This window comes from Patella vulgata, chromosome 7, assembly GCF_932274485.2.
Source record: "Patella vulgata chromosome 7, xgPatVulg1.2, whole genome shotgun sequence".
In the NCBI taxonomy this organism is placed as follows: Eukaryota; Metazoa; Mollusca; class Gastropoda; family Patellidae; genus Patella; species Patella vulgata.
In genome coordinates, this window is record NC_065885.2 from 49452150 (window position 1) to 49594872 (window position 142723).

The 142723-nt window shown below is 35.1% G+C and overlaps 1 protein-coding gene and 3 long non-coding RNA genes across 10 annotated transcripts; 2 read left to right on the top strand and 2 right to left on the bottom strand.

Moving 5' to 3' along the window:
* Nucleotides 1–9997: 9997 nt before the first annotated feature.
* On the bottom strand, nucleotides 9998–20651 carry LOC126826727 (uncharacterized). Its single transcript, XR_007682368.1, has 2 exons — nucleotides 20581–20651; nucleotides 9998–11044 (listed from the first exon to the last, which is right to left on the bottom strand). It is a non-coding gene; the product is annotated as an uncharacterized LOC126826727 (long non-coding RNA).
* Nucleotides 20652–20666: 15 nt separating this feature from the next.
* On the top strand, nucleotides 20667–104358 carry LOC126826707 (high affinity cGMP-specific 3',5'-cyclic phosphodiesterase 9A). 5 transcript variants are annotated; one of them, XM_050555729.2, is made up of 13 exons: nucleotides 20667–21096; nucleotides 58662–58811; nucleotides 64744–64807; nucleotides 69924–70026; nucleotides 71052–71194; nucleotides 81203–81344; nucleotides 82299–82394; nucleotides 84851–84973; nucleotides 85525–85685; nucleotides 91233–91335; nucleotides 92375–92479; nucleotides 98314–98460; nucleotides 100983–104358. In XM_050555729.2, the coding sequence occupies exons 1-13, from the start codon at nucleotides 21000–21002 to the stop codon at nucleotides 101133–101135; spliced, it is 1587 nt and encodes a 528-aa protein (XP_050411686.1). In that variant the 5' UTR covers nucleotides 20667–20999; the 3' UTR covers nucleotides 101136–104358. The 5 variants fall into 5 exon arrangements, with proteins under 5 accessions (XP_050411686.1, XP_050411685.1, XP_050411688.1 ...); XM_050555728.2 differs by lacking the exon at nucleotides 92375–92479 and adding an exon at nucleotides 96741–96845 and having other exon boundaries at nucleotides 20675–21096; XM_050555732.2 differs by lacking the exons at nucleotides 20667–21096; nucleotides 92375–92479 and adding exons at nucleotides 52656–52920; nucleotides 96741–96845.
* An 8702-nt stretch (nucleotides 104359–113060) lies between these two features.
* On the bottom strand, nucleotides 113061–117770 carry LOC126826724 (uncharacterized). Its single transcript, XR_007682365.2, has 4 exons — nucleotides 117289–117770; nucleotides 116365–116464; nucleotides 115934–116037; nucleotides 113061–115321 (listed from the first exon to the last, which is right to left on the bottom strand). It is a non-coding gene; the product is annotated as an uncharacterized LOC126826724 (long non-coding RNA).
* A 3850-nt stretch (nucleotides 117771–121620) lies between these two features.
* LOC126826723 (uncharacterized) lies at nucleotides 121621–126773 on the top strand. Of its 3 annotated transcripts, none has more exons than XR_008788793.1 (5): nucleotides 121621–121693; nucleotides 122487–122611; nucleotides 122874–122961; nucleotides 124574–124660; nucleotides 125310–126773. It is a non-coding gene; the product is annotated as an uncharacterized LOC126826723 (long non-coding RNA). The 3 variants fall into 3 exon arrangements; XR_007682364.2 differs by lacking the exon at nucleotides 121621–121693 and adding an exon at nucleotides 121916–121994; XR_007682363.2 differs by lacking the exon at nucleotides 121621–121693 and adding an exon at nucleotides 121924–122106.
* The last annotated feature ends 15950 nt before the right edge of the window (nucleotides 126774–142723 follow it).

Sequence of the window (142723 nt, forward strand, 5' to 3'; positions counted from 1 at the left end):
ATACGGTGGGTAAGACGCTGGCTCACTAGCCTGGAGGTCGGGTGTTCGATTCCTGCATTGGCCAAGAAAGTTCATCCAGATTTTCCGGCGTGGTTCCCCGTTGTCAGTGAAGCAGGATGGAGGACCTGGCAAGGACAGCTGTTTAGTCGTTCGGATGGAACGAAAAACCGAGGTCCTGTGTACACACTGGCGTGCATGTAAAAGATCCCTGGACAGTTGGAATTCGATATAAGAGAAGGCCGTAGTGCCGCTGTCCGGGCAAAATTTCTCTCATAGCGCACTGTATGGTGTATGCCCGTCTTCATTAGCTCAGTTCGGAGCAGAACAGTGGGACATAAACCTCATTTCATTCATTTTCTATTTTAAATATAAGCTAAACAGCAATTGTTCATTTTTTTTAAGACAAGTGCAGGATTTGGGGAATTTTATTTGATTTTTTTTTACAGTTGAGCCAATTAATATTCATATACTGTTAGTCTATATTAACACAGGGAACAATTTTATGGATACACAGTTACTGAGTTTAAAGTAGCTAAGTCTCTAACTCAATACCATCCAAAATCTTCGACATTGAAAACATGATTTATTTGTCGGTTTATTAAATCAACATTGATGTTGTTATCTTACCGGGAAAAGATGGCCTTCTGATATCCAATATTTAAGACAAAATAAACATTACCATAATACGTTTCAGCCCTATTTGTAATAAGGGACTCGAAAAACGAGGCTAGGCATATTCCACAAGTCATGTCAAACGGTGACGCTATATTCTCTCGGCGTAGGCTGGAATAACCAGTCGCCAGAGATTGAAATTCTGGCGTATTTCGCCGAACCTAACTGATTAGAAATTACAGTAAAAACAGAAACGATTGAATGTAAATCAATTTATATAGATTCATATTACATTATTGTATGCGTTGCGACCCATTTGTGTCAATTTCTAGGTCCCAAATATTAGCGACTTAGCTCCTTTAATACTAAGCGACGTTTCGACGAGGATACTTTCGTCTTTATCAAGCCCATCTCTCTCTCTCTCTCCAAATTTCAGCACTCCTTCCAACCTTCACCCAGACGAAGAATGAGTCGTTTATATCAACTTAAAATACAGATGTGACGTCATCCTTTGATGTTGGAGTACCATTATTTCAAATAATCGTACGGGCAATGTGCCAAGCGTAACTTGGTAAAATATTGAACTCGAGTGACGTATTTCATATTGCAAAGCACGTGCAAGTGTCTGTATTTTAAGTTGTTTAATGGTCTCGAGCTTAAGACATTGCGTAATATATTGTAAAAACATTCGGGCCTCACGGCCCTCATGTTGTTACAATATATTACTTAATGTCTCGCTCTCGACCATTAAACAATACATAATGGTCCCGACCAGGTGCGCAATCACCAAATGAGCACGCAGTGGCGACACCAAACGACTTCATAATGATGGTCGCTAGGCAGAAGTGTAAAAATTAAGAAGACGTTTTTCGTTTAAATAATAGAAATAAGATGGAATAGAATTAAAATTTACACTGAACAAATAAAGAATTGGATTATACATTGACTTAATTTAAAAATTACCTGCATAGAAGTTAGAAATTACATAAATAGAAGTTAAAAATTACATGAACAGAAGTTAGAAGTTAGACGAAAGCACGTTAGAATTTTGTATCTAATATACCGCCATACTGTTGGGCCGATAAGTTCTTCATCTGTGAACATACTCTCAAAGCATGTCAAGTGTCCATGACTATTTATCATATCACAACCTGCATACTTTTTTTGAAGAGTATATAATGGGCGATTACATTGAAACAACGCTCTGCCCTCCTTGTCCTTCATCTCCATTTCCACATGATAATGGACACCGTTAAGTTAATACATTTCCTTATATCTATATGTACCTGTACATGTTAAATAATATTCATCCTATAGTAAATATTTAAATCTTGTATCATTCATTGCAAAACATATTATATAAGTTATTATATAAGGTTTTGGGTTGCTATCTGATCACCGAACAAATTATTATGTACTGAATGCTTACTTGGATGAATAAATATTGTTAGACCAAACTGTTAACATACAAAATCGTCATCACTATTTAGTTCATCGCAGCCATCATTAATGAGAAAGCTTTGTTGCTATGACAATGAAATACACGCTTCCGTTTTTCTTTACTGCGATTTCGAAGGGTATTAATCATAGATTAATTTGGTGTCATTTGCAGATAATATTCCCATTGCACTCATTAGAATTCTCTCTCTTATTTCATTATTACGTCATACTCATACGACGAACAGACAAGTCATTCCTATTTAGAGACATCGCCTATTTACACGCGTTCATTAGAACATAACAAATGCTTTAATTCAATATAGGCCTACATATCTTAAGAAACGCATACTGTGTGATAATTCATTCCCCGTCAGCGATTATCCTTTATTATTATGACCCGGGTATCTCATATAGTCTATCCAGTGTCACAGCAGGCCGGTCTGTGGGGGATGGAGGAAAGGGGCGGGGGCAATCCGCCCCTAACACCGATGTGATGAGACGCAAAGTTTCCTTCCGGGCGCCGAGAACCTTTGCTGTGAGACTGGATCTATCGTATTATCATTAAGAAGAACAGCAGTTTCACCTAAAGAATCTGGCTAAATATACGACAAATACACAGGATACAATTCTATACCTGCTGCTCACATTAAAGCTAATATTGTGTTGTGTGGCTCCCAGTGATGGCTGGATTAACCATTAAAGTAGCTAAGTCTCTAACTCAATATCATCAAAAATCTTCGACATTGAAAACACGAATTATTTGTCAATTCAAATCAACATTGGTCTTGTTATCTTACAGGGAAAAGGTGGGCTTCTGATATCCAATATTCAAGACAAAATAAACATTTTACCATTGGTACACGAATGTGTACCATAAAGCGTTTCAGCGCCATTTTGAACAGGAGACTCAAAGAACAGGGCTAGACATATTCCACAAGTCATGTCAAATGGTGAAGCTATATTCTTATCTGGGGAGCATGCGCATTAGACTTCTGGCGTATTTCGCCGAACATAACTGATTAGAAATTACAGTAAAAACAGAAACGATTGAATGTAAATCAGTTTATATACATTCATATTACATTATTATATGCGTTGCGACCCATTTTTGTCAATTTCTAGGTCCCAAATATTAGCGATTTAGCTCCTTTAAGTTAAAATACACGTGATTAGGGTATCATGGTAATGAGTGCCCCATAGAATGTCTGCTTTGTTAGACGCCAAATTTAAAATATTTAATTTAAAAATTAATTCCGAACTTTTTCACTGTATCTGTTTTGTCGCAATTAATAATACGTGTATAAAATCTCAGAAAACTCTAACCACCAAATGAGAATATTACAATATTCGATTGTGGTTGTATTAGACCGGAGGCTCAGCGTGGGGGGGGGGGGGTCCACCAAATGGACACAAAACCAGACCCAACTTTTTTAAAGTAAAATTTTGCGTAGAATACATTGCCGAGTGGTAATCAGTCCGCCGTTGGGGCGTTTTCGAGATATTCGGGGCCAAAGGTCAAATGAGCTCATTTGCATTGAAAGTGAATGCGCAGTCATTCGTGTATTATGAAAAGAAGCTGTAAATGATCGAAAGTAATCACACTTTCAATAAAAATGTAAACTTGCTAAATTCACCTTTATATTAGTGACCCTGGAGGTCAAAAGGTGAAATTTACGATTTTTGCACTAGGAAGATTTAAAGCAATAAAATGTCAACGTAAAATATAAAAACTAAAGCGAAACCTGAGCCCTTATTCAAGAAAACTTAAACTAAGTTACAATCGAAATTTTAAGAAATACTGCAATTCGATTGGCTGACCAGTAAAATTAATTTGCATATATCCAATGAAGTTGCAGTATTTCTTAAAATTTCGGTTGTAACTTAGTTTAAGTTTTCGTGAATAAGGGCCCAGTTCTAATTAATAATAGGAACCGAACGTTTACTTTGGAACGTCGAAAATGATCTCGTATAACAGAACCAATACACTTTGAAACCTGTTTCAAAAATACGTAAAAACTGTCAAATCTAAATCTCTCCGATTTATTTTCACAATGATTGTTATACATAATGATACTAGTTATCTGAAAAACAATTGAATAGTTTCAGTGTTGGACTCCAGCCTGCAGGCAGCGTGAATTTCCGAGAATCCCAGTCTAGGAAAACCGACGTTAATCTGTGACGGGAAAACACGTATCTGAGCTAGGTCCAGGTCGTGCATAAGTCGACCAACTTCAGATGTCGCCAAAAACACTGCTTAGGAAGACACCCGACCCTCCCTTCCTCCCTCCCTTAAGAACACCCCCTTTGCCCTCTCAGAGATGAGTAAATTCGACTTCTGCGTACATTAAAAGTCCACTATTGGACCGCTAGAACATAACACTAACTTAAGAACGTGAAATCCCCTTTTATCCCGAATAAGAACGACTCAAAGGGGGACCCCATGAGTGAAATGACCAAAATGACGATTTAATTTGACTTTAGCGTACAACAATCAACTTTTGTGTATACGTCGAACAACCTTGGATGTCATCAAAAACACTGCTTAAGAAGACCCACAACCCTTCCTTCCCTTACGAACATCCCTTTACCTCACTGAGAGATTGTAACACGATACCTAGTGCTATGCGTCGCTAGTTAGATGTGGAAAGGCACTGTTACAAAACTCTCCACATCCAACGTGTGACACATACTCTTTTCACTGCTACATATAATAATAGTATTGTCTCTGGTTATTTTTGTAACTCTTTACTATAAGACTCCACTTTAAACATTGTGTATATCTTTGTTGGTTAAAACTATGTCTTATATCTTTATAACATCCATAATACAACGGTTATATACACAGGAAACTACACACACAGCTATATGACATTAAATTTAAGGTAAATATAGGTTCTCTATCCTCTAGCTTGTGTTTTGCGGTGGTGTTTCCCAGCCTCTCAGCCTAGGAGGCTGTTGCAACGCCCTTCTGAGAATACGAAATGATGCATAATGAAACTTAAACCCCGCACGTTCTTTATAAAGAGGATACGTGCATGAGTCATGCATTGACCAGGTACTTCCTTCATCTGATTGGTCAGCTGCACAGAAGCTACCCTGAATTTCAACACAGTGTACACAGATTACCAGACTATGATGTCATTACCCGATTTTAATCTACCAGACATATCCTTGTTAGCCTAGTTCTCGTTGTCACTGGTTCTGGCTAACGACATCAATACATTAACCAGAGCATCTTTACAGAACTTAAATAACCTCTACAGTATATTTGCCCTATAGTATTACAAGATGAGTTAATTCGACTTCCGCGTACAACATTAAATTTTTTCATTAAACGTTTCACTATTGGTCCGCTAGAACATAACACTAACTTAAGAACGCCTGTCCAACCTCGTGGGTTTTCTCCGGGTCCTCCGGTTTCCTCCCACTGCTAAAGACCACTACGCGCAAGCGCATTAATGAAATAAAATTGAACAGTTAGTCCCGAAATGACAGAGATCTATTTTCGAAGTCAAAACAATGGAAAGGGCAATATATAATGTCGCTTTCGCTAGCCTGGTCACCTGTTTAAACTCTTATCTTCATTAACTGAATAAGACGTTGGATCTGAGCCGTTTTTAATCTATTCCTTTCCTGGTGTGGCGTCTGATCCAAATTGTCAAGATTGGTGGGTCCCTCGGACCGATTTTTGGCCCAAGAATGGTCAATTTGAGTCAGGCCAGGGCTTTTGGCTCGTCAAGGTAGTGTTTCCCGGCGCATGGTGTGGTCTACCGTTTTCGCCCATAAAGACCGTGTTGGAAGAGGGTAATTGTCAGAGTGGGGCATTACGGCTCTGTCCAAGATCTCTCGTTGGTAACTTCGACCATTGAGATTACATCGAACGGTTACCAGTGGAAGCTAACAGTCATATGAAATGATATGATGATAGAGCCACAGTCGGTATGCGTAGATTCAGAATACGGATGATGCCACCTAGCACCCTTGGGGAAAATTAAATATCCAAGATGGCCGTCCTGGGACATTTTCTGGTTATTTAGTGGGGTAAAATATGCGACAGAAGGTGGTTTCTATCAGAATTTGACCCGCTGAATCCAATGAGCTTGGGTAATCGTCCAAAAAGTGAGGAACATGTTTTTATGTTTATATCTGAAGTAATTGATACCGAAAACCTATAGTTTAATATATTGCACACTTATTGAGGGGGGGGGGGCTTTATGAGTTTCTCTCCAAAGTGAGCCTCCATTTTGAATTTGGCCCTCTCTAGCGGAATTAGCCATCACCAAGGTCCGAGAGAATCTGCCCGAATTTTACCTCACTAAATTAAAGTAAATAGCCAGAAAATGCCTCATGTCGGCCATTTTGAATATTTAAATTTCCCCAAGTGTGCCAGAGTGGCATCATCCAGTTTCTGAATCTACACATATTAAAGATATATAATCCACCCAAACCTACATTTCAGTATATTACACACCCTTTTAGTGAACTTCATGCGTTTCCCTCCAAAATTAATATAAAACGGTCTAAAATGTCAATCGCTATCCTTTGAATGTTTCAAGGTGGCACCATAAATGCCAAGTAGAAATTAAGACATATTATTATGAGCCCTTGATAATATCTGTAAAACAAACACTATAAATCTAGTTTTATATATAATTTCTAATTTCACACCCAATCGGGATCTGTTTTCTCAAATACCATAAGTCCAATAGCTAAGATAGTTAAACACCATTTTCGGCATTTGAATAACGATGACTTTAAAATACCATCACAAACGTAGCTAAAGCAAATTTGTAAGACAGCAGCGCTTGACGCACAACACTGCTGGAGGCTACGAAGGAAGCGTCTACTCAATTTAGTGATGACATGCAAAAAAAAACACCCAAAAACTGAATGTCAAGTATATACTGGGTATTCGCGCTTTACGTGGAGGGTTTCAACCAAATTCTACAAGGTGTACAACAAGACAAAAGTTGCCACCAAACAGGCAGTTACAATCTATAACGATAATTATTATGTTCCAGCGAAAACGCAAAGTTTCCCGAAAACTTGGACCAGTTGAGACCAGACTAGCATTCACAATCTAGCATTGAAATGAAATGGGATTTAACGTCTTACAGTTCTGCTCCGGCTGGGCTAATGAAGAAAGGCATTATGCCATACAGTGTACCATGAGGGAAAGTGTGCTCAGGAAGCGGCGCTACAGCGTACTCTTATTCAAATTCCAATTCTTACTGCCAGGGGATCTTTTACGTGACACCAGTGTGTACATGGGGTCGTCCAATCCGAACGACTAGACAGCTGTCCTTGTCAGGCCGTCCGTCCTGCACCTCTGACAAGGGGAAATCACGCCGGAAAATCTCGATGAACTTTCTCGGCCAACACTGGAATCGTATTCAACCAATCACAAATGAACACCTCAATGGTTGAGTAGCATCAGGTATTTCGGAAAGAGTAAACCAACTTTGCCGTTCGCGCACAACCTTCTGTACTTATACCGGGTTAACGAAGATACGCATTAACCATACAAAAAGTTCCCTAAGACTAAGTAATCCAAACATTCTGGAAAACCCGAGAGTCGCTACTCAATTTAAAGATACACTAGTTAAGAGTTTAATAATGAGTTGGTCATTCTTGCTATAATAATTCAAAAATAGATGATAAACAAAGAAAATATTGAAAATTTCATTCAAATTACTTCATTCTCAGCCAAGTTATCATTGTTTGTAGTTTTGACAAGATGTGTGCACAGTGGTAACCAGGGCCCTGGTATAATCGGGACTTAGCCACGCTTTCCCATTTTTAAATTAAATTTTTAAATGGCGAACCGTTTTAATCTAGTTAAAATCTCGAGTATCCGATGCCATCGATTATGGTCTTGTTTTGTTAATAAATGTCGAATTAATAGAGTTTATATAACATTTCAGGCCTAAAGAAAGACCTGCAATAGGCAGATTTAGCTCTTGCACAATGTATGTTTAAGCAAAGGGCTTAATGTGGAGTAAACTTTCACATCAAACAGAATATAGCTTAAACGAGCCTATACACTAGATGGGTGTTCAATATGCGCTTTGCAAATGTATTAAAGGAGCTTAATCTTCTATACTAATATGTGTGACTGACGTTTGTCTGTCTGTCTGTTTGTCTGACTGTTCGGGGTTGGCGGCTACACTAGGTCTGCCCCCGGTCTGAAATTTGGGGTATAGGGGTAGCTCGGACCGGGGAGTAACATAGGCCAGGTGGCGTTAGTCTACCACTTCCGGTTTCGGAGTTATGACCCCCGAGCGAAGCCGGGCATTCTTATAGTCTCTAATATTTGGGACTAGAATTTCACTCAAATGGGTCGCAACGCATAAAATAATGTATTATGAATGTATATAAACTGATTTACATTCAATAGTTCCTGTTTTTACTGTCATTTCTAATACCGGTAAGTTATGTTCGTTGAAATACGCCAGAAGTCTCAATCGAATGGCAGTCTCTAGCGTCTGGTTATTCCAGTCTACACCGAGAGTATTTATTGCGCATGATGTCCAGATAAAAATTACGATATCACCTTAGGTGGAAGTGGACGTAAAACTCCAGAAACGAACGAACGAACGAACAGATAAAAATTGTCTACGATATCACCCTAGGTGGAAGTGGACGTAAAACTCTAGAAACGAACGAACAGATAAGAATATGGCGTCACAGTTTGATATAGCTTGTGGAATATGTCTAGCCTCGTTCTTCGAGTCCCTGTGTGACAAGGAATAGGGTTGTCTGGCCATCCTCGTGGGTTTCCCCGGGTGCTGTGGTTTCCTCCCATTGCTAAAGACCCCTACGCGCAAGCGAATTATTGAAATAAAATCAAACCATATGTTAGTCCCGAAATGACCTAGTCTGTATCAGTGGATGTTAAACTCTCTCTCTCTCTCTCTCTCTCTCTCTCTCCCATTGGGTGATACTACAGGCTATGCCATGTGCTCGATTTTCGTTAGACTAGATTTTCGACACTATAGCCAAATTACAAGAACGTGATGAATTGTAAAAGGAACGGAAAATGTGGCGACACTATGTACATATTCATTAAAAAGATAAACCTAACAACAACAAAAATCAACACAATTAGCTACTTAGTGACTATTCTTTGATCCAGGACGCGAATAATGTGACCGGATAAACGAGAAAATAATTGCACAGAAGATCTAGGAGTAAAGAAATGTAATGCAAGTTATAATGTCATGTCATTGAGAAGGACATAAGACTCGGGTTCGTTTTCTGTAACCACAGAAACTGACTTTTTCCGATCTCACCTCATATTTAAAACTATTGATTGGAGATTCGTGGTCGATTAGTGTGCAGCTCGAAAAAATCAGGAGTTAATTTATATTAAAACGACAGAATCGATTTTACATGTCATTTAACGTGATTCAGATATCCGGTCTGTTGACACACGATTACCTCCAAAGCTTTCATCAGAAAAAAAAAATATGAGGGTAAATTTGCAACAGAGATAAAGATGAAAAGTCTTTCTCTATTGAAAGAAATGTCGGTGGAGCATATAATAGGTTAAAAGTACTTCATTCTCATAAAGTCATAGTAGCATAAACAATGTTTTAAAAGTCACTCAGAGTAGTTTCTCAAGGGCAAACTAAAATAGCAAATTATTTTTATGTTCTTTCGCATATAACTTTATCATGGATTAATATAATAAAAGAACTGGATCGGTGTAATATGTTATGTAATAGAATGAATACACTTACGATCACCCAAGAATCGAATTTAACAGAACTGGTCAGCATACCCCTTCTTGTGCAAGACACTCGTCACTTGAAATGGCAAAATAAAGTATTGGTTCGGATCTGAATTTCAGTTGTCAAATTACTTGGCTTTTGGCGTCCACTCACGAGTAATCCTGTTTTTTACTAGCTTTTGTTTACCTGAATACTAAAGGAAACAAGAGCAATAAAATGAAATATATTTAATAACTGTATACAATAAGATATAAATGTTCTAACAAGCATAATTTCTATCTTTAATATTAATGCAGAAATGGGGGGCATGATTATAAATTAACGGGTATTATAGGCCAGACCCGGGATGAAAATTTGCACCCCCTACCCCTCGTTCATGACTAATATCATGAATTCCAGTTCCAGCTTTGCAAAGATTGAGAGCAATTACCAGTCTTAAATGTTGCACATGTGCATTTTGTTGACTCTTAAACATGCCTATACTCATTTCAAAATATATTTCATTCAATAAAACTAGTTCATTCTATGTGAAACATTCTTTTCTAATTTTTCGAAAAATACAAAGCGACGGGTAGATAGTAAAGTCCATTTATGTATCAACGGGTATCCCGTGAATTCGGCGTTTGCTTTGGAATGGTACAATCTGTGAGAATTTCAATCCATTAGCAACGTTTCTAGCATCTTAAAGGGGGGGGGGGGTAGGATTGGCTGTACCAAGTACGCCAGTTGGCAACATGGTTGCAAACTATGGATCATTGAGGGATTGCTTTTCTTCTTAAATAAAAAATATAATATTCTCACTTATTTGGAACCCAGGGGTGGGATGGGGTGGCCTGAGTGGTTTAACGCGTGCGTGTAAAATCATAAGGTCTGTTGATGTGTCAAGGTGCGTAGTTTAGATTCCCCGCTTGTGTACGTGACAAGGAGTAGGGTCACCTGTGCAAACTCGTGGGTTTTCTCCATTTTCCCCGGTTTCCTCCTACAGCTAAAGATCCATATGCACAAACGAATTATAGAAATAAAATTGAACCATATGTTAGTCCCGAAATAACCTAGTTTGTGTCGAGTGTATAACGTTAATCTCCATTTTTCTCCCTTTCTCTATTTGGAACGCCTTATCCAGCTGTGGCGTTTTGTGCTATTTCAACACTTTCATAAACAGTCTTTACTTATTTTGTATTTCTTTCCCCGACTATATAATATTCTTTAGCCATTTAATATTGTTATACTTCATGCAGGAACCATCATGAGAATCTCGTCTGTAAGGAAATAGGATAAAATTACAAGATGATTGAACCCTGCATAGATAAAAGGATATCAAATAGATCGATAAAAGTAGTGATCAAGACCTGGTAGGGTTGCAGCATTCTTCACACATAGAAATACATACATGTATCTACTCTTCGAGAACAGATCTCTGCCCTAAATGGCCGCTATATCCAACAATAATTAGTTATACACAAACAGACTAATTATACCATTTCAATTTTATTAAAGATGCATTATGTAAGATTTAGGTAAAAAGCTGAAAATTCACGCCATAATAGTTAAAAAATAGATAATCAAAAGGGAATTTCTTGAAAATTTTAAATTACTTCATTACGTTAGCTGTTCGGAGAATTGCGGATTCTCGATCGTCATTTCTACCGTTGTTACCATAGTAAACAAAGTTTCGATTATCCATTTTTTAAATCAAATTATATTAACCGTACATCCAGGCCCATGCACCCCCACCCCCCTGCAAAAATTTGTTGTGGATTAAATTTACATTACACAAGAGTACGTAATTATTATACATGTATAATACATGTATAATCTGAATACAAGAGATTTTTTTGCTGATTAAATGATCATGACACAATAATAAATGATTGATATAATTGACAAATATTGATCTTTTTCCATAACCGCCTATCTATTTACGTATTAAATCTTCCCAGAAGAACTGATATTGGTAAAATGTTACAATAAACAATATATTACATAACAATAAATTAACTGAGGTACAAAAAACCAGAGCAACAAGCCAACAGTGAGGCTGATGTCCCACGCCGAAATCCGGAAATAAATAGATGACACATATAAATTAATTGCACGTTTATCTTTTTCAAAAGTATCGAGCAATCAAACTGATTATCAACCATACACTAAGTTTTATCACTTTGTATCAGATAGAATAAAAATGTCAAAGAAATTGCTTGGCTCCGCTTAGCTTTAGCAGGAAGTGTTAATCATTGAACTCAGTCAAGACATTCACCTAATCAACATTTTACCCCAATTAAAAGCAGAGTTTCTATTAGTCTCGATTATCCATTTATTGATTTAATGATGAATGAGCGTTGAGCAGCAGATCGGATTATAATCCAGTAAATAGATTTAGCTCTTGCATAATATATGTTTAAGCAAAGGGCTTTAATGTATGTTTAATTATAACCAAAGTTATCGTGCCGTAAGTAGACAATGTTCATCATCAAACTCCGTCAAGGCATTCACCCAATAAACGCCTACACCAAGTTTGAACATTCCACCTCAATTAGAGTTATTGTGTTTCAAAGTCTCGACCAATCAAACTGTTTATCGCTCTGCTTACCCTCAGCAGAAAGTGTTCATTATCGAACTCAGTCAAGGTATTGATGCAATGAAACTATACACCAAGTTCCGTCACTCCCATTTAATTATAACTAAAGTTATCGTGTCTCAAAGCATCAACCAATTTAATTGTTTATCTCTGCTTACCCTAAGCAGAAAATGTTCATCTTCGAACTCCATCAAGGCATCGACCTATTAAACACCTACACCAAGTTTAAATTTTTAGCTCAATTAGATGGAGAGTTATCGTGTCCAAAAAAGTGTGACGGACGGACGGACAGACAGACTGACGAACTCATTTTAATAGTCCCCTGCTTTCTTCGAAAGGCGGGGAACAATAATATACTCTTCAAAAAAGTAGGGGATATTCAAAAATAATACAAAACTGCGGAAATGCACTGCTGTTTTTATTAGAGGTGACCAGTGTATGTTATTAACAGGCCAATTGCCTACACATGAACATAAACAGTTCATATGGGCGGTTTATCTGACGACCCCATTTCACTCGCAAAGAGATACACTATCAAAAGTGAAAATGGACGTTTTTGATATTTGTTTTAATAATGAGTAATTGCTCCACCAATCCTCAGACATTCAGCAATCTGACCCACTTGCAGTGCCACGGTCAATTCTTGCAGTGTTGTCGGTTGACGTTGACGTCGACGAACACGTCTCCCGATCATGTCCCAGACATGCTCTATAGGGGAAAGGTCAGGACTCGTGGCTGGCCAAGGCATATGGACAATATGGTGACGCTGGAGGTAGTCATTCACGACACGAGCGCGTTGGGCACGGGCATTATCATCTTGAAAGATGAAACGTCGACCTGCACGTTGAGCAAAGGGCAGGACTATCGGTGCCAGGAAGTGGTCACGGTAGTACACACAAGTGACCCTTCCTTGAACAATATGCAAGTCCGTTCTGCCAGTCATGCTGATTCCTCCTCACACCATAACGTTAACGTTAGCATGACGCTTATTTACATGCCTCCAAACGCGAGCACGCCTATCGGTGAAATAAAGAGTAAATCTTGACACATCTCAGAACATTACAAACGCGCCTATCGACGATTACCCCAATTTCTACGCTGCCTACAGCATTGACGCCTGTTTGCCATTTTCTGGCGAGTTAATGCAGGCACAACACGCGGTCGTCGCGCATGCAAATGGGCTGCATGTAGCCGATTTCTAATCGTTCGGGGTGTAACTCGAATTCCTGTAATTTGGTACAAGATTACAGAAATCTGATTGGCCGTTTTTCCTCGATTTCGCAGGTCCTGTGTACGAATGTATCGATCCTGGGCTACCGTAGTGGCTTAAGCACGACCTGAACGAGGTCTATCATCAACATTGTGTGTTTGTTTGTACCGGTTCCACAGTCTGCTGATCACAGACTATGACACATTAAGCATGTTGGCTACTGCTCGCTGTGTAGAACCCATCTGAGGCATGCCAATAGCACGTAGACGTTCATCATGTTGAAGACGTCTCATTGCAAATTAAACGTTACACACTAAAGCAAAGATACGCTAAACAGTAAATCTATATGCGGTGATCACGAATAGTATCTTTCATATAAACTCGTTTGTTTTGTATTTAATATCTTGTTATAACAGAGTAGATACTAGATACGTCTGTTTTTATTACTGTTTCCATACATTTCTTATCTTTTTAGATATATGATTCTGGAAAATATGTACAATGACGTCAAATACCGTATATAATTTATCAACTCGCGTTGAACTTATAGCCATGGCAAAGTGGAATACCAACACTGATTACTTTCGGCAAGACTTTCCAAATAGGAAGATCAGGTACCCAATTTATTGTTATTCTCGACCCAACTAATAACGCGTATTTGGGAGAAGTTCGAAAATTTCGTGTCTGTTCTTCGGAATCAGATTGGGGACACTAAGGTCGTTGGCGTATTTCAGTTTGTCCTTGAGAGCTTTCTTTTCGGCCAAGGGGTTATCGCTGTCCTAGGATATGTTTATGGGGAACGTTCATGCCTCAGTTGCGCCTTATAGAGACTTCGACTTTAATGTTCTAAGTTTCTCTTTTACCTTCAGAATGATTAACAAACAGATAATCCTTGTCTGATCTAAACCTGTATGGGTTGAGCTTCTCGTGCTCGCCCTAGATAAGAAATCTCACCTCTCAACCCTTCGTGTTCCGATATAAGAGATGGTGCTATAGATCCAACTGGCAAACCCCAATGCTAATCGCAACGGGATTCAAATGAGCAAAACTGACAATTTCTTTCTCCAAAACAACGATTGGTTTTTGTTATTTATGACATTTGCCACACCCAACTTCAATTAATCCTTGAGTGGCATTTAGCGATTGAACACATTAAAAACACAACACAGTTTATATGAAAATACAAATCACTGGTTTATAAGTATAGCACGACGTTTCGACAAGTATTCTCTTATCGTTATCAAGCACAAATGATATTTAGTTAACTTACTTAGTTAAACTAAAAGGTGATATTTATAGTAAAACAAAAAAGAAGCAATAGACAAATGCTGCTATAATACAAGATAATAGTTAAATTGATGAAAGGATTATTAAAACTTAAATAATAGTTAATTGATAGGGGTTAACAATAATCAGGGAGCAACAAAGCCATATATTTAATATAGACAGAATAAACACAATTGTGAAGCCCTATTAATAAGAAATGTATAATAATAGATGTATACTGTATAACACCTTAATTGTGTAATTACAAATTATGGGCTATATAACAGATAATTATAAAGTTGTGGAGGTGGTGAATGTTGTTCCAATATTCACTTTCTTCACGCAACATTTGTGATCCTGGTTACCTTCATGCAGAGCTTGACCATCTTCGACGCGCCTTATGTACCCTAAACAGCTACCCGATTAAATTTGTCAACTATGTTATTGAATCCACCCTAAATCCCACCCACCAGAAAGATAAACCTGAAAAACCAGACATTAAAGTTATGTTGCCATTCTATGGGAAAATATCTTACCAAGTAAGCAGAATCTTGAAGAAAGTGAATATTGGAACAACATTCACCACCTCCACAACTTTAAAACGGATCCTAAAGGCAAATGGGAAACATCTACCAACCAACCCAATTCAACCAAAAGGAGTATTATACAAAATAGACTGTTCCTGCGACAAGGCATACATAGGTGAAACGAAAAGACCACTTGACAAGCGGGTTGCAGAACATAAGTCTAGAGCCAAAACTAACGTATCCGCAATAGCAGAACATATCAGCACGAACCAGGGCCACAAACCAGACTGGACGAATGTCCAAACCTTAGCCATGCATAAACACCAAAAGAAAAACAGGAAAATCATAGAAGCTATCCAAATCAAACGCCACAGCCCAGAACTGCATAGAGATACAGGTTTATACATACCAAAGGCCTATGATGAACTAATTAAGATGGAGAAATAATTGTTAATTGGCCCATAGTTTTCCTATTTTGTTTCTTTTGGACATTTCTAGCTATTATATAACCTAACTTCAATCATATTGTTTTCTTCTTTTGTTTGTTTCTTTTGGACATTTCTAGTTATTATACAACCTAACTTCAATCATATTGCTTTCTTCTCCCCCCCCCTCCCCCAGCAAATTAGTTTAGAGATATATAATTATCTGTTATATAGCTCATAATTTGTAATTACACAATTAAGGTGTTATACTGTATACATCTATTTTTATACATTTCTTATTAATAGGGCTTCACAATTGTGTTTATTCTGTCTATATTAAATTTATGGCTTTGTTGCTCCCTGATTATTGTTAACCCCTATCAATTATCTATTATTTAAGTTTTAATTATCCTTTCATCAATTTAACTATTATCTTGTATTATAACAGCATTTGTCTATGGCTTCTTTTTTGTTTTACTATAAATATCACCTTTTAGTTTAACTAAATATCATTTGTGCTTGATAACGATAAGAGAATACTTGTCGAAACGTCGTGCTATACTTATAAACCAGTGATTGTATTTCCATATAAAATGTGTTGTGTTTTCAACTTCAATTAAACATATCTACCTGACACGAGTACGAATCATCTTTTTTAAACCGAAGCGATAATAGCTGGCTTTGACCCGGCATTTTAAATTTGACATCTTTCCGTCATGTGGCGGGGCTAAAAAATATGTCATGTACAACAGCCAATCAAAATACGCGAAAAGTAAGATAACCCTTATAGGTTGCAAGAATGACCTTGTCAATTCTGTTAGAAACACCGTTTTAAAAAATTTACTGACAATATTTACAGATGTAACGAAAGTTGTTCCAGTACATTAGGGTGGGTATGTTTAACTAGTCCTACTAGTATAAATTTGTCAGGTGAAACTAAAGGCATCAAATCGTATGGGGCGCCGTGTGTAAAATAATTATTTAATTTTTTTATAGCAAAAAACATTAGATTTAACGCCGAATATATATATTTAGATAAATATTAGAACAAAAATGGCATATATGTAAATATCAAAAAATATTGTAGCTAAAAGTCGAGTTTTTGGTCTATGAAAAACTTTAAATGTTATATCTTGATTTCACATCGCTTAGTTAAATATATAGCTAAAAGTGCTGTTTTTCGTAGGTATAAATGCTAAATACTAAATCACTGAAAAATCTAAAGTTAAATATTTAGCTAAATATATAAACATTTAGCTAAACATATAAACATTTAGCTAAACATATAAACATTTAACTAAATATATAAACAGTTAACTAAATATATAAATATCATGCTAAATATATATGTTTAGCTAAATGTATAAATATTTAACTAAATATATATTTGTGGTCCCGCCAATATTTCTATTATCGTAAGCGACACAAAAAACTGCGCATAAAATGATGACGTGTACCCGACACGTGAGCCTTGGCACAATAGGCCTACCAGCAATTAGAAATGGAAGCTGACCACGAACTGCAGTCAATGGAAAGTTGTACACTACGTCCTACTGTTCTGCTCCTATACTGGGCTATGAAGACGGGCATACGCCATACAGTGTGCTATGAGGGAAATTTTGTCCAGGCAGCGGCACTATCGCCTACTCTTATATCGAATTCCAACTGCCAAGGGATCTTTTACGTGCATTCCAATGTTTACACGGGACCTCGGTTTTTCGTCTCATCCGAAGGACTAGACGGCTGTCCTTGTCAAGCCCTCCGTCCTGCATCACTGACAAGGGGAAACCACGTCGGACAATCGGGATGAACTTTCTCGGCCAATGCAGGGATCGGACACCCGACCTCCAGGCTAGCGAGCCAGCGCCTTACCAACTTAGCCACCGTGGCTCCCTTACAACAATAATTATTTTACAAACGGCGTGGTACGGTTGCGCTTTGTAAATTTAACTATATGTTTAGTTAAATATATAATTATTTAGCTAAATATATAATTATTTAGTTACATATATAAATATTTAGCTAAATATATATTATATATAAATGTTTAACTAAATATTTTAACATTTAACTAAATATATCCTTAGCTAAATGTCTAAACATTTAACTAAATATTTAGCTAAATATTTATATATCATCAAATCTCTTGTTTTGGTCTTAATATTCAATGCTAAATGTTAAATATGAAAATAGAGACAAATCAAGAAATATTTATATATATTATGTTAAATATTGAGTTTTTGTTGTATTTTTAGTTTAAATATTAAAAGTGAAAAATTTGCACAAAAGTCGAGATTTAACTATATATATATAAATTAAATTAAATCTAGTGTTTTTTGCTATATAAAAAGCTAAATAATTAATTTACAAACGGCGCCCCATACAAATCGTAGCTAAAACAAGCACATCAGCATATCTCAATGTTTTTATCTACGTTCTCGTAGCTAGTACCCCCCATCCCCCCACCCCCATTAAATTCAAATAGGTGCCCTAATAATTGTATCGCTGTATCCAATGTCATAATATGCAGAGATAAAGGGATCATTAAACCATTTATCGGTCTATTTACCTTCCTGAAAGATACCGATGACAGTAGGAAAGATGCTGCACGCAGGCCTTCGTATTGGAATGACGTCATGCTTGACTTACACCTATGCTTTGATTGACTGGTGACGTAGATAAAGGAGCTAACGTATTTAGTTAGGAATGTTACACACATTACATTCATTTTCTGTGTTTTACATATTTGTCAAAACCACATTGCCCTTCGGCTATGCTATACTTCTTTCTCACGTACGCGCTAAAATCACAAATTGTGCCAAGCCTTTATCGTTTACAATGGGAATATATCCCAAGCCAGGATGTCGATAAATTATAGGCCCTACACGCCCCACTGATTTCAAGTTTAGCCATTCTTCATCCAAAGAGGAGTAGAACAACTTTTAAGACAAAATGTTAAATATATGGCAGGCCTACATACGAGTAGTACTAATCTTGTCGGTGTTTTTAACAGAAGTATTGGAGCATAGATCGCGAATAAGCCACTTTTAAAGGACGTATGGCTATTTTGTTTGGAACCTTAAAATAGACGGAAATGGGCCTAGAAGCATATGTAATATGAATGTATATAGTGATTTATATTCAATTCGGGAACAGTTCAAATTGAACGGCAGTCGTTTACGCCTGGACATTCTACACGTTTTTTTTTAAATTATTATTTTGTCGTTTGTGAATCAGCCATTACTTCCGCATTATCTTGTAGGATATGTTTGTCTTTGCTCATTACAAATGGCACTCGAAACCATAGAGTATACGACGCATGTACTGTGTCTAAAATATTTGATATTTTCACATTAAAGATACATTAGAAGAGTTTAATAAAGAGTTGGTCATTCTTGCTATAATAATTCAAAAATAGATAATATAAAAAGAAAATATTGAAAATTTCATTCAAATTACTTCATTCTCAGCCAAGTTATCATTGATTGTAGTTTTGACAAGATGTGTGCACAGTGGTAACCAGGGCACTGGTATAATCGGGACTTAGCCTCGCTTTCCCATTTTTAAATAAATTTTTAAATGGTGAACTGTTTTAATCTAGTTAAAATCTCGAGTATCCGATGCCATCGAGAGTCGATTATGGTCTTGTTTTGTTAATAAATGTCTAATTAATAGTTTATATAACATTTCTGTCCTAAAGAAAGATCTGCAATAGGCCGATTTAGCTCTTGCATAATGTATTTTTAAGATAACATCGATATTGATTGAAATGGATTAAATGCGCCCCACCCCATCCCACTAGTTACGGGCCTGATTGGGTTACAGTTATTAGCCCTTTTAACGCATGGCATTCTCGTACTAGTAACATTACAATCCTTTCGGGGGTCACGGTGGCTAAGCGGGTAAGACGCTTGCTCTCTAGCCTGGAGATCGGGTGTTCGATGTATGATCCCTGCATTGGCCGAGAAAGTTCATCCAGATTTTCCGGCATGATTCCCCCTTGTCAGTTATGCAGGACAAGGACAGCTGTCTAGTCGTTCGGATGGGACGAAAAACCGAGGTCCCGTCTACATATATGCATGCACGTACAAGATCCCTTGACAGTTAAATTTGATATAAGAGTAGGCCGTAGTGCCACTGTCTGGGCAAAATTTCCCTCATAGCACACTGTATGGCGTATGCCCATTTTAATTAGCCCGGTAGGAGCAGAACAGTAGGACGTTAAACCCAATTTCATTTCATTTCATTTAAAATCCTTTCGGGGCCATTTAGTAATTACGGAGGAACAATCTTGGGCCTACTGATATTTTTTTTTCAGAAATAAATTAATAATTATTTTCCCATAAATGTTTTAAATAGACTAATAGAACACATGCTATTAACCTAAATTTATTTTAGTTACCTACTTTCGTTTTCAAGATATTAGTGCCATTTCATAATGTTCAATAAAACAATTCTCTAAAACAAAAATACGTTCTCTTTTTAAAAAACAATTAAAACAGTGATTGTTTGGCATATATTTTTCATAGCATGCCCTATGTCTACAGATTATGAAATTTTTCCATGGTTTGTGACAGATGCACCATCAATTTTAACACTCGGTGTATCAAAGGAGTCTGCATTTGTTGCGGAGGCTAACAATGTGTAGCTGCAAAATAGTCTTAATCTACAACATATATCATATTTTAAACAAATCCTAGAAATCGTTACCTGCCACGTTGCCTACAAAATTTTCTAATACTTTAATAATCATGCGAATTACTATTAATCGAACAGATAACAAACTGACCAAGAACGCAGTGCGACATTCGCCTCTCTCTCTGCTTAAAAGTCTAGCAGACGGCGATCTGTCAACATCGGGGTCACGTGAATATGTTTCGTGGCTCGGCTGGATTGTTATTATGCTCATTCGACTGAATTCGTCTTCTGCTGTTGTGTCTTTTTCTTAACCGGTATCAATTATTTGATAAATATCTAATATTCTAAGCGATTGGCGAGAGAACTTCGAGATGTAAGTGAGGTTTTATAGTCAGAAAATCGTTGCCAAGGTAGGCAGCTATTCCCGCACGAACTTCCTTCAATAGCCGACTGTGAATGTGGAAGGTGCACACAGCAAATTGTGAGTAACTGAATGTAATAGGATGTACGGCTGAACTTTGTGTTTTTCACATGGAATTTTGTCATGACACTATATGAGTTTAGAATATAATGTGTAGGATGGCAACAAAAATTGTATATTTTGAAGTCAGTGGCAGACACGAGCAAGCGGAATTTAGCTGTTGTGATGACGCTGAAGACTTGAGAGGTAAGCATGTGTAGCCTAATGATTGATAAGCTGTGAGGATTAACCCTCAGTCAAACCTCACGGTAAATTTGATGTGCGAATCCCTGTAAAAACTATTTATAACGGTGTAGAATTGGCACGCGACCGACAACAAAATTGTTACCTTTAGTTACCTTTGACATGATGGTAAAAAAAACCTTCGGATACGGCTTTTTGACGTTCGGTTATATATAGCAAATATTCCACGATTTTTCCGTATTTATGGCACGGGAAATAAAATAGAAAACCGTTGGTTAACTGCGAATAGCTCATACCAAAAACTTTACTTAAAAACTTAGTTTCAACCAGACTCTATATTTTTTGAAGACAAGTTTTTGAATACAATTTTTTTCTTCAAACTAAGAATTGGTGTTGTTTTTTTTTCGTGACCCATTGATTATAGTAATATTCAAGAAAGTGCTAACTCAATGTTATATAATATCTGGATAATATTTCAGTTATCCCAGTATTCCACTTAAGCCTGATAGTAATGAAAAAAGTACATGTAGCTGTTCATTGATATTAACACTCACATTTGATTGTTTATATGATAAGGGTATCAGTGTTTTAACAAAAGATTCATGGTACTGCAGTACTGCACATACATGTAGATGTCTAGAATCATATTTTCTATACCAACCAGGAGTCTTAAATGATACTACACTACTACAGTCTAATCATATGCATGTGACGGTATCTGAAGACACATACAGAGTATATACCAGTTTACTGATATTTGTGAACTGTATAATTCCTTACAAAATTTTTATTGTGGTTTTCTGAACATTAAAGGGTGTATAGCTCTATTTTCTGTACTGTAATTAAAATAGACGAAAATGGGTCTAAAAGCACATATTTATGTAATATGATTACATTTGAAGTGACTTACACCCTTATTTAAAAAAAATTGTTATGTCTAATCATTTCATCATTTTGTCGTTAGTGAATTAGCCATAATTACTTCAGCAGTGTCTTCTGGGATATGTTTTGCTTTGTTCATTACAAATTGTGCTCAAGACCATTATATCCATAGAGTAGATGACTCATGTACTGATTTTAAAATGTTCACTGCACGTGTCTTAAATAGTTGATATTATAGGTTCCCATATTTTCACGGTAAGATAACAATATCAATATTGATTGAAAGGGACCAATATTGAATTCCAATTCATGTTTTTAATTTATTCAATATTATAGATAATGATAATATTGATTTAGAGGTTTATTTTTGATATCAAAACATCTGTTGGTGAATTGGATACCTAAGTCCAGGGGGGGGTGGCTGCACTACATAATTACACAAAACAAATCAATGGACAAGACACAATGCGTAGAAATCACAAACAAACGTACATATCAGATTAAATGAATGGATCCGAGAGCTAGCCGTAAGTGTCCACTGTGCTGTACAGTCCCGTAGTAATACAGACTTCACTTAAAATTGAAAAACAAACAATCAGGAATATAACCCAGAGAAAAGCTTTGTGTAATATCAGCATGATCTGTTATATGCCACATGAAATATGAAAGTAAGCATATTGAATTTAAACATTTTTTTTACCAATACAACTAACCATATCGGTGAAATGTATAAAAAAGCCAGGTTCATGTAGTCTAAAACTAAATGGTCTATGTTATAGTGAGAAACATTAAAAGTGTTCAAAAGAATTGAGGCATATTGAGTATAAAGTTAAGGCATATGTTCCATTTACCATAAAAAACAAACACGACTGAATACAAAGAAGCAAACAGAGAAGGTGCAAACCGATTCAAAGACAGCCGTCTACTGACTGAATGACGTGATGTAAAAGGCGGTAGGTTGCCCATCAACTGTTAAAATGTAATAAAAACCACAATAAAAAGGGCGATAATCCAGATAAGACAATGCCAAAAGGTTAATAAACTATCAATTTAGGAACTTATCGAAATTATAACTATGTGCTTGCACAGAATATAATACGTAATACACCTATTGTTAAAAATCGTAATGCCTGTGAATGGATAACATTATATAGCGCGACATCTGGTATGTTGCTAGTAATTGACGGGTATTTTACCACTTCAAAGCCAATTTTGTCTGTTTTGTCGAAAAAACGGACATTCAATTTACTGTTAATTATATTAATATCCAAGATAAAATTTATGCCCTTGTATAGCGAAAGAGAGGGGGAATAGAGTACAGTAAAGGGGTTTAGCATCACACAAATGGTATACTTAAGTTGGTATGTACATGTATACTGTAAATTGAAAACATTTGTATTGATTAGAAATAGGAATAAATAAAAATATTTTGATCTGTGTTTTCAAACAATAAAAATAAATAATTAATATTAAAGTACGGCACATGTAACTGAATGATTTGCATTTTTTGGAAAATATCAGATTGAATATTTAACAGTTAATTAAGAAAACAAAATCGAAAACTCAAAGTAGGAGTAGAGTCGCCTGTCCAACCTTGTGGGTTTTCTTCGGAAACTCTGTTTTCCTCCCACTGCTAAAGACCCTATGTGCAAGAAAATTATTGGAATAAAATTGAACCATGTCACAACCCCTTATAAAAAACATCACTTGACCCGAATCGCAACACAAACTATATGTATAAACCAGTGTTGAACCAAATCGGTCTTGAAAATGTATTGCAGAACAATTAAAACATAATTACTGCAATGAAAATAATCTCAAAGAAAAATTTCGAAGTATTATTGTACAAAAAACTGCCTTGTTAGGAGCTAAAAAAAAATGAATGATTAAGTTTGATAATGAGCATATTCTGCATAGTATAGATAAGTTGTTTGATTGCTCGATGCTTTACGAACAGATACTTGTGCAATTAATAATTAAGTACATTTGTATCATCTAGTTATTTTGGATTTTGGATCTGGAACACCAGCCTCACTAACTGTTAACTTGATTGTTTTGTATTTATGGCTTTAGTACTGATAGATGTTTAGAGAAAAGAAAAAAGTGGATTTATATGTTAGAAATTTAAGACTATTTTATACTGTTCAGTTTAATTCCATAATAAGTTGCAAGCCAGCTGAAAGTCTGTGTAATGCAAAATTATTGCATTGTAACAAACCAAGGGCAATCTGTGATTTAACATAGAGATCAAAGTTACTTATTTTATTATTAGAAATAGAAAAGCACCCAGTAAAACTGCCAAACCTGGGAAAAATAAGAAACTAGTAAACATGAGAGCCCTGTATATTTGAAAAAATTAATTTAGATATTACAAGACAATATGGAAGCTGATTAACAAACAACAAAATAATACTAAAAAAACGTATAGAATGGACTGATCACCAGTTTGACACCCCAAAATTTATTATAAGATGAAAATATATCGGTAATAAACATAAACAATAAAGTCATAGCCAACAATAATGCAGCTGTTGAAAACATACATGTACATCTTAAATGGAAATATTCTGAATTTATGTGAAGGTTTTAAGTACTATAGATGTCAAATATTTATGGAAGACCAAATGGGACAATATTCATGATTCTTGTTTCTACATTCCAGTTTGAACATTTTAGACACGAACACAACATTCTAAACTAATGATTCTTGTTTCTACATTCTTATGTCAACATTTCATGCACAAAATCAACATTTTAAACAAAAAATTGACTTTATGTTTCATTTTGGCGTTTTATCGGTAACTTTTATACATCATTAAATATTAAAATTAAAAAATAATATCTTAATTTTACACGACAAAGAAATCAATTCATTGGTTTCTGAAAGTATCTAAAAAAAATCTGGAATTTGAACTCTTATGAAAATATTTTCTACGTTTCAAAAAGTCTTGATGTTAAAATCTTGAAATGAAAATGTCCAGAAAAATATAATGAATTATCAACATTATTACACCAGAGGGCGTTAGCATATGTGTACAACTTTGATACAGACTATAATTAGAAATGAAAAGTAGACTTTTCTACTAGTGGAAGTGAGCCCCTGTTGTGTTGAGAGTAATTAGTTGCATGAAACAGAAATTAAGCTCGAGATCAATACAAATAACTTCTATAATTTAAACAACTAGAAAAATTAGGGCAAAGGCCTTTCTTACATATTCGCTGTTATTTGTTTACTTTTTCATGTTTACAAATTAGACCTACACGTGTTTCGAATATGGCAAAAATGGATGATAATGCTGTGTTTTAAATGGAATCTATTCACTGTTATTGGTTTACTTTTTCATATTAACTATAACTATAACTACGCGTGTTTCGAATGTGGCAAAAATGGATGATAAATCTATAGTTTGTATCAAAGTTGTACACATACGCTAACGCCCTCTGGGGTAATAATGTTGATAATTCATTATAATATTTTTCTGAACATTTTCATTTCAAGATTTTAACTTCAAGACTTTTTGAAACGTAGAAAATATTTTCATAAGAGTTCAAATTCCAGATTTTTTTTAGATACTTTCAGAATCATTAGTTTAGAATGTTGCATTCGTGTCTAAAATGCTCAAACTGGAATGTAGAAACAAGAATCATGAATATTGTTCCATTTGGTCTTCCATAAATATTAAGGTGTACATGTATTATCAATTTCTTATTACGTAAACCTGATCATATTGTCAATCAGATTAATTAGTGTTACGTGTATTTAGAGAATCAATGATTGAGTGATTATTGTAATTATTATGCAATTCCTAATCTTACACCTTTTCTAATTAAATATTAAGCAGTGAACACTCTCCATGATTTAGTGATTGAAATCTGTTTTTGTCACATTAAAGAGTTGTATACATGTAGCTCAATATTATCCTTAACATTCAAAATAAAAACAAAATTACAATTCAATATTGGTCCATTTTCAATCAATATTGATTTTGTTATCTTATTATGAAAATACATGTATGGGCCCCTGATATCCAATATTTAAGTCATAATAAACATTTTAAAGTCAGTTCCTGACATCAGGTTTTCTATTATCCCGATCAAGGCAAAACCACATGTAAATGTGGCAGTAATTGCAGGTATAATTGGGTGATCCACACCCGACACAAAAAAAAAGGATAAACCTGGAATAATCAGGCACAAAGAACTGCCATTCAATTTGGGCTGCAGTTAAAATAAAATGAATACGAGCCCTCGCAATATATAGAAATTAACGATAAAATGGACAATCGAGACTTAGTCCTGATTGTCAAGTACCATTGCTATGATAAAAAACAATTTACGCTACATGTACATCTTGTCAAAACTTAAAACACTTACATGTATAACTGCGCTCATATTCAAGAAATTTGAATGAAATTTTTAATATACATGTATTACAAGAACACCCAGCTCTTAATTTAAATTGTACATAATCATAATGCATCTTTAAAAAACCAACATAGGCAATAGGCATCCATGTTTATTTTTTTTCATTTACTTTTTCGTATATGCCTGCAATTGTCGGAACAACAAAAATAGCATGTTCACAATTATTTTGATGCAATGGTATAGAATATTATATTTTACTATTATCTAATTACACTGAAGATAATACAAGCACCATTTACTTGATTTACCCAAGATGCAGATAGATGTGGGTGTTTTCAAAATTAATAAATAATGTAAACATATCTTTCTTTGAAATCAGTCTTCACCTTTTTGCCTTTGATAACCCCTAAGGTATTATATATGTTATTTGTTTTTCCCAACTCAGTTTCATGTGAGGTGTCTAAATAACCAAGTACACGTACATGTATTTCGAAGTGTGAAAGACATGTTTAGAAAGTCTGTCCTGCATACATGTAACTTTAAATGAATGGGCTTCTTATTGTTACCATTTTCTTAATGAATATTAGTATTCATTTCCAGTGATATGTTTGAATAACATCAATGAAATTGACAGTTTTAAAAACACATTAGTAAAGAATGTGTGGGACCTAATGCCTTCCTAGCAACTATGAATGTGTTATTTCTATAGAATACATGTAGATGTGCTAAATAGATTTCAACATAAGTATACTGAGATCAATCATATAATCTGTGTAAACATTTTTCAATAGGACAATAAGCTTATTTACACTTACCGTATACGATATTATAGAGTGAAATATTTCTAAAAATGACAAATTCTCTCTTTCTGTAAATTATAACTAACTGTGTCTTTTATTAATTATTAGATTTTGTACATACACATGTATATACTACACTAACAAATTTAAATCATGAAAAATATTTAAGTGTATAAAACTAGAAGAAAGTACAGGTATTTTTTGCCATTAATTACACTTATTTTAGTTCAGTTGAATAAAAGTTGGGTTCAGAAATTGGTGTATTTATTAATATTATGTTATATGGACAGCTAATAAATCAGCCATCTTCAGATGCTTCTCCAGTAGACATACATGTAATGAATAGTTAACTGTACTTCTAGATGTCATTTAAAGAATTGCTATGGATATGGAATAAAAAGGGTGGAACTGGTGCAAGAAAAGATGTACCGGTACATGGTTGTTGATCAGTTATGAAACAAAAGTTTAATCATACTTTACAAATTAATGTTATGTGAAAACATGACATCACAATCTACTTGATGTCACACCTCACTAGTAACTTGTTTATCGCCTATTAAATCCTAGACTAGTTTCAAAGCTACAGATGAAAGTACCAGAACTTGGAACAAGTCTAGCATTTAATGGATCTGGTTCCGCACTAGGACAGACATAAGAGAAAAACGCTATCTGTATTGGCAAGCCAAATATCCTAATAAAGAAAAAATTATTCATTTGACTATACAATATAGATATAACAACATATAAAATTACCTGAATTTGGACGCTGTCCGAGGACATTAATCTTATCAGAACTATGCATTTGGAGATGAACTTAAAGGGTCAATCCCGATAATATTTTGGAGAATAAAACAGCTTTATTTTGCATTAAAATCCCTTAAACTCCTCTACCTTAGTGCCGAGTAACTAACTCAATATATGTGATACGTTTTCAAATAACTTAAACCCGTCAGTCGTCATCTGGAAATGGAGACTGGTGTCCCAAGATGTATTATGCGGTGTCCGGATAAAACCAGACTTTTATTTTATAAAAATAATGTGTAGGTGAAATTTACCTTTCGTTATAAAGTACAGCACATGGGTCATTCACTGTATAGACCACTAAAAGAACGGGAATCGATTATCAGGTTACCTAACGAAAAAATTGGCCCGAAATCTTAAAAGGGTTACGTCCAAACGACTCAATATTTTGAGCTGGAATTTTGAGACAGGGTAAATACACCATTCCCTATATTTTGGCGTCTAAATTTCATATGTACTCGAACTTTCAGACACTGTTCAAATCGGGATAGTCCCTTTAAAGGTGTAATGAAAGATTATGTAAAAACTGCAACCTTCAATTAGTTGAAGATGAAAAACATTTCTTATTGTATTGTCCATTTTATGATAATTTGAGACAACAATATCTTTCACCATTTATCAAACCTCATATAACTGATTCAATTCAACTTAATATACTATTAATGAATCATGAAAAGTGCAGTATAGAGAATGTTCGAAGTTTTGTATTGAATGCCTTTAAGAAAAGAATAAGATGAATATTTATATAGTTTTGTTAAGTGATATGTAACATTTAATATTGATGATTACATCAACATTAATATGTACTAAACGTCAGGAAAATTAATGTTATTTTGTAAGATATTAGTTAGATATTGTTATGCATCACAATGTGAAATGTTTGTTGTAATTATTGTTGTTATTAGGGTTTCACACTGTGTGTTAATTATTTATTGTCTGATATGCATAAAACAAATTTCATAATTTATGTTTCATGATGCAAATTCCCAACTTTTTTGTTACCGATTTCTGTTGACACCGGAAGTGATGTAATTTTGTCAGAATTTACAATTTTGACCTGTCTTTTCAGAAGAAAATATTAATTTTTACAAATCTGATAGATCAAGAAGAATGACCCAATGACAAGTGCAAAAAATGTTAAACTCAATTTTGTTACTTTGAGTTTTATGTTTGCGCCATTTCGATTTAAAGGTGAAAAGGGATGTAAATTTAAGCAATTTACAAACCATTCAGGCTTTTCATATTTTAAAATATTTCTATGTAATGTTTATAAACTTGTAGCATCAATCTATACGAAGACAATCTATGTCGAAATTAGTTTGTAATATGATCAGTTGCAGAGAAATAGGCAATTTTGCATGCGTCACTTTTGCCGTTATTTTGCCTGTAAAAGAGTCAATTATCATTTGAGTTTCAATTTTTTTTTTTACTATTTTATGCGTAATGCCAATTTTGAATAGGTCAAACCATTTTAACGTTTTAAACTGTCACCGGAAGTGACGTCATTTGGGCAAAAAATGTATTTTAACAGATATTTTATTCAAATAATTCTTATTTGTAATGTTTTTAAAATTATGATATTTGATTCAAATCAACAAATAGAATAAACCCATATGATCATACAGATACCACAAAATGGTTTCAAACTTGTACGGTTGTAGCGAAATAGACGATTTTCTACATGCATTCTTTTAATTTAAAATGATAATCTTAGTCAAGGTCGAAATGATAACCCTAAATGAGTTATTATAATTGACCTGATTTATTAATCAAACTTGGTTGACATGTCAGTTACATATATACTGTTGGTAACTTTTCAATATTGATTTTGTGGTTGTGAGTTTGTTAAATTATTGATTTTTAAAAAGGTAGATAAATAATGAGAGCTTTTTCATTTCTTCATTGCCTTGGTTTCACTATTTTATTGAGTGCTATATCATAACAGACAAAAGATACCAAAATGTTGAACGCTTGCAGTACAGGTATTGTGAAATATGAATTTGTGTACCGATGGTAAAATGTTTATTTTGTATTGAAGCCCATCTTTTCCTGGTAAGATCACAACATCAATGTTGATTTAAATTGACAAATAATTTGTGTTTTCAAGACCCTGGATGATATTTTATTACGTTAGCTACTTTTAACTGTTATATGATTGTATCAGTGCCACTTAGAAACTTCAAAGTCTCTGATTGTCATTTGGGAGATTTTTAATCCCTGGCAAACTACAATTTTGTTAAAATTGAATATCAGTCCTGAATATTTGAATTCTGTACTTACATGTACAAAGATATGATCCTCTGCAGATGAAATAAATGTGATATGGTCAAAATAAGCCAGTGTAACCTGAATTTAGGTTGTGGTCCCTCTAGAGGTCACAATTATTATCCGATTTAAAAAAACGTTGAATATAACACAGTTTTACCGTAATGTCAGTTGAGTTCAAATTTTGTGAAAGTCGTAACTTCCTGAATTATAGCTCTTGATTGTACGAAAAACCGCATTTTTGGCCTGTGGTCCCTCTAGAGGTCACAAGTTTTATCCGATTTAAAAAAAAAAATGTTTAAATATATCACTGTTACACCTCAATGATGACTGAGTTTGAATTTCGTGAAAATCGGACGAAAACTGTCCGACAAAATAGCAGCCCCTCGTATGCAAAAAATGTAAATATATGGCATATTGTATATCAAGGTTGTGAACCCTCTAGAGGCCACAATTTTGATCCAGTTTTGATGAAACTTTAAATTTATGTTTATATCACAAAGATCTTGGTTCCTTTCGATAATCGCGCATATCCAAACTTAACTTCCTGGGATGTGGACCCACTAGAAGTGATGTAATTTTGTCAGAATTTACAATTTTGACCTGTCTTTTCAGAAGAAAATATTAATTTTTACAAATCTGATAGATCAAGAAGAATGACCCAATGACAAGTGCAAAAAATGTTAAACTCAATTTTGTTACTTTGAGTTTTATGTTTGCGCCATTTCGATTTAAAGGTGAAAAGGGATGTAAATTTAAGCAATTTACAAACCATTCAGGCTTTTCATATTTTAAAATATTTCTATGTAATGTTTATAAACTTGTAGCATCAATCTATACGAAGACAATCTATGTCGAAATTAGTTTGTAATATGATCAGTTGCAGAGAAATAGGCAATTTTGCATGCGTCACTTTTGCCGTTATTTTGCCTGTAAAAGAGTCAATTATCATTTGAGTTTCAATTTTTTTTTTTACTATTTTATGCGTAATGCCAATTTTGAATAGGTCAAACCATTTTAACGTTTTAAACTGTCACCGGAAGTGACGTCATTTGGGCAAAAAATGTATTTTAACAGATATTTTATTCAAATAATTCTTATTTGTAATGTTTTTAAAATTATGATATTTGATTCAAATCAACAAATAGAATAAACCCATATGATCATACAGATACCACAAAATGGTTTCAAACTTGTACGGTTGTAGCGAAATAGACGATTTTCTACATGCATTCTTTTAATTTAAAATGATAATCTTAGTCAAGGTCGAAATGATAACCCTAAATGAGTTATTATAATTGACCTGATTTATTAATCAAACTTGGTTGACATGTCAGTTACATATATACTGTTGGTAACTTTTCAATATTGATTTTGTGGTTGTGAGTTTGTTAAATTATTGATTTTTAAAAAGGTAGATAAATAATGAGAGCTTTTTCATTTCTTCATTGCCTTGGTTTCACTATTTTATTGAGTGCTATATCATAACAGACAAAAGATACCAAAATGTTGAACGCTTGCAGTACAGGTATTGTGAAATATGAATTTGTGTACCGATGGTAAAATGTTTATTTTGTATTGAAGCCCATCTTTTCCTGGTAAGATCACAACATCAATGTTGATTTAAATTGACAAATAATTTGTGTTTTCAAGACCCTGGATGATATTTTATTACGTTAGCTACTTTTAACTGTTATATGATTGTATCAGTGCCACTTAGAAACTTCAAAGTCTCTGATTGTCATTTGGGAGATTTTTAATCCCTGGCAAACTACAATTTTGTTAAAATTGAATATCAGTCCTGAATATTTGAATTCTGTACTTACATGTACAAAGATATGATCCTCTGCAGATGAAATAAATGTGATATGGTCAAAATAAGCCAGTGTAACCTGAATTTAGGTTGTGGTCCCTCTAGAGGTCACAATTATTATCCGATTTAAAAAAACGTTGAATATAACACAGTTTTACCGTAATGTCAGTTGAGTTCAAATTTTGTGAAAGTCGTAACTTCCTGAATTATAGCTCTTGATTGTACGAAAAACCGCATTTTTGGCCTGTGGTCCCTCTAGAGGTCACAAGTTTTATCCGATTTAAAAAAAAAAATGTTTAAATATATCACTGTTACACCTCAATGATGACTGAGTTTGAATTTCGTGAAAATCGGACGAAAACTGTCCGACAAAATAGCAGCCCCTCGTATGCAAAAAATGTAAATATATGGCATATTGTATATCAAGGTTGTGAACCCTCTAGAGGCCACAATTTTGATCCAGTTTTGATGAAACTTTAAATTTATGTTTATATCACAAAGATCTTGGTTCCTTTCGATAATCGCGCATATCCAAACTTAACTTCCTGGGATGTGGACCCACTAGAAGTCACTGTGTATTCAACTTTAAAAAACCTTTAAATATATCACTTACACATCAGTGAAGGTTGAGTCCGAATTTCGTAAAAATCTGACCCAAATCTTCGGAGAAAATGGCTGCTCCTTGTTCGCAAATAGTGTAAAAGTATATATATGTAATACCAAGATTTTGGACACTCTAGAAGTCACATTTTTATTCAATTTTGATGAAACTTTAAATGTATGATTATTATCCAAAGATCTTGGTTCCTTTCAATATTTGCGCATATCTGACCGTAATTACCTGAATTATAGCCCCTGATTGTACGAAAATCATGTTTTTAGCTTGTGGATCCTCTAGAGGTCCCAATTTTTATCTGATTTTAAAAAACGTTTAAATGTATCACCGTTCCCTAATGACGGTTGAGTTCGAATTTCATGAAAATCGAACGAAACTTCCTAAAAAAATGGCCGCTCCTTGTAAGCAAATAGTGTAAAAGTATGTACATGTAATAGCAAGATTGTGGACCCTCTAGAAGTCAGAATTTTTATCCGATTTTGATGAAACTTAAAATATATCTTTATATCCCAAATACCACTGTCCTTTTCCATATTCATGCATTTCAGGCCATAACTTCCTGGATTATGGCCCCTGATAGTACAGAAAATCCCTTTTTATACGCCCACATTGAAATGTGGTCGTATATTGTCGTCGCCCCTGTCCGTCCATAATTGCTTGTGGATGCTCTACAGGCTTAATTTATACACAGTGTTTAAGGTTATGAGACGAAGAATCCTATTGATTTTCAACTATTTCTGATTATTACTGCCAGAGATATGGCCCTTGATCATGATCACTTTGAAAAATCTTGTGGACGCTCCAGATACTGAAATTAATATCCGATTGACTTTAAATTTATACACAGTGTTTAAGGTCATCAGATGAAGAAGCCTTTGATTTTCAACGATTTCCAATAATTACTGCCAGAGTTATGGCCCTTGATCACTTTGAAAAACTTGTGGATGCTTTAGAGACCATAGTTATCATCTGATTGATTTTATATTTATAAACCATGTTTATGCCTATATACAATGTATAATCGTTTCGATTGACTTTAGATTGATGCACAGAGTTTAAGGTCTTGAAATAAACAGTATATTGATTTTCAATGATTTTTGATAACTTGAACAGCTAAATCCATGATATTAAATGTTTTGTATACTAAACGTTAACATGGGCCAAACAAATTCTAAGGATTTTCTGATAATTATTTAATGAGTTGTTACTCTTAATCAGATTTTAGTGTATTATAAACGTTTCATTACCGACAAAAGTAAAAATATGCGACGACTCTTGTTTTTAGATTGTTCCCTATCCATCTCTTGCAAAATGTGAGTGTATCTTGCCTGGCAACCAGTGCCGGATTAAGGCTCTGCTGGCCCTAAGGCACATTTTGATAGGTGGCCTGAAAATACAGATATGTTGGGCTCATTGACAAAAGGAATTAAGTTAAATTTAGCAACAGAAAATTTATTACAAACAAATTCAGAACATTGACAGTACTGTATTTACTATAAGTAGCCTACATATTCCCATTCACTGCCCAGCTAGATTACGACTTTGCTTGCTTTTGTGACTGCAAATTCGTCAGTTAGTTTTTTAAAGTCAATTTTATGAAGTAAATTACTTTCAATGCAGAGAAGTGCCAGTATACCAAGATTTTTTTGACCCATCGTTGATCGTTTAACATCTTTAATTCTTTTTAGTTGCGAAAAAAAGAGCGTTCCCCTGAGCAGTTCGTAGCCATTAAAGATAAATAAATTCTGATGAAATTACTTACGAGATTCTTTCCCACAACAAATGTAAACAAACCTCACGTCAACCCTTTGCCAGCTAGAGTATGGAAAAATGCATAGATGAAAAAGGATGCAATTTATTTACATAAAAATAAAGGCAAGCATTTTTGTCACCACCTGATAATTATCAAAAAAGTTTTACTTTATTATTTTGTGGCCTGGATTTTTGGCTAGCCCTAAGGCACGTGCCTTATTTGCCTTATGGTTAATCCAGCACTGCTGGCAACCGCTGGTTCTGGTCAGGTTTGTGAACCCAATGCAGGAAATAGTTCTCATTGGATTTTTTTTGTGGGAATGTTCATTTAGGGCACAAAGGGGAAAACTGTAAAAATTCAAAAGGTTTCATCCATCGTAAATAAGAGAGATCTCAAATGGTAAGTTTTGAATTTGACGTACATGTACATGTAACTTGTTAAATACCTTTACTATTACTTTATCAACAGGAAGATCCCCATTTATAACATTTTTATAAAGGTTTTGAAACTTTATTGACAGGATGATTAAATGCTTTCTTCATAAAAGAGTTGATAGATAAAGTTATTACATATACTGGTACTTTGTAGACAAAGTTTAGAATAATATTAAAGATACATTATGGGAGATTAGATAAAGAGCTGGCAGTTGTCACTATAATAGTTAAAAACTAGATAATGTGAAGAGAATTTGTTGAAACATTTAGTCAAATTGATCCACTCTAAACCGAGAATTTAGCGATAGAATTTTAAGGCTAGCCTCGATCATCATTACTAAAGTCAGTACAATAAAAACATAGTGTCGATTATTCATTTTTTGATTTATTAATCATCAATGAGCATTGAGCAGTAGATCAGATTCTAATCCAGTAAATATTGGAGGCTAGCGATCACATCGAGAGTTGATTATGGTCTGGGTAAGTTAATTAATGTCTAATTAATAATTTAGATAACATTTCAGGCCTAAAGAAAGACCTGCAATTAGCAGATTTAGCTCTTGCATAATGTATGTTTAATGTTGTTCTCAAGTAGTTCTAGTTAGTAATTCAGGATAATTTTATCTTAAACTAATATTGAGATACTGCATGATAATCTTAATACTATACTGATATCATAAACCACACACATTATAACTATATAGGTTAATAACTAAACCATAGCATTTTCTGAAATGACCTTTAGAACTTAGTTGTAAAGTTTAAAGGAAGTGGTTGTTAATTAATAATAAGTAATAGTGTTCCTAATAATTTGCTAAAGATATGTAGTTTGAGTGATAATGATGTAGAAATTGAAGTAGCTGCTTAGACGGTAACAGGTCTCTGGTAAAGGTGATTGCCAATTAATTTTATTGAACACTGTTGATAATTAATGTGTCTTTAGTTTTGACAATATCATGTAATTGTTGTTAAATATTGGTGAGATTGATGCCATGTGAGGAAATAAATCTGAAAAAAATGATATCTTTTATCACATAAGGTTTTGGCATAAGAAAAATATTGTGCCAATGACTGACAATAAATTGATGAATTAACTGGGTTATTGTCATTAGCAATGGTTAAAATCTTTCCGTAGATAATCATCACTGGATATACATTAAACCACATTGATTTATTTCCTTTCTGGCAGATGGCTTTCTTTCTCAGACGCTATAAATGAGATTGCCAACAGAAATGTAATGTAGTTAGAATGCCAGATGAGTTCATTTTAGTAGGTATAGACAAAATTACTTTATTTCACATTATGCTAATACAACTTGGGATCAAATGAATTGGTAAGAGGAAGCAACCCAGTAAAAAGTCAAAACTGTGTAAATAACGTACATTACAGAAATTGTTGATTCGTGAACAGTTACGTTTTGGCCCATCGGACCATCAGCCCAAATGACTTGACATCAATTCTGTCCGTCCTGGGCTTAAAGCAATTGGTCACTTTTGACATCTTCTCATAAAGCAATTCGTGGATTTCAACAAAGTTTGGTAGGTAGGGCATATATGGTGTTTGTTCAGATGTATTCAAACAATGTTGCTTGCCTCTGGGGCTGGGCAGGGACACCTTTAAGGGGCAGATTATGGTTATATTTTTAAACAACTTTTTTTTCAATATGGCAGAGCCGCATAGAACTTAGAAGAAATTTGGTAGCAGTTCTATATCCTTAGATGATAAAGGTATACGTTTGTTCAAATGAAATGACCCGATAAGTTTATTGAAGAGTAACTATTCTGTTCAGGACGGCATTAACTGGTTAACTAGATTTATATTCCCCAACATTGCAGCACTGTTGGTAAGATATAATTTGCATATTTCAGACAATATCTTATTTTAAAGATGTACATGTATATGCCGTCAGCAGCTAAATCGTCTGACTGATTGACAAGGGTTGTCGCATATTTATTCTTTTGTAGGTAATTGGAGGTGCATTTACAAGACTATTTCATACAGATTAGATTATAACTTTCGTCGTTTGAGGGTTCACAAGATTCTACAAACTGAAACAAGGGCCTTAACTTGGGAAGTAATTTACAGAAATTGGTGAAATTCAACAGACTTTTTTGTTTTACTAATTTAAATAATGCATATAAATTTCATACAGATTGGATGATATCTTTCATCACTTAATTAAAAGTTCACGAGGTTCAACAAAGTAAAACAAGGACCATAACTCTAGAAGTAATTGGCAAAAATGGCTGAAATTCAATAGTCTTCTTCGTTTCACCATTTTAAATGATTCATATAAATTTCATACATATCGGATGATAACTTCATCATTCACCCTTTCAAAAAGTTAAGCAAAGTGTAACAAGGGCCATAACTCTAGAAATAATTATTGGAAATTGCTGAAATTCAAAAGGAGTCTTCATTTCACTAATTTAAATGATTCATTTAAATTTCATACAGATCGGATGATAATTTTCGTCAATCGACTGTTCACAAGGTTCAACAAAGTTAAACAAGAGCGATAACTCTGGAAGTAAGTATTGGGAATTGTTGAAATTCAATAGACTTCTTCATTTCACTAATTTACATGATGTGTATCAAGTTCATATAGATCGGATGATAACGTTAGTCGTTGTAGCGTTCACAAGGTGCAACAAATTGAAACAAGGGCCATAACTTCATGCAGATCAGATGATAAATTAAATAGGCCTCTTCATCTCACTGATGTAAACAACATATACATCTATCAATTTCAAAACAATCAGCTGATAAATGTAATCTGTAGAGTGTTCACAAATAATTGTGGACGATGTGCGAACAGGAGCAATGGCAATGTTAGTGTTGGCAACTGATACTGCTTTCTAGTATCGATAATTGCCGACCATCCGCTGATCAATAATCGATTATATCGCCAAATTATTTTTAGTTATGCATGTACATGTATGATTTATTTCATTGATTTGACAATTGAATAATAGTATTCCATACCAAAACCAAGGTGTCGAAACTCAATCAACTTCGTCAGAACCGTCACCGATCAACTTATCTTTGTTGCTTATGATCAGGACAATAATAATTAGTAAAATGTAGTTATTTTCCTTTGAAACAGTAACTGTTTGTTTCTCGTAGTGATTTCTCTTACAACTTACAAGTAGTGGCTTAATTCATGTTTTTAACTCTTGATCACTATGATATTTATATAATTTCGATATTCGACAATACATTACATCACGAGGAACTGTTTGTTCTCACCATTATGTGGTCATAGGTAGTCACTTGTGAGAAGAAATCTATAAGATAATCCTTATCACAGCATTCTTTGCATCATGTTCTTGGGCTAGCTTGGTAACAGTAATTAAACAAAAAAGTCATTCAACACACATGTTTTGATTTTCATCACAGGCCAGTGCAACAAAGTAAAAATGCCAGCACTAACCATATTTATACCTCAAAGATTATATTAGGTCTATCTCATTATGAACAAAAACGAACCAATTTTCAGTTTATACTGATATCTGATTGTATATCCATTTTAGAGATTCAAATTTCACAATATTGTAGTTAGCAAGCAAGATTAAAATTCTATCATAATATGATCATGGACTAAAATATTTTTCACATATATTTATACATGTAGGATAATTTAGATATTACGGAAACAAAAATGTATGATACATTATCTATAATGTTTCTATATTATAGTCTTGATAAACTAGGTCTGTCAATCAGCCGTCTAATTGTCATTATACTCGTGACTAATTTCAAATTAAGGACAAAGAATAATAGCACTGGAAATGGGGAGCTAATAGGTGGTCACATGTAATTGCAGATATCTTATGTGGTGGGACACACTAACTTGTCGTTTTTTTTGCAGGACTCTCGCAAGCCTATGTGGCACCCTTGGGCAAAAGTTTCAGTGACAGTTTCCCCCACCCCCACCACTACCCCTGCATACCGAATCTGCTTTGTTCAGTGTGCCTGCACTCAGTTGACTTTTTATGATTACAGAAATTTTAAAATACAATTTTTTTTTTATACTTTTAACACTTTATCTAAATAAGTATTTATTAAATCAACCAATCTGATTAAAACACAGATCCTATTTCTTTTCATTTTATACTCTTCAAAAAAAGTAGAGGAAATTCAGAAACAATACAAAACTGCGGAAATGCACTGCTGTTTTTACTAGAGGTAACCAGTGTATATTAATAACAGGTCAATTGCCTACACATGAAAATAAACAGTTCATATGGGCGGCTTTTCTGACAGCCCCATTTCCCTCGCAAAGAGATACACCGTCAAAAGTAAAAATGGACATTTTTGATTTTTGTCTTAATAATGAGTAATTGCGCCACCAATCCTCAGACATTCATCAATTCGTCATGGCATGCTCCTAATCAACCGTCAAATCACAATTTGGGGCAATCTGACCCACTCCTCTTGCAGTGCCACAGCTAATTCTTGCAGTGTTTTCGGTTAACGTTGACGTCGACGAACACGTCTCTAGATCAAATTAAACGTAAACACACTAAAGCAAGGATACGCTAAACAGTAAATCTTATGCAAGAACCAATAGGAAAGCAAACATGGATAGATCAACCAGTACGCGGCAGTTTTCATCAACCCTTCCTTGAAGTGTCAAATTCGACAATGAACCCCTCCCACATGTACAATGTATGACGCTATTGTGTGTCGCTTTTGCAGCTCAGTGGTTCTGTTGGGGCGATAAGTTCTTCATCTGTGAACATACTCTCAAAGCATGTCAAGTGTCCATGACTATTTATCATATCACAAGCTGCATAGGTATTTGCATTTCAATATCCCCTACTTTTTTTGAAGAGTATATGTATATATTGTTCAAAATTTTGTTTTACTTGTCTTTACTACACTAGGATCTGGAAGAGTTGTTTTATAACCCGCGTTCAGGATTATGTGAGGGATTAGCCAATGAAACACTCTGTTACGGTGAGTAGGTAATCCACAAGAAACATCAACGCTGATTGGTTAATAAAATTTCATAGGGTCAAAAGCTACATGTATGACCTCTGACACAACCTCCCACTACAACTGGTCAGATCTTCATGTACATGTAGTAGAGGCTATCGAAAGTATAAAAAACCGAAATATAGATCTGTATTTTAATCAAATTGTTAAATAACTTATTTAGATTTTTATGTTTACTTCCACTTCAACCCTCCATTTGATCGAAAAACCCTATAATATAGCTTGGAAAAATCATAATTCTACCCTCTATTTGTTGAAATATGAACTGGTTTACACAGGTTTAGGGGAAGCGAAGGCCAGTGATTTGTTATATCAGTCTCCAAGGAGGCTAGTTCACAAATATTCCAAGGGGATTTCTGGTATGCACTTAGATAATTTGCTGCCGTACAAGAAGTGTCACCCCCAGGCATATGCCCCCCCCCCCTCAGCCTCCCGCTATGTTAATTGATGTTAGAACATTAAAACACATTTCATTCATTTGTTCATTCATTTCTAGATGTTTTATTTTGGATGCAATATACATGTATTGTGCATGTTGTATGCATTATGAAATTTATTTTTATGCATGATTTCAATATAAATAAAAACATAATATAGATTTCCAATAAATTCATTTTGTGTATCGATTTAAATCATTTGCGCAAAGTTGCTGTGTTTTTCTTCTCAAATTTCATTTTGTTAGAACTGTTCGAGCTTAGTCATAGCCATTGTTCCTGCGAAGTCAATAAATTTGCCAAGTCCAATAAATCCTCCAATTAATTTGCATTTTACAATAATGGTTAAAAGCCGACAATCAATAAGAAAATAGATTAGAGAAGATTTGTGTTCAAAGTGATTTGTTGCTACTAATGTTCAGTAGAACTGAACAGAAATTATCAGCTCTTGTTGATTTTTATACGCCCACATGGAAATATGGTCATATATTGCTGTCACCCCTGTCCGTCGGTTGTCCACAATTTCTTTTGAACACTCTACAGACAACATTAACATGTATCTTCCGATTGTTTTGAAATTGATATACATGTATGTTGTTTATATTTGTGAGATGAAGAATCCTGTTTATTTTCAATCATTTCTGTTTATTTCTTCTTGCGTTAGGGCCCTTGTTTCACTTTGTTGCACTATGTGAACGCTCTTATGACTATAGTTATCACCCGATCTGTATGACATTTATATGCGTCATTTAAATTTGTGAAACAGAGACGCCTGTTTAATTTCCATTTATTTCTTCTTGAGTTATGGCCCTTGTTCCACCTTGTGAACGCTTAACGACAGAAATTATCATCCGACCTACATGAAATTTATATGGACCATTGTAGCAACATTGCTAGAATTAATGATGGCATTATATTGTATTAATTAATATCTTTGGCAAGTTATTAGATTCACATACATGTATATGTACTTAAATCAAGTTAGCGAATGAATGGCATATTGTTACATAAAAAAGAGTCATAATGTGGTAAACATTAAATTCTAGGTTAATAACAGATATCTTGTGGCAAATTTATCCAGTAAATTTCCACTAACTATATAAGAGTGTGTTTCAATGTCATTTGGCATGATTAACCAATCTCTATACTTGTTTACATCATATTTGACCAATTAGATAATTGAAGGTCCAAAACCCAAAGCTACAAAACTATCATATTGGTGAGCAATCGTCAGACAGCAGTCTGGAAGGGAAAAGATGTAACAATTTCTATCAGCAGACTCGCCCCAGTGAGTCTGGCTGGATGGGGTTTGAGAGAATGACTTTATTCTATTATGCATTGTACCATATGTAAGCAGCTATGATACATGTATATAAAATGTAAAAACGTACTGTTGCATTGTTATTTCATGAAAGACAAACTTCTTAACTAACTCTGATAGATAAAAAGAAGAAATTACACAACGTGAAGGGGAAGCAAAGACGATCACAAGGCTACTAAGATATGTAGTAAGAAAAGATGCATGGGTCATACGGAGGATGTGGCGACCGGAATCAATGGCCCGCTTTCCACGTCTGACAGAAAGGCCCATGGTGCTACACCATTTAAATTAGTGAAATGAAAATCATATTGAATTTCAGAATTATGTCTGGAGTTATGACCCTTATCTCAACCATTTTCAGTTGCATTAATTCACTTGATGCAAGCCGCTCCCAGTTGCTGAAATGCCAGTTGCTCTCAGTTGTATAAAGAATAGAAGTTTCAATGGTATTAACACAATATATTGTCATAAATAAAGAATACTTGCTTTAATGGATTTGAGGACAATTTATTTAAGCCCCCAGTCTGCTACCATCAGTTGTACACATGGGCGTGGATTTAGAGGGGGATGGGGGGGGGGGGGACACGTCCTCCCCTTAGAATCTGAAGGGAAGGACGAATAGGTCTCGGTTCCCTTCAAAGCTCTTCTCATCTCACACTGCTGAACCCTGCTAGTTCCTGCTCAGCCGAGCAATCCTTCAGCACTCTGCGCCGCATCAAAACTTGGCTGCGCAATTCCATGAAGCAAAACCGACTGAACCACTTGAGGGCGTGTGCGGTGCATAATGACCCCCTTCATGTCGCCAAGATATTTAAAGAGAACAGTCCTGACTGTAGAACGATTCACTTAACTTCATATATTTATGCAGCTTTGATGTAGGTAGTCAATTTTTCCATATTGTCATCATATTACCCTCTAGTTACAGCCTTCATCGAAATAACACTGGTACAGTAAACTGTTCGTAATTATTTGTTTCGTTTGGTAATGAAATGTTCCAGGTTCCAGAGTTTGTCTGTCCCCCCCAAAAGTTATGACAAATCCACGCCCTTGGTTGTACGTATCATGATTGTCCAAGGGTATAGTAACGGTTTATTTATTATAATGTTCATTTTACAAGCACATAATACAACTAAATGAAATATCACAAATCACTGTTAAATTTATATATAGATAACAATGTTTTGTATAATGATATCAATTCACTTTAGTTGGTTGTTTTAGATTACAATCTGCCAAGACTACATGTACATTAATATTTGATTTATGTATGATAAACGTTAAAAGTAGGTAATGACTTGTATTCTTGTGTTTGATGTGCGAGTTTGTTTATGAAGTATTTTATGATCTTGCTGAACTAAAAGAGCCATGTCGTTAAGTAGACATCGAACATTAAACTACCGTTAGGGCACTTGACTAGCACAGTGTACATTTAATATCATAAGTGGAAAACTCTCAATCATCTAGATTCATATACCTGTATAATATTGATAACTTGATATCTTTGTGAATGAATATTATCAACAATAAATTTATTATTAATGCTATTAAAGTCAAGGTAAGACAGTCATACTTCTTGACAATGTCCAATACAGATTACAGCTGAAAAAATGAAATTAAATATAGTCAAATACAAGGAGGCAACCCTCTTTAATCAGGTTCACTTGTTCAGCCCATTTCACCTATCTCAACCATGATGCCTTTATTTAGTTACTGTTCTTAAATGACATTTAGAAGTAGAGGTGTAACATTGATGATAACACAACTCTATGGATTTACTAGTTCTTGGTTTATTGCATATAACATTTTAATACTCTTACAGATATCTTTATCAAGCAATGATCAAAAATGAAAACAGTCATGCATAATACACCTTTATAGTACATGCCTTTAAGAGTATTGAAACATCGCATGTACATGTATTAAACCAAGAAGTAGTAAATCCATTAAGTTGTGTTATTATGAATATATACTGTTCATCAAAGTAACTGCTTGAAAGTGATTTGTGGAATACCCCTCATATTTAATGAAGATCAAATCAATCCAGATGTTTGTGAGTGTTTGAAATAGCTGATAAAAGAGATGAGAATGATAATAAGGAAGACATTAACTCTTCCCCAGTCCCTGGCTTGATTCTGCTTAATATCCTTCAAAATGGATTCTGTAATGATCACAGAAATCACATCTAACTACTCTAACACTAGCACATTTACTTATTACCTGATAACAATACAAATCGAAAACATTAATATCTGCTAAAATTGCTAAACACTGTGTTCCTTTTAACTTTTAAAATTCACATCCTATATACTTACATAGATTGTTTTTACAAATTAAGGGTCTACATGTATATTATCTGAAAAGTAAGTATTCTTGTCTACAAAGGCTAAGTAAATGGTTATTGTCTAGTTTGAAGAAAGATAGATGAAATGTCATAAAAATGGTAGATAAATGTACATGTATGTTGTTTGGGTTGTCTTTATTTACTAAAGCACACACTAGTAGTAGTATCCTGGTGTTTTACGTCTGCTTCCACATAAGTGATATCGCAGACAAGAAATAGGAGAGCCGAAGCTGCTTCCTGTTTTTAGAATATGATTTTGCCATGGATTGGGTTTTGTGGGAAGTTCTTCCCTTTATTTAGTAAAAAACATATCGTTTGGTAGATGTTTTCTTCTGCTTCTGGATTGGTAGATGTCTTCGTTGTGGGATTAGTGTTTAGGTGCCAGGCCCGTCTTATCGTGACCTCCCCTTACTCCACAATCCCACTCTATGGGTTTGGTATCTGTTTCTTTTGCGGAATAGTGTTTAGGTCCAGAGTCCATCTGACCGTAACTCCCCTTACTCCACTATCCTGCTAGTTTGGTAGATGTCATCTTTGTGGGATTTGTGTTTAGGTGCCAGGCCCGTCTTATCCTGACCTCCCCTTACTCCCCTATCCCACTCTGTAGGTTTGATGTCTATTTTTTGCCGGAATAGTGTTTAGATGCCGAGTCAATCTGAACGAGACTCTCCCTTACTCCACTATCCTGCCAGTTTGGTATAAATCCCCTATGTAGTTTAGTGTTTAGATGCCGAGCCTGTCTAACCTAGCCCCCTCTTACTTCACTATTCTACTTAGTCCAACTGTGTCCATTAGGGTGTGGATTTGTTCGAAGATTTGCAGTTCACTTTAACTCTTTGCTTTTTATACTTCTCTTATTACTTATAAAGTGTGTGTGTTGTATGTGTTTTTTGTTTTTTGTCTCTTCTCCATGTTTGTCTTCAAGGTACCCGCTACTATTAAATAACAGACTTCTAAATTGAAAATGATGTCAATTTGTGAAGTTGCTTTGCCATGCGACGTCGCAATTCATAATATATTTTTAAGGTCACATACTAAACTGTTTAAATATTGTATATAAAATGTTATATGACGAACATGATTCTCACTCTTAAATTCACTGTACATTTTGTGCAAAAGCTTTAAGCAATGTAGGCCTACTAAAGCTATGCATGTAGTTCAACATTACTGTCTGGCTGGTTCCCTGGATCAATTTGAAAAATCTGTAACTACAGTCAGAGTTATCCTCCTTGAGGAATTTGAAAAATCTTGTGGAAACTCTACTGTCAGAGTTATCCTCTTTGAGGAATTTAAAAAATCTTGTGGAAACTCTAGAGGCTAAAGTTGTCATCTGATTGATGTGATGATTTATACACAACTAATTTTCAATGATTTCCGATAAATTGCTAAAGTTATCGTCTTATAACTAGGAAGTTCTAGTAGCTAATAATTTTAATTATTTCTGATAATTACTGAATGGATTAATCAGTTTTTAGTATCTTGTAAATGCTATCATTACCCACAAAAGAATAATTATGAGACAACGTTTGTGAATGACTTAAAGGCAAAGACCAATGATTTTCAACAAGGTTTTCATAAACCTTTAATATATATTCAGAAACAATCCTCTCCGTAACACATGCTAAAAAGTTTTTGTATGCGAGAAATTAATTGTCGTTTGGACGAAAATCAGATGAAAGATACTGTTTATTGTGATATTATAAATATGAAATTATATTTTTGTTAAAGTTTAATACACAAATTTGATGCATAAATTCACTCATACTGAACAGTACGCTGTGGCCCAATTCAAACCACATGACTATAATAATTGTTTACATCACATGGTTTGTTTGACACACAACAGATATTTCGTCTGCTTAAATGTTTCTATGAGTCTACAGTAATGCCATATACAGATACAAGCCCAGCCATTCTTAAGAGGAAATGGAAGGAAAAAAAGAAAAAGTCGGTCACATCGACATATATGTGCCAAAATGCACTATATTGTATGTCTCACATGCCCATAATTGTGGTCTGTTTATGTTGAAAACACTGTCAGCAAGCACAAATACATCCGACCAGACAAAGTAGCTGTCACTTGCAAGCTGTCAAACAAACCATGTGATCTAAACAATCAGCCATGTGGTCATGTGGTGTGTATTGTGTCACAGCGTACTGTTCAGTATGAGTGAATTTACACCACGCTTTGTGTACTAAATGTTAAACAAACCTCATTTCGTTTTTATAATATCCTAATAAACAACCCTTTTGATCAGATTTTTGGCCAAATGACAGTGACTCAACAAAATACAGCGGTAAACTTATGCCAATTCTGTAAGCTTACTATAGAGACCAGCGAGCATGCTGAACAAATTACATCACTTTCGGTTTTAAAAAAAATTATCTTCTCGCTTTCAAAAACTTTTTTGCTTGTAATACAGAGGGGATTAAATCTGAATATATATTTAAGATTTCGGGAAACCTTGTTGAAAATCATTGGTTTTCCCCTTTAACTACTATGGGCATATGTATTGTTGCCTGGCAAGCTGTCTTTCAATTTTAAACAAGAATTATTGTTCACGTGATACTGAATGACAAATATGTTATTTATTATTTTCAGATTGTCAGTTCTGAACTTGAATTACCAAAATTGAATATGAATTGGAGGGTGATCTTTCAAATTACATTATGATATATATCAGCAAAAAAAAAAAAATACATGCTGTAGATATTTTTCCTCATTCAGCATTTTTTCTGTTTTAGATGTCTATGTTCTGCTGATCAGTTTGTTGTGGATACCCCCTCATATATAACTGGAAACTTTCGGGGCTCAATCATTTTCGTATATGCAGCAACCTTAAAATACAACAAACTTTAACTTCATTCAACTTGAAAACAGGATCAGGCCAAGAGCTGATCCTTGAGGCACTCCACATGACAAGAAGACCGATGTTTGTTTAACATTAGTATTCATCAATCACAGCTAACTGTGAAAGACACAAATTCAGCACATTTGAACCAATACATGTACCATAGTCATCATGTAGTGTAGACCGTCTGTCACCTGATGTGTTTGATTGTGTCGAATGCTGCGGATAGATGGAGCAGCACAAGAACAGACACATCACCATTGTGGGCTGCTCTGTTGTGATCTTGCAACTTTTTAAACAGAAAGGGTAAATTTGAGAGAGGGCTGTAATTCTTAAACACCTCTGTATCCAGGAGTGGTTTGATAATTGCATGCTTAAAGTGGCCATCCCGATTTTAACAGAGTCTCAGAAATAAAAGTCTGTGTACGTATGAAATTTAAACGGCAAAATATAGAGGAATGGTGTATTTACCTTGTCTCAAATTTTCAGCTCAAAACCGCATATCCAGACACGTAACCCTTTTAAGATTTTGTTGGGTGACCTGATAATCTATTGCCATTTTTTTAGAGGTCTATACAGTGCATGACCCTCGTGCTGTACTTGATAGCGAATGGTAAATTTCACCCACACATTATCTTTATAAAATAAAAGTCTGCTTTTATCCAGATATCGTCTAATACAGATTGGGACATCGGTCTCCATTCCCTGATGAAGACTAACAGGTTTTATTCGTTTCAAAACTTATCACGTATATTGAGTAAGCTGCTTGGCCCTAAGGTAGAGGATTTTAAGGGCTTTTAACACAAAATTAAGCAGTTTGATTCTCCAAAATATATTCGAGATTGGCCTTTTAAAGTACTGAAGGACAGTCCCACACTCAAGACTAATGTAGGAAGTACAACATCCAGAATCTGAAGTAGTTTGTAGGAATTGATCGAGGTTGCATGATATCAGTTTTGACGTAAGGATTAATTTCTTGAGTTCATATCCCGGAATTGCAGCAAAGTATTTAAGCTTCTGGTCAGTATTTGATTCAGTATGCTTGGGCGGTCGAATATAGTTGGAATTTAAGTTTGAATGTACGTTAGCTATTTTGTCACAGAGTTGTTGACTTTATTGGCAACAAGAACATCATCACCTTGTGATCTGTGTACTGGCTGGGTTTTCTGGAATCTTTTCCTAGAATAGTTCTTGAGGTGTCAAGTGGCCGGAATCTTTATCTAGAATAGTCCACAGGGTGTCAAGAGATTGTAGTAATCTTTATCTTGATCACTCCAATCAGTGTCAGGCAGGTGAAAGTGGAATCTCTTGCAAGAGTAGTACCCTGGGTGTCAAGTGGCATAAATCTTTAACTAGAATAGTCCGCTGGGTGTCAAGCAGACTTAATCTGGAAGTAGAGTTGCCAACAGGGTGTCAAGCAGCTAAAACTTGAACTACAACAATCCACACAGGGTGTCAAGCAGATAAAATCTTTAAATAGAGACAAAACGAACGAATCAAGCTGGTTTTTGGTGTGTCAGTTAAGCGGTTGAGAGCCACAGTAGCTCAGTGACTGAGTAAAGCATAGGCTCACTAACCATGTTCCAGGAGATCCTTCCCGTACTGATATGGTGGAATCACATATTCAGTATGTGCTTACATTGCTCTAACCTTGTTCCAAGAGATCGTTCCTGATAGAAAATCGGTTTCAGTTAATTTATTCGCCCCTGAATTTGACAGTCTCGGTTATGAGGTTGAATGTACAGCCTTAATGTTATTTTCGAAAGAAATTTTCCATAATAATAGTATTTAATATTCATTGTTTTAAGACCATTCGGAGCCACAGTGGCTAGGTGGGTAAGGTGCTGGCTCGCTAGCCTGGAGGTCGGGTGTTCGATCCCTGCATTGGCCGAGAAAGTTCATCCCGATTTTCCGACGTGGTTTCCCCTTGTCAGTGATACAGGACGGAGGGCCTGACAAGGACAGCTGTCTAGTCCTTCGGTCCCGTGTAAACATTGGAATGCACGTAAAAGATCCCTTGGCAGTTGGAATTCGATATAAGAGTAGGCGATAGTGCCGCTGCCCGGGCAAAATTTCCCTCATAGCACACTGTATGGCGTATGCCCGTCTTCATTAGCCTAGTATAGGAGCAGAACAGTAGGACGTTAAACCCCATTTCATTTCATTTAAGACCATTACACATTTGTCTCAATAATTTGTTCATATAAAATCCAGTATTTTTTACTTCTTATTTGCAACTTTGAACTGTATTTTGTTTTGTTATATTTTTCGTCAAGCAAGTACATAATTTTAGTTTATTGGCCGGTCAAACGGGTGTCAAGTATCATGTTTTTTATACAGTCCTGTAGATTTTAACTGAAATATTTTCAATAAACTATGGTAGGTTGTGGTTATGATGCATTTTTAAATATTTATCATTACCTGTAGCACACGAGGCCATCTCCTTATTGAATTGACAGTAGATAAGTGATTTTTATTTCGCGCAAAAACTTTTGGTACCTTTATACTTATGTAATGAATGACTTTTCCGAAGGTTAGATTATATCCACTTAAGTGGGGTATCTCATAAATATATACTGCTATCTATTGCATGTTTGTTTACAATTTTACATGAGAGATGCTTTTCTTTGTATTATGTTTATTTTAACAAATGTATATGCTCGAGGTACATGTACATGTGCAAACACAGATTCATCCATTTTTATCTATTAGAATCTAACATGTTTTTCTCTACACTTGACTGCAATTTCTGTCTGATAAACATCTACACGTACATGTAACTTATTCACATAGATTGTATAGATTGTTATCAGTTTTTATTATACGCCCATGCATTGAAATGTGGTTGTATATTGTTATTGCCACCGTCCGCCGCTCCGTCCCTCCGGCGTCCACAATTGCTTGTGGATGCTCTAGAGGCTAAAGTTAATATCCGATCAACTTTAAATTGAAACACAGTGTTTATGGTCATGGGACAAAGAAGTCTATTGATTCTCAACAATTTTTGATAATTACTGCCAGAGTTATGGCCTTTAATTACTTTGAAATAGCTTGTCGACGCTCTACATGTACGTGCTAAAGTTAATATCCGATTGACTTTAAATTTATACACAGTGTTTAATGTTATGAGAAGAAGAAGTCTATTGATTTTAAACAATTTCTGATAATTACTGCCAGAGTTATGGCCCATGATCACTTTGAAATATCTTGTAGAAGCGTTTGAGGCTAAAGTTTATATCTGATTGACTTTAAACTTATACACAGTGTTTAAGGCCATGAGGCTAAAGTGAATATCCGATTGATACACAGTGTTTAAAGTCATGAGATGAAGAAGCATATTGATTTTTCATTGGTTTCCGATAATTACTTCCAAAGTTTCCGATAATTACTCCCAATGTTATGGCCTATCATTTTTCAACGATGTCCAATGATTATGGCAATTGATATTAAATGTTTTGTTTACTAAATATTAGAATAAGGCAGAACTAGAAGCCAAATGGGTTGTTACTCTTAATCAGGTTTTATTGTGTTGTAAATGTTTTCATTTCTGACAAAATAAAAAATATATGACAACTCCCCGGATGACTTAGCTGCTGTGGGCTTATGTTTCATTGCCTGGCAACCTATCTTTAACCTTTTTTGTGATCTTAAATCTAGTTATCTAGCCATTTAATGAACTAGCATATGTGTACTGACGAAATTTCAGAGCAAATTTTCATTCAAATACTTAGTTATTCATGAAAGTAGAATTTGGTCTTAGTTTTTGGCTATTTCAACTTACAACAGGGCCACAGGCAATCATGTAATTTTAAAGATACCTTAGTTTGCTATTCAAAATCATATACATACATTACCATTAATTGAGGATCGTCTACAAATTGCACCGGATACTGTATTTGTAGTTGAATTCACCATATCTTTCTAGTTACGATCAGGGAATCTAATTCTATTTCTGATCTAAAAATAGCATTTACAAGTATTGTTCCACATTGTGACAGGTGAATAATGTAGAAGTCTATACATGTAGCTGCACAACACTATAATTCTATCTCTATATTTTCATTATCACCGAAAGTAATAACATTTTGGCAAAAACTGTATTTTTAGCCTCTAAAACAATTTTTTTTTTTGAAGTGAGTGATATTCATTATTTGTTTTAAATTATATTTGATTTCAATGAACAACTAGAATGAAACAATATGATCATATAGATATAAAAAAAAACAATAGCCAAGAAATAACTGATTTTGTCAGGATCACTTTTTAAGATTTTTCGCAGTTTAAAGATACATTATGGGAGATTTTTATAAGAAGTTAGCCATTCTTGCTATAACAGTTCAAAAATAGATTATGAAAGAAGAATATATTGAAAATTTCAGTCAAATTACTTTATTCTGAACATAGTTATCACCAGTGTAATTTTTGACTAGAAATGGGATTGAATTCCATCTTCACCGATTCTTAGTATGGCTGATTGTTTGATTGTGAGGTGTTAACTCCACCTAGATAATCTCTGCTGTCTTTTGTCTGCTGTCATCATATCCGAATTTGTGTTTTACCTTTTTGGATTTTTATAACAATTGGACAAAATGAGTGAGAGGGTAAATTTTCACTTTTACTTGTATTTTGGGTATGCATTAAATCAATTGAATATAGGACATAATATTATGATACAATTATGATAAATCTATAGGTATATATAATATACACCAGTGGCGTCGTCCCTATTGGGGAAATAAAAATATTTTTATTGATATTATTAAGACAGAAGACCTGTCCGTCTGTATTAGTCATCACACGGTCTCCAGGAATTGTATAATTTGTCATTATCTGTGTTTAGTTTATTGCACTTTAACGTAACGGTTAATCTCCGAGCACGACGCCATTTAAAATTAAATCAGTCAACGAAATCCTGTTTAAAACCAAGCTGAATCCAAGTCATTCATGGGTCTACAGAGTTGATTTTGTGCTTGTTGTGTAAATAAAGATCTAATTTATAATTTCTATGACATCTGAAGCCTAAATAAAGACTTGCAATAATCAGATTTAGCTCTTGCATAATGTATGTTTAATAAGGCTTTATAAACAGTCAGTTTTCTCCAATGTTTAATCAATTTTCTGTAATGCAAAGGATAATCGAAGTCGTTATTTCTGTAATCCAATTTAAATATTTTGTTCATAATGGAAGTGCTGTCATCATGTTGAGAGTGAAAAATGTATAAATGGAACTGACATTGCTGAATTTATTGACTAGTTCTGTGTCAATTTTATAACATGTATGCTATGCTCATGTTGTAATCTGTTTAACGAATCTATTGGTACGAGAAGTAACATCAGTTCAAGGGTAACGTAGCACCTGTGAAACCCGTCAGTACTGCATCGCAGTTCTAGTTTATATGAAATTGGAAGCCAGAAAGATGTCCAGCAATAGATAAATAAGCATAATTCCTTTTTTTATAGACCATAATTGGATAATTATTTAGAGAAAAAAATAGTGATTTGTAATGATTACCCCATAGTAATGTACATATTATATGATTTAGTCACCAAGTGTAACTCAGTTTAATTTTAGACAAACAACTCTTTGCCTTATATGTCAGTCAAGGATGAATGTTAGGAGACACCCTGGCAATCACAGCTTCCTCTCTCCATCCCCAATCCACATCCCCAAGTTTTGGAACCAGTATTATGCCAGAGCTATTCAAGCTTTTATATAGGTTATTATAAACTCAAAGACAAGATTTTATCTTTTATTGATTATTATGGGGTGAGCATATAGTTGACCACACCAATCATTTCAATAAAATTTATATAATGGAGTCATTAAGTAAGGAAAGTACATAGAAACATAAAAATGTCTTTGAGTTGTCTTAATTTGGTTTTTAAAACAAACATGTGCTTAAAGTGACATTTTTCTTATTTTACCCACTAAGACAAATAACTTGAATAAACCTTTAACATTTAGAGTTTCAGTCAGGGTAAAACCAGTTGGGTGCATGACATGTAAAGTCTTTCTTCTTCCCTTTTAATTTGTACGTAAGTGAGTGGTCTAATGACGTAAATAAGTTGACTAGTTATTGTTGAGAGTTGTCTCTGTCTAATATATTCATCTGAACAGCCTTTTAAAGACAACCTACCTGTATCTAAAGTAAGTATTTTTGAATCGATGTGATGTGGGGAAAAAAAACTAAAAGGGAGTGGTGTCACTTATGTGTTAAAGTGACTTATGGAAATTGATACAGCATGAATATTAATTCTTCTTGATGACATATATATATATTCATGTTGATAGTATGATAGACATATATTCATACACTATTTTGATACCTTCATTTAGCTACTGTGTACTAGCACCTTAGTTCCCTCATATTCATTGTTTTGTCACAGATATAATAAACTTACTGTATTTATTTAGTGTAAGGCTTTGTACTAGTTACAAGAACAATATGAAAATGCTGTTATACACTATATACTAGTGTTTGATATATATTCCAGCTAGCCACACATTAGAAATTTTCAAAACTAGTAAATTAAAACCATGAATATAAAGGAGAAGTGTTGCTACATGTACATGTATTACTTGTTACAATAAATTATGAGAATCTAATTCAATTATTTCAGCATTTATAACTTATAGGCATTTTGTTGTTTACAGTGTAAACGAAGTATTAAAGGGTTTAAAGCCTGCCTTCGTTTTTTTATTAATCCTATGTCAAAGGAAGTTAAGGAAGGATATTGATATGGATATTGACTCCACCCCCTTTCCGAAGCATTGCTAATAAACCATTCAAGATATCTTTATAAAACTTGTACACAAACACTGTATCAACATTTATAATAAGCTTTACTTAATTTTTGTATACATTTTTTATTATGGAGCATAACTCATAAACCATTCAAGATATCTCTATGATAGTTTGTACACATAACATTAGCATTCTGCTAATTAGAAATTTCTGAGATTTAATGATTTTTAATTTGTGTTTCCTTTGAAACACATTTGATTTAGATTTTGATATACAATTTTTATTCCAGAACACATCTCATAAACTATTCAAGATATCTTGAAACTTTCTAAACACATCATCAGTGTTTTGCTGCTTAGAAGTTTAGAAGTTAATTTTTGGTTTTTAAAAGTGGATCTTAAGATTAAATATAATTATTGGCTTTTACATTTGTAAGACATATTTAATTACATGCATTTGACATGTATAGGTCCACCATAATTCACATAAACATAGTGCCCAGATGCACTTTACTCATATAAAAACATCAGAAACATCATTATAAAAGTACCCCAGTAAAAATAGTAATACTTTAATTTTATATCCATTTCACATTGGTGAAAAAATACCTATCAAATGTCAACAATTTTATTTATTAATGTCCGATTAATATGTTTTGTTCAGAATGCTGTAACTGCAGAATTATTACACTGATAATTTTGACTTGAACATTATCAGAGCACATATTGGAAGAGAATTGTATCTTGGAACAGCCATATATACATACATGTGATTACAGGGTGTTGCCAACAAATGCCATTATTATCATTTCACTTGTGGTTATATAGAGTAATTCAGATATGTCTGGTTTTATGTTGTAAACAGTCTTGCCCACCAGTTATTTTAAGAATTGGGCCAAATTTAAATGCAAGTGCAACTAAATGGTAATTTAGATGAATTTATGTTCCAACATTATATACAAGCTGTCTGATAGTCTGATGTAAAATGATATCTTTGAAGAGTCTATGAAGTATCACAGTGGTGTAATTATACAGAACAAGATAGAGCAATTAGAAGTACAGATAAATATATACTTTCTGGTGTAAAACATTATTTTTTCAAGTTGTGTGATAGCAAAAAATCATCAAGCATTAAAAAGAGAAATCCCAGATATAATTCAGTAAATAAAACTGGTGGAAGGGTATTGGAACCCTTTATTCTATCCTCAAGCAGTTATCTGAAACACCATTGGCCAGTAGGAGACATGCTTTGTGATTAGCAAACAATTAACTTTGAAAAAGCTGATGTTATGCACAGGGAGATCTTCTCGCTATACATGTACATGTACTTCTAGTTTTGTTTGTGGATTTCAACTAGATAAGGTTTGCGGTTTTGTTACATTTCAAATATCACTCACATTGAATAGTCTTGTTAATGAAGTCACTCAATGAAAAATGGGGAGGTGAGTGCTATAAAAGGAGTTGCATAATCCCAATAAACATTTTTGGCAATCATTTTTAACACACTTAATATCTTAAGACATACTTCATTTCATTGAACCTAATTCCACTTAATGCTACAGAGGTATTTCTCAGAGCATTGCTTCAGGAATATGCATAAGATTGGACTTTCAGACAGAGTAAATAGACTTTTTCTGGACATTTTGGGATTTCTCCTTTAAAATGGTATGATGTAATTTTGAATTTTATTTGTTGTAAATTATATTTATGGTTTTATCATTGATGTTGTTTATGACATATGGTACTTGCATGTATATACCGGGTAATAGTTAATGAATATAGTAAAGGAAATACTACCATAGAATGTAATAATATATCTGGCAGCCTTCCAGGGCTGTTGGTAATTTTTCACAGTTGATTAGCAGCACTGCTAATCAAAAAGTCCAATTTTGCCAAATTTGATTAGCAAATTTAAAAATTGATTAGCGGTTTTTTAGTTTCAACGTAAAACACCTAAATAACAAGATATTACTTTAATTCATAACAAATATGATTAGATTCCATTCTGACTATTCTTAGATTTTTTAGCACTGCCACAAGTACTTGTGACAGTTTGTGAATGTGATGTAGACATTTAGTTAGGTCTTATGTCTGAAGCCAATTCTTGACAGTGACTTCCGAAGCCCCTCTCATTTTAATTGATATTTTTTTGTTACGTTAGAAATCTTCGTTAGAAAACAATTTCGTCTGCTTTTTATCGTGTATTTCTATTTTTGTTCAATCGGACGCACCTCGATTAACTAGACACACGCGATATAAACAATAATATTTTACGTGAATTTTTACTTTGATTTATCATTTTACAATACATTAACATGTATTTATTTTTTTATATTTTATTTACAATACGTGGGGAATACACTGGATTTATTTCTTTCAAAATGAATATGATATAATTACTTGATGTCTCGCAACGTGAGTGGTACTAATTGATTCCCTATTTCCGGTTTAATAGTCCCTATTCATAGAGTTATGTCCCTGTGTTATATAGTATTGTGTCTGGGAAGTTCGAGAAGAAAATGTCACACTGACACGGGGAATTCAGTTTTGTTTATAAAATTTTATTCAACATTTTTTACACGTTGAAAGTGTTGAGTAAGCCTTCTAGTCTTCAAAATGTGGATTATTCTTGTGTCAATATCCAAAATGACAGGCATATTAATGATTCGCAGTAACTGCGAATCAAAAACGTTAGATTTTAATTCTTTGTTAGCAACGGACAAAATATGTATCGCAAATTGTGCTGCGATACTGGTTGTCGGCAGCCCTGCAGCCTTCCATTTAAACTCCTTTTTAGATAGAAAGGAAATTTATCAATGAAACACAACTTCTCTCTTCCTGTCAACACCTACACTTTTCAACTTTATGGAGTAGGTCTGGTGAATTGCAAAGAAAAATAAGGAGAACTTTGTCTATAATAACTATTACTAAACTATAGGGAAAACTGTCTTAATCCAAGAGTTCACACCACATTTTCATACCAATACACTGTACTTCAAACACAAGATAAGGGCCATTTTCATCTCAACTTAAATCGAAGGATGTGGATAATTTTCGTGTGACCATTGACTGGATACACAAATATTCATTGCTGTTGAACAGACGGATTTGGGTTAGAACAATTGAGACTATCATCCTGAAAGATAGGTGTTACTAATTTTATTTAATTCAAAAAGACATGTACTTGTCTCAGTCTCAAAAGCAATCAAGAATAAAAGAACAAATTCAAAGTCTCAGTCTTAGTAGCAATCAAGACTAAAAGAACAATCAAATTCAAAATCCATAAATACACTTCGAGGAGTCTTCCATTGTGTGCAGAATTTGCTTTTTGATTTGGATGCAACTCAAAAGATGGTTTCTATGAAAATTTATTAGTATTCAAAGACAATTTATAAATTTGTTTGCAGTATTTTGAAATTGTATTATTTAACTTCATTTAAAGCAATCCTGATGATATAGAAGACATGTAAACCCTGAAGATTTTTTTTTAAACTAAGACTGTGTGTTCAGTACATATGGGAGTATTCAGTTTTTCTACTACATGTATATGTACTTACATCAGTTTTATCTTGGGCTTGTTTCCTGTAGTAGCATATACATAATATACATCCTGTTTATGTTTCTCATACATTATACAGGTACATAATATATTTATGTTTTACATTCTGATATAAAGAAGTGGCAAATTTTATTTTTCTTCTAGCTTGAGGTCTCAACTGTTTGATTTTTTAGTCTAAATGCTCTTTACTCTAAATGCACATTATATGTTTCCTTCAGATGTATTGGACAAATCTGGAACCATATCAATGAAAATATAAACATGTTTATAAGGAAACTTCAGTTTCATGGGCTGAGAAATACAGCCGTGTTAAGATTTTAACCCCTATTTCAAAAAGTATTTTTATAATGTTTATTCATATTTTAACTTGATGTATACTGATCAGTATGTACATATACAAGGAGTCTTGACACCAAGAGGCCATTTTAGGATTTTAAATGATAGGTTACCAGCTAAGAATAGATTTTTTACAAGTACTATATAGTTCCTTCTGGAAAATGCCAATGTGATTCATGTCCGAATTCAATAAGCAAACTGTACATTTTTCTAGCTTCATTCTCGTAGCTAAGCTACTACTAGTGTTGACTATATCTGAAGACTTTTAAGTTTTGAAAAACTTGAGATACATACAATTTGTGTACTCCACTGTCGAGGTAGTAAGTGAAATATTAGTAAACAAGCTGACTTCTACTTACTCTTTCGAAACAAAGATTTAATCATACATGTATATCAGAATAACACATCAGATCAGCCCAATTCAATACTTTACTTTGGCGTAGCTAATTTGATTACCGTAAGTGTAGATTCTGTATTCCGGTACTCTTTTGTAAGTTATTTATACTTATTATTATTCTTGGAGGATGAGTAGATAGTGAGTCAACATTAATGGTCAAATATCTTTCTTTTATTGAAAGACATTACAATGAATGATTTATATTGCAGGTATTCATATTTTTAACGATTCGTTCAATATGAACTGAACTCATTGTTGATTAAAACCCTTAGGTGTCTTGTTTAATTGAAAGCTATATTTTGAGCCAAATACTACATTTGACTAACCTTTGAGGCTTTATGTTGTGGTAGATCAAACACAATAAAGATATTTTCACAGATAGATATGGATACTAGATACTGATAATAGAAATTGCCCCAGGACTTTGTGTCATTAACTTTTTATACCTATGGACATAGCAAACATTTAGGTGAAGCTTTAAATGGGTCTCTTAAACAACTTTATTAACTCTAATGCTGTTCATTGAAATGCAGTAGGCATGGATTTAGTTTTGAGAGGGGATATTCATTCTCTGTGTGATACCAATAACGTTTGTATCAAAACACTATCAGCTAATTTATATTTACCTAGTGTTCACATGAGAAACAGTATTCAAGAGTTCTATAAAGGGAGAACCGACATGTACCTGCCTGAAAACTCTAGATACTACTAATATAAATAGAGCAACAGTTTGCGATCGAAATGATATTCCGTTAATATCGAAGTTCTAATATAACGTACACCTACTTTAGAGATATTGATGGACCTATAGACTTGTTTTGGGTGTTTTATTATGCCTTTTTTCTTTTTCAGAAACATTTCGTGCCGCAGCTGAAGCCAGTTCTAACGATATATTAAAACTTTACAATCCTAAAGGCAACCTCATCAATATTTCTACAAACCTAACTTCTAATTCACCTGAAACACGCTATAAACTAGAAGTTGTTGCTGCACACTGTGATGGTAAGTACATCCTATTACATCTTGTGGCTAAAATCCTATATTGGTGAATATTATAAAATAATTTGCATAGTAAAGTTACTGTGTGAGCTATTGGCTTTATAAATCAGACCTTCAAATTCACTGGACCATAAACAATTCCATAATCTTCCCCAATAACCTTGGTGTGTGTACTCTGTGTGTGTGTGTGTGTGTGTGAAATAGCTTTATTTAACATCTGCTTCCACGAAAGTGATATCACTGACAATACATTATTAGGTGATATTTATTTAAATATGTGATTAAAAGATATATCTGATTGGTGAAAATTGTTTATACAAGGACTGGCTGAATAGTTAAAAGCCTATCTGTGAAAAACCTGTACAAAGTCGATGGTTTCCATTTATTAAAAGTGGTCTGTCTGTCCGTCCATCCATCTGTCTGTCTGTCACACTTTTTGGGACACAATAACTCTCCTTCTAATTGAGCTAAAATGTTCAAACTCGGTGCAGGTGTTTTTTAGGCAATTGCTTTAATGCAGTTTGAAGATGAGCATAGGCTAAGCCTAGAGATTAAGCAATTTGATTGGTTGAAACTTTGGAACACAATAACTTTGGTTCTAATTGGGTTTTTAGCATGTGCACCCTCTAGAGGTCACAATTTGATTTTTAAAACCATTCAAAAATTTCACTGTTAAATCATAATTATGGCTGAGTTCGAATTTTGTGAAAATCAAACCGAGACAGTCTAACAAAATGGCTGATCCCCTTTATGCAAATATTATAATAAGCATGTAATAGATCACAATTTTAATGAAACTTAAAATATATATTTATATCCCAAAGATCTAGGTTCCTTTTGATATTGACACATGTCGGACTGTAACATCCTGAATTATGGCCCCTGATTGTACGAAAAATTGCTTTTTATATGCCCACATTGAAATGTGTTGTATATTGTAGTTGCCTCCGTACAGCCTTACAGACTTCCACGAAAACTTCTGTTTATCTCCCAAAGATCTTGGTTTCTTTCCAAATTGGCATGTATCGGACTGCAACTTCATGGATTGTTGAGGATTTTTCAACCCTTGTCACCACTTCTAAGAGGTATAGTGCCTATGGGGCCGACAAGGAAAATGTTGCCTAGTCGTTGTGGTTACAAAAAATAGAAAAACGTTAGGCTTACCGGTGTGTTCACTAGATTGCACGTAAAATATCCTTTGGCATTTGGAATTTGATGAAGAATAGTGGGAAATATTGGTTTTCTGGCAAATTGTCCTCCCCATTACGCGCGACCGTAGCGCAAAAACATTTTGACAAAAGCTTTGTATTGATAAGAAGTTAAATTCTAACACACAAGACTATTTTTTGATGCAATGGTGCATGTACAGCACATGGTTAATTGTGTTTGGAAACATTGCGAATCCCACCTGAAAACTGAACACTTGTATTTCATCGAAAAATTATCACTGAGCTTTGGCAGTTAGTTGCAGGAGTAAACCAGATTTATTAATACATACATGTATATTGATCTAAGATATCATTTTTTAGACATGCATTAATGTCAATTTCTTTCAGACCTAAAGGCAAATAAAAACCTTCAAACCATACACAATTAAATCTAGTCTTGTCATAAAGTTTAATTGTCCAAAAATCAATCAGTCAAATAATATATAAAGTTGATTCAAATTTGTACTTTCTATAGATTTCACTTCACCTTTTTTGTATACTCGCTAGTTAATAATGGAAGGATAATTCCTATTCATAAATATGTCAAAGATGACATCTAACCTACTTTTTTATATTTAATTGTTGTAATTAGTATCTAAAGAACACATTTCCGACCGTACATGTAAATATAAACAAGGAAAATGTTTATTAGCCTTTGACGCATCACATTTGTAGAAGTTATCTATATTAGAAAACAGATAACTGGTCCAGTTTAATCATTGTTCATTTTGTACAGATTTAGTTTGTTAATGTTCACTATGGAATTATTTAGTATTGATTTTGATCAGCTTATTGTTTAAGACTAATTGTTTTCTAATTTCTCACACCTGTTTGGAATTGATAACAAAGGCTCAAAGATTTTTTTTTTTGCAAAAGCTCATTTATGTACACAATTTCCTTTATATATTCTTGGTGAATAGAATTCACCTGAATACTGGTTATTATAAATATCTGTATAACGTCTACAGTGAAGGACATGTTACGAATAATAAAACTCTATAAATACACTATTGATAGTCTGTATAATATAAAATATTGATGTTTTCGAAATTACTTCTAACGACCTGGTCAATTGTGTCTTGGAAACACAGTCCTTCAAAGTTACTAAGAAACACAGTTATATTTACAAAGCAACTACATAGTGTTGAATGGTCAAGAATAAAACATTGTGCCTTCTTTTGTATGTACAGTAGTGGTAAATGAATGATTAACGTCCACTTGACACAAACTAGGTCATTTTGGATCAAACATGGTTCAATTTTATTTCAAAAATTAGCTTGAGCTTAGGGCTATGTAGTAGTGGGAGGAATCGAAATCACGCCTTTTGACTCATTGGCAGACCTCATTATCTAACATACTCACATTAAACCAGTCAGAATCGTCAGCCTTCAATATTTTAGGGCTTTGTTATTGGACAGATTTGTTAGCAATTTGTTGTTGTTTATTACAAATTTACCGTCCTGTCATGTATAATATATTGGATGTTAAAATTGTAATAAACAGCAGCATCTTTTGGTTCATAATTGCTATTCTATTAACATTTCACATGGTAGGCATGACTAGTTTTATTTTCCTTTTGCTTTTACAAGTTATATAGCTGTTGAGAGTTGAATTATATAATAATTGTTTAAGCTGAAAGGACCATCAAATTGGTCGACATCAAATTTTGTATGTATATGTTTACTTTTATGAAAAATTATTAGATACAACCTTTCTCTTTTTTTTTGAAAATTTTAAATATTTCTTAGATATGCTACAATAGGTGTAAACATGCAATGATATTTGATAATTAATTATTTCTAAAATAAAATTATGCTGGACTGCTTCTGCGAAAAGGCATGCTTCAAAATGTTAACAGTTTGTACAGACTGTATGTTTTGAAATCATAGGGGTGTCCATCATAGTTGCTGAGGTAGAGAGTTCTTATGTCTGAATTGAGAGAGGTCAATCAGTTTATTGGAGGATCTCAAATATTACAATAAGTAACTATAACTCAGTGTGCCATTTATACCTTTAAAAGAGCCTCATATATTTGTACCGTACATTAAAAATAATCCCCTGGAAAGAAATGGGATTTACAGTCCTGCGGATATTTAATTTCCTATTTCTAAAATCAATTTGTTTAGCCAATATTTTATCAGACAGAAAGCTCTTAGCATCAATATTGTCTGTTAGATGAGATAGTGCTGACATTCACCTAACTGCTATACAAACAATAAAGGCAGACTAATTTACCATAAAAATTTGTTGCTTTAGTACTTTACTTACTTCTATTTAAAAGTTTCGCTTTATGATTTACATACCTATAATTGTGAGAATATAACCAGTCCCAGATTTAAAAGTGTATAGGCTATCCATTGATAAGTCGTTGGGTTAGATATATTTCCATAAGGGTGCAAATCAAATCTGGAGAAATAGCCAAATTGCCTGTCTTAAATTTTTATACCCCCACATTTTCATGTGGACGTATTATGCCGTCGTCCTTGTCCGTCTGTCCACAATTTGTTTGTGGACACTCTACAGTTCACATTTTTTATCAGATTTGACGAAACTTGAAATATAGGTCCATCTTCCAAAGATTTCGATTCCTTTCGATATTGGCATGTATCGGACCATAACTTCATGGATTGTGGCCCCTGATTTTTTGAAAACTCACATTTTTAGCTTGTGGACAGTCTAGAGGTGACAATTTTCTTCTGATTTTAATGAAACTTGATATGCCTGTTTATAAGCCAAAGATCTTGGTTCCTTTTGATATTCGAATTTCGTGAAAATCGGACCAAAACTGCCGTACAAAATGGCCGCCCCTTGTACGCAAATAATGTAAACATATGGTATAACAAGGTTCTGGACCCTCTAGAGGCAAAGGCAACAATTTTGATCTGATTTTGATGAAACTTAAAATGTATGTTTATAACCCAAAGATTTTGGTTCCTTTCTATATTCGCGCATATCAGAATGTAACTTCCTAGATTATGCCCCAGATTGTACAAAAAATCATATTTTTTAGCTTCTGGATTCTCGAAAGTTCACAATTTTTATCTGATTTTTAAAACCGTTTAAATGTATCACCATTCCACCATAATGAAGGTTCAATTCGAATTTCGCAAAAATCGGAACTAAACTGCGCGACAAAATGGTTGCTCTTTGTGCACAAATTGTATAAAAGTATGTAATACAAAGTTTGTGGACTCTCTAGAGGTCATAATTTTATATCTGATTTTGATGAAACTTAAGATATATCTTTATATCCCAAAGATCTCGGTCCGTTTTGGTATTTGCGCATTTCAGACCATAACTTTCTGGATTATGGCTCCTGATTGTACAAAAAAACGCTTTTGTTTTTAGTTGTTCTCTATCTCTAGCAAAATGTGGGCGCATCTTGCCTGGTTAAATGAAAATATCGTGCTGGTTGATATGTAACCAATTGATGGAATTTCATTGTTCAATTACAATTTTGGAAATATAGACATGGTTATCCAATCACTAGAGTGGAAATGTTGAACCTTACATAGAACAATCTCACATGGAGTTTGTATTTCTTTGACAAAGTATCAGAGATCTTGAGGTACATGTAGTTGCACAGGAGTAGGGTAGTGTTTCTAATCAAGTTTTATTCACTAAAATATAACTGGAATGGCTCCTTGAAGTTGGTGGTTATTAAAGTAATATTAGCAACAAAAAAAAAAGATTTTAGATATGCACATACTAAATGTAATGATAGCCATCCAAATCCTGATTGTGCAAATATATTCTGTTTTTAGGGCAGCCTTTAGAACCTTGTCTATTTTCATCAAATCATATATGGAGGAGGTTGCAGTATAGGCTGTCCAAACTGACTTGAAAGCATGCTGTCTTTAACATCATTACAGACTCTTGATGAAGTGCCAGAGGCTTTCTAAAGCTCCAAATTCTCCTTATGAAAACCAATTAGTAATTTCATTGATGATACATGAGGCAGCAAAAAGCAGCATGTACAGATAGATACATTATATTGAGCAGATTGTAGTAGAATCTATTCTATTAATGGCTATTTTAATAAATTAACATAGATAATCAATCATTAGAAACCTGGTATATTGTATTTTGTTAGTTAATATTGGCCAACATTTCATATTGTAAGAACATGTAGCTCTCACTACGTGTAAATGAAATGAAATGGGGTTTAACATTCTACTTTCTGCTCACTTGCAGTATTTGTAAATGTTAGCTGGTGTGATTGAATTCCCTTCAATTAGTTCTTTATGGTCTCCGAAAGCTGATTTCTAATTAATACCAGGAATGTAAATCCATTAAGTTGATTTAATCTTAAGAAGTTCCGTTTCTTACTAATTAATACTCCTGTTATCTGTTTTGTCTCTTGGAGACAGCTGGATGGATGGCCGAATTGTTAGGGCGTGCACGTTGTATTGTCCGTCATTGAGTCAACTGGTGTGGTTTCGATTCCCCGGTTGTACATGACAAGGAGTAGGGTCACCTGTCCAACCTCGTAGGTTTTCTCCAGGTCCTCCGTTTTCCTTTCCACTGCTAAAGACCTCTACACACAAGCGAACTATTGAAATAAAATTGAACCATATGTTAGGCCCGAAATGACCTAGTTTGTGTCGAGTGGACATTAAACCCCATTTCTCTTTCTCTCTCTTTCTTGGAGACATTCTGGACTTTTTTGCAAAAAGGTATCAAGAAGGTATAAATGAATGTTTATTTATCTAATTTGTCTATTCTAGATAAAGTGGACACAGCCGCATTTGCAGCAAGATTAGGATTTGACATGAGTGCAATAGAAAACAGGTATGTAACCACCTTCCACTCTAGTCCAGACATTTCATACTCCATTCTGCATCATCTCAGGCAGTTACTGCAATAGAAATGCCAACCAAGATGGTCAGTCTAGACCTATTATATTAATCCCAGAAAAATGTCCCATTCTGAAATCTGTGTCCAAATAGGTTAAAATCCAAAATGGCCACCAATTTTGACTGGAAAATGTCAATTTTAATGCAATTAATAATATATGGTAGAGTTTGGTATCAAAAAAAATCCTTTCAGTGTCACTGAATCCTTTTCCATACAAATTTTGGTGATAAGTTATAGCGCAGAGTAAATATTGGGAATAATTCAAGATGGCAGTCAGTTTTGGCTGGAAAATTCGAATTATACAAATTGATCATATTTTTAAGGTAGCGGATTCCATTTTCGACACATTTTCTCATTTTGGTGATTGATTGGTTCCACTAGGTCAATATACATGTAGGAGGAAATCCCATTAGAGATTATAGGGGATTAAGGATACTTGAGTCTGCCTCAGTTCTAATAGGATGGCATTATCAAGTATTGACTTTTTTTCATTTGGACTCTGGCCTACCACACTGATCTCAATTACAGCTAATTGTTGTGGGCACAGCGTCGTGTGGGTGTGTCTGATTTTGGTCACCAACCTTGAAAGCTGAGCCAAGATGTCCAAACCAATTGAAGCACACAGCGCATGATTTATTTCACAAAATGATTCAAATGATGAGACACAGATGGATCCCGATATGAAGTGAACCATTTGATAATGAACTGCCCACTGTCATTCCGAAAATAATGGATGCCTTAATAAGGCGGCTAAACTGGGAAATGATGGTCGTGTTTTCGAGCTTGGTGATGATTAACATGTGGAATGTCGCAAATTACTGCCATGGAACTAATATTGAAAAAGTTTGTAAAGCTATGGAAGAGGATGGGCTGAGTCCTAGATGGTCCCTGGTGCAGAAGTTCGTATTTGTGGAGTATTGTTTTTTTTTTACATGGCATGTTTTCATAGAATAATGCAGACACTTTTGGTTCAAATAACATTAATACATGTAGCTATGTAATATATACGGTGGGGAGCCACGATTGCTAAGTGGGTAAGATGCTGGCTTGCTAGCCTGGAAGTTGCATGTTCGATCCCTGCATTGGCCGAGAAAGTTCATCAGGATTTCCAACTTGCTTTCCCCTTGACCGAGGTCCTGAGTATACATTGGCAGTGATCAGTGTTAAAACAAAATGAGCCTTTAGCAACTATATTTTTAAGTATTTATTTGCATTTGTGCACCTTTTTTTTTAATTCTCTTATTGTACCCCGCCATCCGCCCTTTTATCTTGAATGTTCAAACTTGGTCCAGTTGTTTATTAGGTAAATGTGTTGACTAGGTTCAAAGATGAGTAGAGCTAATCAGAGATAAGTAATTTCAATGGCTGAGAATTTAGGACAGAACAACTCTTGGTTTGCAGTTTCATTACATCAATATCTTACCTAAGTTTAAACTTGGTCCAGTTGTTTATTAGGTAAATGTTTTGACTAGGTTCAAAGATGAGTAATTTCAATGGCTGAGAATTTAGGACAGAACAACTCTTGGTTTGCAGTTTCATTACATCAATATCTTACCTAAGTTTAAAGGAGCTAAATCGCTAACATTTGGGACCTAGAAATGGACAGAAGTGGGTCGCAACGCATATAATACTGTAATATGAATGTATGTAAACTGATTTACATTCAATGGTTTCCGTTTTTACTCTAATTTCAAATCAGTTATGTTCCACGAAATAAGCCAGCAGTCTCAAATTGAATTCAAATTTCTAGCGTCTGGTTATTCCAATCTACATACGCCGTTTGATTTGGTGCAATGTGTCTAGCCTTGTTCCCCGAGTCTCTTGCTAGAAGTGGGGCTGAAACGCATTATGGTACACGATTCGTGTACCAATGGTAAAATGTTTATTTTGTCTTAAATATTGGATATCAGAAGCCCATCAGACTTAGCTACTTTAACAATTAGCATTTTTTCGCTTACATGTAGGTTACACAGAGGGATGAATAATTTCATTGCTAAATGCTTTATAAAAATGTTAGATGACTGTCATCTATTTAGGCACACCAGCCTCGCTGTTGATTGGTTAAATACAGCTAGATTAAAGAATTATTGACATCTATTTGTCCTGTCATGGAATGCCGACAAAATAGTTTCTGTGAGTTCTACTCAGTATCAGTATAATTTGACACCAAGCTTGATCCATCTGTAAGATTTGAATTTTACCGCCCAAACTGGCCGAAACCATGCCAGTTGACTCAAAGACAGACCTTATCTTATGATGCAATGCGCAGGCGCTAACCATTTGGTCATCCAGCCCCTGTATGAAAATGGATTTGGCTACCCTGAAAACACATATTTTGATACCAAACTCCATCACATTATGATAATTGGGTGAAAATTGTAATTGACAATCCAAAACTGGTGGCCATTTTGGATTTTGGCCAATTTGATGCATTTGGACATGGATTTCGGACTGGGACTTTTTTGGGTGATAATATAGGTCTAGAGCGACCATAAACCGTGGTCGGCATTTCTATTGCAGCAACTGCCCGCACTTATATTGTCTTGCCTGGACTACTTATCTCATGTTCCTCAATAGATGATCAGCCCAAAATTGCAGATGATGAGATGATCTTTCTTGTCCAAATTCACAATTATATATTTGATATGCACTGGCCATGCACAGAATGTTATTCATGTGGAATGCAGTCACACTGTAAGAAAAAGTTAAAAGTCCCATTTTTACAGCAGTTCTTTAAAATCCTAGAAATCATAGTCATAACAGTAATGGAATTTCTTAGTCGATTCCATACTAATGCAATTATGTTGCTATTGTTAGATAAATTTATGAACAAATGGGACATGTTCATGAAGATGCAAATGGGAAAGATGTGCTCTCTATGTGTACAGTGTAGGTTTTTGTCAGGCTCTGAATGTATTGAGTTAAAGATACATTATGGGAGATTTTTATAGAGAGTTGACCATTCTTGCTATAACAGTTCAAAAGTAGATAATGAAAGAAGAATATATTGAAAATTTCAGTCAAATTACTTTATTCTGAACATAGGTATCATCGTTGTAATATTTGACTAGAAATGGTAGTGAAATGTGCCTTCACCTTGGTCGATCGTTTGATTGACAGGCGTTAACTCCACCTACATATCTCGATTATCAAGTAAAGTTTTCAATGGCATGCAGAAACGCTCTACAGCGGCCTCGCTAAGTACACTCTATCATTTAGCCTCGATCTAACTGACGTATTCTCATCAGGGTGCGCCATATTTGAATTTATCAATGAGTGAAATCCTATTTAAATCCGAGCTGTAGCCGAGCCATCCGTGGGTCTACAGAGTTGATTTTGGGCTTGTTGTTTAAATAAAGATCTAATTTATGATTTCTATAACATCTGAAGCCTAAATGAAGACTTGCAATAATCAGATTTTGCTCTTGCATAATGTATGTTTAATTGATTCAGTCATTTTACTACCCTTTACACAGAGTCCTGTTTCACCTAGAATTACTGTAAAGTGCTTGAATTTGATGACATTGTTTATATCAGTGTAGTATTGAGTTTGTTGACATCACATTTATCTTGCAGTATATGGATATGACAAGACCGTTTTTATATGCCCACATTTTCATGTGGACGTATATTGTTGTCGCCCCTGTCCGGATGTTTGTGGACACACTGCAGGTCACAATTTTTATTTGATTTTGACGAAACTTAAAATATAGGTCTATCTCCCAAAGATCTCGGTTCCTTTCGATATTGGCATATATCGGACCATAACTTCATGGATTATGGCCCCTGATTGATGAAACTTGAAATGCATGTTTATGACCCAAAGATCTTGGTTCCTTTAGATATTATGGCCTAAAATCACGTTTTTAGCTTGTGGTCCCTCTAGAGGTCACAATTATTATCCGATTTAAACAAACGATTGAATATATCACTGTTACACTGAAATGACACTTCAGTTCGAATTTCATGAAAATCGGACCAAAACTGCCGGACAAAATGGCCACCTCTCGTATGCAAATAGTGTAAAAAATATGGTATATCAAGGTTGTGAACCCTCTAGAGGTCAGAATTTTGATCCGATTTTGATGAAACTTAAAATACATGTTTATAACCCAAAGATCTTGGTTTCTTTTGATATTCGTTCATATCAGATTGTAACTTCCTGAATTATGGCCCATGATTGTACGAAAAATTATGATTTTAGCTTGTGGTCTCTGTAGAGGTCAAAATTTTTATCCGATTGAAAAAAACATTGAATATTTCACCCTAATGACGGCTGAGTTCGAATTTTATGAAAATCAGACCAAAACTGCCGGACAAAATGGCCGCCTCTCAAAGGCAAATAGTGTAAATATATGGTATATCAAGGTTGTGGACCCTCTAGAAGTCACAATTTTGATCCGATTTTGATGAAACTTGAAATATATCTTTATAACCCAAAGATCTTGGTTCCTGTCAATATTTGCGCATATCGATCGTAACTTCCTGAATTATGGCCCTTGATTGCACGAAAAATCACTTTTTGTTTTAGCTTGTTTTCTATCCATCTCTTGCAAAATGTGGGCGTATCCTGCCTGGCAGCCACTAGTTTTTGACAATATTGCCCACAGTATTGCAACAAGGAAAGATATTTTATGGATTTGCATATTCTACACATCATATCCAAAGTTTAAATAATTTTTAAAAACATGGAAAAAATTATGGATAAGTGAAAATGACCAAAAAACATGCTTGTCAGTGATTAGCATTTTTTGTTTAATATTTCAACCATCCATATCTTTCCTTTTTGGTCACTTCTTGCAGTACTCTTTGCGCTATTGACAAAAGAAATGCCCTTATTGGTCGTTAGTAGGACTGGCAGTACAGAGACGGGTGTGTGAGACGGGTGTATAAAAGGAATCACAGTCTTCAATCTGTACTTTAGGATTTATCCCATGAATATCAAAACCGTGGTTCTCAGACTGGACCCCAACCACACTTAATTAGTGAAACATTATTATGTATTGACATTTCTTGGCATTATATCCTTCTAAAGTTACTTTATTTTCAGATTACAAGCCTTGGAACAAAAGGTATTTACTGATGGGGGTGATTTACCTGCTGATGTTAATGAAATGAGGGAAAAAATAGATAACTTTAAAACCAAATTAGAGGTAGAATTTTTGTTCTGTTTGTTATTTACAGTTGACATCCAGATATTAGAAAATTAAATGTTGAAGGGACATAGTCTGAAAGCAAAATGCCAATTCTATTTGATTATACCGTGTGTTTTATTCTGTTTATTCAATCCCTATCTTCCAAATGATTATTTGTCAAAATTTGATGTTTAGATTAATTAGTTGTCAAGATATTACCATTTAAAAAGATATTTAGCATTTTATAATTGCTAAAACACATCCACAAATGCCAAAATACTCCTAGAAATCTTCATCCTTAAGCAAATCACTTGTAAATTAACTTACAAGTACCTAAAACATGACACAGCTTCTCAGCATTCCTTTTAGAGGCATTTACTAACTTGAACTATAACATATAACATATACTTATGGAAGAATGATTACTGATATACATGTATTTGGGTTACGTTTCGAAGAGTATTCTTTCAAAGTTTTCTTCAATGGTGATTTCATGAAAACATTGAAAGAATAGTCTACGAAACGTCGCCCAAATATATCAGTAATTGTTCTTCCATAAGTATGTGTTATAGTTTAGTTTAAGTCAACAGGAGGAAGATTATGAAGCCTTCGGGAATATGAAATTTAACCTTATGGTCTTTTAAATACTTTCTAGTGCCGTATTTAATGGCCCTGTAGAATCATTAACCAAATATAAAAGGCTATTTATTAAGGTATATTATGGATAATATTTTTGGAGCTTGCCATTCATCTACATTGTACTATCATCAACTAAAGCTACTAAATTGATAAGGACATCTGAATTGCTTTAGGGGCAGTTGTAGCCTGTCCATTTCATCAAGAACCAAGAACCGGGATATTTTTCTTTGCCTGACCTCTTAATAAATCATTTATAAATGTGTGACTGACAAATAAACAGAGCTGTGAGGTATATTTATAAAGAGTGATATAAACTTACATAATTTTATTGTATCTACATCAAGCTTCCGCTATCTAACAAATGCAGACAAATGCCTGATTATTACCTTGTTTCTTAATTTCAGGGTGTTGAACACCTGAGTTGGTTAGGATTATTTAAAGATATATCAAGTGGTACTTCATTACAACCATTTTGGGACAGGCAGAAGTCACTCAAGAAAAGTGAAGAACACAATAGACGGGTATTTGATAAATTTATGAAAATGAGGTATGTTGTAGTTAAACACTATAGTTGATAATCGCACTGCGTATTGTTCAAACATTTATAGTCTGCCGAATAAACACAGATTGATGTGTTTTCATGGAAAAAAGTCCCATCAAAGTAAACTTGGTCTCAAATGACCTATCATGATCGCTTGGGGAAACTTTTTGGGTCGACCAATCAGAAAAAAAACCAGTCAATATCTCAAAAACTATAAATGTTAGATCAATATCGCGTACAAAATTTCTACTATGCTAGATGAGTGGACAGCGGTGTTCAAAACTCTGAACCTTGATTCTTAAGTTGCGGGTCCCCTTCCCAAGGGGGTGGGGGACCTGACAAAACATCGTAATTTCGAGTTTAAATTTGACTTTTGCGTAAAAGAATCAACTTTCATGCATAAGTCGACTAACTTCAGATGTCGCCAAAAACACTGCTTAAGAAGACCCCCAATCCTTCCTTCCTCCCTTAAGTACACCCCCTTAAGAGAGGAGTTAATTCGACTTCTGCGTACAACATTCATTTTTTCGTTAAAAGTTATTGGGTGAAATGAACAAAATGACGATTTATTTGACTTTTGCGTACAACGATCAGCTTTCGTGCATATGTTGACCAACCTCAGATACCATCAAAAACACTGCTTAAGAAGACCCAAGACCCTTCCTTCCTCCCTTAAGAATACCCCCTTTACATCCGGAGATGAGTTAATTTGAATTCCGTGTCCGACTTTAATTTTTTCATTAAAAGTTTCACTATTGGTTCACTAGAACTCAAGAACAAGAAATCCCGGATAAGGACGGTGGGTGATGGGCAGGGTGAAATGGCCAAAACTGACGATTTAAGTCAACTCCAGCCTACAAATATCATCCTTCCTGCCGATGTAAACTTACCTCAGATAACATCAAAACTCTGCTTTAGTAGATCCTCGACCCATTCTTCTGCGTACAACATTCATTTTTTCGTTAAAAGTTATTGGGTGAAATGAACAAAATGACGATTTATTTGACTTTTGCGTACAACGATCAGCTTTCGTGCATATGTTGACCAACCTCAGATACCATCAAAAACACTGCTTAAGAAGACCCAAGACCCTTCCTTCCTCCCTTAAGAATACCCCCTTTACATCCGGAGATGAGTTAATTTGAATTCCGTGTCCGACTTTAATTTTTTCGTTAAAAGTTTCACTATTGGTTCACTAGAACTTAAGAACAAGAAATCCCGGATAAGGACGGTGGGTGATGGGCAGGGTGAAATGGCCAAAACTGACGATTTAAGTCAACTCCAGCCTACAAATATCATCCTTCCTGCCGATGTAAACTTACCTCAGATAACATCAAAACTCTGCTTTAGTAGATCCTCGACCCATTCTTCACCCCTTAACTTCCGCATTCAACATTAATTTAGTTAACTATTAGTCCATGGGTTAGGACAGGTTTTATATAGCTCGGCTCTCGGAGAAGGGAGCTGATGTAGTTTCAACTAAGTACAATCTGTAGGATTTATTATACTCATGATAATCCTAGATCTTCCAGACATAGTGATATTTTCATTAAGGACTCCAATGAATTGCTCTCGTACAGTGTGCCAAGAGAAGAAGCCTTGATTTCAGAGTTTTTGAAACCCATATTTGATAACTTTCTACACCACTGGATACATCACTACAAGTTGATACCATTATCAAGTTGATGACTTGAATCCACATATTTCACATGTGGAAAAAACTATTATGGACAGATCCATAGTTTACCTATGGGAAATCCTTTATCCCCGCTGATGTCACCAGAAGAAGGCACTCTTTCCGCTCCTTTTCAATCATTTTCTGGTTCAGAAAGATGGATGTTACAAAAAGAAGATGATAATTTCGTTCCCCTGAATCACTTGAACAAACAACATCCAAGAATGAAGTTCAAAATGGAAAATGAAACCAACAGCAGCCTCCCATTTCTTAAATAGGCAGAAATTCGCCCTTGTATCTGTTATCACCTGTCACTTCAGTCAGTTATATAGAGGGATAACTCGTGTTTTCCTTTTGTGTTCGTCACTTCCGATTGTTCAAGCATTGATTACGCATCTATCATAGCAATGATCTCTGTGATAAAATAATGTTTGGAACGTGTTTAACCAGTTCTATCACATATGTGATAATGACTGGCACCAATATTGTCCTTTAATGTAATGGTAAGAAGAGAGAACTCCAATATCACCACCTCAGTGTACAGAAAACTAAAACACATGGACCAATATATCTACTACAAATCTAATCACCAAAATGCATAAAAAGCATCCATTATCACCACGTTTACTAAAAAGGCCAAAACCATTTGTGACCCCGAATCCCTCAATCTGGGAGTAAAACACCTAAAAGACGTCTTCACCCAACACAACGACTATTCAGATCATATGGTGAACAAGTTCACCAAAGCCACATTATCCAACCTCTCAAAACTTGATAAACCAAAATATCATACAACCCCAACCAATTTAGAAGGTCATCTTAAACAGAAGCAGGCATAGAAACCACATTCCCCAAAGGCGCAACAACTAAGGAGTTAGTAAATGTTAATGGAAAGTCAAACCTCACAAAGCCTACCTTCCCGAAAAGCTGTGTCTACTAAATTAACTGTAGATGTGGAGAATATTACATTGGTGAATTAAGGAGCATGTGTCCAAAGCCCCCAACAATGTCTTTCCTGGCTCCCTTACTATAATCTTACCTAATGGTCCTTTAAATTTTTAAAAATAAAATAGAATTAAGTTAAACGTTTCGTCAACACATTACCTCGGTCATTTTAGGACAACCCCATAGGTTATTTTTTCAGTGGTGGAACTTTGCCTAGGCACTGGCATTTAAGTCCATTAAATTATTCGACTTGGAGATATAGAGTTCCTATATCTTGATGATGCGCATATAGGGTCTAACATTGATAGTTTTTGAGATATTGACTGCTGTTTTCTGATTAGTCGACCTTGACCTTTGACCCCGCCCCCCTAATTTTCCCCAAGCGATCATACGGACCCCACCTTTCATTTGAGACCAAGTTTGCTTTGATGGGACTTTTTTCCAGAAAATAATCTATTATTATTTAGTGAATCGAATCAGTCAATGATTTAATATTGGTGGATTTACATTTGTACCATAGGATATAATTGCTAATCGAACCATTTGTCGTCAAGATATAGTTTTCTCTAAACCATTTCAAATATTGCCCCATCATTCTCTGCTACTTTAAATATTTTGAATGACTCAAGACAGTAATCAACTAGGGATTTCTATTTAATATATGTTTAAGTACATGTTTACACAGTATTAATAGAACACAATTTTTATGGGAAACAATCACTGGTTTATTCTAAAAGCACGACGTTTCGACAAGTATCCTCTTATCGTTATCAATATTGTGCTTGATAACGATAAGAGGATACTTGTCGAAACGTCGTGCTTTTAGAATAAACCAGTGATTGTTTCCCATAAAAATTGTGTTCTATTAATGTGTTTTCCAATCGCTAAATGCCACTTAAAGATTATATACACAGTATTCTTGCAGTGTAATCACTTGTTTCATTTAATGATTATTAGTTGACAGGAGAACAATAGAATTTATATATTACCACACATGAGAATCTATTTTTATTGTTATTATTAAGGATGTTTATTGAATGACAAAGTATTATTGTTCTCTTTTTATTTGGCCTAGATGTTAGTATGTATTATACACACATCCGAAGAATGTTCCTTTAAATTATTAGTCTCATATAAGTTGGGTTATGAAATTTCAGTTCTGGGTCTTTACTCTTAAATCAATAATTCAAATTATATTTCATGGTTTCATATCACAAATAATACATAAGCAGCAAGTCTAACCATAATGGTATAACTGGTGAACTTTTTGTGTTTTTCATTTTGCTTAAATTTTTATTTGAGGTAAAACAAAGTATTAGTTATCCTTATTTCACAATGACAGAAATACCCAAAAAGCAATCTGCTCACACTCACTATCAGAAATTGTGTTATGAAGAAATCATGCATATATCCTTCCCTCAAGAACAACTGAAAATGGGCTTGGCTAGAAATTTTAATAAGAAAGCATTGAGCTCCGAGCCTTGCCTACATGTGTACTTGTCTCCTACTTTGTATTGCAATATTTAATTCATTCATGAATATGGACTTGTGTACAGTTTTTCCATTCTACTAGATCTAAAAAAAATAAAAGAGCTCAAATATTTAAAACTCCCAAGGAAACCCTAACTGATCCCCTCTCCTTTCTGTCTGTTTGTACTCTCATCTTTGATAATTTTAACTGTAACTAGAGCAAAATGAAGTGTATACAATATTTTATTGATGTTGGAAGTCTTTTAACCCGACTTATCTGAACATGAGAAATGACATTTTCTTTTGCTAATAATCTTTGTAAAAAAATTTATGTATGCATGAAGAAAGTGTTACATGACATTTCAATAAATTTCTCCTTATTGTTAGATTTAGTTACAGGGCTTCGTGCAGTTTTACATCATATCCGTACTGTTCGCTTAGTAAAAGTTTATGAATCCTTATGTATGACTGTATAAAGAATAAATGCATGATGTTGACAGTAATTTAAGTGGTGTATGGCTATATATTTTCCTATTTCATTAGCACCAGTCTTAGAGATTCCTGCTGGGTAATTCATATACTGCTGAATAATTGGAATTGGTTTAATCTAGAAGACAGAAGCCCTTCTGTCAGGTTTAGATCTTTAAGGGAGCATATGTCAACCTTAGTGAACATTGAATCTAGTTAATTGGACCTGGCGGCTATACTCTCAACTAACAGTGTCTGTGTATTTCAATAAGGGACCAGATATCAGCTCTCTAAGAGTCAATTTAGCTACCTCTTTACTTGGTAATTAATTCATCAAGAGTCTAATGATTCCAGTTAAGGTAGCTAGGAGACACATGTTTATTGACCGGTCTGTCTAATAACTTGAAGATCCTGTTTATTAAATATAATCTACAGTTTCAAGTCAATCTATACTGACAGATTAAGCAGCTACCATACTATATATATGTAAGATATGGATAGATATATATGTTTGATTAGTACAGAAAAACAAAGAACATTATCTGATGACCTGAAAGGTTTAAAGATATAAAAAAAAAGAAAATGCAGTCTATTATAACAACAGTTGTTAACTAGGAGAACCTCCCAAATTAATAGGAAGTAGTATCCAGTGTTCTAGCCCACTTGGTGTAAAAAATTAGGATGTTAAACTACATTTCAAAGTGTGCATGGTCTACCCTGCTTAGTTTATGCTTAACATTATTCTTGTTATAAAACAATCCTTCCAAAAAATCTGATGTTTTAGCCAAATGATCAAGTCACTACTGGTCTAATTGGAATCTCGCATCACATTTAAGGGTACTACATTTATTTCATCATGTAGTTTATAGGAAAGTATGAATATTTAGTGTCATTTATGATTGCCAGTAACATTAGTCAGTGTTGCTACATTTCAAATTTTTCCTTCCTGTACCTCAGGGAAAATATTTACACAAGGTAATTAATGAGATTGTTTTTATTTTTTATTTTTTGAAATAAATAGAAACAGGTCATGCAGAGCTTTTGAAGTGAGGCAGGAATGTCCGAGAACCAGATTATTTTTTTATATGCCCACATTTTCATGTAGACGTATTATGCCCTCGCCCCTGTCCGTCCGTCCACAATTTGTTTGTGGACACCGTACAGGTGACAATTTTGGTTGAGTTTGAATTTCGTGAAAATAGGACCAAAACTGCCGGACAAAATAGTGTAAACATCTGGTATATCTAGGTTGTGGACCCTCCACAGAGGTCACAATTTTTATCCGATTTTGATGAAACTTGAAATACATGTTTATATCCCAACGATCTTGGTTCTTTTCGATATTCGCGCATATCGGATCATAACTTCCTTAACTATGGCCCCTGATTGTACGAAAAATCGTGTTTTTAGCTTGTGGTCCCTCTAGAGGTCACAATTATTATCCGATTCAAAAAACCATTTGAATATATCGCCATTAAACCGTCATTTTGGTTGAGTTTGAATTTTGTGAAAATCGGACCAAAATTAGTACAAAATGGCCGCCCCACGTATGCAAATAGTCACAATTTTTATCCAAGTTTGATGAAACTTGAAATGCATGTTTATAACCCACAGATCCTGGCTCCTGTCGATATTTGCGCATATCGGATAGTAACTTCCTGAATTATGGCCCCTGAATGTACAAAAAATCACGTGTTCAGCTTGTGGTCCCTCTAAAGGTCACAATTATTATCCAGTTTAAGAAAACGTTCGAATATATCACTGTTACACCGTAATGTTGGTTGAGTTTGAATTTCATGAAAATCAAGCCAAAACTGCCAGACAAAATGGCCGCCCCTCGTATGCAAATAGTGTAAACATCTGGTCAACAAGGTTGTGGAGCCTCTAGAGGTCACAATTTTGATCTGATTTTGATGAAACCTGCAAACTGGATTTAGAGACAATTCAAGATGCTTTTTCTCAATTTTTAAACCTAGATATTGACCCATTTGAATGAAGGTCATTCAGCAATAAGTTTTATTTTTTTAATGATGTAATTATGTCTTTCACAATGAGAATGGAAGGAATTGAATGATTCAACAAGTAGTTGAACACTCACAGTGCTAAACTAAACATCTATATTGCCAAATTGTCTTAACTGAAAAGGGTGAACTGTAATGTGATTTAACTGCAACGACACAAACAGATTCATAATTTGGCTGACTATAATGTTAAATCCCATTGTTGGATTGCCTTGATAGTTTATTTCTGTACTAGCTAGGACACTACTGATGCACACACATAATATGGAGTGTCAGGATCGAACCGAAAGTGCCAGTGAAAAATCCCTATTATTTTTGTGATATTTAACCTACAGACATGGGAGTTACATTTTCTGAATCCTTGAAGGGATGCCTAAAAAAACGTTTAAAGCAGGATTTTGATTTCGTTCAACTGCTGGTGACCATTTTGAATTGAATATGGGGTTGAAAATAAACAGAATAGGCCATAGTTTGAAGAATTTGTCTCCTATTTACAAAATGAATAAATTTCTTGATAGCTGTGATCAGTGTTTGATTTTTGGTATTTCAAAATTTCAAATTTCGTCTTTGACCTTTTTTGTGCTGACAAAGTTGTTTACAGAACAATTTATTTCCTTAATTTTTAAAATTTACAAATTTTTCCTACATATTCGAATAGCCGAGGTTAGTCTGATTCCTAAAATATAAGTTCCATTCCAAATTATCTAATTTAATCTTTGGATGCTTTCCTGCCATTTTTGAGTTCTTTCCGTCCATTTTCATTTCTTTTTCTGATCCATCCCATTTCTAAATGGCTTGATCCATTTTTGTGGAACGGGAAGTCTAATGAGTAGTCTGTTGTGTGAAACTATGTACAACTTTTGAAATATCAGGGTTAGCAGAAACAAAGAGATCGAAAATTGAAAACGGCGTATGTTTACGATTTGGAACATGTTTAGTTGTCTTTTTCTCGAAAATAAAGCTTTTTTTTTTTTTTTTTCAAAGTGGCAGTATTTGAACTATGAGTGTTTTACTGTTAACCAAAATATGGGATTAGTGCTTCTAGAGTGAAAATAAGTTATTTTAGTAAATAACATTTTGTCGGCGAATTAATGTGACAGTTCCTTTGTATACATAATGTAATTTCTTAATATCAGTGAAAATAAAGCTCTCCAGTGGAGCTATTTATAAGTAAAATGCCTTATTTATATATTTGTCTGCGATATCACCTCGGTGGAACTAACTACTACTACTTTATATAGTAAAGGAAAACAGGTCTTTTTCAATATGCTGCAGGATTTGCAAGCATTGGTAAATTTGAAATGCTTTATGACCCTTTCGTGAAACTGATCTTAGAAACTGTAAGAGATAAAGTTTTTAATATTCATTTATTGGTAACAGTTAGTTCTTATAAATATTGCAAAAGTTGTGAGCAGACCGGAAGTGATGTAAATCTTTAATGTTCACAAAATTTGAAAATTGACCATAATTCTGTCAATTCCCAACCAATTTTCTTTTTGTAGAGCTGGGAATATTGCAGATTAGATATCTACTGAATTTAGATACCATGTCATTCTCATTTATTCTTTAAAATTTTCAAAATTTAAAAAAATGGTTATTTCTTGAAATTTTGAGTTTTCAATTACATAGCTGGATTGCCGATGTCTTTCTGATTCCAGCGATCTAAGATTAATACCATGTTGTGAATTGTTAAACTTTATTTTTCCTTTTCATTCTATCCTAATGCACATACGAAAAACATGAGAATATCTTAGTTATGTATATGTGTGTGAGAGTGGGGATGGGTGTGGGGTTAGACTTTGTCTTGCATTATTCGGTCACCGTGTAATGTTTGGGTATTGTGCAAGCCTCCAGCATTGCACGCAATTCTAGTTGGAATTCTTTTCTCATCCATTATCAGGTTTAGTTTAGATTTTATACAGTCCTTTGGTCTATATCAATTCTTTGTTTCATTTTATTTTCCTTTCATTTAAAGTTCACACAAAACCATGCCATGCCAGGGACTGTAACATTTGAGCATCGATGGGTTTTTACTGTAAAGATCTGATCGAAATTATTCAGTTAGGTTGATACGGAAAGTGACACACATGCCTGTCAACCAATTATAGGAAGCTCCGACCAGGAATTGATTTCTACTGCTCTGATCAAGTCTAAGAAAAACTCTGACAAAACACGACCATGAAAAACAAAAAAAGACAAACTAATTCCTAATACACTGGAGAACAGTCTAGGCTTAGCTCTACAAATATATTATTACTGTAACCAAAATCTTGATTAACAAATAGGATGATTTTCATTTACTATTAAATTATAATTTTTAGGTACAGAGTGATAATTTTGTGTGGGTGTTGTTTTTGCCATTATATTTATGAATCTGCCATTCAGTGGACCCCTTTAAAGGATGTATCAGTTGTTGCCCTCACCATGTACATACAGCAAAATACATGTACCTGATTATATACAAATTATCTTTCTAATAATATTCTTGTAACATAATTTCAAAGTGAATTGCAAAATAGGATTGATTCTTATTTTATATCTTTTAGAACATTCTTGAGCTGAAAATAAGGAATTATTTTTAACAAATTAATATACCTTTTCTAATGGAACTGAATTAGATTGCTGTCTGCAATGCAATTTTCTGACTGACAGTAATGTCATTCAAATGTGAACCTTGGGTTTTCCTTTATTAAATTTGGACTTGGAAATCTCATTTTTTCATGTTAAGGACCTGTTAAGTGGTAGACAGCTCTAGACCTGGAATTTGACATAAAATGTTGTAATGGCAATGACATGCTACATCTACTCAACCTCATAGAATAAAGTAGATTGGACAGATGTTAGAATTATTAATATAATAGTAATGAACTTTAAGTACTTTTTAGGACCACCATGATGAGCAATGTGTAAATATATTATAACATCACCATCACATTAATATAAATACAGTTGTTTAGAATGACAGCAACTAATATGATTGTCCCTTGCCGTTCGAAGAAAGCTGGAACTATTAAGATGGGTTTGTCCATCTCACTTTTTGGAACACAATAGCTCTGCTTCTAACTGCGCTAGTATTTTTCAAATTTGGAGTAGTTGTTCATTATGTGATTGCCTTTCCAGACAGAGTTCAATGATGAGCATTGTCTGCTTAGGCTAAGCAGAGATAAGCAATTTCATTGGTCACTCAATGAGATAAGTTTTGTAGATGTTCAGTGGATTTATAAAATAAGTCTGTGAAACGAGGTCAAACTAAAAATTTCCATCAAGAGAATTTCAAGGTTTTATGGATTCCTCCTTTGAGAACTTTTGCCTGTACCACATTCTTAAAGAGCACATAAAATGAAAATATAAAAATTGTGTGGTTTCCCCTTGTTGGTAGTGCAGAACAGCAATGGATTGTTAAACAGATGCGTAAACAACATTAATATATTTCAGTCAAGTTCAAGTTACAGATGAAGTAAGGGATTATTTACGGAAACCTACTTTTGATAATTGGCAATGGGATGATCCTGAAATGCTGATATTATTGCGCCAAATGTACATAGATTTAGGATTTCTAACAAAATTTAACATTGAAGTAAGTGTTTATGCTAATAAATTCTTGGATTCATTACACATTGGCAATTACCATGGGTAATTTTCTTTTAAGAGAAAAATTCTTTGTTAGGCTGACCTTAAAAATATCTTTGTTTCACCAAACCCGACCCACAATCGAGGAGAGGGGTCGGTAGGTCGGGTTTTTTTTCAGATTTTTTTTTAAGAGCTAATTTGACAGCTTGATAATTTTCCGGGTGCAAACATTCGTCTTCTTTTATTGGCAAACAAATCAATGACATCGGGATTTTTCGTGATGCACGACTCGCACACGAATTGCCACAAACTGACGTTTGAAACTCCCTCAACACGTTTTATAACGATCGTGCGGGTTGTGCCTTCATTTTTCTCGAAAACGGATATTGAAAATATCCGTTTTTGAGAAAAATAGAGGCAGAATCATTTCGTGGGAATGGACGTGCTTTCGTCTGCAACCATTTTGTTGAGAAGCGACACCTATGATGATTTCGTCTTGATCAACCAGTTTCAATAATGAATCAAACCATAGCCATAGTAAAGGGAAATAACTCTCGTGATATATTTCAGGTTGACACACAAAATAAAATAAAAAGATCGCGGAAAAGTGCAATAAAATAATTTAAGTCGGGGGTGGTTTTAGTTAGTCGGTCGCGTTAGGCGAAACAAAGATATTTTTAAGGTCAGCCTTACATCTATTTTTTCAAATTTTTGTTCTGTTTTCTCTTTTGATTTCTATGTATATAACTGCCCATACATTTGAAAGATTTTGCTCACAAAAAATAGTAGAGCTTATAAAATTTATGAACATAAGTCAACTGGGCAAACAATAAGAAAGATACCAATACTACAATAACCTGTACTGTATGGTTATTGTACGGAGTAGCTTCTATACTTTTTTATTAAATTTTAATAATCATCTGTGTGATTAATTAATTCTTAACACATTGTTACATTTCAGTTACCAGTATTACATCAATGGCTATATGAAATATACAAAAATTATAATGGAGTGCCTTTTCACAATTTTAAACATTGTTTTATGGTGGCACAAATGGTATGTAAATTTAAGTTAATATAATTTTTAAAAAGTTCATAAGATTTAATCATGAGATATTTGTTATATTTCAACAGAACAGTTATGCAGCTTTGAAATATGAAGTTAGAAGTAGGAAAAATCTGTAAAAATAAACTGTTAGTTATTATGATCCTGGAATTATTTTTAAGGTTTTTTTCTGGGCATTTAATTGATAATAGAATATTTAAAACACCTGCGTTGTGATTTTCATCCTGCAGACTTTTTGTTACAAAACAGAATGTAGTGTTTTTGTTTCAAAACAGAATGTAGTGTTATGGCCCTTGATCTCTTTGAAATATCTTCTTGACATTCTAGAGGCTAAAGTTAATATCGATTGACTTTATACACAGTGTATATGATCATGAGATGAAGAATCCTATTGATTTTCAGTGATTACGGATAGTTATTTCCGGAATTATGGCCCTTGATCTCCTTGAAATATCTTGTTGATGCTCTAGAGACTAAAGTTAATATCCGATTGACTTTAAATTTGTTATACACAAAAACACATACTTATGGAAAAACAGCTACTTAATTTAGTAGCTGTTTTTCCATAAGTATGTGTTTTTGTGTATTGCTCTATACAGTTACTAAATGCCTCTGAAAGATTATTTAAATTTGTACACAGTGAGATGCAGAAACCTATTGATTTTCAAAGATTTCCAATAATTACTGTCAGAGTTATGGCTCTTGATCACTTTGATATACCTTATGTGGACACTCTAGAGGCTACAGTTAATATCTGATTGACTTTAAATTTATACGCACTGTTTAAATTCATGAGACAAAGAATTCTATTGATTCTTAACTAAATCCGGTAATTACTGCCAGAGTTTTTGCCCTTGACCTCTTTAGAAAATTTTGTAGAAGCTCTTGATGCTATAGTTAATATCTGATTGACTTTATGAGACATAGAATCAATCCTATTTATTTTCAACGATTTCTGATAATTACTGCCAGAGTTTAGGACCTTGATCACTTTGAAAAATCTTGTGGACGCTCTGGAGGCTAAAACTCCATTTCATTCATGAGACAAGCAATCGAAACAAATTCTAATGTTTTCTCATAATTACTTCATGGGTTATTACTCATAATCAGATTTTCATGTGTTGTAAATGTTCTCATTACTGACAAAAGAAAAAATATATGACAACACTTGTTGACTGCCCGAACGACTTAGCTGTTGTGGGGGTATGTTTTCTTGCCTGGCTACCTATATTTGTTACAAAACAGAATCTAGTATTTTTGTTGCAAAACAGAATGTAATGTTTTTGCTAAAGTAGTTAGGTTTTAGAACGTTAAATACTGTGTAATTCAACATGGCGCCCAAGGGGTTTAATATGATATAGGTACGAAATAGTACCAAGTGGTTTATTTGTAAGAGAGTCAAGGTTTGGACTAAAATGCCTTGGAAATTGAAAATAGGAGGCGACTAGTATGTGTCTATCTTTTCTGGGCCGATGTGAGATTGTCCGTTGTATTAACTGGACGGGTATGCCTATTCACCTTCGGTTATGTGAAATCCCACAATTTTTAGATGGGTACATAATATATGGTCATTTAATGGGACGTAACTCGATTATTGATGTCTTTTATTTGGAAAACCACTTTCACCAATCTTTGCAGCCTAGCATGTTGGTTTATTGCATATAAAGTGTGCTGTCATTTGTTGGTCTTGCAAAATCCCACAAACATCTAGTGAACTTCGAGACAGCCGGAACACAATAGTCTACCATTGAAAATGGCTTTTGTAGTCAGTCATTGAGTAATTTGAACATTCTTATTGTGTAGGCCTAATGATTGATAGGATTTAATAGCAGCTTTTGTTTCTGTTAGAAACTTGAGAAACGAAGCTGTTCATGGCTGTAGTTGACATTCTACACTAGATAGATAAATAGATAGATAGAACTCGCGGAATACTTGCAAAGAGATACACCCTCTTGAACCATTGAATAACCCGAGTGGTATTCAATGGTCATTGAGTTCTGTTTTCTATTCTATAACTACATACAAATCTCAAAATACATTGTTCTATCCAGATTATCAAAAACCAAAAATCATCACCAATAACGTCAAAATTCATCATAGATTCCGCCCTTTTTTCTTTCTTTTTTACAAAAATTGTGGTTGCCTAATGGTGACGTCAGTGCAGTTTAACGTAATTCTGGAAATGACATCATTCTGGACAAAAGTAGTATGTGTCCAAGCAATTGAATACAACCATAGGTTATTCAATTGCTGTATTCAATGACATTTGCTTGTATTTGCATGTAGTTATAGAATAAATTTTTGGAATGGGTTGCCAAATTATTTCAATATTTTTTTCAGCAAAAAAGGTTTTATGAACATGTTGCTCTTGTAGGATATCACTTTGTTTCCACCTGTGGACAGTAAAGTAACTTATTGTTTATTGCAATGTATATCTGTATTTATAGATGTATGGTCTAACTTGGTTAATTGATCTGCCATCGATATTAGATGATCTGGATGTTCTTATTTTAATTACCTCAGCTATTTGTCATGATCTTGATCATCCTGGCTACAATAATGCTTATCAGGTAGATGTTGTAAATGAAATATTACTTAATTTTACATTATTGTTTTAATAAAGTAAATAAATGAAGAGCTTGAATTTCATGAAGGTCATGTATTTTAATGCACAGAAAAAATTCATCAAATTCAATGCATAATTGAGATAATATTCACTCAATGTATATAGCCAATGTCGCCCTAACCAAAATCAATTTTGCCAATGACCTAAAGCAATTCACCATAAACAAGACAGAGGCATCGACAGTATACTCTTTTTTAAAACTCCTGATGGCAGTTACTTGGCCCCTTTCCCCAAAAATATTAATATACTTTTACACTACTTGTCACTTTGTATTTAAAGACATTGAATTTGAATACCCTTTAGGATCAATGATACATTTTATTCTTGTGTACTGTTGTTCAGAATAAATATGTATATCGGGTGCACATTGTCTAGTGCTTGTGATGTCACATGGCTATCCCCTCTGTTACTACTGGGACTCCTTAACTGTCATTATGCCATATAATTCACTTCTTGAAGCATAAAAATATATCATATGAATTATTATTGTTTCAGATAAATGCTCGAACAGATCTCGCCTTAAGATATAATGACATATCACCATTAGAAAATCACCATTGTTCAGTAGCTTTTGAAATTTTAGAGAAGAAACACTGTAACATTTTCCGTAATCTTACATTAGATCAATTTAAACGAGTTAGAGAGGGTATGATCAGGTAAATGATTACAAACCAGTGGCTAGGTAGTTTGGATTTGTCATTCTATTTTTTTTTCTCAGAAAAATTGCTGGGGAAAATATATGAATTGGTGTTATTTCCCCGTTGGCTTTTGTTTAGAATAGACTGAAATGACATTGTAAAGATAAAATTCTCATTTGAAATATGGAATTACACAATATTGAACAAAATTAGTTTACAAATTTGTAAAGGATGAAAGTGATTGTTATACCTCCACTCTATAAGTCATTGTATATGATACTCATCCCCACCAATCAGAAATGAAATGGTGTTTAACATCCAACTTTTCTGCACCAACTGAGCTAATGAAGACAGCTCACAATCAGTCATCAACAGTAAGAAGTTTGTGATTGAATTCATTGACAATTGCAGACGTTTACTTGCTTTGCTGTGTTAGGTCATAAAGATATGCCCATTGTATTAAATGTTTTAGAATTTTGGGGATTGAGTTATTGCCTTTAATGGAAAAAACTCTAGACGCACAAACAGGAAGAGTGTTGGGTTAATCAGTAATCTAATGTTATAAAAACTTAGTTCATCTTTTTGGGCTTGACATTGGCATCCAACACTTAGTTGTTTAATGCTAAAACTATAACTAAAATTGATTATTGTATGTTATATTTGCTTTCTGATGTAAGCAATTGAAATGGTTTTGATACTCTTTTGGTTTTTCAGAACAAAACTTTTTATACGCCCACATTTTCATGTAGACGTATATTGTCGTCTCCCCTGTCTGTCTGTCCGTCCACAATTGTTTGTGAACAGTCTACAGGTCACAATATTTATCCGATTTCAATAAAACTTGAAATATAGGTTTATCACCCTAAGATCTCGGTTCCTTTAGATATTGGCATGTATCGGACTGTAACTTCATGGATTATGGCCCCTGATTGTACGAAAAATCGCGTTTTTAGCTTGTGAACACTGTAAAGTCACAATTTTTATCCGATTTGGTTTAAACTTGAAATGTATGTTTATAATCCACAGATCTCGGTTACTTTCGATATTTGCGCATATCGGACCATAACTTCCTGAATTATGGCCCCTGATTGTACAAAAAATCGCGTTTTTAGTTTGTGGACCCCATAGAGGTCACAATTTTTATCCAATTTTAAAAAAACGTTACAATATGTCACCGTTACACCCTAAGGATGGTTGAGTTCAAATTTCGGAAAAATCGGACCGAAACTGACGGACGAAATGGCTGCCTCTCGTTCGCTAATATTGTGTATTAGGGTTGTGGATCCTCTGGAGGTCACAATTTTCATCTCATTTTGATGAAACATGAAATGCATGTTTATAAACCACAGATCTCGGTTACTTTCGATATTCACAGATATCGGACCATAACTTCCTGAATTATGGTCCCTGATTGTACGAAAAATCGCGATTTTAGCTTGTGGACCCCATAGAGGTCACAATTTTTATCCGATTTAAAAAAACATTACAATATATCACTGTTACACCCTAAGGATGGTTGAATTCAAATTTCATAAAAATCGGACCGAAACTGACAAAATGGCCGCCCCTCGTTCGCAAATAGTGTCAAAATATTTTGTATCAGGGTTGTGGACCCCCTGGAGGTCACAATATTCATCTAATTTTGATGAAACTTTAAATGCATGTTTATAACCCACAGATCTCGGTTAATTTTGATATTCGCGCATATCTAATTGTAACTTCCTGAATTAAGACCCCTGATTGTACAGAAAAATCGCGTTTTTAGCTTGTGGACCCCATATAGGTCACAATTTTTATCCAATTTAAAAAAACGTTACAATATGTCACCGTTACACCCTAAGGATGGTTGAGTTCAAATTTCGGAAAAATCGGACCGAAACTGACGGACGAAATGGCCGCCTCTCGTTCGCTAATATTGTGTATTAGGGTTGTGGATCCTCTGGAGGTCACAATTTTCATCTCATTTTGATGAAACATGAAATGCATGTTTATAAACCACAGATCTCGGTTACTTTCGATATTCACAGATATCGGACCATAACTTCCTGAATTATGGTCCCTGATTGTAAGAAAAATCGCGATTTTAGCTTGTGGACCCCATAGAGGTCACAATTTTTATCCGATTTAAAAAAACATTACAATATATCACTGTTACACCCTAAGGATGGTTGAATTCAAATTTCATAAAAATCGGACCGAAACTGACAAAATGGCCGCCCCTCGTTCGCAAATAGTGTCAAAATATTTTGTATCAGGGTTGTGGACCCCCTGAAGGTCACAATATTCATCTAATTTTGATGAAACTTTAAATGCATGTTTATAACCCACAGATCTCGGTTAATTTTGATATTCGCGCATATCTAATCGTAACTTCCTGAATTAAGACCCCTGATTGTACAGAAAAATCGCGTTTTTAGCTTGTGGACCCCATATAGGTCACAATTTTTATCCAATTTAAAAAAACGTTACAATATGTCACCGTTACACCCTAAGGATGGTTGAGTTCAAATTTCGGAAAAATCGGACCGAAACTGACGGACGAAATGGCCGCCTCTCGTTCGCTAATATTGTGTATTAGGGTTGTGGATCCTCTGGAGGTCACAATTTTCATCTCATTTTGATGAAACATGAAATGCATGTTTATAAACCACAGATCTCGGTTACTTTCGATATTCACAGATATCGGACCATAACTTCCTGAATTATGGTCCCTGATTGTACGAAAAATCGCGATTTTAGCTTGTGGACCCCATAGAGGTCACAATTTTTATCCGATTTAAAAAAACATTACAATATATCACTGTTACACCCTAAGGATGGTTGAATTCAAATTTCATAAAAATCGGACCGAAACTGACAAAATGGCCGCCCCTCGTTCGCAAATAGTGTCAAAATATTTTGTATCAGGGTTGTGGACCCCCTGGAGGTCACAATATTCATCTAATTTTGATGAAACTTTAAATGCATGTTTATAACCCACAGATCTCGGTTAATTTTGATATTCGCGCATATCTAATCGTAACTTCCTGAATTAAGACCCCTGATTGTACAGAAAAATCGCGTTTTTAGCTTGTGGACCCCATATAGGTCACAATTTTTATCCAATTTAAAAAAACGTTACAATATGTCACCGTTACACCCTAAGGATGGTTGAGTTCAAATTTCGGAAAAATCGGACCGAAACTGACGGACGAAATGGCCGCCTCTCGTTCGCTAATATTGTGTATTAGGGTTGTGGATCCTCTGGAGGTCACAATTTTCATCTCATTTTGATGAAACATGAAATGCATGTTTATAAACCACAGATCTCGGTTACTTTCGATATTCACAGATATCGGACCATAACTTCCTGAATTATGGTCCCTGATTGTACGAAAAATCGCGATTTTAGCTTGTGGACCCCATAGAGGTCACAATTTTTATCCGATTTAAAAAAACATTACAATATATCACTGTTACACCCTAAGGATGGTTGAATTCAAATTTCATAAAAATCGGACCGAAACTGACAAAATGGCCGCCCCTCATTCGCAAATAGTGTCAAAATATTTTGTATCAGGGTTGTGGACCCCCTGGAGGTCACAATATTCATCTAATTTTGATGAAACTTTAAATGCATGTTTATAACCCACAGATCTCGGTTAATGTTGATATTCGCGCATATCTAATCGTAACTTCCTGAATTAAGACCCCTGATTGTACAGAAAAATCGCGTTTTTAGCTTGTGGACCCCATATAGGTCACAATTTTTATCCAATTTAAAAAAACGTTACAATATGTCACCGTTACACCCTAAGGATGGTTGAGTTCAAATTTTGGAAAAATCGGACCGAAACTGACGGACGAAATGGCCGCCTCTCGTTCGCTAATATTGTGTATTAGGGTTGTGGATCCTCTGGAGGTCACAATTTTCATCTCATTTTGATGAAACATGAAATGCATGTTTATAAACCACAGATCTCGGTTACTTTCGATATTCACAGATATCGGACCATAACTTCCTGAATTATGGTCCCTGATTGTACGAAAAATCGCGATTTTAGCTTGTGGACCCCATAGAGGTCACAATTTTTATCCGATTTAAAAAAACATTACAATATATCACTGTTACACCCTAAGGATGGTTGAATTCAAATTTCATAAAAATCGGACCGAAACTGACAAAATGGCCGCCCCTCGTTCGCAAATAGTGTCAAAATATTTTGTATCAGGGTTGTGGATCCCCTGGAGGTCACAATATTCATCTAATTTTGATGAAACTTTAAATGCATGTTTATACCCACAGATCTCGGTTAATTTTGATATTCGCGCATATCTAATCGTAACTTCCTGAATTAAGACCCCTGATTGTACAGAAAAATCGCGTTTTTAGCTTGTGGACCCCATATAGGTCACAATTTTTATCCAATTTAAAAAAACGTTACAATATGTCACCGTTACACCCTAAGGATGGTTGAGTTCAAATTTCGGAAAAATCGGACCGAAACTGACGGACGAAATGGCCGCCTCTCGTTCGCTAATATTGTGTATTAGGGTTGTGGATCCTCTGGAGGTCACAATTTTCATCTCATTTTGATGAAACATGAAATGCATGTTTATAAACCACAGATCTCGGTTACTTTCGATATTCACAGATATCGGACCATAACTTCCTGAATTATGGTCCCTGATTGTACGAAAAATCGTGATTTTAGCTTGTGGACCCCATAGAGGTCACAATTTTTATCCGATTTAAAAAAACATTACAATATATCACTGTTACACCCTAAGGATGGTTGAATTCAAATTTCATAAAAATCGGACCGAAACTGACAAAATGGCCGCCCCTCGTTCGCAAATAGTGTCAAAATATTTTGTATCAGGGTTGTGGACCCCCTGGAGGTCACAATATTCATCTAATTTTGATGAAACTTTAAATGCATGTTTATAACCCACAGATCTCGGTTAATTTTGATATTCGCGCATATCTAATCGTAACTTCCTGAATTAAGACCCCTGATTGTACAGAAAAATCGCGTTTTTAGCTTGTGGACCCCATATAGGTCACAATTTTTATCCGATTTAAAAAATCGGTTGAATATATCACCATTACACACTAAGATCTTGGTTCCTTTTGATAATCGTGGATACCCAAACTTAACTTCCTGGATTATGGCCCCTGATTGTTCGAAAAATCGCATTTTTAGCTTGCAGATTCTCTGAAGGTCACATTTTTTTTCCGATTTTAAAAAATGTTTAAACACATCACCATTCCACCTAATGAAGGTTGAATTCGTATTTCGTGAAAATTGAAATGAAACTGCCCGACAAAATGGTAGAAGTGTGTAATACGAAGGCTGTGGACCCTCTAGAGGTTACAATTTTTATCTGATTTTGATAAAACTTAAAACATATCTTTATATCCCAAAGATTTCTATCCCTTTTGATATTTTCACATTTCAGGCCATAACTTTCTGGATTATTGCCCCTGAATGTACAAAAAATCACGTTTGTTTTTAGCTTCTTCTCTATCCATCTCTTGCAAAATGTGGGCAGCTGCTGGTTATTCCATGAAATTCTTTTCAGGTGCATTTTGGCCACAGATATGGCAAAACATAATGAAATATTGCATTCATTTAAAGGTGTTTTACCTAACTTTAATCCTCAGGACAAGGAACAACGCTCAGTGGTATGTTACATTATGTTTTGAAATATCATAAATCATACATCATATTTCAATCAGACCTTTTATAATGTGGATATATTTTCATTAAATCATCTGTTCATCCAACTTGTTGGAAATTTCAGGGATTGTTTGTTTGATCAATGGAAGAAACCCATTGAAATTCAAACTTCTCATTAGCAAACTGCAGTTTTTTTATGCAGATACATTTATTCTTGTTAACATGATACAGGAAATAATATTTGATAGTATCTTTAAAAAGAACCCTGTCAAATTTCAAAACTTTTGGATGGTTCTAGTCACAAATAGGTTTACTTTTTATACGCCCACGTGGAAATGTGTTCGTATATTGCCGTCGCCCCTGTCTGTCCATCTGTCAAACACACTTTCTTGTAAACCCTCTACAGACAACATTTATCAATTTTGAAATTGATATATGTTGTTAACATTACTGAGATGAAGAAGCCTCTTTAATTTCAATAATTTCCGTTAATTTCTTCTGGAGTTATGGCGTTTGTTTCACTTTATGTATGAAAAGTTGTCATCCGATCTGTATGAAATTTATATGCATTATTTGAATTAGTACAACGAAAAAAACCTGTCAAATTTAAAACATTTCTGTAAATTACTTCCAAGAGTTAAGGCCCTTGTTTCAGTTTGTAGAACCTTGCGAACCCTCAAACGACAAAAATTATAATCTGATCTGTATAAAATTGCTCTCAATTACCTACAAAAGATAATTATGTGACAACACATGTCGACCACTCGGACGATTTAGCTGCTGTGGGCATGTTTTGTTACCTGGTAACCTATCTTTACTTTTAGAGCTTCAAAAATTCAAAACTTGCTCTTTTTTGGGATTCGTTGACAATGATTTAAGAGGTAGCAAAGATGACTTGGTAGGTGGTGGGCAGATGCTTGACAAGTTCTTGTCTTTTTTCGTTGAACATCCATGACCAAAAGCAGAATGTAAAGACGTAAACATGTAATTACTATCATAGGAATATTTTTATTAATATAATCCTCTTTCTGGTATGCTGCATAGTTGGAAATGATTCTCATGAAAGTTTCTGATATATCTAACGAGGCCCGTCCTTTAGATGTAGCAGCACCTTGGGTAGACTGCCTTCTACAGGAATTCTTTAATCAGGTTTGTCATATCCAAGTGTTGCTGTGCATGGTAACTTTTCAGATCTTTTATTTGTAAAGTGCTTTCTTTTGTTACCCCGATGTTGTCATATATATCTATAATTACTCATATATATACCTTAGTGTTGTCACTTACGCACATTTGTTTATTAATGGTTTTTTTATCTGTGGTTCAAATGATAGGAAATATATTCTATTGAAATTCAACATAAACATTAAATGTTATTCACTAATTTAAGTCTCTCAATTTCATTTGAAGTATTGTTAATCTATTGTAAACTACAATATTGTACAAGTTTTATCTCTAAAAGAAAAACAGTCCAACAATGTTCAATGTATATGATCAAAACAGCAAAAATTCACCCATGTTAAACGAACGAAAACGTCATAGTGGGGCGGTTAAGGAAGACTTTTTGGTAGAATCGTGCATTTTGGGTTAAAAGCATGAAACTTGGCACATAGATGGCATCAACCCTACTGAATATTTTGGGATGTGGATCCACCCCAGCAGCTCCCCCTGGTGGTCGTTATGGCGATTTTTCTCAAAATGGCCGCCAATTTATTGAAATACATATATATCTTTAGAAGTATACAGTGTAGAACCATGACCTAGGTGTCTTAATGTATTGCTCGAAGGTCAACCAAGCCAGCGGGCACAAAAACATAAGATATAATCAATTACATCTAACAGCACATTCAAAATGAATTAAACACATATTTTGTTTAAACTTAAAAATAAATAAATATTGGAAATAAATTTTCAAGCTCATTTCACTCTTTGATATGGTTTATAATATGTAATTTAAAGTGTTTTCAGTGTCACTGAACTTAAAATTAATCTAAATATATAGAGTTTCCAAAATCCAAGATGGCGGAAATTCAAAATGGCGACCAGAATTTCCCTAAAATGGTTGATTTTTCAAATAATCGTCATTTTTAAGTTTGATATGGCTAGTGATATGCGATTTAAAGGGTTTTCTGTGTAACTGAACTTAAATACAACCTCAAAAGAAGAGTTTCAAAAATCCAAGATGGTTGAAAATCCAAAATGGCGGCTAGAATTTCCCTGAAATGAAAGATTTTTCAGATAATTGTCATTTTTTCGGTTTTGTATGGCTTGTAATAATGTCCTTTATTAGGTTTTCAAAGTCAATGAACTTGAAAATAACCTCAGAAATGAATTTTGAAAATGAATATTACCTCAAAAATTAATTTTGAAAATGAATATTACATCAAAAATTAATTTTGAAGATGGTAGATGATTGTGAATTTTCCTCTTGGATTGGCTTGTAATAGCAAGGAGTAGTGGTTATTTTGATGGTAACTGGAATTGTTAGACTGGATCTTACACAAACAAGGTTTCATATTATTCCAGCAAAACAGTGGGACATATATCCAGTTGTTACGAATTCACCTATTGTTTATTCAGAAATGGTTCGAAGCAATGGTAAGAGTAAGACTCGCCAAGAACGAGGTCAGGGGTTCGATCCCTTTGTTTGCTGAGAAAGTACTTCAGGATTTTCCAGGATGCAGCACGGGGTCTTCTCAAGAAACAAGGTTTATATGTACATGTTGACGTGCACATAAAAGAACCCTAACAGTTGGAATTCGAAATAAGAGTAGGCCATAGCACCACTGTCTGGACCAATTTTCCTCATAGCACACTGCTTGACAAATAACAATATTTATTAACTTTGTTAGTACAGAGCAGTAGGACATTAAACCCCATTGCATCATTTCTGGTTCAGAAGACTTATGTCCGGAAACCGTTTGTGGTATGATCTAGACATATGGATTCATATTTTCATATTTGTCAATCATGTATTTCACAAATTAAAAAGTGTAAAATGAATCATCAAAGTCTCTATGTCCAGCAACTTTTGTGGTATAGTCTAAATATGGTATCCACAGATTATTTTCGTCTGTAATGTATTGCACACCAATTTCTAAGTTTAAAAATAATCATCACAAAAATGATTTGAAATGCATTTAGGACTAGTATAGGTATCCCAAAAGTCATGCCTGACGATTTACACTTTTCTAATGTGTTGTTCTTACATGTAGAACTTGTTGTGAAATACGTCACTGACGAAAATGACCTGTGGATACGACATCTAGACTCTACCACAAACCTTACTGGACACAGTGTCTTCGATGCAAAAACAGATCACATCACTATTTCTGAACGAATAGGAGAACTTAAATTCTTAACTGCATATACCAAAAATGATTCTCACTCCGGTAAAATGGTGCAAAGACAAAGGAGATGAAATTAAAAATGCCTCAGGTGGCCCCATTGTATTGTTATGGGGTGGGGGTGGAGGGTCGGAATAACCAGATATTTTCTCCAAAAAATGTGTCAATTCTTAACATTATCATTAGCATCATATGTTTTTAGGCATAAAACAATTAAACTACATTTATTGTGTCTTAAGGTTAAATTCTTTGAAATTCTAATTAGCTTACTGGTAAGTTGACAGGTAGATTCCTGAGTCCGGTCAATTTCAGTTGCCCTCAAACAACTATTACACTTTGCTATTATAAACCAATCCTATAGAAAGATTGATGATTGTCCCTTTTTTCTGAAATAATCATCTATAATTATCAAATTAAGTGACTCTGAAAACTTAATAGAGGACATATTACAAGCCACATCAAACAGAAAATTGACGATTATCTTAAAATTTGATGTTTTTAGGGAAATTCTGGCCGCCATTTTGAATTTCTGCCATAATGGATATTGGAAACCTTTTTTTTTTTAGGTTGATTTTAAGTTCAATGACTTTGAAAACCCTTTATATTACATATTACAAACCATATCAAAGAGTGAAATGACTTTTATCTGACAAATCGGCCATTTAAGATAAATGTTGGCTGCCATTTTGAATTTCCGCCATCTTGGATTTTGGAAACTATTTTTTTCTTTAGATTAATTTTAAGTTCAGTGACACTGTAAACCCTTTAAATTATATATTACAAACCTAATCAAACAGTGAAATGACTTTAATCTGACCAATCGGCCATTTTGGGTATATTTTGGCCGCCATTTTGGATTTGGGGAAACTAGCTTTAGAGATTTTTTTTCAGTTCAATTACAACAAAAACCTTATATTTGATATATTACAAGCCATACCTTGCGTGATAATCACCTATCATATCTGGAAATTCATTTTACTTCAAATTTTGGCGGCCATTTTTGAAATCAGACAAACCCCAACCGAAAATGACATCATAGATAAATCTTTTTTTCAAAAATCATGTTCAGCTAGCAATTTTGCCTCTGGAAATTGCTGGTCTGAAATGATTTGTAAAAAAATGTCTTATTGTGACACACCTAGTTATATGTATTTCAATGAATAGGCGGCCATTTTGGAAAAGATGGCCGTAACGACCTCCAGGGGGAGCTGCTGGGGTGGATCCACATCCCAAAATAATCAGTAGGGTTGATGCCATCTATGTGCCAAGTTTCATGCTTTTAACCCAAAGTGCACAATTTTTTGCTTAACTGCCCCACTATCAGTCTAAATATTTAATTGATCGTTTTAATTTTTTATGGCTGTTATGATCAATCTATTGTTGTTTTGACTAAAAATTGCCTCGGATTAGACCAAATTTGTTATCCATTTTGACTGAAAGCAGTTTTGTCTATAACTCTTGTAGACAAGCTGATACTATAATTAATTTTGCTGAGCTTTTATGGGTGGATCCCTTTTCTTAATCAAATGTTAAATAATCAATTTGTGTACAATTTAGTGTTGAATAACGGAATATATCATATTTTCCCTAATATATAAATGACGAGCAGCTTTAATTAATAGAGATACAATGACAGACCAGTCCCCATTGTTGTTGCTATTATTTTTGATAGAGGCAAATCTGTATTGTTGGCTTATGATATGCATCCCTGAACTCTACCATGACAAATACCAACACGAAAATTTATAACAGGGAATAGAGATTTTTCATCCAAAATATGTACTGATAAATTCTGCAAAATATATATATATATATATGAAATGAAGCCCCAAATTTCAATAATAAAAGGCCCGGTTAGCTTATAACGATTTCAATTGATGATACTTCAAAATTTGATGGTGAAGACAGTTTGATAATACCATTAATTGGTAATGTGCTCATATTTGTGATGTCATTGATATTTTGTAATTCATGCATGATGTACCATTGTAATGTGCTTCTTTATCTAGGTATTTTTATATCTTTTCTTATATTTTTTCTTTTGTTTATATTTTTTTATATGTTAGTTTCTGATGATTTTAATCAAAGTAGCTGATATATCAAACGAAGTACGTCCAATGGAAGTAGCCGAACCATGGCTAGAATGTTTACTTCAAGAATTTTTTAATCAGGTAGAAGATATAGAATTTAGAGACAGAAATAAAAAGATGAATTAAAACAAAAACTGGGATTATTTCTGCCCTAACACCATTATTCAACAGTTACAATATCTTTGAAAAGATTGTGTTTAAGAATATATACATTTGTATATTGCTGTCATCCCTGTCCATTGACAATATCTAGGGAGGTTGGGTGGCCGAATGGTTAACATGTGCGGGTTTGATCAGGTCTGTCATAGAGTCAAGTGGCCTGGTTTCGATTCCCCACTTGTACGTGACAAGGAATTGGGGCACCTGTCCAACCTCGTGGGTTTTCTCCAGGTCCTCCGGTTTCCTCCCACTGCTAAAGACCCCTATTGAACCTTATCTGATCTTTGTAAATTAATATATCATTGTCATCTAGTCAGCAGGTTTTATCAAGGTTTTGCCTGATTAATCATTATTATCTTAATCTATTAAAGAAGATTGGAATGATTAAAGGATTTTTATTACCAGTCCATGGACCGTACATGACATATATAGTCTACTCTTAACCAATGGTGATTATGGCCTTTTGTTAATCTAAAGGTTCAGGATATAATAAACTTTCATGGACTGCTTGAACCACTTAGTTTCTATGGGCATATATTTTTTCCCTGATAACCTATCTTTCCTTGCATGTCTGTTCAATGTTGTTTGGCTTTTATACGCCCACATTTTCATGTGGACGTATATTGTCGTCTCTACTGTCTGTCCAGAATTGTTTGTGGCATTCTACAGGTCACAATTCTTATCCGATTTTGACGAAACCCATGTATCGGATCGAAACTTCATGGATTATGCTCCTGATTGTACGAAAAATCATGTTTTTAGCTTGTAGACACACTAGAGGTCAGGATTTTTATCTGGTTTTGATGAAACTTGAAATGCATGTTTATAACCCAAAGATCTTGGTTCCTTTCGTTATTTGCGCTTATCGGATCACAACTTCCTTAATAATGGCCCCTGATTGTATGAAAAATCACGTTTTTAGCTTGTGGTTCCTCTAGAGGTCACAATTTGTATTTGATTTTAAAAAGAACGTTTAAATGTATCATCGTTACACCCAAATGACGGTCAACCCGATTGTACAAAAAATTACTTTTTTTTTTTAACTTGTTCTCTATCCATCTCTTGCAAAATATGGGCGTATCCTGTTTGGCAACCGTTGGTATGTCAGTGCAAAAACATTGGTACATTAATGGGAAGCAGAGAATAACCCAATGATCATATTATATTATACTCTAAACTAAAAGCAATTTGATCTGTGTAATCTTCCTGGTGTTGATATATTATTGGTGATTAAAAAAGATTAAAAATTAAATCATTAATTTATAGTAATATTATATCAAATATCTGTTAATAAAGATAATCTGTTAATTAATGGTGGAATGATAGGAATATACCATTTTAATTTAAGATAATGTGTTTCTAATTGAATGTATAATTATGTTTTGAACAGAGTGACTTAGAGAAGTTAGAAGGGTTACCAGTAGCACCATTCATGGATCGTGATAAAGTGACTAAACCTACATCACAGATAGGTTTTATAAAGTTTGTTTTACTGCCATTGTTTGAAACACTAGGACAACTGTTCCCTATAGTAGAGGTAATTGTTATAGATCTTTTATTACCGTATCCTGCACAGAATTCAGGAGGCACCTGTTGGCTGTCTGTCTGTCTTTCCATTCACACATCCTTCCTTACTGATTTTCTTTCCAGAGTATATCTCATAAACTGTTCAAGATACAGTACCTTTATGTAACTTTTTACCCACATCAAAATATACTATTCAAAAAAGTAGGGGATATTTGATTTTTAAGTGTTATTAAAGTCACCTAATGAAACTGAAGAAGAAACAAATGACAAAATGAAATGAAGTTCACATTCATCGATTTATTCAAAATGATCGTTAGACTAAGTAAGGCACAGACTGACCATTATAAGGGTAAAATGATACCCGGGGTCAAACAGCAAAGTTACCACAGCATCACAACCAAGTCAGTAACGGGTAAATCCTCCTCTGTTTGCCAAACAAGCATTGATCCGACGTGGCATACTCCTAATGAGACGTCTAAGGTCATTTTGGTCCAGATTGTCCCATTCCTGTTGCAACTCAGCAGCAAGTTCTTGGACATTGGCAGGACGTTGTTGACGTTGACGTAACCTCTGTCCAAGCATGTCCCAGACATGCTCGATGGGGAGAGGTCGGGACTCAGTGCTGGCCAAGGTAATGTGGTGATGTTCTGTTGTTGGAGGTAACCTGTAACGATCCTGGCCCTGTGACATCTTGCGTTGTCATCCTGAAAGATGAAACGGCGGCCATGACGTCGTGCGAATGGCACAACATGGACTGCCAAGATGTTGTCCCGGTAGTACTGGCCTGTAACACGCCCTGCAACAACATGTAAAGCCGTTCTTCCAGCAACAGTGATGCCTCCCCACACCATAATAGAACCACCCCCAAATCGATCATGTCTGATGAAGTTAACGTCTTGGAAGCGCTCGTTTCGACGACGCCACACCCTCCTACGCCTGTCCAAAAAATCAACAGTGAACCTTGACTCATCTGAAAACATCACATTGCTCCAGCGTCGATTATCCCAGTGTTGACGATCCCTACACCAACGACGTCTTGCCTGAATGTGATGATCTCTCAAACAAGGGATCACGCGAGGACGTCGGGCGCGAAGGTGACCCCTATGCAGTCGATTCCGAAACGTCTGGCCACTCACTCTCACACCAGTGTCTGCTTGAAGACGAGCGCTGATCTGATTTGCTGTGATGACACGATTTCTCAAGGCCAAGGTACGGATAAATCGATCCTGGGCTTGAGTTGTCGCCCTGAGCGTGGTCTGTCCTGTACAGATTGTGTATCACGGTATCTGGACCATAGCCTGCTTATGACAGACTGAGAAACATTCATCGTCCGCGCCACAACCGCCTGTGTTGTGCCGATCTGTAGCATGCCAAGGGCACGTAACCTTTCATTTTGGGTAAGCCGACGCATATCAAAATTTGTTTTCTGGTCACTAAAACAATTAAACTGATGTTTCCACCCTGGAATTCAATGCCACAATGACTGTAACATTCAAAGTCAGAGTCGTGCAAATCTTGGGTTGGACCCCCATGATGATCCCAAGCATCACCTGCATTCCATGCGGTAGCTATTGGTGCGTTTGGGCGTCACATGTAACTGGAAATGTTTCTTCTGTTAGGTTCTATAGTGACTTTTTTCGTAGTCATTTGCATATTTTAGTATTATGCCCCCAAAATCAAATATCCCCTACTTTTTTTGAATAGTATATTATAATAGTTGTGCCTTTTTGCTAATTAGCAATTCCTCCATTGAAGAATTTTTTTCAAAGGGTGGATTATTAAACTAGGTTTATCCGCCCGCCTGTCTGATTCTAATTGAGCTAGAATGGTCCACTTGGTGTAAATGTTTATTAGTAGAATGCCTTGATAATGTTTATTAGTAGAATGCCTTGATGTGGAGCTAAGAAATTTGACTGGCTGATGCTTTTTGACTCCATACCTTTGTTTCTAATTGAATATATTTTAGTATATATTTTCATTATATCAATACCTTGACTAAGTACGATAATGAGCATTTTTGCTCAGTTTTTTTGTCCCATCCAAATGACTAGACACTGTTTCTTGCCAGGCTCTCCGCCCTGCACCGTGGACAAGGACCACACTGGAACTTTCTCTGCCAACAGTCCACCACCCACTGAGCCCACTGTTTTTTTAGATCACAATAAATCTACTTCTATTTGAGGTACAAATGTGCAGATGTTCATAAGGTTGATGTCTTAACCGAGTTTTATGATAAGCATTTTCTGCTCAGGCTAAGCAGAAATAAGCAATATTATTGGTTGATGCTTTGGGACACTATAACTTTTATTCTAATTGAGTGATTGTGATGGAACGTGGTGTATAGTTTCACTATATAAAAAAATGACTAAGTTCAATCATGAGCATTTTCTGCTCAAGCCAAGTTTGCTTGTTCGATGTGTTGCAAAAAGATAAATGTAAATTATTTAATGTGTCATCTTTTAATTTTGTCATTGAGGTGGGGGATATCAGTCTCATTGTTGGCTGTACATACATATTATTTTAATATTTCAGAATGACATTATAAAACCAGTAAGAACAGCACTTCAGTACTATACAGACATGCAAAAAGCATTAGATGAGGAAAAAAAGAAAAAAGAAGGAACAAATGATAAGTCGAAACAAAATGGTATTACTAACAATAATCAAACAAAGCTCAGTGTTTAGTAGATAGATAATACTGATATATAATTTCATGATATATACTTCTGTGTTACGGTGTTCCCAATAATTGACAGAAGTCTTATATATGACTATTATGTATGTATGTGCTTGCTGAAAGTTTATTTAACATAATACAGACATCACACATAGACAAATAGTGATTCTTTAAAGGAGCTTGAAACTTTAAAAAAAAAAATGACTCTGATGTATTTAGTTACACAGTGCTGTTAGTGATTAAAAATGAATCATGTTCTATATGTACAGTTGTGGACAGCTAGAAGACATTGGATGGGTGTTAATGCTATAATAAAGTTTGTGTGATAACTTCATGCTGCAAGATCTATGTGGGCATAAAAAGAACAGTTGTTTCCAGGTGACGACATAATTCTCAAAATCATATTCAGTGATTTATAGATTCAAATCCCTTTCAGCTATTCTCGTTGTTATGTCATAGGAAAACACTTCTATTATTACCATGTTTTGATATAAAATTTGTTAAGTGTAACTTCAATTTTGAGTATTTTGAAGTGATTCATGATTTTTAATGGTGTTTTTTTCCAGTGCTACTGACAACAATATAACTTTTTAGAAGAGTGCTTGAATTATGCATATCTATATATATGGTTCCCTTTAATGCATGTTTAAATAAGATTATTTATTGGTCTTTGTGATTAAATTTCATACCCTTAGAATACACTTTGTTCATGATGAGATGATATCAAACCATCTCTAATAAGCATTTAACATGTTGATATTTCTATATACTGTAACCAAAGAAATATTTATTGCTCAATCCTTAATCTGTTCTCAAATCAGATCTTATATAATTACCTAAACTAATCTAGTGGTAAATTACAATTAAAATCATATAAATAAGGTATAAGAAAACATTAGAAATAAGACAGTGAACATTTAGATACTAAACACTGAAAACAAAATGAAAACTACAAAATATTTTTTTAAATTTTCATAAAACAATATTAATATGAATGGTAAAAGAAATTACTTTTAGATGTATGAGATTGTTTCTTTTGGTCTGTGTTTGTTTGTTGTTTTATAAATTGTATATGTGATCTGTTTATGTGAAACACCTAAAAAAAATATTTTGATTATAAGGAAATATACTATTTTTAAAAATTGATAAAGAAAAAACAAATTGATTTGTTAGTGGCTGTTTTCTGTTTTTCCCGTTTTAATTTATTTAAAGGTATGGATGTATGTTACAAATTTGAGCTGTTATGCATATTAAAGTAACAAGGATTCACTGTAAATTTTTATAAATTCACAAAATATATTATTTTTTTGTAAAATGTTTAAATGTATTAGAATACAACATCGTTAACCTCTAAAGTTGTCCCAGATGGGAGGAATTTTCACATTAAATTTGTATAATCTGAAATTTGATGTGACTGAATATCAGGTCTTTAAAAAATGTTATGTTATTGTTTGACCTCGCAGGGTTTAGAGTTAACCTTGATAGTAAAAAGTTAATTTCATTGTGTTCTGTGCCATTTCACGAGATTCATACAAAGATATTTCTGTATATAATCCTTTCAATTTTGGTGAAAAGATGAATGACATTAGCATGGCATGGTTTTGTTAAATATATTTGGCAAGTTCTGCTAAAACCTGTAGACTTTTTAGTCCCACTAACAGTATTCAACAACGCAAATTGTATATATTATTATAAGTTTAGTTATTTTATTTTTAATATGATGATGATAATCAATAATTTGTATATTTATGGTTGTGTGAAATTGGAAAAAAATCATAAGATTTATATATATATAAGGGTAGATCATAATAACATGTATCCATAGGTGAATAATATAAGTATTTTTTGTCATAGAAGAATTTATTCATAATTTTTCACTAGAAATAATTTATATATATTATAAATATATGTGGACGGAGACCACAAGAGAAGCAAATGGCTGTGTATTTTAGTATAATAATAGATGTAAATAATATTTAGAACGAAAATCATAATTGTATTGTTTAAAAAAAAAAAAGATTAATTAGTTTATCATATTTTACTTTTTATTGTCTCAGACACAATTTTTCAATTTGTGCACAAAATGCAATTTGTTTTTTACTCTAACCTATTTTATACTATAAATTATTAGACATATTTTAGTAGAGATAATACCTCATGATAGAGAGCACTCATTTTCATGATTTTGTAAAATATGTTATCAGTAATTTTTAAATTGTATTTTGAATAATTTAAAAATGAGCATCACTTTCCTTCATTTCTACCCAAGCTTAAATAAATTGCATTTGATTTTAAGTCATCAAGATCAGATCTAGATCTGTACTTGGTGTTCAATGTTCAGGTTATCTACACAGAATAAAAATACATGTACACAAATAAGGTAAATGTGAAAAGTATACTCAGGAACTGTACATTACCATTACATACATACTAGATAAAGGTACATGTAAATGGAACTTGATTAGATATTCATCAACATACTGGTTTCTTTACAGCTAGTTCTTTTTATTTTTTAGCCGTGAAATATATATTGGGGGGTCGGGGGGTCTTCAACCCTAACCCTAACACTATTTTAAAACCCCTAAAAAATATAAACAAACACCATGTGGCCATGCTGTCTACACAACTGTTTGCTGATTGACCCACCGCGTGCAAAGTATTATGGCTACGTGGCTGGCTGAGCGGGCGATAAATATTTGGTTTAGGCGAAAATGTTTTTGGGTACCTACATGCGTTTCAAGGATGATTCTCTCTGTGTTTTATTTTAGCAATGTAAACCATATTGGGATATGTACAGGTTTTATACAGATAGAATCTTAACTAACCCTAATAATTGTTGTAAATAAATAGGAGTCAGGGTCTACTATGTAAAAAAAAATTTTTTGGGGGGGGGTTCCAAGTATATTCTGAACAATTATTTTTACAAATAAGTAGATAATCATATTAAATAGATTTTTTAGGCAAAATATTTTAGGAATCTAGGCTGAAAATCATGGGTGTAATCATGCAAAGCATGAAGACAATCTTCTCTTTATAAACAAAATATTCTAAGATTATATGATCAGGCATAGAGGCATTTTCAGGAAAAAATAGTAACTTAGCTTATACCCAATATAAAATATAAAGAAGTTGTGATGTACATTTGAATCTCATTTAAATGTTCTATATTTTCTGAATATGAAAATCATTTAATGTATAAAATCATTTGACAAAAAGAAAAATAATCTGTTATTTTATTATTTGTTTTTTTTGACTGGATATCCTTTTCGAATCTGCAAAAAAGTCTCAAACTTCAACATTTAGTTTCAGGAAATGGCCTGGTCTCCAATTCCAAAAAGGGGATCACGTGGCTAAGTGGGTAAGACGCTGGCTCGCTAGCCTGGAGGTCGGGTGTTCGATCCCTGCATTGGCCGAGAAAGTACATCTAGATTTTCTGGCGTGGTTTCCCCTTGTCAGTGATGCAGGACGGAGGGCCTGACAAGGACAGCTGTCTAGTCGTTCGGATGGGACGAAAAATCGAGGTCCCGTGTACATATTGGCGTGCATGCAAAAGATCCCTTGGCAGTTGGAATTCGATATAAGAGTAGGCTGTAGCACCGCTGCCTGGGCAAAATTTCCCTCATGGCAAACTGTATGGTGTATGCCCGTCTTCATTAGCCCAGTTTAGGAGCAGAACAGTAGGACGTTAAACCCCATTCCATTTCATTTCATTTCCAATTCCAAAATATATAGTTGACACCTATTGATTAAACGCATATTTATATTTTTGTTAAACATAGAAACCCAATTTCGCATTTTGGATCTCGCAACTAAAACTATACATTTTGGGAAAGCTAAAAACAAACTGCTACAGGAATTCACATAGTTGGTGATAATTGTCAAGTTAATGCTATAGTTACACTAACAAGTTGACATAAAATCAAATATTGGCGAAAATATATAATGCCTTCATACTTGACCCAGAATAGTGTATTGGGGGCATTCCACGTCAATGTACACACTTTTATGACACCGTGTCTTCGATTTTGACCTAAATTTTGGGAAAGCTAAAAACAAACTGCTACAGGAATTCACATAGTTGGTGATAATTGTCAAGTTAATGCTATAGTTACACTAACAAGTTGACATAAAATCAAATATTGGCGAAAATATATAATGCCTTCATACTTGACCCAGAATAGTGTATTGGGGGCATTCCACGTCAATGTACACACTTTTATGACACTGTGTCTTCGATTTTGACCTAACTTGCAGGGATTGATGTCCACCCTGAAAGAAAACACTATCCCATGTTTTGGTTCATTTGGCCTAATGGGACCCATTTTATGGGTCACCAAGGATTCGGGCCATTCAACTGACTTCGAAGCTTCTATCAGCCATAACTCAACACACAGATGTGCCATCTCAATGTTATTGGTATCAAAATACGCAGCAGAATGAGTCCTTTCATTTGATGTAAGGCACGATGTTCTGCGATGATTTTGTCAGAAAAACATCTTTTTGTGTGACCTTTGACCTTGAACCTCTACCTATAATGACATATCCTATAATCGTCATACACATGGGATCTCCATGGGAACACGGTCAAAATGATCACCAAAGATGGGTACCCCTACATGCTATCCAGTTCAGCTGTCACATAGGTGCCAACTAGTCATACTAATGCATTCGACAATAGTCCCACTGTAACGTCCCACCTATGACAACTTTCTAGGCCCATCGATCCCACTCTGAGTTCCCATCATACCAGTCCCGTGAACTCCCAGTCTCGTGCTTTCCAATGCTACAAAATATACGTTCTCATAGTGCTTACGGTAGGCAGGCAGGACTATTGGCATTATCCACACCATCATAGCTTTCGACAGCTGATCCCCTCACGCAAATGAAGCGATGACCCATATATGAAGTGTGGATGACACTTAACCGAGATGTGCTCGAAGTGAAAAATTTAATAAGAGGTATTCATTTCTATCACACTTCCGTAACAACACTTCAAATTTTCAATGAAATAAAGAAGGCAGAAATGAAGTGAGGAAGAAGCCATGCCAAATGTGCAAATTAGGCTTCCTCGAAGTGTTCACTTCATTAAGTGTTTTGCTTAATTCAACCCAGTGTTTATCGGGTGTTTTCCGTTTGCGTTTGCACCATTCACCAAAACGTGAAGCTGATGATGACTGGATCGAAGTTGAATGAAATAGCGAAACTGGAAACGTACAGAGATGTCATCGCTAAAGTACTCTGTGATCTCCCGTTACATTTGTGCAACTTCCGGAAGTGCCAAGTCTGTCGTGATGTGTCTAGCCTGTAAACAGAACTAATAGAAGTCTACGATGACCACGCTGTTGATGAAGTACAATTCCAGCAGTGGACAACGACGGATAGGTCGCAACTTCACACGGTGACTATGCATTTGTCGAAAGCGTTTCTGAAAAAGTCACCAGACTAATTAGACATGATTTCATTGCAAAATCGCAGGCAGCTTTCTTGAAGCAGAAAAAAGTCTTAGTCGACGGGGAATTTGTGGTTATCGGAGACCTTTCAGAAAACTTTTCTTTTGTAGTGCAGGACACAGCCCAATGCTACAATCCACCCGTGGGTATATTACTACTAGAGGCGTAGTCGTGAAATATATATTGGGGGGGGGGCAAATGAAATTATATAATATGTTGACAATCCGTGACGCCGGAGGTACGAGGCTGCGCAGTTTAGCATATTTTACGGGGTTAAACTAAAACATCACACCAATACAATTGGCGTTTTTGTGAGTCGATTAGATTAGGTTTTGATTTGCTAGTACGATTTGGTATGATTTCGATTTGATTAGCTATGGTCCACAAATGTGAAATTTGATAAGTACGATTTGGTAAGATGGCTGCGATCACGGACACCGATCAGAAAAAAAAATTGTCTCTGCTAATTATTGATGACTTGTTAAAGACAAATGAAGGTTATCTACGCAAAAAAGGAAAAATGGTTGCCGTTAGAAACAATCTCCTATGTCCAACAAGTTCAAGTATTTTTTTGAAAAAACATGTAAAAAGTTTACTGAGAAAACCTAGGATCGAGGAATATATTGAAAAAACTGTAAATGAATAAAATTGCTTAGAGGTGATCTAACATTCTTGTGGACTATAAAGTTAACATTAAACACGTCAAATGCGTTTTAAAAAAAACATTTTTTATGGAGAAAAACAACAATAAGCATTAAAAATTACTTACGACGTCGAACATTCAGCCATTTTGAAAAAGTCAAATCTAATCGCCTAAACACCTCCTGGGACGATTAGGTCGATTTGCCTAATCAGTTGAGTTAAATCGTCTCACAAATGTAACGATTAGCATAATCAACTTGGTTCACAAATGCGTATAATAGCTAATCGGTCTAATCTAATCGGTTCACAAAAACGCCTAATGTTTATCATGTTTAATATGGAAGGGTATCGCTGCCAATATTAAATGCTCTGCTACAATGTCTTTTACATTGATTAAAAAGTACAATGTACAAAGTCCTATACCGGTAATGATAAAGTCAAAATACCCCTAAGGCAAGAGTTAAAGGTAAAACGTCAAATCTTAAGTGTTAAATGACAAATGTTTTGTGTAATGTCCAAATACGAAAATCCAGGCATCATGTTACATATTAATGAACAGCCCGTTCATTTCTGTTTGTAAATATGTTAATAGTTTCCTGGTACAATATCGTATTTTCATAATTCAAATCCAATAGATATCACATTATTAAAGGGGTATTCAAGTAAAAATCCATGGTCGAAATACGAAATTCCAGATACCTGATTGCTCTTTTCAAATATACAAATAACTTTCTGGCAAATTCATATTTGCTTAACTTTACAAAATAAGATTAAAGTTGAAGTGAAGGAAGGGTGGGGAGGGGTCTAAACGAAAATAAAGATACGGGGCTTAACAGGGGCGGATCTAGGAATTTTGTAAAGGGGGGAGGCGCAGCAAAATGATGGCACTGACCCTGGAGACGGGGCACGCCGTTACGAGGGGATTTTTTTTTTTTTTGGGGGGGGGGGGGTCCCCCAAGAAAATTATCCGTCATTTCCTTGCATCTGTAGCCATTCCAAGAGCTATTTGACTGATATTTTCGTCTAAGTACACGTTCGGAAATCGTTGAAAGAGAGCATTAAAATCGAGCAAAAAAGCCAGTTGAACATGCGACTCGAAAATTGTCAAGGCGAGCGAGGCATTATGATGGGAAAAAAGACCAATCTATTCCCTAGCCACTTCACTATTTAAGCCTTGTAACTTATACTTTGTACTGTCCACACATGAAACAATGCTACATCAAGTTGCACTCATGCGCGTCGGTGATGGACATGAGTGTATACGCCGCCGATTCCACAAGATGTCTGTCTATAGTCACTCTATAGGATAAGGGCACCGTCAGCTAAACAACAAGAATTCGTTTGAAAGTGGAAGCATTAATTAGACTAGACTGGTGTGTTTGAATCGATGGTTTGAGTCATTCGGCACAATGCTTATATATTGTTGGGGTTTTTTAATGGATGAAAGTTAATTAGGCTGTACTCTGTTTATAGAGACACCGGAAAGAGGGGGGGGGTGCTTAAAATATCAAAATACGGGTATTAATACGAAATTCCAGTTATTGTGTTATAAATTACTGGAAAGTATGTTCTTTGGCTCTTTGAATCGATCAATTATTTCCTGGCACATTCATGACTACGCACCGTCGTCTAGATAGTTTCTTATAGTGTGCCAGCTTGATTTACTGTTATCGTGCGGTGAATATCCTTATAGTGTGCTGGTTTATAGTGTGCCGGGTTTCCGTATATGTTAATAAGTCACGTGATATCCTATATTTGCATATGAAAGTTGGTGCAATGCGAAAGATGATATGCAGAAAGCGCGAAGGACAAATTTAAAAATCAGTAAAAAAAATTCCGAAAGTTGATTTCCCTCATGCTATGGTGTGGATCACAGGTCAGTCGTCTATGTTCTAATAGAGTAGCCCCTGTCACCTGTGGGCACGCTGATTCAGGAAATACGGGTTAGTCCTCAAATTAAATTTTCGAAATGAAATGAAATGGAGTGTAACGTCCTAACTTTCTGCACTGACTGAGCTTATGAAGACCTTTTTTATCTGGGCACTACAGTCTACGCTCAATTCGAATTCCAACTGTCAAGAGTTATTTTACGACGTGCACGCCAATGTATACACGGGACCTCGCATTTTCGTCCCATCCGAACGACTAGACACTATTCCTTGTTCGCCCCCAGCCCTGCATCGCTGATAGGGGGAAACCACGCCAACACCGGGGGCGAACATATGATCCTCAGATTAGCAAGCAGCGTCTTACTCACTGAGCCATAGCGGCCCTGGAACAGCATCAGTCGTTTGTGTGTTCCACAGTTCCACATCCAATGTGTTAAAACAAACGGAGATTTCACTAAATATATTTAAAAACATTATGAAGCATAGTGCTCATTATATAAGATAAATATAGAGATAATCTAAAAAGGCTTGTACATGATTTAATAACATCCAGAAAACCTCATAAAGAAGCTACATTTATGTTCAGAATTCAGCTGCCAGATTACTCACTGAGAAAGGACGATTTGACAGCATCTATGCCACGTTATCATCATTACATTGTCTACCAGTTAAACAGCGAATTCATTTCAAGATAGTACTTTATACTAAAAGCCGAAATTTAAGTTCACCTGATAAACACTTATTAAAGATCCCTCGTGTAACACTTGAGACTGGAAAACGTGCATTTTCATACTCAGCGCCGTTTCTTTGGAATCAGCTCCCATCGTATACGTCTAGTCATCTCTTTCTGTTTTTAAGAACAAACTGAAAACTTTCCTTTTTGAAGGTCCTTTTGATATTGACATCGAGAACAAATCTAGTGAACCCGAAGCGCATTAGAAACTGTGAAAACAGTGTTTATGCACTATACTATGGCGCAATATTAGATTCAAAATTCTAACATGCTATCGACTAATTTCTTACTTCCATTCATGTAATTTCTAACTTCCATTCATGTAATTTCTAAATTAAGACAATGTATAATCCAACTTCTTTATTTGTTCAATGTAAATTTTAATTCTGTTTCATCTTATTTCTATTATTAAGACGAAAAATGTCTACTTTATTGTCGCTTTACATGTTAGAATTTTGATACTTCTACCTAGCAACCGTCATTATGACGTCGTTTGGTGTCGCCACCGTGTGCTCAATTTGGCGATTGAGCACCACTCGGCAAACCTCAACAGATTCCAGTACCCTACATCTAATCTCGGCTGTATGACCAAGTCCGCCATTAGAAACTAAATGAAATGAAATGAAATGGGGTTTAACGTCCTACTGTTTTGCTCCGAACTGGGTTAATGAAGACGGGCATACGCCATACAGTGTGCTATGAGGGAAATTTTGCCCGGACAGCGGCATTACGGCCTACTCTTATATCGAATTCCAACTGCCAAGGGATCTTTTACGTGCACGCCAATGTGTACACGGGACCTCGGTTTTTCGTCTCATCCGAATGACTAGACAGCTGTCCTTGTCAGGCCCTCCGTCCTGCATCACTGACAAAGGGAAACCACGCCGGAAAATCTGGATGAACTTTCTCGGCCAATGCAGGGATCGAACACCCGACCTCCAGGCTAGCGAGCCAGCGCCTTACCCACTTAGCCACCGTGATCCCCCCCCATTAGAACTACTTTCAAGTTCCCGGATTACAATGGCGTTGTCCATGACGACTAATGACGTCATTGATGACGACGTATTTGAAAAATGTTTTATCATACAAAATTTGCAAAGTTTGAAGCTGTTTTTCTTTCAAGTTTATCCGATTTTCTTTAAACAAGGACAAATTTGCACTGAAAATTCTACACACTCTTCGAACGACGCAATTTTGAGAACTTCTTTCTAAACGCGGGCAAGTTTCCCTTATAAGTAAACCGGTGCCGCATCGCAAATGTATAGGCGTAGGTGCATATCACTTACTGTCATACAGCCGAGGCTTGATGTAAGGTTCCGGAATCTGCCAAGGTTTGCCGAGTGGATTGAGCACCCGATCGGGACCATTCTGTTGATACAAACGACTCGCTCTTCGTCTGGTTGAATGGGTTGGCGGAGTGTTAAAATTGAATACATGGAGAGAAATTAAATGGGGTTTAACGCCCTACTGTTCTGCTCCTATGCTGGGCTAATGAAGACGGGCATACGCCATACAGTGTGCTATGAGGGAAATTTTGCCCTGGCAGCGGCACTATCGCCTACTCTTATATCGAATTCCAACTGCCAAGGGATCTTTTACGTGCATTCCAATGTATACATGGGACCTCGGTTTTTCGTCTCATCCGAAGGACTTGACAGCTGTCCTTGTCAGGCCCTCCGTCCTGCATCACTGACAAGGGGGAACCACGCCGGAAAATCTGGATGAACTTTCTCTGCCAGTGCAGGGATCGAAAACCCGACCTCCAGGCTAGCGAGCCAGCGTCTTACCCACTTAGCCACGTGATCCCCATACATCGAGAGAGAGAGAGAGATGGGGTTTAGCGTCCACGCGACACAAGCTAAGTCATTTCGGGACTAACATATGGCTCAATTTTATTTCAATAATTCGCTTGCGCGTAGGGTCTTTAGCAGTGGGTGGAACCTGAAGGACTCGGAGAAAACCAATGAGATGGACAGGCGAACATACTCCTTGGCACGTACAACCGGGAAATCGAAACCACACCAGTTGACTCGATAACAGACCTTATGATACAGCGCGCACGTGCTAACCATTCGGCCATCCAACCCCCCAAACAGCATCGAACGTGATATGGTTTACAAATATAAGCTAAACAGCATTTTCTAATTTTTATTTAAAGCAAGTGCAGGATTTGGAGAATTTTATTTGATTTTTTTTTTTTTTACAATTGAGCCAATTAATATTTATATATACTGTACGGTCTATATTAACACAGGGTACAATTTTATGGATACACAATTACTGAGTTTAATACTAAGCGACGTTTCGACGAGGATACACTCGTCATTATCTAGCCCGTCTCTCACTCTCACTCTCTCTCTCAGCAAATTTCAGCACTCTGTCCAACCTTCAAAACGACGAAGGACGAGTCGTTTATGTATTGTTTAATGGTCGAGAGCGAGACATTAAAGGAGCTAAGTCTCTAACTCAATATCATCCAAAATCTTCAACATTTAAAACACGAATTATTTGTCAATTTAAAACAACATTGATGCTGTGATCTTACCGGAAAAGGGTGGGCTTCTGATATCCAATATTTAAGACAAAATAAATATTTTACCATTGGTACACGAATCGTGTACCATAATGCGTTTCAGCCCCAGTTCTAGCAAGAGGCTAGAGGAACGAGGCTAGACATATTGCACCAAACCAAACGGCTTATGTAGACTGGAATAACCAGACGCTAGGAATTTGCACTCGATTGAGACTGCTGGCTTATTTCACGGAACATAACTGATTTAAAATTAGAGTAAAAACGGAAACGATTGAATGTAAATCAGTTTATATACATTCATATTACGGTATTATATGAGTTGCGACCCAATATTTGCCATTTAGCTCCTTTAAGTAATATATTGTAACAACATGAGGGCCGTGAGGCCCGAATGTTTTTATAATATATTACGCAATGTCTTAAGCTCGAGACCATTAAACAACTTAAAATACAGACACTTGCACGTGCTTTGCAATGAAATACGTCACTCGAGTTCAATATTTTACCAAGTTACGCTTGGCACATTGCCCGTACGATTATTTGAAATAATGGTACGCCAACATCAAAGGATGACGTCACACCTGTATTTTAAATCAACTTAAAATACAGATGTGACGTCACCCTTTGATGTTGGCGTACCATTATTTCAAATAATCGTACGGGCAACTTGCCAATCGTACCTTTTTTAATTGTCACATATTAGACTCGAGTGACGTATTTCACTGTAAACGCACGTGCGGAGTGTCTGTATTTTAAGATGTTTAATGGTCTCGAGCTGAGACATTGCGTAATATATTGTAAAAACACTCGGACCTGACGGTCCTCTTGTTGTTACAATATATTACTTAATGTCTCGCTCTCGACCATTAAACAATACATAATGGTCCCGACCAGGTGCGCAATCACCAAATGAGCACGCAGTGGCGACACCAAACGACTTTATAATGATGGTTGCTAGGTAGAATGTAAAAATTCTAAATTCGTTGATGTTGATGCTAAACGTGTAAAGCATCAATGAAGAAGACGTTTTTCGTCTAAATAATAGAAATAGGATGAAATAGAATTAAAATTTACACTGAACAAATAAAGAAGTTGGATTATACATTGTCTTAATTTAAAAGTTACATGAATAGAAGTTAGAAATTACATGAATAGAAGTTAAAAAATACATGAACAGAAGTTAGAAGTTAGACGAAAGCATTTTAGAATTTTGAATCTAATATACCGCCATACTATACAAATACTGATATTATTATTATTATATATATATATATATATATATATATATATATATATATATATATATACATGTATACACACACACACCCATACAAGCGCGCGTCTAGTCATCTGTTTTAAGAACAAACTGAAAACTTTGCTTTTTGAAGGTCCTTTGTGATATTGACATCGAGAACAAATCTAGTGAACCCGAAGCGCATAAAGAAACTGTCAAAACAGTGTTAATGCACTATACAAATACTGATACACATACACACACTAGTTCTCCTTCGTTTTATATTCCGTCAAAAATAAAACTGTTGATTTCATACATTTAAAAGTGACACAACAGCTTAATCCAATTCAATATGTATACTATATTTTGACATAATTCAGAGACTGAACTTCTTAAACATCAGACACGATTTAACATTGCTTCGTGTTATTACTTATAGTCCTACAGTCAACGAAAACGAAGCTCGTCCCCTGATCTAAAGAATAACGAAGCCGACTGAACGGCGGCCGTTCTTAATATATGTTACATTATGCCTAGGCCCCACTGGGCATTGTTTGCCTTGGTGATGTACTTGCGATGGAAATTGGCGAGCCTGTTTTCTCGACAATGCAAGCTTTGAAATTTTTCGCAGTTCTCGCTGGGACTGTCGATGGCTCCAGGTGACTCGCGATGCCCCCGGAGTTTGCCTTGGACACCGTGGAACTTGTTCCCGATGCCATCCGAGGCTCATAAATTTCCAAGGTAAGAAATATGCCCAGTGGGACCTAAGCATAACATTATGTGGCGTAGAAAATCAGAACCATAAAGACGAAGCAAAATTTTAAATGATCATGATAGTTTCTGAGATTTAGTCAAGTGTCTACTCCAGTGCAGAGGCGTAGCCGTGAAATATATATTGGGGGGGGGGGGGTGCGCAAATGAAATTATATAAAATGTTGACAATCTGTGACGCCGATGTAGCACGATAGAAAGAGTGGGGGCGGGGGGGGGGGGGGGGAGGTGAGTTTCAGTCTTCTGTAAACACTGTTTTAGCATATTTTACGGGGTTAAACTAAAACATCTCACTAATACAATGTTGATCATGTTTAAATCAGGGGGATCCAAATGAAACAAAACTTGATCACATAACTTTAAGTAATGAGGATGCATGACAATCACCTTGTTAACTACAATACTGTATACATCATACACATTGACATTTACAAGAAACGTGTATAGATATTTAAAATATTTTGTACATTTTGTGTATTATAAATGGATTTCAAAAAGTAACCATAAGTGTTTGTGTTTTAATTTGTACATTGTTTTATACCAATAGAATCTTAACTAATCCTAATAATTGTTGTAAATATGTAAATTTTTGGGGAGTCCAAGTATATTCAGACCCCCCCCCCCCCCCGAAAAACAATTGAGGGGGACGGACCCAACCACCCCCACCCCCTCCCCATGTGTGACGCCCATGCTCCAGTGTTATACATTGATTTATAACCGTAAAGACCGTTATATTATTCACTGTTCTCTCCAACCAAAAAAGATTCATCATTTCCAGTCCAGACAATGCAGACTATAGTGTGTACTGGGTATTGGTCTCAGATCCTGATCAGGTGTTTCATCAAAGCCATATGATTTTCGTGTTCCATTACAACAGATGAACATAAGACATTAAATAAGATAAAGTAATCAGCAACAAACTTGACTTCACTATTCCACCATCTAAAATGTAATAAAACATACCATGGTTTTAATTATTAGAGAATTAGAAGAGAGAAAAAAGAAAATGTAAACCAAAAGTAAAAGAAAAAAAAGAACTAGTATTTAGGGAAAACATGTTTCGTGGAATGTAATAATGAATCATGGTTAGCACATTTGAATATAAGCAACAGCTTTTTTAGTCCGATATCCTGTCATATCCCCTGTTCGTTAATGTGTTTACAATTTCGACCTATTTTTCAGAACAAAGCCTTGTAGGTATGGTACTTGAATAGTGCTTATTCATTCTGTTAAAATCAAGTTGGTGAGAAGGAGCACCTTGAAAGGTGAAATTTAGATTTTTTCACCATTTAGACCTATTCCCCAAGTCCACTTGGTATGTTGCTCTCTAATAGGGACATATACATCTACATAATGGCGCCACTTACAAAAATGTATAATTTGCCACCAATTCAAAAATGACCACAAGTTGATCGCCAGACATTCGTAAGAGCCCGTGAGCATCCGCGGTCGTAAATGGGGTGTTGCTTCTATTTATAAGTCTCGGTTAAGTCCACGGGACTTTGTTTTTCACGAACAGCTAGTCTTATTTTAACTATATAAGTTTGGAATTACCACACTTGACGCCGAAGTTTTCCAGGATATCATTTAATTTTCGATCGATATATTCAATATCACAACCATTTTCTTCCAGACATTTTCTAGCGATTGAAAGACTCCTGTAAAAAAAAATAACATATCGGTAAACTATGAAGTAAACGGCCATCATGACTGTCATATTTCAGAGTACTGCAATGTCGTATGTTCCGAAGATGACAGAACAATTTCTGAACTAATTCTAGAAAGCGTTAGCTGCCGTAGACCATAATATGCTGTAAAATATTTGCATCTCTCTCTCAATACCGTATTTATCAGATACCAATAACGATTGTTGTGCCAGCAAAACAGAAATGTCGGGAACCAATGTGATACAATTTATTTTAAATTAGGAGATATTTTCCCTGTCGCAAACACAAAACAATGGCCAAATTGAAAAGTTAACTCACTGGCAAACAGTATCTCTATTAAGGTTAGGCACATTGGGTATACATTTCAGATTGCTGAAGAAGCCACACTCGTCTGCTGTGGTGAAATATAACTGAAAAACTAAAAAATAAAACGAGTACCGGCAGTGGCGAACAGGCCAGGTTGTCGGCTTTCCCAATGGCAAGTGGGCCGCTGAGGAAGTGGGTCCCCTTAGACATTAGACAATATATTTAAAATATAAATTATCAAAAAATATAAAGAAACCAAAATCGGAAAAAATTCTAATTACATCTTTTTGTTTGCACTGACATATTTTTTGACAATTTTATTAATTTTATTCATTTTAAAAATTAAATGATAGAATTGTATTGGTGGGCGGGCCCAGTATGGTTCACCGGCAATATTAAGATATAAGGAAAAAACCGGTAAAATAAATTAACAAATAAATGTTTTCAAAATTAAAATCAACAAAAGAAGAGTTAAAACGAATGGAGGTGAAGACGGAGTCAGGTCATAGGGGGTACGCTATGAAATTGCGTAGCAAAAGGTTAGCCAAACTTCATCTTAAAGTTGCTTCATAATGGCGTATCGGGAAGATTGGGCCAAGCCTCCTGGTCTCTAAAACATGCTGCCTTTTATATTGGTGGTGGCGTTGGTTGGGTGTATTGATTTGTTTTTAGTTGTGGATGTGCGGGGGGGGGGGGTACAAGAAGCGCACAATTGCTGACTAATACTATAAAAACTTTCTGCACAAGTCACGGTATCAATCTGTTTCACAGTGGATGTATCGCCGTTGACCATATAACTGGACGCCATAACAAAATTGGTGAGTACGTCATATTCACCGATTTCACTTTTATATTCAACCTTATTCTATTTGTAGGTGAACAAAGTTTTGAAGAAACTTCCATCACTTGGTGACATTATAAGTTTGATTTACTTACCTAAGAATATTAGTAAACTAACTGTCTTCATTTTGACTTCTGTATTTAATTGATTAATTAAATCAAATAGGAAGAGCGAGCGAAAATGTACTCAAATGAGAAAACTGTTATTGTAGATCAATTTTATATTGTCCAGTTGTTTTCTTATGCAGGATATTAAATCACGTCTCTTGTTAGTGAACTCGTTCCAGTGATGCTCTTTATGTGCGTTTAATATCTACTGTACAATGATCTAGTTATCTGATGTATAATGTTGATACTGTTATGTGACGATGGTATGGGAAGGAAATAAAGAAACCCGTCATCATCCGGTAAGATACAGCCTAAACGAGTTCATAAATTGTTATAGTACTGAAATTATACTTAGCACAGTTGTATATAATTTACTATAAAATGAGATTATCATACGCCCTGGGGAGGAATAACCCTTGATCTCTTTTTAGAACTGGTCTATGTCTTCGTCGTATACGGATGGCTCTGTGTAATAGCCCGTAATACTCCTCGATAGCGCTTTAACATCTATTATGACCATTGGACCTTGTGACTGGGATTGGACTTTAAGTGTTCAGCTACAACCGAGTTGTTTGTCATTGTTTTCGACCTGTGGCCGTATATCTTTTGTTTAAAGGAGCTAAATCTCAAACTAAATATATCCATAACATACAAAATTAAAAACACGAATTAGAATTCATATTGGTCCATATGAATCAATACTGGTGTTGTTTGTTGCCCTGAAAACATGGGATCCTAATATCCAATATTAATACCGCAATAACCATTTTTAAAAACACTAAACGACGTCGTGTACTCTGTACTGTATAAAATATCCATTTTAAATGTAGTTTAACTCTTTTTTTTCTGTTAATCGATGTTATTGGGGTTTTTTTTTTTGTTGGTTTTTTTTGTTGTTTATTTCTTTGGATTTTTTTGTGGGGGGGGGGGGGGAGAAAATGTGTTAAAAATGTGAATTATTTTCTCAAATTACGTGTTTTACGTATTTCTATTGAAAATTCATTATTAAACAGGAAATCTCCGTGAAGTCTAGGGATAAAATGTTTTATTCCATTCTATAATGGACTAATGGGCCTAGACAACTTACTCCGACGTAAGAAATAATTATCCAACACGCTGAAGCTGAATTTTAAAATCAAGAGGACAGCATATGACAGCGTGTGCCCAACGAATTTTTTTAGCGTTCTTTACTTATGCGGAAATCATGCACAACGTTAGTCTAACTTATGCCTAACTTATGCATAGCGTGTTGGAGCGTATTTCGAGGACCACGTGACGTCAGATATAAAAGCGGAGTAAAGCCGTATATATAGATATGCCCGGCGCCATACATATGAAAAATACATTTTTTGAATTTTTGTCAAATTCGATTTTTGGCACATTTCGCCTCTATAACAAGTTCGTGTTTGAAAAATTTAAAAAGAAATTATTTATTCCCTCACCACTAAAATACACTGATTACGAAATATCGCTCTCCGAAACTTCTTGGTTTCTTTTGCAATTTGCTTGGGGTAAGACGTTATCACTCCCCGTCTATGTATAAATAAAATCAATCTGTCTAATATATAATACAAACCACACAAATTTAACAGATACAAATGCATGTTATTCCACAGGTAGACAGACAGGGCCCCCTTTGAATATTTGCGCCCCATCTCCAATGAAAACAATCATGTTGTTCTGATACTGTTCTTAACCAGTATCAAACATATATCGTACCTGAGATTTGTTACAAATCGCCTCTAGCATGTTCCACACAACCCAACATTTATCGGCACCGGGATTAAGTGTATATATCTTTGTTTCTAACGCTTATTGGGAATATGTCACGGAAACTACAATAAAAAACTTGTTTACAAAAACATTCTAAAGAGTGAAAACTGACATATTTCAAGCTTTACTGTATTTAAAGAAATAATTTAGATCAGCCGGCTGAAACTCCATCTCCGTTATTTGTTCATTTTTCAGGTATAGTGCCCGTTTCCACCGAAAATGATATCGCAAACAAGTGTTCAATCTATGAATGCATAGATTCCTACAAAATGTTTCTTTAGTCAAGTGAAACAAGAAATTCATAACTATGCGAGGGCGGGGTGAGTAAATTCGTGGTAACAAGTCTGAATAGGCTAATGGGACAATAGAAAAAGTTCGCCTTGATGTTGACAAATACGTTAGACGATATGAACACCAACTAAAAAGATATATAATGTGATTCAGCTGCTATGTCAGAAGTACGTTGCCTATAGGTTAGAAATAAGTTACGTGTACGCTGCTCAATTGCCCTGCTGGTAGCCGACGTATGCCAACTTATGAGTAACTTGCATGTAACGTGCGTGAATGCGATTATTAGATGTGACACTATCCTGTGTCGCGGTACCAAAAAGGAATTAGATGTGACACTATGGGGACAGATGATCGTCTAGGACCTGCTTGGACTTCACGTTGTTGGATGAATTATTTCAATCATCAATTAATTGACCCTGGAACACCGTTTATGTTGTTACTAAGTTTATCTAACTAATACAGCAAACTACAAAGGTTACATACACGAAACTACAATATCTATGATAGTTACTTTTTGAGTTATTAAATTATCCACGGTCTGAGTTTAATATCCTTTCCAACTCAGACCTAACGGCTTAAACGTGGCAAGAGGCACATACTTCTTGATAGTTCTACATACCGTTCGCGCTAGGATGATGTGTTCATCCTAGCCTCTAAGCTGAGGAGGCTATTGGTATGTTCCCCTTGAGCTCCGAATGATTGTCTGAGGTAAATCAAACCCGCTCTATAATACATAAAAGTATTATGCATCAGCTTTTTAGGGCGGGACAATTACAATTTTTGGTTAAGTGTTTCATGTAGGCACCGTTTAACGTCAACATTATTCTAGTTAATTGTACTAATCTGTGCCCGAGATGACTGGACGATAGTACCCTACTTTCCAGAAATGGGTATTGACATAGAATTTAATCTGCCCCATTAATAAAAATTAGCAGTACACTGAAAAAAAACTTGTGTTGGATCTCAACACAAGTACTTGTGTGAAAATTATTCTACACAAGTTATGTGTTGTTTTGCATTGCATTAACACAAACTTGTGTTCTTTTTAATGCATTAACACAAATCTTGTGTTTTTTCCATATAATTAACACAAGTAATGTGTACCGTCAACAAATATTTTTTTTTTAAATTTGAACTCCATACAAAGTCTTAATCCGGGGGTCCACAAGTAAGAGAAAAGTATTTTTTACTCAGACAATATAGCCAGACAGACTTGAATGCTAATTGGTGTTAAGATGTCTGTAGTTAAAATAAAGTTGGGCCCAATAAACTGGTAGATCAAAGGCCTGTTGAGCGCTCATGCCCGGTGTGATTTTAACAATTGACTCCAAATGCGTTGACAAGAAAATAAGTAAAACTATCATTGAATGTGATTGGTTGATAAAATCAACGTACTATAGGCTACATTTTGTCTGCGATATCATGTTGGTGGAAGCGGACATTAAATGAAGTGATTTCACACAATTCATTTAACAACGTGCTGAAATGATTTTAGAGCAGTGATATGTTTGACAAATGTAAGCTAATGGTCACATAGAATACAAGACCGCAGGTTTGTGAATATTTATATATAAAAAAAATAATACCATGTATGTAATTTAGCATCGATATTGTTTCTCTGTATAATATTAGTATTTCGTTTCCTTAAAAAAACTCCAACAATTTAAACCGGAAGTTCATGTTTATAAGATGGCGCGGTCAGGAAAAAAATTTCGGCATGTTATTATCAAATCTGTTCAATTTTTCTGAAATCATGCTTAATTAACATTAGTTGTTCGGCGCTACGATGTTGTTCAAATACTTACATTACAGAATCACATTATGACTAAGGCAGAAACGGCTCGACTTGAACCAGCAGGTAAGAATCTGTTTTGAAATTATATCTTGGGAGGTTGGATTGGCGTTGGAGACCCGATTGGCGGCCATTTTGATTCTTGTTTCATGATTTTTTATATTATAACGATTTTGCCAAGAGTAGACATAAACGCGGGCACAGACTAGAAAAAAAATCTTTTTACACTTTTGTGTTAGTTGAATTGTAATCTAATTTATGTTTAAAAAAAACAACCTTAAATCTAATAAGCAGATATTTTCCCCACACCCTCCGTTGTTCAACCTCAGTGAGTCTGTGTAATATTTAATATTAGGCCCCATTTTTGCCTGATTGTCACAGTTAATAAATAATGGAACTAGAATCAGCCTGTGGAAGTTTCTCTATAGTTTTATTATTTTTTCCAGTCAGTGATGATATGTGACTCTTTCCACCTTCCAGCAATAATTATTGAGAATTTACCAAGGACTCCATTGGCAATGAATCGAAGAAAAACAGGTAAAAATTTCAATTAATTTTTATATTTTCTATTTTATTTTTTTTACCAACGTCCTACAATGATTAGTTTATGTGAACATACAATCCAAAATAAAGTATTTATATGGCACTTACATGCAACAGAGAGAGAGAGAGAGAGAAATGACATCCTTACATACTGTACATGTACTTGTATTTGAAGAATCAAGTAGTCCATGCTGTGCCTATATGCATACCGGTAATCAACTACGACGAGGATTAGCCTACTTCCGTTTTCACCCTTTCCCTGCACACTGTCTCATTCTACATGTATTAAAAATTGGTATGTTACTGTTATATTAATTCTGCACGAACCTACATGTAGAGTTGTTGTAGGATGGGTCCTTATATCTACTTAGCCTACAGACGCTAGGTCGTTTCGGGAAAAAGGACAGGTAAGGTTAAATTTAATATGAATAATTCGCTTGCGGGTATGGGTATTTAGCTCCGACTGGTCTAATGCATTGTGCTAAGTGAAAATGTTTGTCTGGGCAGCGACACTATGGCCTACTCTCATACCGAATTCAACCCAAAGAGATAACCTGTGGCCTCCATGCTAGTGTGCCAGCACCTAATTCACTCAGTCACCATGGCCGTCTTCTAATTACTATGACAGTGAAACCATGTGACAAACAAGGATTATTAAAATAGACTTTTACGGCTTAGGTATTTTGATACATATAGATACATTAGTTTCAATTTCATATCACACAGTTTGTATATATGGTAAGGTAGCTTTAATCGTAAATTACATATCATGTATTTATTTTTTCAGTTTCAATATTGGATGTATATGCAAATCACCCCGAAAAAGATCATGTAATAACAAAAGAAATTATAAAAGAAAAAAATGGAAGAAGAAATGGCTGGAAAAAATGATGATAGAGCAGCTTTTTCTTGGTGGGTAACTATTCAATTCTAATAGAAAAGATTGTTATGCTATTTTGAAATCTAAAATTCAGTTTATTATAGTAAAACTGTACACGTCATGTATGAGCAAAGACAGAATCTTAGTTATATGTAGATATCACTGTCTCATCTGTGGCAAAGCAAACCAACACATGAAACAAAACAAATGTAATTAAATTAACATTTTTTGACTTAATCAAAACTGTCTAGTCAATTTAAGCCAACTAATACATTGTCATTTTTTTTTTTTCAGTTACCCACCTCGGACGATCAAGTTGGAAAGGGCTATTGATATTGTGGAGACGTTTTCTCACAGAGCTTGCTTATCAGACAAAGACTATGTAAGTACCATGCATATTTGCTTTTTAAATCAGGAACTGGTTCTATACACTTGGTGGTGGGGTTGGATGGTCGAATGGTTAGCACGGCCTGCCATTGAGTCAACTGGCGTGGTTTCGAATCCCTGGTTGTATGTGACAAGGATTCAGGTCGCCTGTTCAACCTCGTGGGTTTTCTCCGGGTCCTCCGGTTTCCTCCCACTGCTAAAGACCGCTATGTGCAAGCGAATTAATGAAATAAAATTAAACCATATGTTAGTCCCAAAATGACCTAGTTTGTGTCGAGTGGACGTTGAACCCCATTTCTCTCTCTCTCTATACACTTGGTAATCTAGTTCTTCTTTTTGTGGCATAGTCTAGGGCTATGCCATTTGAAATACGATCAACATGAAAGTCAGCAGGCTTATTTGGTTGATTTTCTTACAGTTTTGATATATTACTTCAAAACTATAAGATGGATGCAATGTTACACCCTTTCATAACCATTAAAATAAAGCGTTCAAATGCATGAATTTGTAAAATATAATTAATATCATATTGTAATAATGTTTGCAATACTGTATTCACAATTGCCTTAGAGGAGATACACGTAATTGGTAAATCAAATGATTATTTTTTCATTATTGTCTTTTTTTCAAGACTTTTGTTCTGGCTTCTGACCCATTGAGGCATAATAATCTAACTGGGTCTGTAACTTGAAAAGGCACAATAAGTATTATGCAAAGTTGAAACTCACCGTGTGGAATAATAAGTTGTTTATTTAAACATTCTGAACCGTAGAAAGTGTATTTATTGCCAACTCAACCATATACCTTCAGGCCTTCACGTTTAAGGGGAGCTTTCGCTCCTGCTCCTCTCGACGCACGTCGGCTTTCCTTGGAAAGACTCCTGCAAATTAGCTAAATCGCTCTCCTAAATATTGAGATTTTTGTTTACTTTTAAACTGCATATATTCAAGGTATCAGGAGCTTTTTATGGCTCCCGTACAATTTTATAAACATGAAGGACTGTACCTTTTGAATATTAAGCCATCAAATTATTTTATAATTTTGAAAATGAAATGAAATGGGGTTTAACATCCTACTGTTTTGCTCATAAATTGGGCTACTGAAGACGGGCATACGCCATACAGTGTGCTATGAAGGGAATTTTGCCCGGGCATCGGCGCTACAGCCTACTCTTATATCGAATTCCGATTGCCAAGGGATCTTTTACGTGCGCGCCAGTGTGTACACAGGACCTCGGTTTTTCGTCCCATCCGAACAACTAGACAGCTGTCCTTGTCAGGTCCTCCGTCCTGTTCTGGATGAACTTTCTCAACCAATGCAGGGATTGAACACCCGACCTCCAGGCTAGCGAGCCAGCGTCGTACCCACGTGATCTCCTTATAATTTTGAAAAAGAATGCAGTGATTGTAAAAGCTATCTGTTGCATTTGGCCTGTTATTTAAATATTTTATTTTTGTTTTTAATGTTAAATATCCCTCTCAAACACAATTATATTTTAATTCTCTCCAGAAATTTGTGTAAAATATAGACTGTAAATTAAAACTTTCATCTTTTAACTGTTGAGTCAATTTAAGTGATCTAATACATAGTATGTTTTTTTCTCTCAGTTAACTACATCAGAAAGATAAAGACAGTTGGAATGGCTATTCATATTGTGGAAACTTTTCTCACGGAGCTCGATAATCAGGCAAAATGTAAGTAACATATATATTTGTATTTTTAATCAGGAAGTACTTCTATACACTTGCTTGGTAATCTAGTTATTCTTCTTGGGGCAATGCCTAGGACTCTGCTATTTCAAGTACTTGGCATGCTTGATTTTTGCCAATCACATCCATTGATTTCCTTCAAGTTGCGATAGGCCCTACATGTATGTGTATTTTTACAGTAAATAGCAGTAAAATAATGATGGACAGTACTTTACTTTCAAATAGATTTCAATAGATTTTAAAGGGTAATATCCAATTTGTTGTCAAAAATTTGTTGTCAATGGAAATAAAATAAGAACGGGTCCAAAAATAATTAGACATTGCCAAGTAAATAGGTGCTGCCATGATGTAGTAGGGAATCTGGATTTGCAGACAATACATGTATGAAAGGGTGAATACCGTAGTTGACCTATTATGAGACTTCAGTCCCAAATCTCAAGACTTTTTTCTGACTTCTAACTCATTTGATTTGAGCATAATAATCTGCCTGGGTCTGTAACTGGACAAGACACAATAAGCGTTACGCAAAGTTGAAACCAAATAGAGACTCGGTCTCGATGTGGCAAAATAAATTGTTTATTTAGACGTTGTGAACCATAGAAAGTATTCTTATTGCCTACTTTTTATTTTTTAGGCTGGAACACCATTGAAAGAGTATTTGCTGTATGATAACAACAAGAAAACCCAAGCATCAATTTATTTTATACTTCTGGGAAAGAATGCATTTGACCCAATTTTTAAATATTTATTTTTTGTTATTAATGTTAAATTTTCTTCCAAAACACAATTAGATTTTAATTCTCTTCAGAAATGTATGTATAATATAGCAAGTAAAGTGACATATAAATCATAAAGTATTTAATAGGCATTACTAGAAACCAAATGTAGATCAAATACACCCAGAATTACAAAAAACCTTGACCTACATAAAGGTGACTTTCCCTTGCTTATGAAATGAAATACGGTTTAGTATCCTACTTTTCTGTGTTCTTAGAGTGATTCTGCCCTACACCCTACTCTTATATCAAATATTTCAACTGTCAAGGGTTCTTTAACGGGAACCCGGGGGGGCAATGATTAACACGCACACATTTGATCAGAAAGTCTGTCATTGAGTCAAATAATTCAATTGTCAAGGGTTCTTCTAAGTGACCGCAGTGGGGGTGGTTTCGATTCCGGGGTTGGGGGAGGGGGTGGTGGATGGCCGAATGGTAAGCACGTGCGTGCTGTATCATACGGCCTGTCATTGAGTCAACTGGCGTGGTTTTGAATCCCCGGTTGTACGTGACAAGGAGTAGGGTCGCCTGCCCAATCTTGTGGGTTTTCTCCGGGACCTCCGGTTTCCTCCCACTGCTAAAGACCCCTATGCGCAACGAATTATTGAAATAAAATTAAACCATATGTTAATCCCGAAATGACCTAGTTTGTGTCAAGTGGACGTTAAACCCCATTTCTCTCTCTCTTGCTTTCGATTCCGGGTTTGTACCCAATTATCCCTTGCCATATCCAACACTACTGACAAGTGGGAACTATGCCGGAAAATCCAGTTGAACTTTCTCGGCCAACACCTTATACTCACTGAACCACTGTGGCTTATGACTTGTGATTGTATATAAATTTTTTGTACATAAGATATTTTTTTATTTCAATCCTGTAATCTTGATGCTTTGCTTCTTTTATTTACAAAATATTCATTTTGTTTGGGTTTTTTTTAATGAGGAAAAGGTTTTACATCATTTTATTACTCCTGCAAAATAGTGCATTTTTCTTTTGTTAGTTTTCTGTGTATATTAGTTATTTCTAGATGTCTCACAAATCACTTGTAGTGTGATTTTGTGGCACTTTTCAGTTTTTGAAATTGTTTCAATTTAGTGCATAATTAATCTTAGTGCTTGGTTTCGATGTTATTAAATTTAGATATATTTGAATTATATATTTTGGAGTATGGGGTAGGGATACTGTGTACATATCTTTATATTCTCAGTTCTTGTTTTGTGGTGAAGAACAATTTATATAGCTATTTTATATTTTGTGATAGGTAACGTGTGTGGGGTTAAGAACAATTTAAATAGCTATGTTATATTTTGTGATGGGTAAAGAGGGGTGTGTGTGTGTGTGTGTGTGGGGGGGGGGGGGGGGGTCATTATATATAACACAATATAATTAGTATTAGAATTTTCTGTTTTTCTGTTAACATTTCAAATATCTATTTAGTTTTGATGTATTAATTTATTTTTTCCTATGATTTTATGAATAAATAATAATCTTACAAAAACAAAAACAAATTTTGTTTCCTTCTTTTATCAAACTTTACAGGTCTAACAGAGCAAAGAGAGGGGTCCTGCATAATACGGTTGCTATACTGGATATAAATTGGGGAAAAACACAACACATGTTTTTGTTGATGGTTATACACAAGTCTGTATGAAATCACACAAGTTTCAGAAATTTCAACACAAGTTTCAGAAATTTCAACACAAGTTTCAGAAATTTTAACACAAGTTTCAGAAATTTCAACACAAGTTTCAAAAATGTCAACACAAGTTTCAAAAATTTCAACACAAGTATTGTGTAGATTTTCACACAAGTTTCAACACAAGTTTGTGTTGTTTGATAAATTTTAACACAAGTTTTGTGTTGTTTCAACATTTAACACAAGTTTTGTGTTGTTTCAACACAAGTTTGTGTTGTTAAATAGAGACACCTTACTTGTGTCAACCAATGCAGTGATTAGCTTTACCGTTTCAATTTTAGGATCTTTCGTTTCATTACTTTCATTATTTATTTCCTACGTTTATAGAAAGTTACCCATGTTTAAACCTAAACCAAACCTTATTTTTTTTCCTATTTACTTAGATTTTCTTAATTTAATTATTTTAACCTTTTTATCGTCCTTTTTAGCCATTATTTTTTTAACAAATCCCTAACCTCTAAAATTCCATTAAATCTACCCTTTGGTCTTTTTGGCTTTCCAGTGATTATCAGTGAGGCTGCAGCCTCAGGCCCAAAGATTTTGTAAAAAAATTTTTTTTAGACTTGTCTGATACGATTAAAAACGCATAGACAATGAATGTTAGGGGGGTGGGGTTTAGGCCCAACGGGAATCAACATAGGCACTGACCCGAAATTAATTAGGCCCACGCCATTTTGGCTTTCCAGTGATTATCAGTGAGGCTGCAGCCTCAGGCCCAAAGATTTTGTAAAAAAATTTTTTTTAGACTTGTCTGATACGATTAAAAACGCATAGACAATGAATGTTAGGGGGGTGGGGTTTAGGCCCAACGGGAATCAACATAGGCACTGACCCGAAATTAATTAGGCCCACGCCATTTTAAATAGGCCCTATTTAAAAACTAAATAGGCCCTCCAGCAACTGCCGCCTCAGGCCTTGGTGGAGCTTAATCCGCCACTGACGCTACTTCATTACCCTAGTTTTCGTCACACATCATGTAGGTAAAGATTTCTATATTAAACAGAACACTTTTCTTAGACCTAAAATAACCCTATAGTGTTATATGTACGGGTTAAACGTACGGGTTAACCAGATTGTAAGCATTGTCATAAATCTATAAAAATATGTTTTGATGTTCCGACTGTTGGTTGTATCATCACGTAATCATGCTGGCTTGAAGGCGGTTATTAATACCGATTTGCTAGTATAAGCTGGACCTGTCTGTTTCTTTATCAGGGTCCCTATGCCTGTAAATTGATAGTACCGCAAGCTTACACCTGAAAGCCCAGAGCCGGTCCAATAACTGACGAGTAGCAGTTTCACTTTCAGCCTGTGTTACCTTTGGCTGACACCTCGCCCTCGTCTACCGGTAAGGATATCCTGTATTCTTATGTTAGCGGTAAGGGGTTGTGCATTAAATTGGCAAGCCCTTAGGTACGCTACAACAGCCTCTTTTTCAGTAGAGATTTTATTTCTGTTATACTTTGAACAAGCCAACATTGAGACTCATGTCTACCGCCGAAATCCCCCCAAAAAACAGATGACACATATTGATTAATTGCACATTTATTTATTTTTTCAAAAAGATCGGGTAATCAAACTGATTGTCTATGCTTAGTCTAAGCATAAAATGTTCACTATCAAACTCAGGTTTTGAAGTACCTGGTATTGAGTGAAACTATAGACTAAGTTTCATCACTCTCCATCAGTTAGAATCAAAGTTATCTTGCCCCAAAGCATCGACCAAAGACATTGCGTATCTTTGCTTAGCTTTAATGAGAAATATTAATCATTGAACTCAGTCAAAACATTCGCCTAATGAACATCTATACCTCATTTAAAAGCAGAATTGTTTTCGTGTTTCAAAGTCTCAAACGATCAAATTATTCATCTCTGCTTAGCCTTAGTGGAAAATGCACGTGAACGAACTATGTCATGGCATTCACGTAATAGATACCTACACCAATTTTGAACATTATACTTCAATTAGAAGAAGGGTTATTGTGTTGCAATGTCTCGACCAATCAGATTAAAGTCTCTACTTTGCCCAAGCAAAAAATGATCGGTATCGAACCTTGTTAAGGTACTGATGTAATAAAACTATACACCAAGTTTCACCACTTTCTCTCAATTAGAATCAAAGTTGTCGGGCTCCAAAGTCTCGACCAATCAAATTACTTATCGCTTTGCTTACCCTGAGCCGAAAATGCTCTCACAATCAAACTTAGTCAAGGTATAGATGTGATGAAACTATACACCAAGTTTCATCACTTTCATTTAATTAGAACCAAACTTATCGTGTCCCAAAGCATCAACCAATCAATTTGCTTATCTCTGCTTACCCTAAGCAGAAAATGCCTATCTTTGAACTCCATCAAGACATTCAACCAATCAACGCCCACACCAAGTTTGAACATTCTACCTCAATTCGAAGGAGAGTTATTGTGTTCCAAAGTCTTGACCTATCAAATTGCTTATCGCTCTGTTTACCCTGGGCAGAAAATGCTCATTATCGAACTTAGTCAAGGTATTGATGCAATTAAAACCAAGCACGAGCAATACAAACCATTAGAAAAAAAATCGAAGTCCTAAACAAAACGGTATAGGCAAAATAGTGTAATAAGGCAAAATAGTGTAATCAGCATACGGACTGTTCACCGTGTACAAAATACACGACAAACAGTAGTAACAGGTGTCCGGAAGAGTAATGATTACCCTGCCTGGCGCCAAACCCGCCATAGCTGCATCCAAATTATTAGACGAAATCTCGGTAAAATAGCGTGATTGGCCAATCAACTATCGGTATGCAAAATGCACAGGATGAACAGTGTTAACGATGTAGTAGACAGACATTATCAGGAAGATAGTATACGCGTCAATTAAATATATCTAGAATAATAGCCGAGAAAGACGTGTTATATTTACCAGTCAAGTCAATATGCGGCCATAAAACTTTTTATAGGGTTTAATAAGTTTAGTTCGCTAGTAACCCTGTACCCAGTTAACATTGATGGTTAGATTTACGTAAAGTTTAAGTCATTATGGTTAGATTTTGGTTAGCGTCCAATAATGGTAAAATTCTTTGGTTAAATTTACGTTACTTTTACGTCATAATGGTTATGGTTACTTTTACGTCAGAAAATGACGTAAATGTAACGTAAACTTTATGACGGATTACTAACCAATTTTTTTCCCTTTGAATACTTCTTGATTAAATAACATTACAAGTGTGTGCACATTCTAACAATTGATATATAGTCGGAATTCAGACATAATAATTATATATGTATTATTGGTTATAATTCTAACGTTAATCTAACGTAAATTTTACATCAGGTTTCTAACCGTTAGTTTATGGTTAGTTTTCTGACGTAAATCTAACGTTAGTTTTCTGACGTAAATCTAACGTTAGTTTTCTGACGTAAATCTAACGTTAGTGTTAGTTTTATGTCATAATTTTAACCGTTAATTTAACGTTAGTTTTCTAACGTAAATCTAATGTTAATTTTATAACATAAATCTAACTTTAGTTTTCTAACATAAATCTAACGTTAGTTTTCTAACATAAACCTGATATTAGTTGTAAAACGTAAAACAAATGTCAGTTTAATGTCATGATACTAACAATTAAGGGCCTGACAAGACAGCTGTGTAGTCATTAAAATGGGTAAGACCCTGGCTCGCTAGCCTGGAGGTCGGGTGTTCGATCCCTGCATTGGCCGAGAAAGTTCATCCAGATTTCCGGCGTGGTTTCCCCTTGTCAGTGATGCAGGACGGAGAGTCTGACAAGGACAGCTGTCTAGTTGTTCAGATGGGATAAAAAACCGAGGTCCCGTGTACACATTGGCATGCATGTAAAAGATCCCTTGACAGTTGGAATTCGATATAAGAGTAGGCCGTAGTGCCACTGTCAGGGCAAAATTTCCCTCATAACACACTGTATGGTGTATGGCCATCTTCATTAGCCCAGTTCGGAGCAGAACAGTTGGACGTTAAACCCCATTTCATTTCATTACATTTTGTATCCATTTCTAAGTGCCCAAGAATAGAGATCTAGCTCCTTTAGTAGTTGCGGTCTGTAGGTGACACACAAAGAGAAACTGAATGAATGAATGATCTACTCTCTTTTCAAATTCCAAATGTCAAGGGTTCTTTTACGTGCACACCCACGTGATGGACTAGACACTGTTTTTTTGAGGTCCTCTGTCCTACACCACTACTAACAAAGGGAACTTTCTCGACCAACATGGGGATCACTTTGGCTAAGTGGGTAAGACGCTGACTCGCTAGCCTGGGGGTCGGGTGTTCGATCCCTGCATTGGCTGAGAAAGTTCATCCAGATTTTCCTGTGTGTTTTCCCCTTGTCAGTGATACAGGACGGTGGGCCTGACAAGAACAGCTGTCTAGTCAGGGATGAAAAACTGAGGTCACGTGTACACACAGGAGTGCACATGAAAGATCCCTTGGTAGTTGGAACTTGATAAAAGAGTAGGCCATAGCGCCGCTGCCTGGGCAAAATTTCCTTCATAGCATACTGTATGGCGTATGCTCGTCTTCATTAGCTCAGTTTAGGAGCAGAACAGTAGGACGTTAAACCCGATTTCATTTCATTTTTCTCGACCAACACGGAAATTGAACCCCTCATTTGCTAGCCAGTGTGTTACTAATTACTAGAGAGAGAGAGAGAGAAATGGGGTTTAACGTCTACTCGACACAAACTAGGTCATTTCGGGACTAACATATGGTTTAATTTTTATTTACATAATTCGCTTGCGCGTAGGGGTCTTTAGCAGTGGGAGAAAACCGGAGGTTGGACAGGCGACCCTACTCCTTGTCACGTACAACCGGGGATCCGAAACCACGCCAGTCAACTCAATGACAGACTTTATGATACAGCGCCCGCACACTAACCATTCAGCCATCCAACCCCCCCCCCCCCCGTTACTAATTACTAAGTTTGTGAAATGTAGGTTTTTCCTCATGTAGGTTTGTCCTGATGAAGACAGGTACATACCATACAATGTGCTATGAGGGAAATTTTGCCCCAGCAGCGGCACTATGGCCTACTAATATCGAATCCAACTGCCAAGGGATCTTTTCGTGCAAGACAATGTATACATGGTACCTCGGTTTTTTGTCCCATCTGAGTGACTAGACTACTGTCCTTGTTCCTGCACCTCTGACAAGGGGAAACCATGTCGGAAAATCCTGATGAACTTTCTCCACCAATGCAGGCATCGAACACGTGCCCTCCGGATTACCGAGCCAGCATCTTACGTACTTAGCCACCGTGGCTTTATCAAAATTAGTAATGAAGATGTGCTATGACAGAAATTTTGCCTGGACAGCAGCATTACCGCACTTACTAATGACGATGTGCTAGGAAAGACATTTTGCCTGGAGAGCAGCATTTCCGCATATAGTCATTACCAATAGTTCTAAGTGCACGCCAACCTGTAAAACAGGTCTTTACACACTTTTCCATCATTACCAATTACTAGTCTGTGGGTTCACTAGTCCGTGGGTGCACTAATCCGTGCATTCACTAGTCCACTAGTCTGACTCTATAAAATACTATAAATATGAGTATTAAAGAAACCCAGTAGATATGGTGACTGATATCACCCTTCGTAAACCGATAACCCAACATCACGGCATTTTAACCCGAAATCACAACATTTTAATCATTATAGCATATGCCCTTCTTCATTAGCCCACTTGGAACAAAATAGTAGGATTTTCAAACCCCATTTAAAATTCATTTTCATACTTTTCTGCACCAATCGGACTATTGAAGATAGTCATACGCAATGCAGAGTGCTATGACGAAAATTTTCTATGGACTGTGGCAGGGCGGAGGATCTGGCAAGGGATAAGGTATAGGTGTTTGGGTCATACAAAAAATCAAGTCCTCATGTACATATTGGCATGCACGTAAAAGACACTCCGACAGTTGTAATTCAATATCAGAGTAGGCCATAGTGCCGCTATCCGTGCAAAGTTTCCGTCATAGTACACTGTATATAGTGTATGCCTGTCTTCATTAGCTTACTCAGAGCAAAACAGTAGGATGTTTAATCTCATTTAATTTTATTTAATTTTCCTACTTTTCTGCACCAATGGGACTATAAAAGATAGGCTGGCAAGCGGACGACCATATATTTATCGTCTCTCGATAAAAGACCTATCTCTGAAAATTAAAATTCCCCGATTTGATTATTCTTTTAATATGACGTAATTATGTAACCTCATATAAAATATAGTAGAGCGTATACAAACAAATTATATGAATAGATTCATTATCAGAAATATTACGCCATTTTTAGAGATAGATGTACAAATATATTTTTATCGTCTCGGGCAAGGTCAAGGTCACGATCTGTTCACGGTTGATGATTGTGTTTAAATCGGTTTATATCATATTATTTCTATTCACATTACAATATTTTTTTATAGGTTACGGTTATTGTTGTTATTTATCTAAATTGCTTTTATTATTTATTAAATATTTTTTGTTTGTTCGTTTGACCGGAACGTACGGAATTCTGGGATTTAAAATGGCGGCATAGGTTATTATTTTTCCCAAAGAAGAAATGATGCCGCGATTTAAAGTTAAATAAAGCTATTCCACACATACACAGACGATTTTGGATTCAGCAAAGTAAAGTTGAAGGTAAGTGCACTTTTTATGCGAACTTCCGTTGACAGTATACCGATAGATCTAATGTTGATAAAAAAATAATCTGGCCGTGGAAAAAGTTTGCACGCAACTTTGTATATCAGACAGTCAGTATTTGTTTTTAACACGATGCAGTTACATTGTCCGTAAACCATACTATTCATAAACAAAATCAACATTGCTTTAAGTTATCGAAAGTAATACTGGTTCCAAAATTGTTTTTAAAAAATCTGGATTAAAAAATTATCAAACACATAACGAATTTATTAATGATGTAGACTGTTAAAATTCAGGCTGTGCTAATTATAATATAAGTACATGTAGTATTTTCTAAACATTTTTATGGGTGTTTCAGGTTGGGTTTTTTTGTTATTGTACTGATATTTTTGCAAATTTAATAATGCATAATGCAAGATCTAAATCTATATATTGTACGTAGGTTAAGTAGGTATTTCTTGAGACTGTAAATGTTAAATTTTTTTATAAGACATTTTAATGTATTAACTTGCTAAGTCTATAATCAAGTCTCAATGCCATCGGGTGCTCGAGATGTTCACATATTCAAACACTGGCGGTTAATGTTAATGATTTAATTTAATTGAAAAATGGATAATCAAGACTTTAAGCTTATATACATAGGCCTATTTAAATGATATAACATTAAATAACAAGTTTGCCCGTACATACTTGTACATAAAGGTTTCAGTCCTACTCCCCAGCTTATTTTTTCTTGTGGTGGCCAAGAAAGTTCATCAGGATTTTCTGGCATGGTTCCTCTTTTAACTGGTGCAAGACAGGGGGGCTGGTAAGGGCTAATGTACAGTTGTTCGGATAGGACAAAAAAACAAGCTCTTTTGTACACACGGCCAGTCAAAATTTCCATCACAGCACACTTTCAAGCATTTGTCCAACTTCTTTAGCCCTGTTTGAGCAGCACAGTATGATGTTGAACCCCATTTCATTACAGATCCACAGTAGGTTGGCTGTCAGCCCAGTTGGAGCTGAACAGTAGGCCGTTTAACCGAATTACGTTTTTTTTTGGGAGTATAAAGTTGCTTTTTATTTATTTATTTTTTTTTACAGATCCTACATGTATATTTGAGCACCCTTGGTGGCAGTAATGACAAAGAAGTTCTAAAAAGATTTATATGGGCTTTATAATGAAAGTTAGACAACACTACTACTTGCCAAACACTACTACTTGTCACATAATGTAATGATATAAATATATATGTATCTATGGTAGCACAAATATCATCAGAGTGTAGGCCAAAGCTTTACAAGCATTGTAGGCCTAAAATACTTTCTGTCTGAACTTTTGACAGTCAATTCTTTGATGACTAGTTAGTTTAGAGCAGATATCCTGTCACAGTATTATATAACAGCTCTTTGGCTTAAATTCTAAACTGAGTTGTATCAGTGAGTTGAAAATCATCTGTGTTCCTGTTATTGCTCCCTGCTGCAGCCAGTAAACAATAAACTTTTGCGTTCCTTACAAATCTTCCAATTTTTATTGATAGATCAACCATAGCAAAGATCTCTATTAAGATTATATTTGTAATGTGTGTAACAAATTCTATGACATAGGTATAATATTGGTGTAGTTAAGTATATACCATATTTATGCACACATTTCAATGTTGGCATATTATTAGTCTCTATCATCTAGAAAAAAATATTCTATATTCTACGAATATTAGTGTGGTTGCGTTGTCAACATTTGAGAATAATCGGTCATAGGCTAGATTATCCGGTCTTTTACATTATCATAAACAAAGTCTAAGGGAGGTAACTAGTCCTAAAACAAGATGTTGACGCCCATGAAATTTATATAAGAATGCCATTTCCGAAAATCCATTTGATTGCATTGTCAGTTCAATATCCAACACTCTTAATTTTTTTTATTGTAAAATTTATCTTTTCATGGGCCATATCTATGTTGTTTTTTTTATTGAATCCTAATTCGTCATCACGATTCATGTTTGTTTATAAATGCAAGTGTTATTGACAACTGTCCCAGACCCTCATTATTTATATGGCCCAACTTTTCTTCGGCGTACACCGGCACAGTATTAGACTAGGATAACAGTCCTGAAACTCATGGAGTTGAAAAACATTAGTCTTATATACCGCCTCTACTTAATTATGGAAGTAGGTTGGAAAAATGTAAAATTTGGCAATTTGACTTATACTCAACATCGACTTATACCCTGTATGGTAATGTGATGATGCCCCCTCTTCCAGACAAGACATAGGCTATAACTGTTTCAAATGACAAGTGCTAAATGAAGTATTTATGTGGTCTTTGGTGAAAGAAATGAAATGAAATGAAATGTGGTGAAAGAAATGAAATGAAATGAAATGGGGTTTAACGTCCTACTGTTCTGCTCCTAACCTGGGCTAATGAAGACGAGCATATGCCATACAGTGTACTATGAGGGAAATTTTGCCTGGGCAGCGGGGCTACGGCCTACTCTTATATCGAATTCCAACTGCCAAGGGATCTTTTACGTGCATGCCAATGTCTACACGGGACCTCGGTTTTTCGTCCCATAACGACTAGACAGCTGTCCGTCTGTCAGTTCCTCCGTCCTGCATCACTGACAAGGGAAACCACGCCGGAAAATCAGGATGAACTTTCTCGGCCAATACAGGGATCGAACACCCGATCTCCAGCGTCTTACCCACTTAGCCACTTGATCCCCCCCTTTGGTGAAAGGGAGAGAGAGAGAAATGGGGACTAACATATGGTTTAATTTTTTATTTACATAATTCGCTTGCGCGTAGGGGTCTTTAGCAGTGGGAGGAAACCGAAGGACCCGGAGAAAACCCACGAGGTTGGACAGGCGACCCTACTCCTTGCCACGTACAACCGGGGTTTCGAAACCACGCCATTCGACTCAATGACAGACTTTATGATACAGCGCGCGCACGCTAACCATTCAGCCATCCACCCCCCCCCCTTTGTTGAAAGAAAACAGAGCTGTGGCTAGTGAAATGAAAGTTTAACGTCCTACTGTTTTGCTCTGAACTGGGCTAATGAAGATGGGCATACGCCATACAGTGTGCTATGTGGGAAATTTTGCCCGGACAGTGGCACTACGGCCTTCTCTTATATCGAATTCTAACTTCAAGGGCTCTTGTACGTGCACGCCAATGTGTACATGGGACCTCATTTTTTTGTCCCATTTTAATGACTAGACAGCTGTCTTGTCTAGCCCTCTGTCCTGCATCACTGACAAGGGAGAACCACGCCCGAAAATCTGGAGTAACTTTCTCGGCCAATGCAGGGATCGAACACCCGACCTCCAGACTAGATAGCCAGTGTCTTACCGACTTAACCAACGTGATCCCCGTTGTGGCTACAATTCCTGGATTTGAAGGTCAGGTATGATATGAAACGAATATTTTGAACCGGTTCACCAATGCAACCAATCCGTGACGGGTTAACTGATAGAGGGTTACATCCTTGATATAAATATACTTGTCGCGGGTTTTAAAAATAGAAATATATATATAAAGGTAGCTCAAAATTCATCTCTACATGTACAGAGGCCAAGGGGGGGATCATGTGGCTAAGTGGGTAAGACGCTGACTCGCTAGCCTTGAGGTCGGGTGTTCGATCCCTGCATTGGCCGAGAAAGTTCATCCTGATTTTCCGGTGTGGTTTCCCATTGTCAGTGATGCAGGACGGAGGGCCTGACGAAGACAGCTGTCTAGTCGTTTGGATGGGACAAAAAAAAACCAAGGTCCAGTGTACACATTGGCGTGCACATAAAAGATCCCCTGGCAGTTGGAATTCGATACAAGAGTAGGCCATAGCGCTGCTGCCCGGGCAAAATTTCCCTCATAGCACACTGTATGGCGTAACCTTTTGCGTCTCTTCAAAATATTTCAAATCTTTTGTCATGGATCAACCATTGCAAATATCCGTGTTACAATTATATTTGAAATGTGTTAAACCAATTCTGCAACACATGTAATATTGGTGTAGTATATATCTTTGTTTATACACCCACATATCAATTTTGGCCCTGTTTGTCCGTACACTGGGTGTGAAATGTGAATCATTCCGATTGTGAGAGGACAAGCATTATCAATATACAGCTTTTCAGGACTTTGCTTTCCTTGGTTAATTCTCCCTAGTCTAGTCGTTTGGATGGTACGAATGATCGAGGTCCTGTGCACACATTGGTGTGCACGTGAAAGATCCCTTGGCAGTTTGAATTCGATATAAGAGTAGGCTTTAGCGCCACTGTCTGGATAAAATTCCATAATAGGACACTGTATAGCATATTTCCATGTCATTAGCCCTGTCGGAATAGGACATTAAACCCATTTCATTTCACTCATTCCAAAGTTAACTTCTATTCCATCAATACCTTGAGCAAATAAGATAGAGGCTATAGGTTTTGGCCCAATTTGGTCAATATCCCAGTTTTTTCTTTCTTATATGCATATCAACACTTTCATAGCGCTAATGTAGACCTTTTTCTTGAACATTTTCCCGTGTCAGTGATGCCGGACAGAGGACCTGACATGGATGGCTGATTAGTCATACGGAAGGGACAAAAAAACCAAGGTACAGTGTAAACTCAAGTGTGTGTGTGTGTGAAAGATCCCTTGGCAGTTGGAATTTTATATAAGAGTACGCCATAGCTCTGCACACTGTGTGGCATATGCCCGTCTTCATTTCTCAAACAGCTGTGGATAAAAACTGTTAATATTTAAATGTGTATTTTGTATTTTATAACATTATATTTTTGTCTTTTAAATAAAGTATATGTATACATACTTGTAGTATATTTTGTCATATAATTCTGCTAGATTTTTAACTTTTCTGTGCAATACATTTAGAATTCTGACTGGTTATGGGTAGATAGAGAGCAATGGGGTAAAACATCCAATAGACATAAACTGTCCTTTGGGACTAAGTGATTCAATTCAAGTTGAATAATTCATCCGCACCAGGAATCTTTAGTAGTAGGAGGACCCAGAGAAAACCCATGTTCAAGTTGGGTGTGGAAACAAACCACTTGACTCAATGACAGACCTTATGATCTAAAGCGCACACGTTGGACCACTCAACTTTTAGCCTCACCCACGGGTCAGGAAAATTTGATTATTGGTTGAATGTACTTCCCATTTACTGCCGCAAATAATGAATAATTTTGAAGGTTTTAATGCTCATCAAAATTTGACTTTAGAATTGCATCCGTAAATGATGTTAATTTAATGTTAGATTTACGGTATAATGATCGGTTAGATATCCATCATTTTGCTCATCCTTTTAACGACAATTTAACGTCAGGAAATGACGTTAATCTAGCGTAAAGTTTACGTCATTTTTACGTTATATTTGCATCATTTTCTGACGTAAATCTAACGTAAAGTTTACGTCATTTTCTGACGTAAATCTAACGAAAATGACGTAAACTTTACGCAAATTTTACGTTAGATTTACGTCAGAAAATGACGTAAAGTTTACGTTAGATTTACGTCAGAAAATGACGTAAATATAACGTAAAAATGACGTAAAGTTTACGTTAGATTAACGTCATTTCCTGACGTAAAATTATCGTTAAAAAGATGAGCAAAATGATGGTAAACTGACTGACCATTGTTACGTAAATGTAACGTAAAATTAACATCATATTGTTATGTGGGTAGTTGAAGCTTAGATGACAAATGCCTCGATCTACTTAAAAAATCAGAATAAAAGGAACAGGCTCTCGCATAACGAATTAGCTGAGACACAAACACTCCATAAGCTGGTGATATTGGAATGTTGCTACTAATAAATGGAAAGTTAACAATCGGAAAGCCAAAGTCATCACGTTTATCGTACAATTTAACACTAAGTTTATGGCAATTGTCAAAATCGAGACGCAGATCCAAGTAGAAAGCGTAATTGTCACTGTCAGTAGTGTTTTTATACGCCCAAATTTTCATGTGGACGTATATTGTCGTCGCCCGTTCACAATTGTTTGTGAACAGTCTACAGGTCACAATTTTTATCCGATTTCAATGAAACTTGAAATATAGGTTTATCGGTTCCTTTCGATATTGGCATGTATCGGACCGTAACTTCATGGATTATGGCCCCTGAATGTACGAAAAATCACGTTTTTAGCTTGTGAACACTGTAGAAGTCACAATTGTTATCCGATTTGGTTTAAACTTGAAATGTATGCTTATAACCCAAAGATCTCGGTTCATTTCGATATTCGTGCATATCGGAACGTAACTTCCTGAATTATGGCCCCTGATTGTACGAAAAAAAATGCGTTTTTAGCTTGTGGACCCTATAGAGGTCGTAATTTTTATCCGATTTAAAAAGCCGTTTTATTGTTTAACCCTAATAACGGCTGAGTTCGAATTTCGTGAAAATCGGCCAAAACTGACAGACAAAATGGCCGCCGTTCGTTCTCAAATAGCGTAAAAATATGGTATATCAAGGTTGTGGACCCTATAGAGCTCACAATTTTTATCCGATTTTGTTGAAACTTGAAATGTAAGTTTATAACCCAAAGATTTCGGTCCCTTTCAAAATGCGCGCATATCGGACCGTAACTTACTGACAGATAAAATGGCCGCCTTTCGTTCTCAAATAGCATAAAAAATATGGTATATCAAGGTTGTGGACCCTATAGAGGTCACAATTTTTATCCGATTTCGTTGACACTTGAAATGTAAGTTTATAACCCAAAGATCTCGGCTCCTTTCGATATTCGCGTATATCGGACCGTAACTTCCTGAATTATGGCCCCTGATTGTATGAAAAATCGCGTTTTTAGCTTGTGGACCCTATAGAGGTCATAATTTTTATCCGATTTAAAAAAAAAAAACGTAGTATTATATCACCGTTACAACCTAAGGACGGCAGAGTTCGAATGTCGTGAAAATCGGCCCAAAACTGACAGACAAAATGGCCGCCCCTCGTTCTCAAATTGCGTAAAAATATGGTATATCAAGGTTGTGGACCCTGTAGAGGTCACCGTTTTTATCCGATTTTGTTGAAACTTGAAATGTAAGTTTATAACCCAAAGATCTTGGTTCTTTTCGATATTTGCGCATATCGAATTGTAATTTCCTGAATTATGGCCCTTGATTGTAGGAAAAATCACTTTCGTTTTAGCTTGTTTTCTATCCATCTCTCGAAAATGTGGGCGTATCCTGCGTGGCAGCCGCTGGTTAATTTCGAGCTCATCGGGATATATGAATTCTACATAATCACTAAATTTGGGATTATTCAGTGATAGAACATCATCGATATATCGATAAGTGAAATTAAAATGTCTGACTAATCGTTTATTTGATTTTACGAGTGCCTGTATGTAATAGAGAAACAAATCAGCAAGCAAAGGTGCACAGTTGGTGCCCCATGGGGATACCTACCACTTGCTGATATATTTCCAGTCCAAATTCAACAAAGATATTATCAATTAAAAAATATAACATCTGAATTATCTTGTTGGCGGTGAATTTATTTATGGAATCACTATGGTTATTAACAAAATATGTGGAATTGTAATTAACAACTAAATATTGATATCTAACATTTCCCGATTTAGATGAAAAGACACTGTGAATAATGTCTTTCAACCGAGCTTTTAATTTACTATGGGGAATTTTAGTGCAGTACAAAGTAGAAAAGTCAAACGTTTGTATAGATGAGACTGAAGCAAGTGATCTAGATTGCAAACCATCAAGTAATTCTTTGGAATTTTTTAATATCCAAATTTGATTTAAACCACTACGAGAGTATATTTTGTCAAAGTATTTTTGAATACCCTCTTTCACTGCCGTTAGTATAGATATCAATACTTTTGAAAGTGGTTTTGTGGAACAACGGGATGAACCTGCTATAAAACGGCATCCATAATAAGTTGGAAATTTTGATCGAATGAAAATGGTTGCGGTTCCCGGTATTTGAGTCCTTTAGACAAAATCTCACTTAACTTATTATTCTGGACTATGTTCAAGTGGAATCGAATATAATTTAGAACGGATATGGTGTGGCCCTAGTGGTTCTTGGATAATTTCCAAAAAGGGCATCAAGTGAAATAGTGCTGAGCTTAGGTGGTGTGTAGCGACGATGTCCATGACTGCGTTTTCGACAAAGAAACTTTGGGAATACCGTCATGACAATAACTTTGCTAAACGCAGGGCTAGACAAATTTCCTATACTAGCTACATTGTCATTGCACCCGTTAGGGGTGGCAGTACATAATGTACGTATCCAATATTCCTCTCGGCTTCTGCGAAAGGGAGTACTCAAAGTAGGGCTGTTGGTATGGTGGTAAATTTTCTCTAATATAGACACCCTTATTGATAGTATAGAGTGGCCAGGTTGTTTAAAATGTCTATAAAGAATCTGGTTACTACCCTTATTAATATTAATGCGTAAATGTAAAGGCCTTTTAGTTTCGCTAACATAAACCAGTCCGCAGAGTGCACAACTGCACATTCTATACCGTAGATAATATTGGAGGTTTTACAATTTAGTTTCTCAAACCCACGTGTAAAATATGTTTTCTTAGTTAATGAACTTGTACAAGAATTATAACTATTCAAAATAGGACAGGTTTTACAATTATTAGACATACATTTAGAAATATAACAATTATATTGATCTGGTGAAAAATGCAAAATATCAGTTATGTTAATTTGACAGAACACGGTTGGGTTGAGATTAATGAAGTATCCGAGGAATTTAAAACATTACAGGCACCTGAAAGAAGAATATCTCCCATACTATTACTACTAGTATCTTGGGATATATCACCGATAAACCCCGTGCCCTTGGGGGGTATCATAGCATTTTTTTTTTACCTTGAAACTGCCTCCAAGCCGTATATTTTGGTTATTTGTAACCTCGGGGACATAAAATATCCACCAGCAGAGTAACCCACCC

Excerpts from the sequence above, each read along its gene's own strand:
- LOC126826707 (XM_050555729.2), top strand. The coding sequence starts at position 21,000 with ATGTGTAGGATGGCAACAAAAATTGTATATTTTGAAGTCAGTGGCAGA. Across the intron at positions 70,027-71,051 it reads ACTTTAAAACCAAATTAGAG|GGTGTTGAACACCTGAGTTG; the intron begins GTAGAATTTTTG and ends TCTTAATTTCAG. Across the intron at positions 84,974-85,524 it reads GCTACAATAATGCTTATCAG|ATAAATGCTCGAACAGATCT; the intron begins GTAGATGTTGTA and ends TTATTGTTTCAG.